The sequence below is a fragment of the Durotheca rogersii genome (genome assembly GCF_024521655.1).
Source record: "Durotheca rogersii strain YMJ 92031201 chromosome Unknown GGS23scaffold_9, whole genome shotgun sequence".
NCBI classification, from domain to species: domain Eukaryota; kingdom Fungi; phylum Ascomycota; class Sordariomycetes; order Xylariales; family Xylariaceae; genus Durotheca; species Durotheca rogersii.
This window is the reverse complement of record NW_026251240.1, coordinates 1,197,863-1,330,058: the sequence shown is the minus strand read 5'-3', so window position 1 is coordinate 1,330,058 and position 132,196 is coordinate 1,197,863. Positions and strand designations below refer to the sequence as shown.

Below are 132,196 nucleotides of genomic sequence, written 5' to 3'. Positions count from 1 at the left end.
GCCGAAGTCCGCCGTTCCTTTATAGCCTTAATATTTAACCCCCCTTACTCCTTAATATTAACGGACGTAAACTTCCGCTACGATAACCTCGTTAAGGTTACGACGCGTTCCTTTCTTTCCTCCGGCCTAGTAAGGATTAAAGCTTTTTAGTCCGGGGAGACCTCTATACCGTATAAGTAAAGGAAAAATACTTAATTAACCCTTAGGACGTATCCGTTCCCCTATTATTCCCTTAATTAAGAGGGCTAAGAGGAAACTAAGAAAAAGGTAGCCGAGATAAAGAAAGAGAACGCCGATCGGGCTAGATCGGTAAAGGTAAACCGGGCTAAGTTAGTTATAAAGTAATAAAAGGGCCTCTTTATAATATTAAATAAAAAGTTAAAGGCGCGGCCGTAGTAATTAAATAATAGCCGAAGGAATAGAATTTCGCGGTAGTTTTTAAAGGAAGATATTAATCGGGACTTACCGTATTATCCTTTTTAGTTTAATTATTTCTTATGATATAATTAAACTAAAGAAGCTATAATAATACGGTAAAACATATCCTTTTAATATATTACGTAATACGCTACGATAGGTCTTATACTTATATAAAGTAACTATAGCTCCCGTAAGTACGGGACATATTATATTTATTATCGAATTTATTACCTAACTAGATTATTATTTTTATTATTTTTACCTTAATTAAAGATTCGTTTTTATTATTAAATTCGTCGTTCTCTAATTAATATATTTATCTTAGTTATAAGCGCTTAAGTTACTTCGTCGTACCGCTATAGCCGAATAAGTAACTTTTACGTTTTACCCCTTTTCTTCCCTTATCTTTTATATCTTCGGGCTAACGACTACTATATCTCTACGACTAAGGGGCATAATTAAGATACGATAACTACATTAAATTCCTTGCCTCTCGATTAGTATAGCGATACTAGTTTTACTTATCTTAGACCATCGTACGTATTATAATCTTCGATAGAGTATACTTTCGAGTAAACCTATCCGGGTTTCTAGTATCACGTACGCTCTGCTCCTCCTTAGTATACGTAGCTTTAATATATTCTTTTCGTCGATAATTAAATAGCGAAAGTTAATAAGGCGTCGTTATACCTTAGCGAGAGCGTTATTAAAGAGCGGCTTAAAGCTACGCTTTACGGATAAACGAAAGAAAGAATATATCGTCTTTCCGCGAATGTTATTACTCGTAACGCTAGTTAGGATAGTAAGGGTTACCGAGTCTTAAGTTAAAAACCTAACGAACGTAAGAGGCTAAAATCTTAATTAGATACGATTTTCTAGTACCGCTATTACCGTCGATTTAAGATAGGAGCTAGTTTTAGTTACGACTTTATACGTAATTAAGAACGATATCGTAAATTAACCTTTATTCCGGATTTAGCGTATTACGGGTATTTAAGGGAACGATTTTTTATTCCGGCGTATCCGTAGTACTTATTATCTTGCGTTAATAAATAGAATCGTAAAAGTAAGGATACTTATATCGGGCTACGTATATAGCTTAATCGTAGTTTACGTCGATATTTCTATTCCTAAGTACGTTAAATATTTCCTACGTAAGCGCTTAATTCGGGAGTAGACGCGTTAGTTTAGCCTAGTCCTCTTCGTTTAAAGCCTACTTTTTTTTTTTAAAAGCTCGAACTCCTCTTCGTCGGGTCCGGGAAGATCGCCGTAGTAGTTATCCTCGTATTAATAGGTTACTTAATATCGCGTATACGTTAATATATGCGTTAGAAATTAGGTACCGTTAATTAAAAGTAGCTCGTTCTCGTTAATATACGAATAATTTAATATAAGCTTAACGCGGTAAAACGACTCTAGCTCGCTAAGGCCTTTATTTACGCGATAGATAGGGTAATAATTAAATATACATTCTTCTACGTTACGTTAAAAAGGACGCTAATCGCAAGCGTATGACTTATTAAAATTCTAGATCGATACGAAGTGAAAGAAGCTTAATTTAATAACCTCTAGTACCTTTAAATCGCGTTAGAGATACTTTTTATAAGTATTACGCCCGTTAGAAACGTCGTTAGAGCCGAACTCGAGGCTATAATCTTATTCCGTTAAAGGCCGGTAATCTACGTTACGTATAATACGCGAATTAGTTTATAAAGGTAACTTATATAATATATAATAAACCTCTTACGTAAAATAATCTCGCTCCCTGATTAATTTATTTATTAACTTCGATATAAAAAAAAGAAAAGGATTTACGCTAGAGACCTTTAAGAGGATCTATTTAATAAAGACGCTATAACTATCGGTCTTAATTTCTACTTTAAAGTAATACTTCGTTACGTAATTTATAACAGCTTTTACGCTAATATAAGGCGAAATATCGATATTAATTAACTAAGTAAAAGTAATGATTCGATTATATTAGTTTAATTATTCGTTATTACGTTACGCTTTAAATAATTATTAGGTTTTATACGGCCGTATAATAATCTCGGCGTAGGCGCGGTACGGCCGCGGGAAAAGAAATCGGTATTCTAGAGGTAGTAAAACGCTATTACCTTATCCCGCTTTTCGCGTTTTATGCTTATTAATACGGAGGTAATATACTATAGTAGTGCGGTAAGACATGCCCTCTTAATGTATTACGTAACACGCTACGATAGGCCTTATGCCTATATAGAGTAACCATAGCTTCCGTAAGTACGGAATATGTTATGCTTATTATCGAGTTTATTACCTAGTTAGATTGCTATCTTTATTATTTTTACCGTAATTAAAGATTCGTTTTTATTATTAGATTCGTCGTTCTCCGATTAATGTATTTATTTTAGTTATAGGCGCTTAAGTTACTTCGTCGTACCGCTATAGCCGAATAAGTAACTTTTACGTTTTACCCCTTTTCTTTCCTTACCTCTTATGCCTTCGGGCTAGCGATTATTATATCTCTACGACTAAAAGGCATAGCTAAGATACGATAACTATATTAGATTCCTTACCTCTCGATTAATATAGCGATATTAGTTTTATTTATTTTAGATTATCGTACGTATTATAATCTTCGATAGAGTATACTTTCGAATGAATATATCCGGGTTTCTAATATCGCGTACGCTTTATACCTCCTTAGTAGCGATTACCTTATAACTTTTTCGACCCTTTAACCTTTAGCTTACGGAGTTTCTATTACGCTATTAGGATTTAAAGGATACCGATCGCCGTCGGCGCCGTCATTTAACCCGCGAAGTAGCCCGCGTTTTACGTTAAATAAAGTATCTTACCTTATAGTTATTTATCTACTATAGGGAGGTACGTATAAGCCTAGGAACTTTTATAACGATACTACTACTATTAGGATAATACCTAGCCCTTAATACTTATAATATTAATAAGCTATCGATACTACGATATAATGCGACGATTAAACCGCGTTTATACCGATTAGGATATCCCTCGTATCGTTATTTACCTACTTATACGGAGGAACCCGTAAAACCCGGGAGAACTTTCGTCGTAATATTACCGCTACTAGGAATAATACTTAGCCTTCGATACTAACCGCTTCCTCGAACCGCTAATAACATAGTATATTTCGTACGAGTAAATAAAGCTTATAGCGATTAAGGTAGTTCCTTTATGGTTATTTATTTACTATATAGACTAAACGTATAAACGCCTTAGTATAAATTACGATAACCTATACGACCCGCTACTCCTTTATTAATACTAAAGGCGGATAAAAGCTAATAGTAATTATGCCTTAACCGATCTTACGATAGCTTCTTTTTCCCTCTAAACCTATTAATCGATATAAATTAAATATATAAATACTAATAACTTATTATACTAGAGGTATTTTAAGATACCTAGGCGTAACGATTCGACGATATAATATACGATATAATATAGATATTTATATTAATAATATAAATAGAAATTAATAAACTAATAGCTACTAGTAACCGATAGTTTTAAAGAGAACTAAGAATTAATATTAATAAAACTACGTAAATATAAAGGATTAGGGAAACGGAACTAAAGTCGAGCTAATAAGTATATATATATAAGCTAGTCCTATATTACTAACTAATAGTTAGTATAGCGAGAAGTACTAACATAGGCGTAAAACGGCGCCTAACGGTAATACCGTTAATATTATTAAATAACCCCCGTTAAATCGAAACCGGCCTATAGCTATAACCGGTATCGTATTTAACGCGATCCTTTACTCGGAATCTATCCCCTATACGTATTACCTTAACGAAGGTTATACGTTAAGAGTTCTAGACCTTAATAAGAGGAATTATCGTCGACTTATTTATAATAATTAAACTATTAATCTAAGGAATACGTATCGTACTTTAATTAGGTATTAACCGATTAAAAAAGCTCGTATAATATCCGGATCTTATCGATCGGAATAGTATAATAAATAATAATATACCTATACTAAAGGAAAAGTATTAAGATATAAATAATAGCTATTATACCTTTACCCCTATATTAAATAATAAGACTCCTACTATCCTCCTTTTTACTTTATACCTCGTACCGATAAACTAAACGGAATCCGTAGCTAGAAAACGGAATAAATCGCCGTTAGGACCCGAAGTAATAAACATTAAACCACTAATAAAGACCCTAAGAGTCGATACTAGCTTTCCGCCCCTATATCCGCCCGAAGAGGAGAAGGACGATAATAAAACTCCTACTTAACTACCCCTTACCCGCGGCTCTATACTTATTCCGCTAATCCCTATAATATTATCTTAGAATAATAATAATAAGGCCTCTAGTAATTAAAATATACCGATAACTACCCCGATTATCGTAATATTAATCATTAGGTTCCTTAACCTTACCGATTACCTTAGGCTTAAGTTTAATAAATATAATATAACCTAATAATTAAAAAGGATAAATCGATTATTTAACCGCTACCGTATAAGCGACGACGATAAGATTAAGGAGATCGGCGAATAAATTACGATTAAAACTATTAAGAAGCGTATTAACGACGTTACGAAGGATTAAACGATCTAGAAAGTTATCGTTATAGCCTTAAAATACCGCTTTAAAATTACCGATAAACCAGGCTAAGCTAACGTTAAACGTAAACTCGTATAGCTAAAACGAGGCAACGTAATTAACGATCCTAAGGCGATCTTTACGTATCTTATAAACTATAAACGTTTTTTTAAGCTCGTAAACGATAACGGAAAGCTTCCCTAGAAAGTAAGATACCTAACCGATAAATTCCGGATATCCTTAATTATAAAGTTCTATAAAACGGGAGACTATAATTATAATAAGATCGGAAATATCGATTACCGGATTCTTTATACCTAGCTTTATAAATAAACGAAACGTCGTATAGTAATATAAATTACCGATAAGGCCTAAGCCGAAGAACGACGATAATAAAAAACGGTAACTTTCGAGGAGCCCGAGAAGCCTATAATATAAATAGTTTAACGATTAGCGACTCCTAACCTTTAAATACCTTTACTACCGCCTCCCTCGTAGCCTAAATCCTCTTACGGCTACCTAAGTATTAATTAAGAAGTTAGTATATAGGCCTTTTACGACCGACTTAACGCTCTAAAGATAAAGATAACTTCGTAGAACTACCGTTAAGATAGTAGCTCTTATAGCCTTAGGGATACGTACGGCGTCGATTAATAATATTAATAGAAAAACCCGTTCTTAATAAACGCGGTTCGGAACCTAAGTCTTTATAACCTATAAACTAACGGAAAGACCCTAATAAGCTCTAAACGTAATACTATATTAAACTATCGAGGCATACGTAGTAAAATTCTACTAACCTAAACGAATAATTATAAGGAATTCGAATATTAGTTTTATAGTACTTTCGATCGGCTTTATAACTATAGCCGTTACCCGCTACTAATAAATATAACGTAGAATCGGTTTTATTATAGAAGTAATAAGCGATTATACTACCTCGAGAACGAAGACCCGGATAAGTTAAAATTAACGCTAGTCCTAGGATCGATTATTACCTAAACTAAGCGTAAAGGAGAACCGATCGCCTACTATATCTTATTTTACGTATACTAAAGTAAGGAATCTCTAGAATAGGTACGTAGGATAGTATATTATTACTTAACCGAAAAGCTAAAGCTTATATCCCTTAACCTACGATACTTTAAGAACGAGGAAGTAGTACTAAAGTAGAAAAAGATACCAAGAGCTATATCGGAGATTAACGTTATTTAAATAGTCGAACGTAAATATAGCTACGAATTATACGAAATAAGGATCTTAGGTTATAATTAAACCAAGGGTTTTATCGACGACGAAGATATTTATTATTATAAGGGTATCATTAAAACGGACCTAGTCGAAGTTAACGTAATTAAGCGAGCTAGAGGTCCTAACGGCGAGTATATCGAAAGAAAAGTACCCGATTAAAAGGATATAGAAGTCCTATCGTTATAACCTAAGCGTAAACCGACTAAAGCCGGTAAAAGCGCTACTTCGAATACGAACGACCTAACTAAAAAGGCGAAGATTATTAACGAATTATTAAAAGAGTTTTAGCTAAATAAGATTAATAAAAATAATAAGAAACGCTTCGAAGTTTCGTAGGACGATTTAATTAAGTTCATACCCGGGTTTTCGGAATAAGTAGTTAAGTACCTTACGATACGCGCTATAGAAATTAACGAAAGTTAGCCTAAGGTTATTAAGATTATAAAGGAATAAGTATAAAAGGATCGGGAAAAAAGCGTTAAAATACCTAGCGTACCGTAAACTACCGCCTCGTTTACTAATCCTTCGAGTAAAATAACGGTAAATTCCGTTATCGCGAAGGATATTAAAAGCTATATCCGGCCTCTCCCTAAGCTAGTAATTAACGTAGGACTTAACGGGGACGAAGCTTTCGTATTTACGGTAATCGATATAGGGGCGTAATTTAATATAATCGTAAAAAGCTACGTAAAGAAGTAGCGTTTTCTTATAACCGGTATTAAGGCGATATAGCGAGGTTTTAAATCCTCTATAGAGACCTTATATATAGGAATAATCGACGATTCTATCTAGCTTACCGATTATTACTTTCGTTTACCGATTTACGTCGTTAAAGATAGGTTCGTTAATTATTCCTTATTACTTAATATAAACTTTATCTTCTAGTCCCGTATAAAACTCGAATTCGACGGAAGTACCTTCATAAGAACCGTTAACTTTAACTCGGCCCGGATAATAATCTCTCTCGCTATTAACTTAAAAAGCGATACGTTATTAAGCCTTATATTCGGCGATTAAGAAAACTAGATACCATTAATATCCTAGGCCGCTTTAATAACGCATATAGGCCTAAAAACGCGTTCCTAGCCGAGTACCTAGAAACCGACGCTAGCCTTTAAGCTAAAATTAATTATACCTGCTTTTATAACGACGACATAGAAATAATACCTATCTCCGAAGCTAAGAACTCGTCGGCCCTCGAACTTAGTTTAGATAAAGGAAATAAAGCGATCGTTAAATTAAGCGACGAAGAATTCCTTTACGTCTTTAATAAAGCCGTTACGAAGGTAATTCGATATACGACGTAAGAATCGAAATAATATAAGCGAAACTTAATCCTTATTTCGGGATTAGCTTATTAAATTAAACGTACGTTTTTAATTAATACTATATATAAGCTTAAGTCGCGTAAAGTTTAGCCCGTAAATAACGTACCGTTAAACGGTTAGATACCGCTAGGAATACTCGATTAAAAAGATTAGGTAATAAAAGAGGTTAAATCGAAATACGAACCGCTAGAGGTATTATAGCGCGATAAACCGTATAAGAATATTATATTAAGATTCGCTAGTAATTCCCGAGGTATTAGATTAATAACGGAAAGACTTAACGCTATTAAAGTAAGTTTATTAGATACGGAATTAACAGATTAAAAGAAAAACGTATTAATTAAGATCTTATACCGAAGAGAGATAGCCTTAGCTTAGGATTTCTTTAAAATCGGGAAAATCCGACCTAAGGTTTACCCCGACTATAAGATTAAAACGGTACTATATAACGCCTAGCAAGCTAAGGATATCCCGATCCTAGTATCCCTTAAGGAACGAATAATCGAAGTCTTACGTATACGACTAAAGAACGGAATCCTAGAAAAGAATTACGGTTCTTATTAAAATACGTAATTTATAATCGAAAAGAAAGATAATAATTTACGACTTATTAACTCTACGATAAAACTTAACGCCTAAACTATTCGCGACGCCTTCCTATCCCGAAACGGAGACTCCTTTACCTAAGAATTCGCTATATATTTAATCCTTATAATCGTCGACTTTTTCTCTAGGTACGACTAGGTAACGTTAACGGAAACGAACCGTAACTTAACTACGTTTATTACTTTTATTAGCCTTTTACGTATAACGACTTTACTATAAAGCGCGACGAACTTAGTTACCGCTTTTTTCCGAACCGTTATACGAATTCTTTACGATTTAATTCCTATTAAGTACGAGTCCTTCTTCGACGACGTTAATATTAAAGGGCTAGTATCGAAATACGATAACCAAGAGGCTTTTCCGGGAATACGACGCTTTATCCTAAAGTACTTAGAGAATATCGACGCCGTCTTCCTAAACTTCGAATTAGCCGGTATTACTACTAGCGCCGTTAAGTCTACTTAATATAAAGGTAATACGGTAATCGTCGGATATCTATATAATATAAACGGTAGGAAGCCCTCGGAAGCGAAGATAGTTAAGATCTTAAAGTAGAAGTTATATAAGAATATAAATAAAGTAAGGTCTTTTATCGGTATTACGGTTTTCTTTAAGATATAGATCGATTACTACGCTATAGTCGCTAAATCCCTCCTAATATTAATACGTAAAGGAATATACTTTATCTAAGGTATCGATTAATAACATACTATAGATTCGCTTAAGATTACTCTTATTAATATATCGGTATTAATTATTTTAAATTATACTATCGAATAACTAATCCGAGTAAAAGTCGACGCATTAAAAGACGGTTAAGGCTACGTACTAGGTTAGGATAATAATAAAGGTAACTTTAGACCTTCGAAATACGAATTAAGGATCTAAAGAAGGGCGGAGTTAAATTACGACGCTACGAAACGAAAGTATCTAGGAATCGTTAAGTTCCTACGACGGCTTCGAAACTACTTTTACGGTATCTACTTCGTACTTAAAACCGACGCTAAAGTATTAATCGCTTAGCTTAACGACGGATTCTTTAGTTTTCCGGGCGCTATCCTTATTAAGTAAATAACTTATATTAAGATATTTAGCTTCGATATTTAATATATACCCGGTAAGAGATACTCCGCTACGGACGGTTTCTTACGTAAACTTAGCGGCTTAAGCGACGACGACGACGATTAATAGGAAAGCGATATAAAGGACTTTATTAATATATAGCTTAATATAATATACGCGAATATAGTCGTATTACTTAACGTCGTCGAGTAATTTAACGATTAAGCTTTATCGTTATAACCGCCGGAAGAATAATCGATAAAATCGTAAGAAATAGTAACGTTTCTTATACGATTTTAACTACCTAACCGATTAAGAGATAATCGATTAATAAGGTATTAAAAGCGATAAACCCGGTTTAAGAAGGAAACGCTTAAATACGTCGTTTCGGAAGGTATCCTATAAAGGAAGCCCGAAAAGTATAAAGACATGCGACGAATTATCGACCAAAAGAAACTATATAAAGCTATAGTTAAGGATTATTACGAGGATTTCGGCTATAGGAAACGTACTTCGACCTACGATCGGATAGTTAAACTATATTATTAGCGCGGTATATTCGAATACGTCGCCCGAGAAGTTAAATCGTATCCTAAATACTAAAAAGAAAATAATACCCGGAAAGTCGATCCCGCCTTATATAACGAGCTAGTTAACGTTCTTACCTACTAGGTAATAAACGTATAATATATACTAATAAATAACGGATTTATCGTAATAATCGAAATACGAAACGAATTATCCGGTTTTCTCGAAGCCCGAGCCATTAAAAAGATAGATTTTAAAACGATCGCTAAGTTCCTTTAGGAGTAGATATTCCTATAGTACGGCGTACCCCTAGTAATTAAGTATAATGGTAGTTCCGAAAATAAAAAGGAGGTCCGTAAAGTAATAAAGCTAATCGGTATTAAAATTAAAGTCGATACTACTTATTTCCCGTAATCCTAAGGTATAATCGAGGTTAGGTATAAAATAATTCGCGAAGGCCTTATGAAAGGTATAAACGGTAGCGATCGGAGGTAAACGAACTTATTAGGAGTAATTATATAAGTAGATAGGACCTCGACGCGCTTATACGGAATATCGCTATACGAATTAATATATAGGCGTAAGGCTATTATCCCGATAAAAACCGTTATCTTAACCTAGCGTATTATAAACTAAAAGAATATCCCGGACCGAGAATCGTTTTTAGCTATACGCGTACGACTAATCGAAAAACGCTAGGAAGATATATTAACCGTGATTAAGGTTTTAACGATTAAACATAAGAAAACTACCCGGTACTAGAACGAAAAGAACGCTTACCGAATACGAAAAGAGCTCCTAAAAACCGACGACCTCGTGCTATTATACGATACGCTACGATATATAAATAAATCGATAGCCGTAAAACTAAAGTATTATTAGAAGGAACCGTACTTAATCGCTGAAAATCTAAGCTATAGTCGTTATAAGCTTAAAGAACCGGATAGAGTTACGTTATTATACCTAGTTTTAGGCTATAGATTACGGAAATTTATCTAAGATATTAACGGGTTTTAAGAACTAAAGAATCCGGAAGAAGACGAATAAATTATACGCCTACTACCGATTAAATATAAGGACCAGGAATCGACGACTACTAACGATCCCTAAGCTAAAGGTAGCCTTAGTACCCAATCCCCCCTACTTCCTCGTATTAGCGGACGTAAACCTCCGCTATAATAACCTCGTTAAGGTTATAACGCGCCCCCTCCCTCCCCCCGGACCAGAAAGGATTAAGGCTTTTTAGTCGGGGAAGACCTCTATACCGTATAGGTAGAAGGGAGATACCTAATTAACCCTTGGAACGCGCCCGCTCCCTTGCTATCCCCCTAACTAGGAGGGCTAAAACGAAACTAAGAAAAAGGTAGCCGAAATAAAGAAAGAGAACGCCGATCGGGTTAGATCGGCAAAGGTAAACCGGATTAAGTTAGCTATAAAGTAATAAAGGAACCTCCTTATAATATTAAACGAAAAGTTAAAGGCGCGGCCGTAATAATTAAATAATAGCCGGAGGAATGGAGTTTCGTAGTAGTTTTTAAAGGGAGATATTAATCGGGATATACCGTACTATCCTTTTTAGTTTAATTATTCCTTACGGTATAATTAAACTAAGAAGACTATAATAATACGGTAAGACATATCCTCTTAATATATTACGTAATACGCTACGATAGGCCTTATACTTATATAAAGTAACTATAGCTTCCGTAAGTATAGGATATACTATGCTTATTATCGAATTTATTACCTAGCTAGATTACTATCTTTATTATTTTTACCTTAATTAAAGATTCGTTTTTATCATTAGATTCGTCGTTCTCCGATTAATATATTTATTTTAATTATAAGCGCTTAAGTTACTTCGTCGTACCGCTATAGCCGAATAAATAACTTTTACGTTTTACCTCTTTTCTCCCCTTACCTCTTATACCTTCGGGCTAGCGACTATTATATCTCTACGACTAAGGAGCATAACTAAGATACGATAACTATATTAAATTCCTTACCTCTCGATTAATATAGCGATATTAGTTTTATCTATCTTAGATCATCGTACGTACTATAGTCTTCGATAGAGTATACTTTCGAGTGAACATATCCGGGTCTCCAACATCGCGTACGCTCTACACCTCCTTAATACGGGAAAGTATTTATAGCGTTAGTAACGATTAATAATTTAAGAGAGCTAACGAAACGACGGCCGCGCGTTTAAAGGCCGTAGTACGAGCGAATTACCTTTATTTTAATTTAAACGCCGGCGCGGCTTTAGGTTAACCGTAAAGGCGTAATAGCTTTAAATACGAGCGTAATTTTAACGCTATTCGAAAGAGGTTATATTAAGTAACGAATTACCTTCGAATTAAAATAACCCGTAGTAATACGTATTTTTACGCCTTTAAAATTCGTATCGATATTAATAATCGCGTAAGCCGAACTTCTTAATTAAAACGTTATTACGGAAGAGTTAATTCCGAGCGTAAAAATGTTACGCGGTAATATAAGGATTAATTTTTAATAGCTCGCGGGATAAGCGTATGCGTTAGATTTTAAGGGAAAAGAGTTATTCTTAAAAGCGTAATATATATTAAAAAAGGCTCCGCTAATAAAGATTAATAAGGCTTAAGGTAAGAAAAGCGCTAAAAATCCCGAGGTACTTAGTAAAAGTAACGTATTCGCGTTTTCGTTTAAATTAAAAAGGCCGCGTACCTTTTAAATAAACTATAACGCGCGTAATACTCCTTAATAACGCATTAACCTCGGTATTCTTAAGGTTCTTTAATACTTACTCGAGATCTTACCGCGTAATTTATTATTATTAGGCGCCTTTTTTCCTTACGAAATATTTACTTATTACTATCGCTTACTAGCGTATAAGTATATTAAGCGTGATAAAACGGAAAGTAAGGTATTACGCGAATCGATTATTACGTTAACGTATAACGTACTATATCTAATCGTCGAAATCGATCTTACGCTACTTTAGATATATAAATTTAGCTTCTTTACGCGGAAATAAGGTAGAAAACGCTAGTAAAAATAACGTAGTTAAACGTATAAATTCGTTAATAAAGGTCTAGCGAATAAAAGGCATAAATAAATAATAGGTACCTATAAGCTTAACGAAATAACCTTTAGAAATAAGCGCCTCCTTTAATTCTAACTTTAAACGCTTTATTTTAATTTACTTTAACGTAACGTTTAATATAATAAATTTATCGTATTAAGCCTTTAATCCTTCTAGGTCGCCCTTTATAAGTAGGCTAACCTAGAGCGCTTAACCGTTATCGACGAAGTCTTAAATATTAAGCTACTTAAAAACATTACCGTCGTTAAGTAGCTCTTCTAACGCGGCGCGATTTTATTTAAAGTCTTTATAACCCGGGTAGTTATATTTTAAATACTTAAGCTATACCTCGATAACGCGCCGGCGTACTTTAAACTTAGTTCGAAATTAGGTTATTTACTCGGGATTTTACGCTAGTTCGCGTAGGCGTAATAAAACGATATTAAAATACTAAGAAAGAAGAAAAAAATAATCGTATATTTTATTAACGTTACGTATAAAATATATAACGTAACCGTAATATTTATATTATTAACCGCGGATTATAAGTATATTTATTATTACGTAAATTCGCGTAATAAATAGTTCTTCGATTATTATTAGCTTTAATAATAAATTAAAAGAAGGAAAGATATTAAAGTTAAAATAATTACTTACGTTAAAAAAGAAGGACTTATTTACGCGCCTTTTTTAGTCTTTATTACGATAACGCTTATAAATATTCGCGGTATTTAAATTTATATTAAATTAATATTTCCCGTAACGACTATAGTATTTACGTCGTTCTTACTTTAGCGCTAATTAAAACCGTATTAAAATCGCGTAATCGGTATCGCTAATTACGTTAACGTCGAGGTCTTTCTCCTACCGTAACGGCTTAATTATAAACGAGCTTTAACGATTAAAAACGCTATTAAGTTCTTAAGAGCGAGCGGTATTTAAGGGAAAGGTTTAATTAAAAGGTCGGCTTAAGCGCGGTTACTTTCGCGTTAGTTTTAACGTAAGGGGTTTTAACGTAAAAAGCCGTAAAAGTCGGCCTCGACGTACTTATACTTACTTTAATATTAATTCTAACGTAAACGCGCGTAAAGGTCGGCTTCGACGAACTAGCTCTAGCGTTAATTCTAACGTAAACGCGCGTAGAGGTCGGCTTCGACGAATTAACTCTAGCGTTAATTCTAACGTAAACGCGCGTAAAGGTCGGCTTCGACGAACTAACTTTAGCGCTAGTTCTAACGTAAACGTACGTAAAGATCGGCCTCGACGAACTAGCTCTAGCGCTAGTTCTAACGTAAGCGTACGTAAAAGTCGGCCTCGACGAACTAACTCTAGCGCTAATTCTAGCGTAAACGCGCGTAAAGGTCGGCCTCGACGAGCTAGCTTTCGCGTAAGTATTCGAGGAGGTCGCCTCCGGGGCGCTAGTTCTAACGCTACCGTTAAATCCGCTAATTATAATTATATTATTAACGAAGAAAGTAAAGGAATAGGAGAAGGGTTACCGTTATTACGTCGGATTATCCTATGCCGTTTTCGAATTTATTATCGTAATACGTTACTTACGCGTAAAACTACTTTTTTAGCGCTTAAATTATATACCCGAGGCTACGCGATAATAAAATATAATCGATAATAAGTAATATTTAATCGCGGAGCCGGTTAAAGCGTTTTAAGCGTAAGATCGGATCGGGAATCCTATATAGAATTAGCGATAAAGTATAAACTACTAACATAGAATATTAACCTAAGTAAAACGGTATATATTTTCGCGGCAAAAGAAATAATTTTTTATAGATATAGCGTAATTTCGTAAATTAATAAATTATTCGATAGCTTAAATTCTTCCGTAAGTACGACATTCTTTAACTTAAAGTAACTTTATCTTAATTAAACTAAAGATAAATTATAAGGATAGATTATAAAATACGGAAAAGAATAAAAATTATATAAATAAGAATAAAAACGTATAAATAAACGCGTTAGTAAATATACGTAAGGATCTTAAGAGATAATAAGGATACGTTAAATAAGAAAACCTTTATTTATCCCGCCGTTTTTATTAGGTATACGTATTTTTAGGAACCCATAGCGCGTTTTTTAGCTAGTAAAAACAGAGTTTCCCCTAAATAATACCTCTTTATAGGGTTATTTATAGGGTTATTTACAGGGTTATTTACAGGGTTATTTACAGGGTTATTTACAGGGTTATTTACAGGGCTATTTACAGGGGTATTTAACCCCGTAATTAATTAATATAACAGGAGGTTATGCGTATTATAACTATCCTCCGGATAGGATAAGGTATGGCGGGGTGAGTCGCGTGGGTGAATCTGCCCGCCATGCATCTAACAATTGATAGCGGCCCTCAGCAGCCAGTTGACAGGAACCCGGATCATCTAACCGGAACGGGTAGTGGTTCAGGTACCTACCTCCTCACCTACAAGTTATTTGGACAGACTTTTTTTTGGTCAGATATCTGAGGTCCCTACCTCGAGGTGCTTACCCTACCTACCTCCTAACAGGTACCTATAACCTCCCCTACCTCCAGACGTACCTCCATACTGGCTTTTGACTGGACGTCCGCCTCGAGGCTGGCTCGAGTCTCCATTTGCGAAAAGACCCCGCTGGACCTTCTTCTGCTTCCACGCGAAGCTGCCTCCGTCAATGAGAACCCCGTCCATTTTGGCGAGAGCAAAGGTCTACGGGCTTCTCTTTACATGTGTCCCCAGGCGTCCTCTCTACGGCCTATGTGTTGCGAGGCCCGTCGCTGATCCCCGTCATCTCGACAACCGCACAGTTAGGCGCTACGGTTCTCGTACCCTGCCGAAGCCGCCTCCGCAGTCCCCCCTCCTGGACTGGGCTGGTCCGAGTCCTTCAGGCGTCAAGAAGCACTCTCGGGGCAAAATGGACGAGATTGACGGTGTCCGGATCGCCGTCGAGGGTTGTGTAGGTCGCCCGGCCACCGGGTACCGGGATCTGCCGTACTAACTCGGCCGTCGTCCAGGGACATGGCACCCTCGACGCCATCTACTCCTCCACCCGCATCGCCTGCGAGAAGCGGGGCTGGCCCAACGTTGATCTTCTGATCATCGCGGGCGATTTCCAGGTAACGACACCCCCAACCCCTCTCTTTACGCGTACGATGAGCGACATAGAGGGCTGACGTGGGTATACGACAGGCTGCCCGCAATGCGGGAGATCTCCTGGCCATGTCTGTACCGTCCAAGTACCGCCGGCTGGGTGACTTCCAGGCGTACTACCGCGGCGATAAGACAGCCCCATATCTAACAATCTTCATTGGCGGGAACCATGAGGCGAGCTCCCACTTGTTGGAGCTCTTCTATGGCGGCTGGGTTGCCCCTAACATGTATTACCTAGGCGCCGCCAACATCTTGCGCTTTGGGCCCCTCCGCATTGCCGGCCTAAGTGGTACCTATAACGAACCCGACTATAACCTGACCCATCACGAGCGCCTGCCGTTTCTTGGCAGAGATGTCAAGAGCGTCTACCATGTCCGTGAGATAGACGTGCGCAAGCTGCTGCTAGTGAGGGAGCAGATCGACATCGGTCTAAGCCATGACTGGCCACAAGGCATAGAGTATCTTGGTGACACCGAGTGGTTGTGGCAGGTAAAGCCTCATCTTAAGAAGGAGAGTGAAAGAGGAGAGCTAGGAAACCCAGCTGCCACGAATATTATGGATCGATTGAGACCTGCCTATTGGTTCTCGGGACACATGCACTGCAAATTCTCCGCCATCAAATCGTACCCTTCAGCTTGGAGCGGCAACCCCAAGTCCGCCACGGCTAAAGCAGAACAGCAGACAGGGGTTTCCGCCGCGGCAGCAGCGACAACGGAGGCCTCGTCTGGGGTTGGTGCGAACCCCGACGAGATTGATCTGGATATGGGCGACGACGAAGGAATTAACGATGAGGCGCCGCCAGCTGAAGCAACTGGCGACGCGAGCTCGGGACCATCGACAAGCGCTGCCGTCGCCGATGGGGTGGTCCCCGATGAACTCCGTGCACAGCTCCCTGCCTCGTTCGCGCCTTCGGCACCAGCAAAGCCTGCGCTGAAGCCAGGCCAGCCTGTCCCTCCCAGTATAACTAATAAGAAAACCCGCTTCCTCGCACTAAACAAGTGTCTCCCGGGGAGGGAATTCCTCCAGCTGGTCGACGCGGTGCCAGTTAAGCGTAATCATTTGCGTACTTATCCGCCGCTAAAGCCGCAACCAGGGGTGAAAGGCAAAGCTCAGCAGCGCTACCGCCTCGAGTACGACCCGGAGTGGCTCGCCATCACGCGCGTCTTCGCCCCGCTGGTTAGCATCGGGATTCGCGATGCCGTCCCGCCCGAAGACCTAGGCGAAGCCGCATACCGGCCGATGATCGACCGCGAGCGCGACTGGGTCGAGGAGCATATCGTGCGCGCGGGCAAACTACACATCCCCAACAACTTCGCCCGGACAGCGCCGCCGCAGAAGAAGGGGGACAAACAGTCCTCGACTCAGAATAAGCTTAGAGAATTTAGGAACCCACAGACGACGTTGTTCTGCAAGCGGCTCGGTATACCGGACTTGTGGGATACTCCAGAATCAGAGGGAGCCGAACCTCAGAACACCCCGGCAGAAGATCTCCCAGCACCAAATTCGCCTGAGACATGACGAAACGATGGGACGACTTCAAAGCAGAGCCCGGGAGGGGATGTGCAGAAGTTAAGGGATGGAGAGAGAAATAAGTCGTGACGCCTCTAGACGCGAGCCGGCTGGAATACGCGTTAAACCCAATCCCACTACTACTCGGTTTTGCTAAATAGGGGTGCCTGTACGACGAAACTACATGCACGAATAGGCAATTTGATATGATGAATGGACATGGGTAGCATGTCTACATACGTCCACAGCTGTATATGAACCAATTGCTGAGTAGACCGGGTCCATACAGGGCGGTAACTAGTAGCAGCGGGTGGTTGAAGCTAGATAGATGTCTCCCCTCCTAAAAAGCATGATCTCCACGGAGGAAGAGAAAGCCACGCAGAGTGACGGGGGAATATACTAGATATCGCTCTTCCATCCGTTATAGACATTCAACCCACGGGGAAGTGAGGAGTTGAACGCATATGCTTAGATGGGATGTACATGACCAGACATACAGGGAAGCGGTTGGGTGTCGATTGTTCAGCTCTGCGCACTGGGACCGCTTTACTTGTTTCGACGCAGGGTCCTCACCCAGGTCGTTCCCTCCGACTAGCGTTCGGTTACGATCTCAACGGGGGTGCAAAATTCTCTCAACCGCGATTCTGGCAGAGAAAACGAGGCCAAGCTCTGAATCCAATCTCTCTTTGGTTCCTAAAGAGGTTGTCGGGGCCGTAGTCTGGTCTCACAAAGGAAAGACATCATTCCTGGTGCTCGAAACGCCGTCAAAACGCGGGTCCATGCCCGTGTGTACACAGTATCTAGTCCCCGAGTGCAGTGCCCATAGGCACATTCATAGGGGTCTGCTCTGCAGTTAGGGGGGCAGAGGTGAGCGACAATCTAGTGAGCCTCCATGTGCTACAACGGCCGTGGGGGGAGGGGGGTAGGGCGAGCCTTACTGTCGAGGCCAAGGTAATTCCCCGCCATGAGGAGCTCCAGACACAGCTCGACGGGGATTTCCATGTCTGGGACGTCTTCGCTCTCGCGATACTTGTACCAGTAGTGGAAGTACTCAACTACCTTCTCCAGGACCATACCGCTGCGGGTCAGAAGTCGGTTAGCCCCTGATGCACATCTCTCGCTATCGCACGGAAGAACCACGGCGAAAGACGGGCCGCTCGCTCCGGGAATTGTCTCAGATCAAGTGTAGTTGGCTGTCATTCAGACCACCGTCCTGGACGGCGGTCTGTCGGTAAGAACACAGCGAAATAGTTGCAAATTCATCAACGACGGCGGCCGGCCAGCCTCGCTCCCTCCCGCGCATAATCAAGCGAATACGGGGGAGAAAGGGGGAGGGGCGGGAAAGGGGGGGAAAAGGAGCAAGGGAGACTCGACCTACTTGATCTCCTCGAAGACGCATCGACCCGTCCGCGCCTCGACGAATTGACCTGGCCCGCGTTAGCCGGGCCGACCCACGGATGGCGAGATAAGCGCAATTCCTTTTTCTGATTGATTAAGGAGAGATCTCACTCTGCGGATCCAGCATGCCCCTGATGACGGGGCTGACGAGGGTGGCCTGGAGAAGCACGACGAACTCGAAGCCGTCGCTCGAGACCAGCGTCACGTACTTGCTCTGCTCGGAGCCGCTAGCACTGCTGGCCGACGCCATCGTCCGGGAGCGGGGGGAGGGGGCGTGCGGGTATGAGCTAGCGGTTGCTGGTGACGGTGACGAGAATTCGACAGGTCTGCCCACGTCGACGATGGGAGGACTGTGGGCGTGGAAAGGAGAAGAGGGTGGGAATGGGTGGACGAGACGAGACGAGACGAGACGCGACCTCTTTGAAGGAGAATTTTGGGCGAGTGGAGACGGTTAGCAGGCTATTAAAAGTCCGCCGCAGGAGAGAGAAGTGGGCGGGTGAGGCATGTAACAGTGGCTTCGACCACTCCGTGGCTGACTCGGGTTAGGTAATACGAGCCGGGAGCCTTGGTACTTTGGGTACTGGAGGTAGGTACCTAGGTAGGTACCTACCTAGGTACAAAGAGGAGGGAAAGGAGGCGGGAGCTACCTGCAAGAGGTACCTACCTTGCCCACTAATTGTGGGTGCCTGAGGTACCTAATATATAGATAGGCACGCTGTAAGATACCTAATCTATAGGTACCTCCTAACCTACTTAACCTTAGTTGGCTTAGATACCTCCTACTCGCCATCCTAAGCGGCTTACATAGGTGGGTACCTAAGGTACCGAACCTATGGAGGTAGGAAGTACCTAGTTCTGCGTTTCAATATATAGGTAGGTAGGTAGGTAGGTAGGTAGGTAGGTAGGTAGGTAGGTAGGTAGGTAGGTAGGTAGGTAGGTAGGTAGGCCTATAGTCTGGCTCAAGTAACACTAGTGATGGACCCTCGAGGTTTCGGTGAGAGAGAAAGAGAGAGCTAAGACGGCTCACCGATCGGGCATCCATCTGATTAGCTGCCAATTTTAGATCCATCAGATCACACACCCTCCAAGCCCCCGGCCGGGTGCGTGGGAGGGACGGGCCTCTCGCTCTGCCAGCTGCGACGGCCATTGGACCCCGAAGGAGAACAGCGGGCTTGGTGGGGTGGTGTGGGGTCTGATTGGTGCGAGCGCAGCTGAAACGCTTAGGCCAGCACCGTTGCCGTGCCGACGGGCAGCTGGCGGCGTCTTCTTGTTGACCTCTGACGAAATCCACGCACCCAGGTCCGAACCAGCGAACCAGACGGATCGACCAAGCAACCATCCAATCCAACTCGGCCAACCCAACGACGCAGCCCAGTCGGAGAGCCAACCAGACCAGCTATCGACCTACCTCTTTTGCTACCCGACGCGAGCCTGCTTCGCTGCATACGGTTACCTGCCGTGACCTGCCGTTACGCACAGCAACATACGTCTGCATAGCTGCATAACAATTGCCTGCGGTGGTAACAGCAGTTGCTTGGTTGACTAAACAATCTGGTTCCTCCCTCAAAACTTCGAGATCCAGGCCTCGACGGAAAGTCTCACCTTCATTCCACTTCCTCTATTCCTCCCTCACTTTCCATCCCATCTCAGCCAGCCCAAAAACCCCCCAACTCCTCTCATCCTAACCCATCTCCAAGTAAACCCCCCCCGCCGTCCCATCCACATTCCCGCCCGTAACCAAACCAAGCCCCCCCTCGCTTCCGCATCGCCGTGCTTAATTCGAGGCTAAAGGCGACGAGACAAATTAGTACCGCCCACCACACATTTCCAAGAGACGGCGAGAGAAAGAGAGAAAGAGAGAGAGACACGAGAGAGAGTACCCTCCGCCGACCTCTCTGCCCTGCCCACCGTCTCGCACACCCCCCTCCCCCTCCCCCCAAGCATGGCGGGCTCACAGTTTCGCAATTCCTACTACGGCGCCGCCCAACCGATGAATGAGAAGTACGACAACGGCATCCAACGCCGACCCACCGGCAGCAGCAGTAGAGCCGACCGCAACACACGATCTAGCGAAGGCACCGTCAGCACAACGATGAGCGCCTCCACCTCGGGCAGGGAGTCCTCCGCAACACACGTCACCGAGGCGCCCGCATACTCCAAGAAGATCGTGGTCGTGGGCGACGGTGGCTGCGGCAAGACCTGCCTCCTGATCAGCTACAGCCAAGGCTATTTCCCAGAGGTACGTGCGATGAGCAGTCCCGTGTGCGACACCCATATATCCCAATGTTTATTTCCACGTATATGATTATATGTGTATATATATATCTATATATGTGTGAATATAACTGTTACTCCCTTGTCCCCGCTCATTATCTCTTCTCCCTCCCGTCGATCGATGGGAGCGAGTCGCGCGCGAGAGACGCTAATCACCACTCCCGCATCTAGAAATACGTCCCGACCGTCTTCGAGAACTACATCACCTACCCGACTCACCAACCGAGCGGTAAGACCGTCGAGCTTGCCCTGTGGGATACTGCCGGACAAGAAGAGTACGATCGACTGCGGCCGCTATCATACCCCGAAACCGACCTGATATTCGTCTGCTTTGCCATCGACTGCCCCAACTCCCTCGACAATGTCTTGGACAAGGTATGTTTATCGCCTCTATACCCCCTGCTTTTCCCCCTCAACCCCCCCCCCCCCCTGTTCTTCGTCCTCACCCCCCCTTCCCCTCTTTCGCGCTTTATAGATAAGACAATAAGGAACTGACTGAGGCTAATTCGTCACATGTAGTGGTATCCCGAGGTGCTGCACTTCTGTCCGTACACGCCGCTGATCCTCGTCGGACTCAAGTCGGACCTGCGAACCAAGAAGACGTGCATCGAGATGCTCAAGACGCAGGGGCTCACGCCGGTAAGCGCGGACCAGGGTGCGGCCGTCGCGCGCAAGATGGGGGCGCAGTACATGGAGTGCAGCAGCAAAGAGATGACGGGCGTCGACGAGATCTTCGACCAGGCGATCCAGACCGTCGTCGTCAACGACCGGCGCACCCTCGAGGTGGCGATGGCCTCGGCCCCGACGTCGTCGGCCGCCGGCGGAGCCGGAGCCTCGTCGAGCGGCGGGCGCGACGGCGGCGGCGGCATCCCCGGCGTCCGCGCTTTTAAGAAGAAGAAGCGGAACTGCAACTTCTTGTGAGAGGAGAGGGAAGGGACCGGGAAATGGAATGGCGAGGCGGCGGCGGCATTCCTCCTACCAGAAGCGGCAGCCATGCTTGGCGCAGGGACGGCGGCGACTGAAAAGCCGAGTAATGACCCCCTTGGCATGACATTTTATGTTTCTGTCTCTATTCCTCCACGACGTTATTTTTTTTTTCTCGCCTTCTCTCACGACTGCGGGAGGGAGGGTGGTTACCTTTTCTGGGAACAGCCAACGCTCGACGCCTTCGAACTTGGTGCCCCTACCATCTTCGTCTCCTTCTCTCCCCTTGCCTACTTCTCACCTCCCCTCCCTCCCTTGCCGGGTTCCCTCGACGGGTCTCTCGCAGACGCGATACGCCACCGCACAACGTTTTTTTACGGGTCTAATGAAACGAGGTTTTCTTTTTCGCTTGTACAGGGGGAAAATGGGGGTTTCTAGCTTCCCCTCTAAGAGTCTCTCTATCTCTTGGGCTTGCTGGCTAGGCTGGACTAGACTAGGCTGGGCCGGGCTGGTCGAGTCGGTAATATACAACTGCCCACACACACTGCAAACTTGTTTCTTCCTCAGCTTTTTTTTTCTTTCCCTTTTTCCTTTTTACACAAAGTCGGTGGGCCAGACGAGGAAAGAATAGAGAAGGGGTGATCAGTCACGGTATCCCCTTTTCGTTTTCTGATTTCTCTCCCAGCAGCAGCAGTAGCAGCAGCAGCCACCACGGACCAGAGCAAGAGAGAGAGAGGGGAGGGGGGGGAGTATGAGACACAGAGAGAAGGAGAGTAAGGAGAGGGTGAGAGATGATGAAGGGGATTGGACCCGGAAACTCGCGCGCGTGTATCAAATCGTGTCATACCCTTTTGAGGGGCCGATCTTCTCCTTTTGTCATCATTGCGTGCTGTACAGACTTGTTTTGACACTATCCATGCATCCATCCGTCCGTCAAACCCATCCCTACCGGCCGTGGTTTTCGGGGCGGGAAATAAAATGAAAATTCCTAATACTGCTCTATGTCCGTCCCGTGTGCCAGCGCATGAAATGAAATGCGCGCGTAGATGAAACGCGCACAGTAATACCCCTAGACCCCAAGCCTGGATGCGCGTCCCAGGGCGGGGTATCCTCCTCATCGCCGTGGTCCTACACCCCGCCGCCCGGTCCCATCCTGCCACTCCCACCGTGTCCCGGAGTCCCTCGTAGAATTTTCCTTCTTTCCCCCACCTCTCTCCCCTCCCCTTCTCGACCCCCCGGTAGTTCTCCCTCCGCTACCTCCTCCCCAGCCTCCCCGCAGCCGTGGCCAGGGTCGGCGAGGGGGGATGATCCTCATCGTCACTACTCTCGTCGTCTGCCCCCTGCTCCTCCTGCTCCTGCTCCTCCTTCTGCTTCTGCCGCCGCGCCGTCTCGGCATCGGCTCGCGGCACCGGCGGCGGCGGCGGCGGCGCGGACTCGCCCGCACCGCGGGCTTCGTCGGCGGGGGCGGCGGCCATGACGCCCTCGAACTGGGACCACAGCGCCTCGACCGACGCGAACTCGTTGCCCACCGCCACCACCGCCTCCACCGCCCGGTTCAGCTTGTTGATGCTCGCCAGCACCTGCTCGAAGCTCTGCGCTCCCCCACCCAAACAACCCCCGCGCGTCGGTTAGCCCGCCGCCCGCTAAGCAAGCAAAGGAGGGGGGAAGGGGGGGGAGGGGGAAGGGGGGGGCAGGCACCATCGCGATCTCCCCAATCACAGCCTCCCGCTGCTGCTCAAAGTACGTCTTCTCCCGCGTCGCGCTGCTCCTGCTGCCGCCGCTGCCGCCTGGCGCCGGCGTCGCGGTCGCCGCCGCGTGCGACGACGACATTGGGTGCGTGCGTGCGTGCGTGCGTGGCGAGGCGGAGCTCCTCGCGGTCGGTCGGGAGGCGTGGGCGTGGGGTAGGTAGGTAGGTAGGTACGTCGGTTATGCACGGCTTTTCTCTCTTGCCTGCCTGCCTGTCTCTCCTTCTCCTCGCGCTTCTCCGAGTTGTCTGTCGGTGTGTGTGCGGTGTGGGTTCCTAGAGGTGGCTTGGTGAGAGGGCGTCGAGTTAGCTGGGGAAGACTGAGTAGAGATAGAGAGGTTGTGGTGGAGGTAGGTAGGTAGGTAGGTAGGTAGGTGGGTAGATGGAGCTGGTTTGTGGTGGCTGACGGCATGGTTCGGAAAGATAGCTGTGTAATACTCGCCTATGGATACCTGAGGTACCTAGGTAGATACCTAGGTAGACTGGGGCGGGCCGCCCGTTGGTGGGGTTCGGCTGGGGAGAGACAGAAAGCCTCTCTGGCTAGTGGCCGCTCCCCCAGAAGGCCGGCCTTCTTTGTCCAACTCGGGCGTTATATCCTGGCATATTATTTACCTGTCACCTCGCTACGCCGACCTGGCTTACGAGACCGTGTCGAGAGGGATCAGAATACATCCTAGCTTCTATCACAAACTCGGACGTGCGACTATTCGGGCGTGATAAGCATGTGTCCACATTAGTAGCATGTTGCCGTATGCTGGACATAGCAAGACGGAGATAGCCTCCCTTACGAATCGCTCTTACATCGTCTCATAGCCTACATCCCAAGTAGGCCCGCTCGCCCTCTACTATACATACTACCTATACATAGATGGGGAGACGGAGCTCCAATTCCCAATATCTTGCCCCCGTTTCCCCGTTACCAAACACGTCCCGTTCGTCCTTCGTCACTCGATGCACTCTCTCTTTCCGCATTTACGTTACCTCTCATGTCCGTGTCTATGCCTGTTCGTTCCTCCACCATTCCCTTGTGCTTGGAAAATCCGACACGAAAATCCCTCAGAAACCCTGCCCGAACGCCAATGTGGTATCAAGAACCTCGACTTCATGACCTATGTGTGGTGTATAATACATTCATTACAAAAAGTAATCCGATGGGCCGCGCCGTCCTGCTGGCACGTGCCTCATGTCGTCGGGCACCGCCGAGAAGATGCTGAACTTCGGGTCCAGGTTCTTATCTACTGACATGATCGAAGCCACATTCCCGCACCGGTAGCAGTAATTCGGCGCGGACCACACCGTAACAACCGAGCTCTGCGCGAAGTGGTACTATCGGCCCATTAGCAGACCGAGCATTAAATATATGTAACAGTCCGAGAGACGGGGGAGGGGAAGAGGGGGGGCAGTCTTACTTTGTAGCCTTCGTTGACGAGTTGATGCGCACGAGCGATCAGCTTAAGACCGTTGACATGGTTGAACTCTGTCGCTACCTTGTCGCCGAAGAGCCATCCGGCACCCCGCGGGCTGACCGCCCACGTCTCGACTTCCTCGGGGTCGCTCCAGACGAGATCACAGAACGCGCCCTCGTGAGGTATTTCTTGCGCGCGTGCCACTACGCGAATCTGGTCGATGGTGCGGATCTCCGGACTCAGCCCTCCGTGGACGCATAGTATTTCGCCGTCGACGATGGCCGCCAGGACCAGGAAATCAAATACCTGGCAGCACGACTTCCACACCGACGCGTTCCCGTACTTCTGCTGGCATTCCTCGTAAAACCCATACACCTGGGTGATTTGCCGGGACTCGTGGTTTCCACGGACGAGCACGATCCGATCGGGATACCTAGATACCGAGCATGTTAGAATCAAACGAACGCCGAAATACACGGGCGGTCCGATCTCCGCTTACTTGGCCTTGAGACACATAAGCAGTGTAAATGTTTCGAGGCTGAAGTAGCCGCGGTCGACAAAGTCTCCTAAGAATACGAAGCGGGTGTCGGCATTGTCGACCGGTGGGGCGCCAGGCGAATTGGGCTGGGAAATTGTTGTAACTTCGGCAACATCGTCGTCATCGTCTTCAATATTAACAGAATCGTCCCCGGGAAGGCCGGCACTGTCTCCCGCTTGACTCTTCCCCTTTCCCAACTTCTTTTTCAACTTGGGGTTCGTGATCTCGGTCGGTGGCTCGATATCGGCTGATGTAATTACTGAGGTTGCGCTCGCCGGAGGTTCCGTGGCAGGTTGGCCAGGCATGCCGCCGCTGACGCGGAAGAGCTCAAGCAGGTCGTAGAATTGGCCGTGTATATCACCGCAGATAGTGACCGGGGTGACGACAGGTTGGATGTTGGACTCTGAAACCCCGTGTTAGATTACGTTTTGCGATGGCCCAAGTATCAGGAGCAGGAGCATACCTTCCATCAAGACCTCTTTGACCATCTCGCATAGCTCCTTCATCACCGACTCTGGCAGGTAGCGGCATTGCTTGGCTTGCTCGAGCCATTCGTCTAAGCCAGCTCCGGGAGTCAAGTTAGCCGGTCCCGGTTTGGGGACGGCGATGCGGGGGGAGGCCATTGCCTCAGTTTATACGGTTATGTGAGTCGGATGTGTCGACCTGTGGTCGGTGTGGATGCTGCGGCGTAGATCCGCTGAAACGGACTGCTGTGGCGTCGGCGAGTTGGATAGCAGTGGGTGCGGGACCAGCGCCAAGCACGAGGAGGGCGAATTATCTCGTGGTCTAGAACTTCCAGTGCCGACGTCAATTTCGCGAGTCGGGATATGAACTTCAAAAGGAGCACGGGTAAGTTGAAAGGTCTATTTGGGAAAAATCGGTGTCCTGGCGCTGCCTAGGATACGACGAGTCACTCGAGTACTCAGCGGGTCGATACCAATTCGGGTGAGTACGCGCATACGTAAAAAGGACCAAAAAGATAGAGGCTCGAAAGAATGCCTACGACAAGAAAGGGCTGGGCAGATCGCGGCCACCGGGTCGTCGCGAGATCTCTGTGAATCTCGGACTAGCTGCGGATCCTCGGAATGTCGCGCTCTTGCGGGTCGAGTCGCCGGAATCTTTCCAGTAGGGATCAATTGACGGGTGGAACCCAACGGCAGCAAGTGCTCCTAGCGAATCTTCTGAAGGCCGTTCGGAACGAGAGAGCCGGGCCCTCAACGACGCTTGGGTGGTGCTTGAGAAGGTTGGAGGAAATGATGTCTCGTCACCAGGTCAGGCGCCGGTCCCAGCAACTGTGCAAGGAGGGAGGTCGAAGGGCTCATCATCCACCTCTCTACCCAGGCCATTTCTCGGCTCGGCTCGGAAACTTATTTATTCCGAAACTCTTAGGCCTGAAAGGGGGCCCCGCCCATCCATTCGGCTCATTGTACCTACTTGTACTTGCTCGTAGTGGCGTCGGTGGAGGACCTCGTGTACATAATGTATGCATATATTCATATGTACTTAACCGATAACCCCCCCCAGAAGTATGGTGAACAGCAGTGCACAGCCAATGCTCTTAGCACGAAGCAATAGAGACAACAGAATCAGGGAGTAGCAAAGTCTGAATGACTGCCCCATATCATTATAAGCAACCCTACCACTAAAGAGCCTTACCCGTGTATATCTAGGATACGTTATTGGTGATGCTTCTTGGCCCAGATTCGTCCAGACTAGTAAGGTATGCTCGATACCAGCAGTAGCCGCTTCTCGCTGGAAAAGGCCGACTCTAACTCTGTCCACCTATTAACCAGCGCACATTTCAACGGCCGGATTACGCCACCACAGCAGATGATCGTGTCGGCCCTGAACAGGGCACCAGTTAATGATACCCCAAATGATATCGCACGACACAAGCGGCGGCTAGCCACCTCATGATGAAGTGGAGCTTTCCCCATGACTTCTCCGCGCCCTCAACTGATAAAGGAGACGTAGCACCCTCAAAGGAGTCATCGTGTGCTGATTCGGCTCTCATATGCCAGCTTTAGAGACGATTCGCTGCATGTAACGGTCAACTACGTAGTCAAAAGTAGCATCTAGTGGTAATTATTGGTCATGAACCGGCTGCGGCCTTAGAATCCGTAGGTGTTGCGGAACTGGCCGTCTCTTCAATCGGCCCATTCCCGTTGTTTGCGTTGGCTGCTCCTTTCCGGCCTCGACCGCGACCACCACGCTTGGGACGATCGCCGGCTGTATCGTTGGTAGATTTTCCAGCACTGGCAGTCTTTTCACTCGCCGCCTGGACTTGAACCTGGGCCGGGGCGGGGGCAGGGGCGGGGACGGGGGCGGAGGCTTGCTTCTTGGGCTCCTTTCGCTCAAGCACCTGCACAGCGCCTTGCGCGACAGTGACCGGGCTTGCAGCAATAGCTCGCACTAGGCTCTCGTGATCTGCGAAGTCGAGGTACGCGAAGCCTTTGCGTTTGTCGATCTCGACGAACGTGACAGAACCATAAGCCTCCATAGTTTGCTTGAGTACGGCCTCAGTGATACCCTGCGAGGCGTTGGCGTGTTTTATGAAAGCTCGTACCATTCCCGCCGTCACCGGCGTGGCGGTAGAAGCCTTCTTTTGTGACGAAGATCCTTGCTTGCTGGAGGTTGCCTTACTGGAGGTAGCCTTAGGACCTGTCGGGGGAGCCGGGGTCGAACTGGAAGCAGCCGTGGAGACAGGGGCTGTCGATGCTGAGACCGCTTGAGGGACATCATCCTTTCTCTTCAAGATGACAGGAGTGGTAATTTGGGTCTGCTTAGGGGGGTTGCTTGCGCCCTCACTTCCCTTACCTTTCGCAGAATCGTTGGAAGCATTCGGCTTTGCCGACTTTGCACCCCGAGGTCGGCGGGAGCCTTCTGCTGCTGAGGCTTTCGGCGCGGTCGACGCAGGAGGAGGGGGTACGGGAGAAGGCTGGCTTGACGCCGCCGGGGCTGAAGGGGTTGAATCTTTGCTGTCCTTCTCTTTGCTCGTATCGGTCTTGACGGCCTGGTCCGCTTTGGCGGCATCTTGGCGGGCTCTTCTATGGGCGCTTCCGGGACTGAGACCGAGGTCGCGTTGTAAGATCTTGGCGGCGGCGGCAATCCCAGCGCGCCGAATCTTGGAGGGGGCTTCATCGGTTGGTTTGTTGGCAGCGGGTTGGGTAGCGGCGCTAGCACCGGCACCGGCACTTGTACCGGCACCGCTAGCAGGTTTGGCTGCCTCGACTGCTACTTGGGGTGCCGGCTTCTTTATTAGAATTTTCACTGGTTCCTTCACTTTCTCCTTCTCCTTGCCTGCGGCCTTCTCATGTTTATCGGCCTTGGATTCCTTGGACTTCTTCTTAGAATCCTCCTGGTTTCCCTTCGGCTTCACATTTTGAGATTCGTGTCGAGAGTGTTTGCCGCTCTTCGCGCTGGCGACCTCCTTCCCTTTGCTCGCCTTCTTTTCTTTGAGGAACTCGACCAAAGGGGTAGTGTTGACCTTCGCATCGACTTTACCGGCGTCTTCAGAGACCTGGTTGCCTTCGGTTTCCTTGGGAGCTGGGTCTTGCGTAAGACTGTCAAGAAAAGCCATGAAATCGGAATCTTGGTCAATTGTACCCTGTTTAGGGTCCGCCCGTTTCTTTTTCGTTGGTACCTTCTGATAGATAGAAACTTCTACGTACGGTGGCCCGACGAGGGCGCTGTCGTTGAAGGACCGCTTCTCGTCCTCCCATGTCGACCTCTGGACGATGTCGGCCACCAAAGGGGTGTCTTCGGCTCGCTGGACTTGGAGATAACATCGTGCCGGAGTAGATGGGTAGGCGGGGCTGCCGACGCAAGATGAATTAGATCCTCTTTTCCAATGCTCATCCTCTGTGCTGCATCTTCCATAGCCGGGAACGGGACTCACTCTTGCGATATTTGACCATCATGGAATCGTGTCCAATCCACCTTTCCGTTGCGACTTTTCCACTCGTCGCCGAGGATGGCCCAGAACTCGGCTTCGCTCAATCCGGGGGGGAGTCGGCGGATGACAACTTTCCTGCCTTTCAGGGGCTCTCTGGTCTTGGGTGCCTTCGGCGCATCATTAGATGCGTGCGCAGTGCTTGCGGACAGGACGCCCGAGGCGCCGTTTGGCTTTCGTGAGGTCGCTGGGGTCGCCATCCTACACGGGTCGGAAGGCGCGGATGAATTCTAGCATGACACAGAGTCCCTCGTCGCTTGGGTTTGTGATGTTCTTTCGATGTGACATAAAATGGGCGACGAGAAAAAGCGGCCGTGTGGGATGGAGGAGGAGAGAGAGAGGGACTTGGAGAATTGGAATTATCCATTAGAGGGAGAGCTCCCGGCCGGACCTGGCAAATTACCCCACTTACACATGACTTTATGCGTGTCACTTGGGTAATCTATGTACATAGTACCTAGGGGTGGATCCTGGCGATCCTATTGGCCAGAGTGATTAGGTAATCAGAAAAGGAGGCTCCCATAGGAAAATGACCCTAATAGAAGGCTGACTGACCAACCAGGATTGGCCAAGCCTCAGAACTACCTAACTCATAGCAATTTTGTTGACTTTGTTCCGGGTTCGGCGCACGGGTTTCTGAGATCACGTGACTCTAGCGGCACCTGCCCGTTCTTGAATTCATGCGTAGGTGAATAGGATTTATATCGACATTACCACATACCTAGGTAGAGAGGTATTACGACTAATGGACGAGACTCGTAATGGGAAAAGCTTGATGATGATGATGAAGCTATCTCTCTACCTAAAGCTTAAGTTATTCTCCTATTGAAGCTTATAAGGCTTATATAAGCTCCGTAATCGGTATCGGAGGATGCCGTGGATGCCGTGACAAGAGATAAGATCAGGCTACCTTCCCCCATCAATAGATGAAGTACAGGAGACAATCTTGGGGCAAAAGCGACTCCGGCAAAACATCCTCAGATGTCCGATGACGGGGATCCTCGCTACTTCGGCGCTCTGGCGCCCGAGCTCATCGACAATGTTTTGTTCGAGATCGACTCAGTGCGCGCCCTCAGCAACTCAATCATCGCCTCCCGTTACGCCCGTCGGCGCTTTGAGGGGCGAAAACATCCTGTCCTCTGGCGCGTCCTGCAGAACGAGCTCGGCCCCGTTTTAACGGATGCCAAGTTCCTACGCCTGTTTCCTTACGCGGACCCTGGCGGTAGCCCGCAGAAGTGGATGGCGTATCGGGATGGGATCCACAACATGGCTGCAGTTCACAAGGGCATGTTAGGTAGCGACGGCTGCGGTAGGGCAGGAGGCGATGTGGCTGTCCCAAGCTTTGCGGAGCTGACCCAACTCTGTCGCACGCTCCACAAGATGAATTTCCTCGCCAGCACCTACGTCACGGCGCAGCTGCGCTCGTTCAGCGGCGAGGAACTGGCCACTGCGCCGCCGTCGCGCGCGGAGCGGCTGCGAGTGTTGCGGGCGTTCTACCGGCGCCAGATCGTCTGCAACACCTGGGCGCCGACGAGGCGAGAACTCTACTGGACGAACCAGGACACGGCCGCCATCAGTAACACTAGCGAACACCAGGGCGAGCGCCTGGGCCTCTTCGCCGCCTTTGAGCCCTGGGAGCTGCAGCAGGTTGACCACGCCGACTGGTTCGTCACCCGGCTCTGCGCGGCGCTCTGCCTCGCCGGAGAGGAGGTAGCGCAGCCGATCGGCGAGGCCAAGTTCGGCGATATTTTCTCCCATGCAGACCACCTAGTACAGTACATGCGAGAGCATCCGAGCATCACAGACACCGTGCTCCGCACCTCATTGTCACCGCGGCGGCTGAGAAGCCAAGAGGTTCCCGATGCCACGCCTGCGTGCAGCCAATATATAGAGCGGTATTCCCTGCTTTGCCCTCAGTTCGCCTGGCAGATCCAACGGTTGGAGAGTTTCCCGGACCCAGCGAGAGACCAACACGGCGAGCAGCAACAGCAGCAGGAAGATGACAGCGGACTATCGGTCAACTTTGTCGGGGACGCGGTGGACCTACCCCCATTCGGCTGGGTGGACGCGCTGGATGGGCGCTATGTGAATTGCTTTGGAGACGCGCTTGTCGATTTCATTTCCCGGACGGTGGTGCCGGACGACAAGGAGATGTATTTCGCGTGCCATGTTTCTCTAGAGGCGTGGAGAAGCGCCGGGTTTGCGTTGTGGGATCAGAGGAGAGTCAAGGCTATTAAGGAGCTGGACCGGCTGAGGACTCTGCGGACAGGGTGGCTTGTGTACTAGTGGTGTCGCGGGACACGGTGATGTTTTGGCTAGAGAGTAGGTTGATACTGAACAGCAACGAGCCTTATTTTGTCCGACGTGCACAGTAATGTATCCTGGGAAGGCACCTACTTCCTCCATGTTGTCAATGCCTCATACCACATACACCGGGAAAATACATTCGATATCAAAACAAAGGCCGAAGAGAAATATAAAAGCGTAGAAAATCAACCGTTAAAGAGTCTAGCTTCTTAAGGCTTCTAGCCTATTTCGCATCTGGCCCATCATCGCCTCGGTGTCTTCCTCCTCCTTCTCCTGGGTGGTTGCAGCGACGGGTTCTGGAGCGGTCAGGGCGGTATTAGACAGCTTCCCGGTAGTAGCTATACGCTCTTCGAGGATTTCCCTTAGCACCTTGTCAACCTCCTCCTCGGCAGTCTCCTCCTCGAACTCGGCGAGGCTATCGTCAGGCAAATTCTCTCCGACCATCTCCTCGATGATGCCCGCCTTCGTAAGTTCCTTAGAGAGCTCCTGCATCGTGCCTGCTAGCTGGGGTACGCGGATGAGCAAGTTAACGTCGCGCATAACGCCGACGGCGACGCGTATGCTGCCTTCGATTCCTTGGAGCGCGAAAGCCTCGTTAACCTGCATCTGAACGCTGCTGAGCTGCGCCTTGGACGTCACCAGGCGGGTTGACATCTTGCGGCACCGGATCAGCTCCTGCGCGAAGACTCGCACGTCCCGGCGCGCCTGCGCCTGTCGCTGAGGGTCCCGCGCCGCTCGCTTGTCCGCCTCCAGGATCAGGTTCCTCGCCCTGGCTTCCTGTTGCTTCATGTGCACGATATCGCGGTCTAGTTTGCGGGCGTCGGACCGGATGAGTGCGTTACATTTTCGGAGCTGTAGCGTTTGGCATGAGCTGTCAGCGGGTTCGACGGCAGTAGACAAATTGTCGTCAGAGGAACTTGGCTTGACGTTCACAGTCGGCAGCAAAGTAGGATGATGGCATGCGATGCTGCGGAGAGTGACGCTAGAGGGCAGGCCTACCTGTGCCTTAGGGTCAGGCTTTACGAACATCGCTCTGAGATTCTCCATCGCGACGACGGAAGACAGGTAGGTAATGCTGGGATGTTACAGAGTCCTTGAGGCTATCGTTGGCCGATCTCATTTGTCGTAGACACGAGGCGACGTCGACTGTCCGGCAGATCAGACCTCTCGTGAGGATGAGAAAACGGTGTTGGCACTAGGTGGCCAGGCAACTTCGCCGTGGGTTTTACTGGCGCATGTGCCCCCGGCGTGTTTAGCGGTGCCGTTGTTCTTGGGGGCCGCTTGATGGGAGCGGAGGGACTGCCTCCAATAACGGCAGCCTGGATGGATCCCGATCGCGTAGCCTTGACAAAAATCAGGCGTCAGGCCAGAACTGAGATGAATCGGAGCGTCGATGGCCGGCGAAAGTAAAGGGTCAGAAAGAATAAGTATTGCGGGGAAGGAAAGGTGTTGGTTACATTGGTGGTCTCAGGAGTGGAGATGTAGGTAGGTATATTAAAAGCCACTGACCACCAACCAACATGTCAAGAAGCCACGGCCATTGGGTGCAAGACGGCTAAGTCTCATCATATATGGTGAGTTTCTTGGTGTATGGGTTCTTTCCGCAATCTCCAGTGTATTGATGGAAGATGTTTAAAAATTTAGAGGTATTAAAAAAAGCAGAATGGTATGATACCTATGATGGGATAAACTGAGTCTGCTAATCTGCGACCGACCACGCGGAAGGTTCAGAGGTCTTCAAGTATAAGGTTTGATGCTATGCTGGCAAGTATCTCAATTGGAATTCGATTCGTGGCGATGAAGAGTTGAGGACAACAGATTTAGCTTACACCGAGAGTGGAAGAAGCGAGATCAGGTGAAAGAGGAAGACTGGCATTCAATAACCCGGAGACTACATAATACGAATATCGGGAATCAGAAAATCAATCACTATTTTCCTCCTTTAGTTAACGCAAACATGCCATAGAAGGGACAAAGAGAACTTCCTTTACACCCCCGTCTAAGAGCGCTGACTAGCGGCAACGGACCAATGCCACATACTCCTACTGTGACCTAGAGTAGAGCCACCACCTCAGATAAATCCAGTGTTAGGGTCCTAATAGGAGCCGTGTAAGTTAACCGTTCGGCGAAAGCTCAAACCGGAGCCTTACCTGATGGAATACAAAGCCGCCTTGGTAGAGGTAGTCTACTTGGCTCCTGACTTGAGCTACGGAAACGGATAGCTCCGGTTTGCGACGTTCGAGACGTGCCGTGGACTGTTGGAGATCTGGCACGGAAGCCCATAATAGACTCAAACAGAAATCTTGGAGCACAGCCACCGACAATGACAGCTCTGAGGAGCCTTTGATATGTCTAGGCTGAGAGTCCAGCAGTACAGCAAAAGGATCACGTGTGCTCTTCTGTTGCGTTGCGGATCCGACGTTAGTAGAGGCTGATCGACTGAGGTGCTAGCTAGTTTGGGGGGGGGGGGGGGGGCGCTGTCGGTAACTCTTCGACAGATGGGCTTTCCACGAGCAGTACGAGAATTAGTCGAGGTCTGCGTTCGGATGTCCCCTGAGGGGTTGTCCCAGAGAGATCGGTAGCATAGTCGCTTATTTCGGGCTGGCTCGGTGTAGTGGGCTCTGTTTGGAGCAGTGGTAGTTTGGTCGGGTAAAGACAAAGTAAAGTTGAGTTGAGAGATTCTACCTCGAAGATGTTTAAACGTGAATAGGGAGACATATGCTTCTATCCTCGAAATGAAAGCAGGATTGAAAGGGAATGCCTGTATATATCTACTTGGAGTAGCGGTGCAATCCATCGCCTTCTCATGGAGAAAACAGAGCTTGGGAAGGAAAAACTGGTGGTTGCAGAAAGAAAATTCAGGGTTGCAGGAGGAAATTCAAGTGTATGCGCCTCCAGGCCCTGGCTCATATAAATTCGGGAAACAGTGAGCGGTAATCACGTTCCCGAATTCTCGTATTTGCGTCCTTCTCTCATATTATAAATCGACATCACGCTCTACCTGTAGCCGTGGTTTGTGAGCCAAACTCGTCTTTAAATTGACGTCTCGCTTTGCTCGTTGGACACCATCTCGTTCGTGTTACGTGACGTTGATGTGCCTAACCACAATTGTCCGCGGTCACCGCTGGGCAATTGGTGCTAATAGGGAGGGAGGAAATCGATAGAGAGGCGGCTAAACTAATTGAATCGGACAATTATTCGCCGAAATATTATATGACAGTATCTACCAATAGTAGGTGACTGCGAGCAGGATTACAGAGCTGACCGCAGCACCAATTCCGTACTTACATCGCTTGTGCTTCCTTGCTCAACGGTAAATCCTAGGTTGCTGTGTACAGCCGAGGATTGTGGTGTTAAGAACAAGGTAATACGTCGAGACGAGGTCATAAAGAGACTGACATCACTGCAAAAAGCCTCGATGACGTATGGGCAAGTTCTGAATGGTTATCGCGTCACATAGGTACTTGTGGAAGGGCATGAAACTGAGATCGTCAAGGAGGTATCGAGATGAATCCTACCTGAGACGGCTAATTGTGACGCTCCCCCGAGCGTCACAGCTCCGCACAGTTATAGACCAAAATCCGGCTTCTACTCCGCAATCTCCGACCACCTATCTTTTACAAAGCGACCGCTTGGCTTCCGCCTATTCTCTCCAATATTTTCTATACCTGTACCTTCACTTGCTCCTGGACTGGGTTCCTGCCACGACCTTGACTTCTTTCCTTTCCACGTGCATACCCTGTTAAACGCCTTATACCTAGCCGTTCGCGCCGGCCGACGCACGCAATCATGGCCCGTATTTTCATCACCGGTTCGTCTGACGGCCTCGGCCTGCGCTCGGCGCAAGCCCTCGCGAAGCGCGGCCACGACGTCTACCTGCACGCGCGGAACGGGCAGCGCGCCGCCGACGCCCGCGCCGCCTGCCCGGCCGCCAAGGACGTTTTCGTCGCCGACCTGACGTCGATCGAGGAGACCAAGGCGCTCGCCGCCCAGCTGAACCGCGCCGGGCCCTGGGACGCGGTCGTGCACAACGCGGGGATCATCAGCAGCGCCGCCCGGCTGCGCGGAAAGGAGGGCCTGCCCGCTCTCTTCGCCGTCAACACCGTCGCGCCGTACATCGTCGCGTCGCTCGTCACCGAGCCGACGCCCCCGAAGCGCCACATATTCCTCAGCAGCAGCATGCACCGCGGCGGCGACGCCTCTCTGCGCGACCTTCGCGGGAGCTCCTACAGCGACAGCAAGCTGCACAACATCCTGCTGGCCTTCTGGTTCGCCCGCCGCCTCGCGCCCCAGGGCGTCCTGAGCAACGCCCTCGACCCGGGTTGGGTCCCGACCAAGATGGGCGGCCGGAACGCGCCTGACGACATAAATGCCTCCATCGACACGTACGTCCTGCTTGCCGAGGGCTCTGGCGCTGCCGAGAGTCAGACCGGGAAATACTGGTACCATTCTCGTCCGAGAGGCTCCGCCGCCTCCGGGGCGGACAGCGCGTACGCGGACGCGGCCGACGACGAGGCGAAACAAGACCAGCTGATCACAGCTCTGGAGGAGATTTCGGGCGTCAAGCCGCCCCAGTAGTTCCGTTGTCCGCCGACAGTTCGCTTTCTTTGCATCCTACGTTCACTCGTCCATAAAATATGTTAGAAAAGACGAATCTAGTCATTGTGTCCCTTCAGGGACACACGTGATTTCTGATTTCTCATTACTTTTTATAGAGACTGTACCGGCGCTATTATACCCTTATACATGCGCTAAGCACCTGGCATCGGCATCGGCACTAATACCCTGTGCTTTAGCGAGGAGTGAATAACGTTAAGTGTAACTGAGAGAGCCTTTTTATGCCTCCTTTCGCCTTCTAGGGGGTATAAATAACTCTCTGCAATATCGCCCCTGACTCTAGCTGGTTAATTCGACTGAGTCTCTAGTTGTACTTTTATTAGTGTATTAAAAATGTATAGTGCCTTCATTTCTACGGTAGCATGTCCATCGCTTTAAGTTAGGCTACCCCTCCACGAGCTACCCTTCTACGAGCTACCTAAATTAAGCATTACCTAATAATTACTACGTTAATAATTAAAGCTATTTATATTATTAAAATTAATTAAAACCCTTTAATTCCGGCGTTATAATCTCGATATAGTCCTCCGCTTACGATGCCTCGTTTTTAGGCGTTCTTAGCGCCGTTTTAGCCTCTCTAGGTATCTCCTCGTCGCTTACCTCGTCCTTATATACTACCCTACCTTTTAACGACCTTTTTACCCGCCGTATATCCGCTATACGAACGAAGCGCTCCTCTAGCGTTACGCATACCTTCTTACGCGTCTTAATAATAGCTCTATCGTTTTTAACGGTCTTATATTAAAGCTAGGTTATAAAAGTCGCGATCGTATTAGCCTACCGGTCGAAGGTATCGCTAGTTTTCCGAATAAATAACCGTTACGATACGGCCTTAGCCTTAAAATTAATAGAAATAAATCGTTAAGTAACGTTTCGTAATACTTAACCGTTTAAGGGTATATTAACGTATTCTAAAGCTAATAACGTTAGGAAATTAGGTATTTTCGGCCTTTCGATAGCCTCCGATACCTCCGATCGTTTCGGCCGAGATCTAAGAATATCCTTATCCTTTATAACTACGAATCTCGACGATAACGGCTTCTCGCGGTTTCTAGGATAAATCCTAAAGGTCCTTTAAACTCCTTTAATAGTTCGAAAAGTTATTATATCGACCCTAGCTTATCGGTATATCTTTAATATATCGATCTTAATAAGGCATAGGTTTAGATTCGTACTTTAGCTTTTCCTAAAGAAGCTTTTAAGCCGTTTTTTTAATAATCCGAATATCCCGATATCTAAAACCTATACGACGTAACTATAGTAAAGCTAATAAAAGACGAGCTATATTTTATTTTAAAAATAACGCGTAAAAAAGGCGTCGTAGGTATACGATTTATAGCCGTCGTAAATTAAAACGACTTATTTATTACCGAAACGGATCCGAATATAAGGAATAAAGATACCTTCGAGCTAACCTAACGTAATATTATTATTAATTTATCCTTTAAGTAACGCCTAAAACCGTTAATCCTTTTAAAGATCGTAAGAATCGTTAAGAAATTATTAAATTTAAACGTCGATACCTTTAAAAAGTACTAAAAGAAAAAGAGGCTTTCCGCCGAAGCCTATATACTTAAAAGTAATAATTTATTAACCTTTTTCGACGCTTTTTTTAAGTACTATATAAGTATCGGCTTTAGAAATTACCTAATAATTACCGATAACGCTTTATACGATATCCATTTCGTTAGTGTAGTAGTGCGGTGGATCTAGGCTACGTAGCCTTTTCGATGTGTATTTATATGGGTCGCGTACTTATATTTTCATTAGCTAGACTTAGACCTATAGACATTACGACCTATAGCTATTTACTCCTTTTGCTATGCCTTTCTAGTTATCCTCGTCTTTGCCCTTTTCTAGTCCTCCTTTCCTAGCTACCGTTTTTAGCTAGCCGATTAACCGATTATAGCTATTTATAGCTATAATCTTAGTTAATCGGCACTAGGCTAGTTATTAGTAGTTGGGCAGTCCTTATTTCGTGCCTCCGTTAGCGTGCCTACGCTGCTCCTGTTCAGTGGCGACTACCTAGTAGCTCGTCCTCACCTCAGCCTTAGGAGTGACCTTTTGCGACCGTTTTTGCAGTCATTAGGTTCAGGATTCGTCGATCAGGAGATTCCCTGTTTTTCAGTTGATTAGGAGCTGTTTTCGTGGCTCCAGAGCCGTTTTCGTGGCTTTCGGATTGAGCCTTTTTAGGTGGCTGGATTAACAGGAAGGGCAGACAACCATGGCGACCATTAATAACCACGCCCTCCCATTAGCTTTTGATTAGCTTACCTAAAAGCTCGTTCGCCGATTAGTGGATCTATCCTATCCTCGTTTCTTAGTTGTCTCTTTTGAAGGAGCTATGCCCGTTTTTATCTGGTTTTGCCTCTATCGTTTTTCACCAGTGCCTAGATGGCAGTTTTTTCGCCCTTAGTTGATCTGACTAAGTCACCGCTACCACCCCTTTTTATAACACGCGCTTGAAGGCATCCGTTCTTTACCGATCGATCTATTTCAACCGCAAGAGGCTTGCCATCTTGATTGCCCTTGTTTATCCCAGCCAGTTACGGCACCTGGGGAGGTTTCTCTCTAACCGATAGGTGCTACGATGCCCTTATTTACCACACGAAGATACCGACAGACCTTATACCTACGAACCTGATCGGGGAACCTACCGATTAGCGCGATAGACCTATAAACGATACCGCGATATACGAATTGAACAGGATATTAAATAAGAAAGCCTAGAAATAGCCACAGGAAAGAAACGAGTTATAGGTTAATGCCCGGAGACCCCTCTTGTCGCCCTTACCGATATGTGGTTGGTAGGAAGAGCCTAGAGAGCCCCTAGAACTACGTACAGGGGAGGGATCGAGGGTTAAGGGAAGCCCGGTAGATGCTACCGGACGAATAATAGTTAGAACGGTTATACGAGAAATAGTCGGGCATGAATAGGATATATCAGTTAGTTTATAGGATTAGGAATCAGTTGAAAAGGATCGGCAAAAGATAGCCATGGACGAGAAGGACGGAGATTACGTTGCATCGTATGGGATTGTTTCTTTGTTTCTCACGGGAGCTACGCTTGTTTTACCTACCCGTTGCAGTTCCTGTTTTCCTGACGGATCCCTGTTGTTTCTTGATGGCCCTGATGGACCTGGCTCGCTCCCAGTTGATTAGGGTTGATTAGGAATAGGTTGATTAGGTTAGTTTATAGTTATAGCTCCGCCAGCCTAGTTGTTCTTGTTATTAGATCTTTCCTGTTGTTTCCTGTTGATCGTTGATTGAACTGGCTTAGCTCCTAGTTGGCAGCGATTGAATAGGTTCGGGATTGATTAGGTTTAGGTTTAGGATCAGGTACGGTTGCAGTTAGTTACCCACCCTACCACCCACTTGTTGCTGTTGCAATCGTTCCTAGTTGTTAGGATTACCCTGTTTCTTCCTGACTTATCCTGTTGGCCTTTGATTGAACTGGCTAGCTTTCAGTTGATTAGGGTTGATCGGGATCAGGTTGATTAGTGGTTGATTAGGTTCAGTAGGAAACGAGAGCTACCGCACCTGTTGTTGGGAGTTTAATTGCTTCTTGCGGATTAATTGAACTGGGGAGGCTGTAGTGGTGCGGTGGATCTAGGCCACGTAGCCTTTTCGATGTATATTTATATGGGTCGCGTACTTATATTTTCATTAGTTAGACTTAGACCTATAGACATTACGACCTATAGCTATTTACTCCTTTTGCCATGTCTTTCTAGCTATCCTCGTCTTTGCCCTTTTTTAGTCTTTCTTTCCTAGCTGCCGTTTTTAGCTAGCCGATTAACCGATTATAGCTATTTACAGCTGTAATCTTAGTTGATCGGTACTAGGCCAGTTATTGGTAGTTGGGCAGTCCTTATTTCGTGCCTCCGTCAGCGTGCCTACGCTGCTCCTGTTCATTAGCGTTAAAAAAGCGTTCGGAAAGGATAGCTAATAATTCGAAAGCTTTTAATCGGTCGAAAAAGAGGTTAATATTTACCGCCGTAGCGCCCTTAATCCGCTTATAATCGACGATCTTAGCCTTAAAGGCCTTAACTTCTAAGTTTCGATTTAAAAAACGATAATACTAATACTTCCCTAGCTTTTTAAAGCCGTCGTTAGCGTTTAATAAGCGGTCGGCTATAAGCCTAAATTAAATAAAGGCTAACGCGAAGCCTAACCTAACCTACGAAATAACCTAACGAATTAATTTAACTTCTAAGATCGGTAATAAAGCCTACCGATTCTTATTTAGCTCTTATTTCGTTAGTTTACTAGCGAAACGACGCGCTAGGTAAGAACGAGAAACGCTATATCGAAGGGTAGCTTTTCGGATACTAATACCGTATATAACCTCCCGAATAGCGGCTTCCGTACGGATTTACGTTTCCTTTAAAGATATTATCTTAATTAATAAGAAATTAGGAAGAGATTAATAGTAAAAGGAATTACTAAAGATTAAAACTAACCGAGAAATTATAGGTTATTTAAGCAAGGGCGTCGCGTTAAAAGGCGCGTTCGTAGGTCCTAACGCAGTAGTCCGTGAAGGGGTGGCTCGTAGAGGGGTGCCCTAGCTTATACAGCTCTTTCCGATCTTCTGACTACATGTTGAAAACTATTTGAGCGGACAGAAAACTGAGTCAAAGAAATTACTCAGACGAATGATACTGGCTGCGAGGGGCTGAATCTTCTCAAGCATATGGCTGTTGGCCAGCCTCCCTGAGCTAGCATTAAAGGTGTTGAACATAGGTATTGCGTGAAACTACAGATTTGAAAGCCTTCTGGGACGCCTCGGAGAAACTCCCAAGACACCGGCATTTGCAAAACCAGCTGCCAAGTCTGCCTGCGTCTTCCTAGGGAAGGCGATATTTAAAAAAGGTTGAAAAGTAGGAAAATCGCCGAAATTGACAGACTGCAGACGTTGAGGAACGCAGCAAAAAGCCGCCGAGGAACGTAATAACTTGATTGAGAGGTTACCAGTAGGACATAAAAGGCGTGTTTCCAGACTTGTCTAACAGATGACAGGCTTTAAATAGGCCAAACTATTTGCAAGGATGGATATGCCATGATAGGTATGATCGTAGCCCGCATTTGTCCCTAGAGGCCTTCTTCCAAACTACCGAAAAACAAGGTAAAATGATCAAACAAACCCTAGCGATCTCATTGATAGCTCCGCAGCGAAACGGAAAATGGGTGTTGGTTACTTCGATGCTTCGACCGAGCCACATGACGTTCCTTCCCACCAGTCTCGGGTCCTCACGGTAGGAGAACGATGCTTGGACTCCATTGTATGAATGAAGAACAACTCGGGTTCGGCCCTACGACCATGACTGGAGCAAACACCTAACGGTTTATCGAGATTACGCCGAGTGGGTCGCCCGAGCCAGAACACAATATCTTCAATGGTGAGTTAATGCGGCCTCTACGTTCTATCGGTGGCCGAGGAACCACTTGTTGGAAGGCCTACCCCGAGGGACGTCCTGAAGTGCTCCTCGTTGTGGAAGACTCATGGGAATGCGTAAAACGTGACGAGGAAGGGAGTAAGTATGCTGGCTGAAGCGACCGCCCAGGGTGTTCGTTATGTGGCTCGGTGTCATCGCTCTGAAACTGTCCAAGTTTCCGGATCCGACGATGACATCCAGCATAGTGTTCGATGGGGACTGGACGTAATAACAGCTACTAATCACCGTCTAAACCGTCGAATACGGAAGAGGAGCAACATATCTAATGCCCGGAGGGAACGCAGCAGCGCCGCCCGCGCCACCAGCCTCAAGCGATTATCCAGTCCGGCTAGCAGTTCTGATCTCCTTCCTCCCGCCAAACGGCCTTATTCAGCGCCTCCGACGAGAGCTGCTCACGCCCTTACAAACCATGGCACATCGACGTGTTGTCATACGGGACTACAGAATGCCTGTCTATACGGTGAGCTCTTACCTAGCTTTGCTTGGCGCCTTTAAGTACTGTATCGAGGGATACGAATCCTTATACGAGGCAGGCTTCCTCGATAGAGACATCTCGATTCAGAGTCTCATAATTAACGAGGATGAGAACAATCCGTCCTAGCTTGCTTTCTGGATCGACTTTAATCTCGCTGCCAGAGAGTCACGAAATAATATTGCCTCGGGGGCCAAGGGGAAAATATTAGGCACAAGGGCCTTCATGGCGATCGACGCGCTTTTAGGCGAGCGACACTCGTTCACGCATGATCTGGGTCCTATTCTGGGATTACATATATACTGTCGCCAACCCAGATACAGCAGGGGCCGTTCCCGAGTTCGACAAGTAGAATTACGTAAATACGCGCGAGCTTTCCACCCTTAAAACGGGAACCATCAGCGACGAACGTGATTTTCTCAGGGACGCCGAGGCATATTCCACTCCCTACCATCAACCGCTGATTCCGTGCGTCAGCAAGCTGCGGGGAGTTGTGTTCCGGAATGGGAGGTGGGCGAGAGAGGATCAGGGGTTGTACACCCGGATGAGAAAAGACGCCGGAGGAGGCCGAAGAAGATTTGAGGGCATGGTAAGTAGGTAGATAGGCATCGATGCGCGCGGTCCGGGTTCTGTCGAATCGACACGAGCGACGTCAGCCAGGAAGTAGTAATAAAGGCTGGCGGCGTCTTTAAGGTGCTTAACTCCGCGTCTCGGGTTCATGACTTGCTGGCGGGCCTCCGGCGGCGGGTCCGCCACAGCCCACGCGGCTCTGCGCTGCTAACCCCAATGCATACCTTATCATCGCCGGCTTTGGAGAATACCTATCATAGCCGCTATCCGTCTCGCGACATCGCTGGTGGCGCCCGATTTGCTTTCGTCGGCTGGTACACGGGTTTTCTCGCGTCGATATTGTCTCGCCTCGCTCTGCCGAACCTGTGCGGATACTGAAGCAGAAATGGGATCACGAGGTGGCGGCGAGGCGCGCGTGCCGTGAGGCCCGGCAGCGGTGGGAAGAATTGAGGCCGGTGGAGACGACAACGGCAATGCGGTCGGTCCCTGACGCCCGGCATATATAGCATGAGAATGCTAATGCATAACTATACCTTCTTAACCGTTGTTACGGTGTCCTCTCAAGACGTTAAGTAACCAGATTTATTGTACATAAAGGCATCGACTTGACTCCATTGCAACGACGACAGTTCCTGATTATCTTGCCCTACCTTTCCCCCTCGTTGCTGTGGCCTGCTGATAATCCTGTCTTGCCGGCTGCGCCCAGCGGCGCAAGTCATCCGCGCCACGGCGGTCCGGGGAAGGTGGTTGCAGGCTTGCTGTACGATCTCTCGCCCCGGGTCTCTTGTAACCCTCTATATTCCCTTACCCCCTTTTTTTCTTTGCGAAGTTGACCGGTGTTCCAAGTGTCCAGCAGCGACGCCGCTCTCCCACAGAAGCCTAGCCCGCCAGGTCTCGAGGGCGAGGTCCATCGTATGGGGCGGAGTCGCGGGGTCTAGTTTGCATCGTGTGTGTTACGGCATACCTAAACCTATATATATCTACTTACGTCGGTAGCTATCGTGTATAGGTAGGTACGTATTCCCGGAGCGCCTGCGTAGACCAGACCGCCCACGGATGCTTCTCGCTGCGGACTTGACACCACGTGGCCGTAGCAGCCGCTTACGTGTCCGCGGCTGTCGTCGTTGCTTAGGCACTGCGTTCGGGCGCCGGGCGGGTAGCTAATTACACAGCTCGCGACGATCGCCCGGGTTTGGCCCCTGAACGTCTTCTGCGCCTCAACCGCACAGCACATTCGCGGAAGGGGAGGAGGGGGGGGGGGATGCTCAAGTAGCCGCTAGAAGTCTGCCTGTTCCGTCTCTACTACGTCTCTAGTCTCTATCCCGGAATGCCTGCGATCGCGCCCCCCTTTCCCCCCGTAATTTCAGCAAAATAACACTCTTGCTGATCCCATCTATGCAAAATTATCCAGAAGATACTGCATGGTCCCCTAGATATCACCGTTGCCCACGACTCGGGGGCGGTTGTTACACGTCACATCTTAGAGAGTTGACCGCTAGTGGCATGCTCTCCTATCCGCAGCCGCGGTGCATCCCCCCCCCCTTCCCTCCGATAAAAAGAGCTGAGCGTCGTGTGTCGCCGACTGGAGGTGCTCAGCACTAAAATGAGTTCGTGCCTCGGGCACCGGGGCCGCCCTAGTGGACGCCTACTAAGGAGGCCGCTACGAAGGCACGAGGGAATGGCGGGCGCTATATCGACGCCGGCTATCGACGCCGGTGTGTGCGTGGTCGTTGTTGTAGGCATCTAAGCGTGGTTTTAATCCCCCTCCCCTGCCCCCCGGGAAAACGCGGCGCCCCACTAAAAGAGGCTCTTGGCGTGTCGTCAAAATTCGTTTAGGCGCCTGAAGCTGACTCGGTACATGCGGTTTGGGGAGATGCAGAGGCGGGTGTTTTCGCCAGTCTAGTGAGCCACGCGCACACGCGTGGCCATCCCTGACGGCGGCGGCGTTCGATGGTTTTATTAGTACGGCGTCAGGCGATCGCCGGGGAAATCTGCTATGACCGTCCGCTCTCGAGGAGTATCCTGCGTTGATAGTAACCAAAATTGGAAGGCTGATAGTCGAGGTCGACGACCCTTTCGAGCTTGATCTTCTTCGGGAGGCCGGCCAGGGCATCCTTGAACGACATGGCGGTGCGGGCGTACATGACGTGGTCCTTGGCGAGGCCGGTCTCCTTGAGATAGGCGACGTACGGGACGAAGCCGAAGGCGCCCCTGCTCAGGGCGGAGGCGGGGTGGGCGCTGGCGGCAGCGGCGGCGATGTCGGCCTGGGGGATCAGCACGACGAGCAGCTCCTCGAGCTCGGTGGTGCTCTCGAGGATGTCGCGGATGGGATCGGTGGGGCCGAAGGGGATGGCGCGGTCGAATTCGCTCTGGGGGATGAGCACGGCCAGCTTCCGGACGCGGTCGCGCCAGGGGACGAGGCGGAGCGACCAGAAGGCCTGCTCGGCCTGGGCGACGCAGAGGTAGATCATGTCGCGGCTCCAGTCGACGTAGACGGGCTGGGCCCGCGGGACGCTGCGGCGGTCGAAGGCGGAGACCGAGGCGACGAGCATCCTGGGGTCGAGCGGGCGCGGGCGAGAGCGGCCGGAAGCGACGGCTACGCTGAGATCCTTGCCGAAGCCGACGCGGGTCCACTCGCGGTGGCACGAGAGGGCCACGGTGTGGGCCTCGTGATTGACCAAGGGAGACGGCGGACGGCCATCCTGGATGATGAGGTTGGTGGCGGAGTCGAGGACGGTGCACTCGAAGCGCAAAAATTCCTTCTTCGGGTCGCGGTTCTGGCTGTCGAGCGCGGGATGCACGACTATCAGGTGGGCGCACTCGAAGTGGTATTCCCAGATCAGGAGACGGAGCTCCTTCGGCAGCTCGTTGAAGCGCCTGAAGGTGTTGAAGGAGGTCATTTCGCTGCGCACGACTTTTTATGTGCGCCACGCACGAAAGTGGTTGACTTTTCGTAGGCCCTTGCGACGATGATGGTGGCGGTTGAGTGGTGGGGATCCCCAATCTCTTTGCGACGCACGGCAACCTGGCGGGTCTTGGCCTTAGGTATAGCCCGGTAACGGCACTCTCTGCCTCAGCTGTTACCGGGAGGTAACAATCGTAACGCCTCAACAAGGCATGTATACTCATACCTAGGTACGAGAGCCAACCACAACAACCGACAATTGATGGCCTCTTCAAACAACTGCACAAATCAATTGCTATTCCGAAAAACAGACGAAGAATGCAACTGGTAAAGTTGCCATGACAATACGTGGCAACTTGCTATCGGGTATCGATGGTGCTGCTTCATTCTGCGGCCGTGACCACCGGCATACCGTAGGTACCTACCTACATATAGGTACCTACAACAAGAACAACAACAACAACAACAACAATGCCGCATTCAAATATCCAGATGCAGTCCCACGCAGGTAAGATGGCCGTGGCTTGCATAGAAAGGCACCTGCATATCTCCACACAGATTATTTCCCAACAAGCATAGAAACGACAACTACCAACTAAAAGAAAAGAAAAGAGGAGGTGGGATGCTGCGTTATGGCTGCTCGACGTGTGCACAAGACTCCAGCGAGTCGACCTTGGCTTCCTACAACGACGGGGCAATTACCCAATTGCTGCCATAGGGGTCTCTGGGCAACTTGTTCTCCGTCTCGATCGGAGAACCGTCTGCCCGGAACCATCGAGTCTTAGCTGCCGGAAGGGGGCTGTAATACGGTCTGCTATGAGTAGTAGGACAGCATAGGAGAGTTCGAGATCCCTCTTGCCGCTCGATCGAGAAGCACCGTCAGGAGATAGTTGGCAGTTTCCGGGCCTGTGATCTCCCGTCGGCTGGTCCAATGCCAACAACGAAACCGCGCCTGTCTTTTCACCTCCGGCGACAAAGGGCGGCCGCGGGTATTGTTATCGACGCCGATTGCGATATACCTATTACGACGGGGGGCGCGCCTATCCGACGCGCCCTGCCGCGTCCCATCGCGCACGTTGGCACCGGCAGCGGGCCGATCTGCCTCGTCACGCGCCCACGCATGCGCGCATTCTCCGTTATCCGTTTGGAGGGGGAAAACTATTAATATTGTCGATTGCCTCCTGTTTGCCTGCTTTGCCCCAGCAAACCCAACCCCAGACCGCCGGAGCGGCCCGAGGGGGCTATTATCAGGGCGAAGGGGGGGGGGGGGGGGGGGCACGTGTCGGCGCACCGGGACGGAAAAGCTTCCCCAATTCCTTTGGCTATTACCTACCTAGGTACCTACCTACGTCGCCGCATGGCATGCATATCCTCGCGCCTCGCCTCATCTCCCAGGACAAACCCGGCAGCGCGCACGCGAAGAGGGAAAATCGCCCAGCCCGCGGTCCCTGTTTCTCCGGGGGGAGGGGCGTAGATACCTACCTACCTAATACCTACCTAGGTACCTAGTGTGTGTAGCTTAGGCGGCGCGCTCGTCGATCGATGGGCCGCATACCTAGGTATGTCTGGTCGCGGCGCCCCAGCGCGCCGGGCTCGCTCGACCCCGTCGCGAGCGAGCCCGCGCGCACGCCTCGTCCGAGCACGAGAGGCCAGGAGAGCGCAGGTTGCGCGCATATTCCGTGCGTGCGTACAGATGACGCTGACAACTTGGCTGCCCGGCCTATCGCACCCGACCCCCCCAAATCCCCACGATGTCTTGCTCCAACGCGTGCATGCCTGCGTGTACGTGCATATTAGGTATGCCTCGCGCATTATTCTGATGCAGAATCGCAGTCGTTAAGCCAAGGCCCGCCCCTCGCTCTACCGACGAACAGATAACGTCGCTATACTTAGGTACTGCTATTTATACTACGTACCGAAGCTCGAGATCGGGGTTTAATTCCTTGGAGTTGCACTGTTTTTTGCTTTTTCCCCCTACGTGGTCGAATCTTCTCTACTCTAACTGCCTACCGGAATTCCGCGTTACTTTTTTCTTTTCCCTTTCCCCCTAAGCTCGGTCGGTACTCCAGCGGAACTACGGAGCTGCGGATATATTCACCCATATGATATAGCCCCCTGACGTACCCGCATACTACTCCATTGCTCCGTTTATTTCTGCCCGTCCGTTGTCCTGAACGGGTAACTTCCAGTCCCGACTCTCTCCTTTTCTACTCCCTGTTATACATGCGCATGTACTACCGTCCCGATGGAAAAAAGATGCCTTTTGCCTCCTGGACATCACCCGCCGTTTACTTGTACGGATTCGATCGACCAACTACCTGCATAAGCTTTCTAAACTATGAACTATTTGGGTACTTTTTTACCTTGGTATGGCCAACTTATACGTAATTTCCGCTATCCTCGTCCAAACACATAAACAGATATAGACATATAAATTAGAAATGTTATCGAATTCGAGAAGCGTCCAGCTTGCTTAGTTTCCCTCAGGTTTAAGGCCATTAACATGGCGATCCAGATAAGCGTACTTATTCAGTAAGCGAAATATATAAACTAGAACCGTATGTACTCCATATAATAGGTATAGCTCTCGTAATCATTCCATGTTGGTTCCCGGACCCGTAGTCCGCAAACGTCCTAAAATACCAGGTACCCTTTCCCACCGCTTTCCTACCGCGGCCCCAGAGGCAAGAAAAAGAAACCAAAATGGTATCAAAAGCAGCCATAGTAGAAAGTTGCCCAGTCATCCTGTAACCCTCGCGCCTACCGCCCTCCTAGTATAAAGAGGAGAAAGAAAAAGAAGAAAAGAAGAAAAAAATACACGTTCAGATCCCCATATAGAATATAAATAGATGATATACGCCGAATGCCAACCCGAAGTCGAGTAGCATGTCGTCCATGAACAGAGGAATATCTCCCAGTGTTTTTCCGTCAAGAGGCCGAGCTGTCGGGAGCGGGTGATACGCTGCACGAGCGGGAGTGTCGGAGCCCCTGCGTCCGTCGATTATATCTCGGGGTTGAGGCAGGTAGTGTAGTGTACTCTGTCGGTGGTTAGGACGACACCGACAGGGGGCTAGTCGCGCTCCCCAGATCCCGCCCTGTCGTCGGATAGGCCGAACTCCGGGTCGTCAGCCAAGACCACGCTTCCGTGGCAGCGTAGACGCAACAGTCTCGTGCCGACGGCACAACAAATATTATGGATCCCATTGCTAGAGCCTTTCTAGCAGGGAGGGGTACACTTCCGATATTGCTAGACCGTGCATAGGTACAAACGAGTAGAAATGATAGCGCAGGTCGAGGTTGGAGTGATGCTGAAATGGACAAGCCTCGACATGCTTTTAACCTTCCAGACTTATATAGCCTTCCATGTTTCCGTCGCGGTCAAGTAAGGTACTGATATTAGGTATGTGGATGCTGTGAGAGTTCGTCCGAGTATACACGCGATAGATTCCGTAGTTGCGGTTTACAAACTTTGGGTTGAGGGGAAAACAATGTTCATGTCGCCGCTTTAACTCCGTCGACGGCCACCTTGTCTCTCGCGATTGTCGTGGAGGGGGTACCGCACGTAGTCCCCCGTAGGAATCTCGACGACGGGCTGGTATATCGAAGGGCTGTCTGGTTGCGTGGTCCGAGGAATACGAGAGCATGGCGGTGGCTCTAGATGAGACGCCATCCGCGAGTCGGTAGATGAGGCGACGTAGTTGCCGGGAGAGTCTGGCATCTTCTCGATATACGGCTTTTTGCTGGTTGAGCGAACGCCCGAGCCTACGCTAACGCTCGAGCTCCGGCGATGGCGGCCCGACGAATCGGGGTTGTCCTCTCGACTACCCGAGTGTCTTTTTGATCGATCCTTGCGCTCTTTAACGTCCTTGGATGGTTCGCCGGAGCCGCCCCTAATCTCAGCGTTGGCCCGAGATTCTAGTAGTTCGATATACTTTGATCGATAATGCTGGCAATCTCTCTCGAGTCTGTCGCAGGTGGTTTTGAGCTCTTTGATTTGCTCTGCTTGCGTAGCGTTGTCTTCGCTAAGCTCCTTGTTGTGTTGTTCCAGATTTTTACAACGCTCGTATGCCTCGTGATACCGCCGCTCTGCGTCCCGAGTCAGCTTATGGGACTTGCTCAACTCCTTGTCTAGCTCAGTGCGCTCCCTCTGGAGGTGCTCGACCTCAATATTCGCTTGGCCGAGTGCTTCCTGGAGAGACCCGACGCTGTAAAGCTGATCATTGCAGTCCTCCTTCGTAAATCTACGGTCAGTTCTCCCACCCATACTGGTCTGGTCACTGGACGAGGAACCGATCCCCGAATCGTATTCTTGTTCGTGGCTGCGGCGACCTTTTGGGGAGCCCGAAGCTGATATTTGGAATTTGACGCGCTTGCCCGACATTCCACCACAAACGTTGCCCAAGAAAGCAACCGATTACACAACAAGTCTAGGCGTTGCTGTACAGCAAGGTGACCTCGGGGGGGTGTTAGTTACAAATAAGAGGGGAGCGATGATAGTCTCGACCGGATAGGACTAGATAAGGACGTGATCTCGCGCCACCGACCGCAGGTCAAAGCCGAGCCGACAGGTATAGAAATCGACGATGAGTTACTTTAGTGTGTAATAATATAGGACAGATAAGGTAACCCTGGCTGGCAGTATCGTTTATGGGTAAAAGTGTAGAAACTGAATAGGAGGACAAAGAAACTTTATATGGGAAGGAGGCCTTAGGATTCGTGATTCGTAAATGGTATAAAGGGAGCGAAAGGGGGGTGCTGCCTTCGGTATCAACGGGAAATACTTCGTACCAACTTACAACATGCGCGGTGAGATGGGCATTGACCCGGGATATAGCAGATGTAGACTACAGGTATCCTGAGGTGCTGGATGGATGCAACGAAGCCGGCTGCCTCTCACATGGAGTCATAGCTCCAGGCAACGCCCCCTTTCCCCCCTGCCACCCCTCCCCGGCCTGTGGCATCCTCCCCGATGGATGAGCCTCACTTTTTTTCCTTTTTAAAAAAAAGCCCCGACACTTACCTGCTTACCATGAAATGCGGAGGGATGCGACAAAACGAGTGATGTAACCGGCAGGCGGGATTACGCGGTGGCGAGAGATACTTGTTCGTGCATGTGGGCAGCGAGCGAGAAATGCCCCGCTGGGAGCCCGGTGCGAAGCGTAACACGCACAGCTCGGTTGCCATCGACCGCGAATTAACTGATCGAGGAGGTGCATACGGGCAGAAGGGCAGAAGGGGATATAGAGGGAAATAGAAGCGGCTAGAGACGTGAGACGGCATATTGTGCTCCCCTCCCGGCTGTGAGTTGGAAATGCCACCCGCCAGTTCCACACCGAAAAGTCACGGAACGCCTCACAGATCGGTCTCCCCCCACGAGGGATGACGGTATTTCACGACTCGCAGGCGTGGCGTACGCATGCACGGAGGCGCCCAGGTCGAAGAGAGGAGGGGTAGAGAGAGGGAGAGAGAACGCGCAGGTCGACGAGGAGCGACGCGAGGGGATCGGGAAGTGCTGCGCGGGCGAACGCAATCCCCAGCAGCGATCTTGATCCCGGCGGGCAGGTGTGCGCATTTGCGTCGAGCGGGACGCTGTTCGCATCGGCGTGCAGGAGAGCCCATGGGAACGCCTGGCCAGTCAGAGCCGACGACAGCGCCCGCAGGGACTCTGGGGTGGCCGTCCGGGGCCAATCGGGGGACGGCAGGCCAGACGGCGCACAGCAACTGACCGCAAGGTGACTCACAGCAGACAGCATATGTAGCGAGGTTGCAAGGCGCGCCGTCGTCTCGTGCGTTCGATTGTATGACGTTTGCTGGCGTTCTGGTAGCTGGCGTGGTTCGTTCTGCCTGCTCGAGCTGGCATCGATTGTTGGTGGTGAAGGGGTGGGAGAGCGGCGCTGGGATTGAAGGGGAGACGAGCAGGGGGAGGGGGGGGTGGGTGGAATGCCGCCCAACAGGGCTGAAGGAAGTCCCCTGGTGGCCCCACTGATCGATGGCTCTCGCCTTGGCGACCTACCTTTTACCTGCCTAGGTAGATACCTGTACCTGTCTCCTACCTGCCTAGGTACCTAACTAGGTACCTAACTGGGTACCTGGCCAACGTCAGGACTTCAGGCAGTTACCACTGCCCGGCCGGCGTGAGGGTCGCCACCAGGGGCCGGGGAGCACCTGAATATTGGGTACATGAACTGGCCAGGTCACGTACCTAACGAGGTACCTTCTGATCTTCGGCGTTGAAGAGGTAGTACCTTCCACGGACTCGGGAAGCACAAGAAAGAAACAATGGGGGAACCCTGGAGGGTTACCGGAGCCATGATTGGCTGGCATATGATGGTGGCCCCACATTCAATGTGGAAAAACTGGGGTGGTTTATCATAGGTAGGCAAAGACGAGGTAGGCAGGGTCAGTACCTATGTACTTGGGCATCTCCCTCAGACACAGGATACAGGGAGGTTATTACATTTCTCTTATGTGTACCTATGTATACCTAGGTATACCTTAGGCCGGTAGGTACCTCCTCTTCTATGCTACCCTAGGCTCGAACAGGTAGGTAGGTAGTGGGGCCGCTGACGGGAATGGCAGGGACGGGCCTGCGAGGGTACATAGCCTGGTTAGTCATCAGGTCCTAACTTTAGACGCGGACCCTTACCCCCCCCCCCCCCTTATCGAAGAAAGTCAGCTGCGGTTCTGTCACTTTTCAGCGCGTCACGTCACGTCGGATTACGGCCCAGGGAGCATATTCCTTCGGCTGGCATTCCAGGTGTGATGGATGGGTGTCGACTGCCCCGACGGCCTCCAGCAGCGCCCGTCGGGGATCAGGTCGCGCCCCGGCGTTCTGCTCGCGCGCCGCCTGAGACTGGCGGCGAGACAACGGCGACCCATGGCCTCGTCCCTGTTCTCCTGCCCCCCCTCCTCTCCTTCTCCCTTTCTCCCTCTATCTCTCTACGAGCGCGCGCGGGCGAGCCTTGCCTGCCCGCCAAGACCCAAGCCATCATCAGATGCGCTCGATCTCCGACAGCGCGACGTCGGGGAGACCGTGACGTGCCATCAGCCTGTTACGCGTCCAGGACAGCCTTCTCGGTTCTCGAAGCGTCGACCGGCGCCGAACAAGGCCTCGGCACAGCAACGAGGGTGGGAGAAAGTGCATCTTTTCCCAATGGGCTGGGCTGGCCGACGGATGACCAGTCATACGTGATGTGCTGTCAATCATGGTAATCGTCCTACGGCACCATTAATCCGGTTTAACGACCTGCGGCATTGACCTTGGCCGAAAAGTACTTTCTCCAGCAGGTCGTCGTCTACGGACGTGGCCCGAGCCGGAGGAGACTTTGCGCACATACCTACCTCCTATGACATGTCGACATTGTAGATGGTAGATTGGTAGAAACACCTAGCTTACTCTGTTCTATTACAAATGCGTGGCTTGCAGCCGAGGAACTCCTCTAGAGATCATCGCTGTCGACATCTAGGTAACTACCTTCTAGTTTCCCTTACCTTCTTCTCTACTGTTCCTCTATTATCCGTTCCTGAAAGGGAAACCGTTTCTCTACTTCTCCTTTCCTCCGGATCCTTCATGTATATTTGATAAAACCTCGTCAGCCAGGTCTGGTATGAAGATCGCTGCCCAGCACGGTGAGTTGTGGAAGGGAGTTCGTAGTAGCTAGGTACTTAATAAAAAGCGAATGTTATGAATCCTTCGCATCAGAACCGACGTCCTCTTTCTCCCGAGTGCATGCTGCTACGACTGTGACCGTCCCAAGATTCGCTGCTAAGCTTCTGAGGTGAGAGTATGCGTGCATATAGCAGCTTTTGCGCCATCTCTTCTCCCCATGAGACCGTCCCGTTGGGCCGCAGGAATGCCTCTGCACCACATACCTGCGCAGTGAAGACGACCGTAGGCCGTGGGCGAGGCCAGGCATCCGTCCCAGACATGTGCCAGCATGCAGAGTCGTGCTGGGTCTATGGCTGGTGATTGCAAACTACACAGAACGGCCCGAGTACGACATGCGGACGCTCATGCACCGCGCCTGGCGAAACCGGCGTGGACGTGCGTGGCCCCTATGGGATAAGGGGTGCCTACGTGGGGTGATGCCCGCTTCTCCCTCGGATCACAGTTATGCAGTTGGTTCGACATCGCAGTCGATCATCCGGGCCTTAAACCCCATGCGGCGTCATAAGCAGGTAAAACTCTCCACATGACGGGTGGACTCGCACAAAAAAGTCCTACGGGGGGTCAAGGATCACACATCTCTTCGACCTCTCATCATTCACCGACGGGCTTTGAGGACGGCGAGGCCATCAACGTTCCATCTACTCGTAAATTGCAGCTGTCCGTCTGTGTTACTCTTCATAGAAGAGTTCGCCTCTGAAATTACGCGTGAAGAGATTGTGGGAAATTAGGCTAGTAGTCCGCTAAGAAGAAATAACAAAGAGAATAGACACGAGATAGTATAATTTGACTAGAAAACCCAGGAAGATAGCGTTCTCAGCAACTGCCGTACGTCGTGAAGGCATACGTACGCAAACGCGAGGTCGGGGGAACGCTCTCCACTCTGTCCCCCCCCTACCCCTATTCCTCTCCTCCTCCGTCTCCTTTCCCTCCCACCCCCTTCGTACACGGCCCATGACCCCCGCGATGCAATGAAACGTAACGGCATAGAGTGACAGCTGTCTAAGAGAGACAACACGAGTTAGTAAATTTGGAGATGGCTGGAATCTCGGAGTTGGTTCGGCTTACGAGGTGAAAAAGAACCGGCTCGTCGACGACGCCGTGCCGATTAAGCCCCTGAACTGTGTGGTCTCAACGTGTGACACGCCTCGGCTAATGAACTAGAACCGCGGAGGCGGGCGGATGCCCTATCCTCCCCCCTTTGCCCCCCCCTTTCCCCCCTTTCTCTCTCTCCTTTCCTCTTCCCTTTACCTACGCGAAGCTGTACCGGCGGCGGGACGGGATGGCGGTCTCGAGGCGGTGGATGGTGCGGCGCTGCTCCTCGACGAGGATGTCGCGGTCGGCGAGGTCGGAGCTGCGGGCGGCGAGGGAGCGGCGCGCGCGCTCGTAGCGGCCGCGCAGATCGTCGAGGAGGGTCTGCAGGTCGTCGGCGCGCTTGCGCCAGCGGTCGCGGCTCGCCGCCAGGTCCGCCGCCCGTCGCGCCCCGTCCGACACCGTCTCCGTCAGCACCCGCACCCGCGCCGACAGCGTCCCGTTCTCGCGCCCCCGCCGCTCCAGCTCCCGCGCCTGCCCCTCCACGTCCGCTTTCAGAGCCGCCACCCGCCGCCGGTACCGCTCTGAGCTTTCGCTGTCCCGCGACCGCGCCAGCCGCAGCCCCTCGAGCTCGCTCACCAGCGTCTCCGCGCCCGCCTGCAGCCGCTTGTTCTCCTCGGCCGACGTCTCGAGCGCGTCCTTGAGGGCCAGGTTGTCGTCCCTGAGAGTCTTGTTGTCCTCCTTGAGGGCCCTGTTGTTATCCCTGAGCGTCTCGTTCTCATACTTGAGCGTCTCGTTCTCGCGCGTCAGGGCCTCGTGGCTCCCGCTCGTGGTCTTATTCCGCTGGCACACTTCGTTCCACTCCTCCACCGAGACGCCGGCGCAGTTGTCGAAGCATCGGGGCTGATAGTGGTTGTGGCGGTGATGGTCGTGGCGGTGATACTGGGAGCGTGAACGGGCAAAGTTTTGGCGACCTGAAGGCGCCGGCCGAATTCGGTACGCAAACATGTACGATGAGAAGTGGGTAGAGTGCCCCTCTACCCGAGGGCTAATACAATAGTAAAGTGGAGTTGATGGTCGACGAGTGAAGTCGTTGGCTAGATAGTCTCCGCGCAGCTACGAGATGCGTGTGTATAGCTGCAGAAGCGGACAGGGATCGAGGCAAATAGGAAGAGAGACACGAGCCAAGATGGGCGGCAGCAATATGCGGGAAAGTTCATTATAAAGGCGGCAGGCATCGCCCCGGCAGGCCTCCACCATGAGGCTGTAGTGGGTAGCGGGAGGGAGGCGACGCCGGGAAGGATGGCCAAGCCTAGATCATCACGGGGCATGGCGATGAGCCTCATGCGACAGTTGATGATATTATAACGGGGAAGGGGGGGGGGCGTTAGGACAGCGCAGGACGCGTCCATCCAGTCACATAGTCAATATGCGTGTCTCTATCTAAGGTGAACGTAGCCTAGGACTTGAGGATACACCCGTCTAGGCGGGAAAGACGCGTAAGGGCCGCCCGTCTAGGTGCGGTTGAGCTCAGCATCTGCCAGCCTAGTATCATTCGGTGGGCGGTGCGATAACGATGACGGGGGATGAAAACATCACCCGACACGAGCAAGCAAGCGGCCGAGGGATGCAATACCTCATTTGACTTTGGCACTTCTCGCCGTGTCTCAGAAGGGCTCGCTGGTCACTCGGCCAGCGTCGCGGAGGAAGAGCCAAAAATACGTCGAGGTTTTCCCGCTCCCACGCGACTGTGGATTTTCCATATAAGAACGACGTCGGTTGCGGGGTGGACATGGAGCCAGACACGCATCGGATCTTCAGAAGGGAGCGCGAGCGCGAGTTGTCCCTATCCGGAAGTAGATGCGACGGTCGCCGCGAAGGTGGGAAAGCGGTTGAAGGCGACGCTTGATCGCGCAGACGGCGGATCGAGAAGACCCTTGCATGGCGTTCCCGGGGGAGGCTGTGGGCGATGATTGCACCGCTAAGCGTTAAGCGCGCCGATGCACCGCTGCACTGCGGGAGCTTAGGTGCATCGAACCCGCTAGACCGGCCTGTGCTGTGCCTGCATCAGGTCCCTGCCAGGCCGAGCCAAGATGTCGACAGGCGCCAGGAGGCGGCAACAGGTGGCAGAGGCTGGCAGGGGGTTAGCTGGGGTCAGCACGGAATGGTACCCTAGTTCCTGATCCCGTCATGCGCACCGCGCTTCAGCTGACAGCCCTCAACTGGACAAGAGATCGTTCCGCTCAGCCCCGTCACAGGCCCCGTTTCTGGTCAGGGCCGACTGCGTAGTCTGGCTATATCAAGGTCACCAGCCCCCACGATCCTCGAGCATGATACCTATGGCCCGACTCCATGTCAAAAATCCATCCCGGCCCTTCTGAGGGACGACTGCGTCTAGAATGGTGCTAGGATAAAGAATCCCAACATCCACTTCTCCCATTCCAGAGGCCTCACCCGTCGACGCCGACACCCTCGAAACCTGCCTAGTTCTATGGCCGCCTCCCTGCCGCTTACGTCTCTCCCGTCGTCGGACAAACGGATCGCAACAAATTTCACCGTATCGTGGGGTACCCGCGTTGTGAAACCTCGCCACGGACAACACCCCCCCCTCTCCTCCTCCGGCAGAAGAGGGTGGTCAGGGATGCCTCTCTGGTCCTCCTTATCCTAACGCCTCCCAAAGTCTCCCTCCCACCGTTGCGAGGAATTCAGTAGAGGGACCTTTGCAAACCCGTGGCTTCTACGCCTCCAACTGGGCGTTGGTGGCCTAGAATATTAGTAATGACACTATTGCCATCAGCAGCTAAATATAGGCCCATATCCATGGCTAATACAGCCCCCAATATTATTCCCGACACGCGTGTCCCCTCTATCAGGTGTTTGTCCACCAAGTAGTCGTTTGATACCTCGTGTGTCGTCCTTCACTCTCGGGGAGTCATCCAGGAAGGGGAGGAGAGAAGAGGAGTTAGTACACATCTTGCCTAAACTCTCCCAACTAGCAACGCCACATGTTGAACCCTTGATACCCAGTTGATATCACCCGGAGTTCGTATTAATCGCATGGTTGTGGTTCGGCATAGCTAAGCAAATTCCTGGGTAGCTGCATATTCGGTACGGAACAACGGACGTCATCACGGGATCGGGGTATCATCCAGCCTTGAGGCTCTTGGGAAAAAGGGGGGTGTCACTGCCTTCGAGTAGGCCTCCGACCTCCCAAAAGCCCACCAAGATTTGTCCTATTACGCAAGCATCCACAAAAGCCGAGGGGAGTAAGGGAGAATACTTACTAAAACAAGAAGTTGAATCTTAGGTAATTATATTGGATAGCTGTTTATTATAGAAACAGGCGTGAGTCACTAGGCTTGCTAAACTTGCACATCGTGGTCACACAGACTGTAGGCTTATGCGTAACGATATGATGTGCTATTATAACCGCAACGAATGGATTACAAGGCATACAAGCTCCCCGCTCATAGCGTAATACACGATGCACAAGTGAAAACGAGCTCCAGACAGTGACGCTGCTTTTCTCGCTTTCCTACTCGTTTGCTAACAGCCCACTAAGGTGCCCACCGTCGACGGCATCCATCGCTGCCTGGGCCTGTTCCGGTCGAGGCGCAATCAACGGATCAAAAAGTCGTGACGGCAGCTTTCGGTCTGTGCCGACGAATGAGAGGCAACTCTCTCGCTTGTTGCATTACTGCACCTAGTTGGTGAGCGAGCAATGGAAGACGGAAGGGGAGAAGCGGTAAAACTAAAACGAATAGTAGAGACAGATGCCTACATCATAGAATCGGCCAATATTTCCTTCGTTCGCGCAAATTTGGTGGTTCTACATCCTAGGTAGGCCACCCACCGACGTACAGACGTCGACTGGTAACATTTGGTCATCCAACAAGTTATTCAATCCGTTCGATCTTCACTCGGTCGACACGGGAGGCATTCGATGGATCGGCCGAGGACTCGTCGACCATTTAAAGTGGATATGGCCCTTGTCGCCGACTCTCGGTCCGAGTATTCGACGTAGCAGTAGCCCGGGTTCCTGCGCGTAAAGGGATGGAACGATACGTGGATTTGCTCGGGCGCCCCCGGGCCACCCATGCCAACCAACTCCTCGATATCGTCGAATGTGGCTATGTAGTGTAGGTTGCCAATGTAGGCGAGCCGTCCCTCGGCGATGAGCTTGGCGCTAGCCTCATCGTACGGCTGTAACGATACACTCGTCTTCTCGCCGTCATAGGAAAGACTGTGAGATATGTCGGGTTTTTTGGATGGTCGAGGCTCGGGCACCTCGTCATCGAACGTGGACCGCTTCGTCGAGGCGGCGGGGTCTGGAGTCCGCCAGTCGGAGGAGTATCGCCAACTCCCCGGGCGCTGTGTCCTACTCATTGCTCTGTGTCGATCGAGTTGGGTTCGAAAGGTAGTTGTTCCTATTTGCTTCCAAAGAATGCAGTATGTACTGGGGCCACAGCGAGTGCGTAAGGCTAAACACGGACGTCATTAGAATTACAGCTTGGGGGGGGGAGAAAGAAGGAAAGAATTCCATCTAAAGATCCCGTGTCGGTGCCCATTCAAAAATAAGCAGGCTTGCGTGCAGTATTGCCTGGTAGGTGGTGGAGAATTGGAGTGTCCGATGATAATTCACGGCCACCACCCTCAGAGCTGTCTCCCAATGGTCCTTCCTTTCGCCTGTTCGCGTCGCTCCTTCCCAGCACTCTTGTCGGCGCTCGGGACAGGTCGTCGTCTTCACCGTCGTCATCTCTTCGAATCATTACGGGGCCCTTACACGTCGACCTCGATAGCAACGAGAAGTCTCGGACAGCGGGGTGCACCTCGTTTGACTGAAGCTCTGATCCCTCTGACCTATCCGTTGCTTGTGATGCAGGCGCCGATTGCGAAGAATCCATGTTCTCTGTCTCAAGATGTTCCTCTGCTTCCTTATAGGGTTCCGGCCAATTTACCGGTTCTGCTTTCGCTTTTCCTAGCTCTCTTTCGAGTGAGGATCCCTGCAAAGCCTCAGATCAAAGGGCCAAAAGGGAGAAGCTAGCCAGTTGAGCAACTGCGGCCCGGAATACATTGACGTCTCCGTTTTCATCGTCCGCTTCTCCTCCCGGTACGCACGGGTGATAGTGCAATGTCCGTAGACCGTCTTTGCTTGATGCGAAGGAAAATCAAGGACTCGCCAGCAGTAACATAGCCATATACAACTCCACATTGGATCATATAGTCAAATACCTGTGTCAAAGCCATAGCAACTTGTTCATCTACCTTGTCTCATTCCTTCGGCTCAGGATCGGCCTTAATCTTATTGCCGTTGACCGGTTCAATAACCTCTATAAACAGCGCCGCTTTGACAAGGGCAGACCTGAGATCTTCGACCGCAAGCTTATGGGCTGCCTTGTAGTCATAAACAAAGGCCAAGTTGTCGTGTCCTTCTAGGTGCGTACGGATGCCTAGCCCATCAGGGTAAGTCGGCGACGGTTTGACTTTCTGCTCGGACGCGATTCGTTTGCTCGGCCCAGATTGCCGTCGGCGCTTTTGCATTTCTTCGCTTGGGTCCTCTTGTGCGTTTTGGCTAGGCTCGCTTCCTGTGGTCCCACGATACTAGTAAATAATCAACTAGTATGCGAATGTGCCTGATCTATTAAGATGACTAGGAGCTAACTGCTAACTGACGAGCTTATATACAGCTCCCTTCACAGTGAATATTGGCTTATCTCCTAAGGTGCCGTTGGCTGTCGATAGGGCGGTCAATGGGGCGTCGGCTTCGTCGACTGCTGCTTTGCGGTCGACGCCGACGACGAGCAGCTACACCCCGCCGCCCTCCGCGACGCGCCGCTTATCCGCCGCCTTCGAGCAGATGGAGAAAACCTATCGGGCCGCTTTCTATAGGAGTGGTGCTAAGCGGACTCGTACCGTAAGTAATTGTCCCGCCCGCGACGCGCTACCACTGCATACGTGCCCCGCGTACTAATGCCTGAGCAGCGCATTTACGAGTATGAGTCGTAGGTCAACACTGGGCGAGCGGTTGCTCGTATCCCCCAACTCCGTCTTCCCAAACCTAAAGCCCATTGTCATCCTGAGCTCCTAGTGACTTTAGATGATCGACATCGTCACAGGAGTCTCTAGGAAATATGGTGCGGGATAGGACGTCCGCCGCTTTGATGCGGGGACCTGAGATGTAGTCGATCTTAAAATGTGATAGTCGAAGCTTTGAGGCCCATCTGGCGTAGATATCCTCTACTGCTGAAGAGTGTAGGAACCAGGTCAAGGGTTTGTGGTCGGTGAAGGGGGTGGAGGGCTCTTTGGCGTATGTGTTCGTATCGTCAGCAAAACTCAATCATGGCGTACAGCTCCCGTTTGTATGTGCCATAGTTGCGTTGTGGCTGGGCCTTCCTGTCGGCCCGCTATCCCATCCCGGATGTCGACGACGTGAGTACCCCCCGCTGCGATTGCCGTGCGCCATCTAATTGCTATAGGTAGGAGACAATGACGATCAAGCAGAAGGCTGCAGAGGCACTTGTACGGTACATTCTTACGAAATTACTGGAGGTCGAACCTCGTAGGTATATTTCAGGAGTTCAACTTTACCAGACTGCGATTCAGTAACAACCACCGCGAGATTAAGCAAAGAAGGGGTGTTGATCAGGTTGAAGAGGACCCGAGCGAAGAATGGCTGAAGAGTGTGAATCTCCGCCACCCTATTCGCCGCCTTACTCACCAACGACCATCGTTGCCCGCGCGTCGATGATGCCTTGGGATGACTACGCTAACGCGTCAACGGCGCGATAACGCCACGACCGGGGTCAGGGGACTTACCGGAACACGCTCCTTGCGCCGCTTGGTGCACAGCGCGTACTTGGACAACGCCGCATTCTCAAACGCACCGTCGGGTCGGGACGGCAACGAAAAATGCTTTACTCAAAGGTGTCGATGTCTTTTTTCGTTGACTACTTGGTTAGAACAGGCAACTGCAGTCATTTCTTCGGTGACCATCGACTGGTGAAAGAGTTGTCTGCTGCCAAAGACCTTCTCTATGGCATCGAAATGGTCTCGCTGAATGTTGGTAAAGTTGTCCCAAGGACGAAGCCACATTGGGGGGGGGGGGTGCTTGTCGTTGACTCTCGTGGCGCGTTCCGTGGAACACAGGGACTTGTCTGCAGTTTGGAGGGCTTTGAAAGTGTGGAGGTGGCGGTTGCGTAAATACTCTTTCAGCGTACTTCTATATTTGGCGCTCCGCTGCCTCGATACGCTTCTCGGCCTACTCCTCTCGCGGCTTTGCTTGCTCCAGCTCGCGCCGGAGCTGCTCGGTCTCTCCAAGATGCTCAGGCATTGAGCGCGGAGGTACTGGATATGCGAAGTGTCGATCAGCCTCGGGTTGTGTCGATCTCAAGACGAAGAAGAGTTCGAAGTTGCCGGACGATGGTGATATTGCGAAAGGGTTTCAATCAGGCAACCTGTAACGGGGTGCTTTATAAGAATATGGGTGCGACACCCGTATAAACACTCATCAAAAGGCCTAGCGTAGCCTAGTCTTACCACTAGAGGTGCCTAATATACCCTACAGGTACCTATCCACAAATGCGGGGTCGCGAGAAGCGAGAAGTCAGGAGAAGCCAGTTCGGCCACCTACTTTAGTTACCTAAGTAGGTACTTTAGAATCGCCCAATAAATATCCCTCGTTGATGAATTCGTTGGAATTGCCAGTGTAGTCACGATGGCACTAGATTCGGGGGAAAAAACACGGCTAAAAAATACCTACTTGTCCTCTATCTCTCTTCTAATTAGTCAACGCAAGATGAAGGCGGCCGGGGTGTGTGCGCCCCGTGGGAACAGAGCAGGTGGGTGTGGATTCCGAGTCGCATTGCCATCCGGAGATGTGGTTGCGGCATTACGTCGGAGACGAGGCGGTGAACGTATCGTGATACGGAATCCAGCTCGCCTAGGCGAGCCCCGCGGCCGAGCACGGCGTAAGGTGCGGCGTCGGCATCGCTTAGATCTCGGGCGTAAGACGCGCAGATAGGCTCGCTCTGGAACGACACATCCCGCCCGTGGTTAACCGTGCAAAAGGTATCAGGATTGCCGGACTGAGCCGAGCGCACCCATCTCAGTCTAATTACTCGACTTTCGAATACGACGGGCGAGGGGCCGTTTTGGGAACACGGTGATGTCCCGAAGCTCACAACAACTCCTTCGCAACAGAGAGGTAATATACCTACCTACTATATCCGGTTAAATCATAGCAACGCAGTTAATTCCTCGTCCCTCCTGCTCCCTGTCTCGTCTTGGCCTGCAGCGCAATATGCTGTTATTACACGCGGAGAATCTCGGTCGCTGCTACGTTATGGACTGGTTTGGCCACGATAGCGACACAGGTAGGACTTGTCATGCTGCTAAGGCATATACGAACGAGGTTACCTGCCTAACTGGGTTTGTTGACCGTCAACATCGGGCCAGGTAAAAACAGCTCACCGTGGAATCCATGCCAGACTGGCCATACAATGCCTGTCTTTTAATCACCGCTTTCCCTCCGGCCGATGTCACCATAGGCCCAGGGTGCACATATATATTCGCCTCCACCACCCGGACGCTCTCGGGGCTTGTGTTGAGAATGTCTCCAGATCAACGCTCTCAAGACCCGGGCATCCGCACTTGAGTCTTTCGGGGTAGCCGACTTTTATCGTCCGCGAAATTCATCAGTTCCTAGTTGCGGAGAAACTGCCGAAATAACTTGCGAAGCATGAGGTGCTACATCGTACTAAGAGCTCTCCTACTCGAGCTACTGGTCCAGTATGTCTCGGCTGCAGCCGTGGCGGCGACGGAGAACATAAGGGCCATATACCTATTCAAGGATGTCTTGAGGTCGGACACGGTATCCCTGAAGACGTCCGGATTTAATACCGTGCTCATCTTCGGCGTCGGGATCCTGGACAACGGCGACATCATGTACTACTCGAACACGCCGGGGAGCAGCGACGTGCTAGTAGCATCCAACGGGACGTATGTCGGCGGCGACGCGCTCGCCGAGAAGGTCCGCTCGTTCAAGACGGGCGACACGAGCATCAACCGGGTGGAGATCACGACGAACGCGCACCACGTGCGCGAGCTGGTCGCGAACCCGGGCACGGGGCCGGAGACGCGGCTGTTCCGCAACTTCGCGGCGCTCAAGACGGCGTGGGATCTCGACGCGGTCAACAACGACGACGAGGCCATCTACGACGTGGCGAGCACGGTGGCCTTGGCGAAGCTGCTGGGCCAAGTGGGGTACAAGTACACGACGGTGCCGTACATCAACTCGGGCTTCTGGGCCACGATCACGGCGCAGATCAACAGCGGCCTCCAGGAGCCGGACCTCCTGCTCGACCGGGTATACCTGCAGTGCTACGACGGCGGCGCGAGCAACAACCCGATCAGCTGGCAGAACACGCTCGGCATCAAGGTGGTGCCGCTGATCTGGGTCATCAACGACTCGAAGCCGTCGCAGGGGAACACGGCCCAGCAGGCGCGCAACCGGTTCGCCAATTGGAACTCGCAGGGTCCCGTGGCTGGCGGAGGGTACTGGAACGACTACGATATCGAGAAGATGGGCCTGTCGTACACCGAGTACGCCGACGTTCTCACGAGCATCTTCCCTTGAGAGCAACCGCACGGGTAGCGTAGATGGAGCGGCGAGGGGGGGGGAACTCGCAGGGTAGAAGCGCCGCGGCGTTGAGAAGCTCAGAAATCAGTCAAGATATGGTGTGCCTAGCTAGAATCTTCATCGCCGAGGGCCAGAAACGAAAGGGGAATACATCTATCTACTTACCTAACCCACGGGGCCGGACCGAATAAAGGGGTCGAACATTCTCTCCTATCTGAATTGTGTGTCGGTGCCACATTGTACCCCTGTCTTGCCTGTTAAGGCTCTTAGTTGCCTGAGCCTACCACCTGTAGGTACCTCGGCATGTAACACCTGGGCACCGTCGCATACCTAAAGTGCCTTAGGTGAGTACCGCACATGTCAACCTCAACGCCTAGTAGTAGGTAGGTACCTCTACCTACCTGCCTACCTGTAACGAGCTTCAGGCGGGTAAGTGCCTGGCTTGACTTATAAATGACATGGGCGTGCGTCCTTTATAGTGTTCCGTAGTCCGGTAGCTTAGGTACCTGAATGCCCGAACCGCAATAAGCACAGGTACCCATAGGTAGAGTTACCGGCTCTGGAGGAGGGGTAGCAGCTCTGACCGTCTGCTGACATGTGAAGTACCTGCCCACTTCGGCACGGAATCCGATCCTGCTACGTACCTGACATAATCTCTGCCTGTAGGTAAGCCTTGCCCCTCCCTAGGGCTCGACCTTCAACGACACCTGCCATCTTTCCTCATTCAACTCGATCCTTTCCCCCCTGCCGACGACCTCACTACCTGCACACTCATCAACTAGGTAGCCTTTGGTGGTATCCGGCTACCCTCACCATATTCGAGTCGAGCCATCCACACCAACCGCAGCCTTCAGAGGGCCCTTGAAACCCCACTCTCCCCTTCTTAATCCCTGTTCGACTGCTGCCCCGCCTCGGACGCCGCTAGGAAGCACGATGGCGCCTCTCAAGCTCATCAGTGCCTCGGACGAATCCAATGTCATCTGTGTCTACGACAAGGACGGCAAGCCTACCAAGACTAAGAAGGGCGTCCGTACCTACGCCAAGTTCCTGCTGGATGTCTTCTTGCCTGCCGGCTACCCTCACACCGTGACCGAGGATTATACCAAGTACCAGATCTATGTAACATGCCCATTCCACATTTCAAGTAAGGCCTACCTAGGTAGGTATGTACGTTATCAACTAACGCATCTCTTTGTAGGATTCCCTCCAGGCTTTCTCTAGTACCATTGCCAGTCTTCTGTCCTCCCGCGCCGTCCTCCAGGGCCTCGGCCTCGGCGAATCTTCCTCTGCAGCAACTGCTGCTGTGCTATTCACTGTGGCCCAGGACTCGGCTGGCCGTATTGCCACTATAATGTTTGCCCATGTCTGCGGCCGCGCCATCGAACCTGAGTGCAAGTTCTTCCGCTACTTCGCTGATATTGTCAATGATGCTGCCTTGGTCCTTGACCTCATCTCTCCCGCTCTGCCGTTCCAGCCCAAGATCTTCACCATCTGCCTGGCCGGGATTCTTCGTGCCCTCTGCGGCATCTCTGGCGGAGCGGCCAAGGCCTCCCTAAGTGCTCACTTTGCCAAGACCGGAAACCTGGCCGAGCTCAACGCCAAGGATGGCAGCCAGGAGACCGTTATCTCGCTGATGGGTATGCTGGTCGGAAGCATGCTCGTCCATTATGTCCATAGCAAGACGGCGGTCTGGGCCTGGATGATCGTCCTGATCGGAACCCACCTCTGGACGAACTACCAGGCTGTCCGCGCCGTCCAGCTGCGCACCCTTAACGAGCAGCGCCTGTACATCGTCATGAAGGAGCTGCTATCTAAGGACATTATCCTTCGCCCGGACCAGGTCGCTGCCCGAGAGCGTATCCTCGACTGGTGGAGTATGCCCATCCACTTCGCCACCGAACCCCCGGCTCTCGGTGAGATCACGCCCGCCGAGCTCGAGAAGAGTAGGCTCCTCTGGTACGTCATCGCGGGACGCGGCACGCGCAAGACGAAGATCTTCTTAAAGCAGGGGGCCAACGAAAGGGATGCCCTACTAGCCTGGATCGACGCGTTTACCGATCCCCCGCGGGTCGAGGAGATCCAGTTGCTCTGGCCGACGCTCGCGGCCGCCGGCTGGGATCTGCAAACCAACGCTCTCGAGAAGGGCCGTGCTATCCGCATCAAGGTGGACGACGTCGAATCCCAACACCGCGACTAATCACATAGCATTATGCGTTATGGTTTCGGTACGAGAGATGCGGCGATAGCTCCTACTTTTGGGGTGCTCTTGTAGTGGCTTAGTGGCTTCTGTTACCTTTTCGGGCGTGGTAGGAGGTTAGGGGGTACACGGAAACGGACAAATTCGGAAACGGACGGCATGGACTTTTAAAAAAAGATACCCCAGGGACGCGATGCTTTGACTTTTGCATTCTCGCCCCCGAGATATGACGATTTTTCGGGGCAACCAGAGGGTCCTCTTCTCCTCGTTACAGACTATCACACATAGATAGAGAGGGGAATAGAGAAGGGCAATTCATGAACTTTTTTTTTTTTCAAAAAGTAGGATAAAGAGTATGACATGTGACACGTGATTTGAAGATGAGTGTAAGAACGACGTCAACAATGACGGCGAAGACGATCTACCCCGCCCACTCTATATGCGGAGAACTCCAGACTCCAGATACCAATCATGCTACGTAGCGACACCTTGAAGACACTCGCTCACTGCGCTCGCCCCACTCGCCGCCCTCCCACGACGCGCTCGCTCGCGTCAGCGCAGGCGCAGACTAGGTCAGGCCGAGGGCGCGCAGGGCGCGCATCTTGACGCCCTCCCAGCTGTTGAGCTTGGGGCGGACGTCGAGGTAGAAGGAGAGCTTTCCGGGGTCGGCGTCGGGGGTGGCAGCGGCACCGGCGGCGGCGGCGGCGGCGGTCGGGCGGCCGGCGTAGAAGTCGATGACGTACTCGACCTCGGTGCCGCAGCGGTCGACGACCCAGTCGTGGCGGTCGAAGGGGGCGTGGTAGCCGAGGAGGGTGTTGAGGCGGGCGCGGGGGGACATGTGCGCGCTTCGGCCGGCGAAGGAGCGCAGGCGCGGGCCGCGGCAGCTGCGCGGAGGGGGGGAGGAGGAGGAGCGGGTTAATACGCGCGTGTGTGGAGGGGGGGGAGGAGGGGAGGAGGAGGAAGGAAGGAAGAGGAATGAAGCCCACCTCGACCCGCGCAGCCAGGGCTCCTCCCAGGCCTTGATCTCGGCCCAGGCGCGCTCGTTGACGGCGTTGTGGATGGGCACAACGGCGCGCATGTCGGCGGCCCGCGGGTCGTGGCCCTTGCGCTTCATCGCGTCGAAGAACATGCGCTCCGACGGGTAGACCCAGTTGCCGGACGCGGGGTCGGCGCCGGTGTCGCGCTCGCGGTTGGGCGGCGGGGCGGCGGGGGGAGCGGCGGCGGCTGCTTCGGCCCCCAGCCGCGGTATCGTCGAGACCTCGCGCTCGGTGGCGAGCGAGCGCGGGGCCCGCGGCGGAGGCGGCGAGGCGCGAGGCCGGTCGAAGAAGGACAGGCGCGGCAGGTAGGACGTCCACGACGACGAAGGCGGCGGCGGCGCGGAGGAGGAGGAGGAGGAGGGCGAGGGGGAGGCGCGCGCGGCGTGCTGCAGCCACACCTCGCGCGCGCCGTGGTCGACGGGGCAGGCGGCGGCGGACGCGGCTCGCGCCTGGGACAGCCACGCCTCCCTGCCCTTGTGGTCGACGGGGCAGGCGGACTGCGGTGGGTCGGCGTCGGACATGGTGGGGAGGGGGGGAGGGGGGCGCCTGGCGCGCTACGTTCTAAGGGTTTCGGTCTGCGCGGCGGAAGACGAGGGCTGGGGAGAGTGGGAAGCCCAGCGCCGGGACCATTGCGAGGCGACGAGGTTGCTCGGGGGAGGGACTAAATTCCTCGGGCGTCGCGAAGTTGGCTGCGCTAAAGGAAAAAAAAAAAGTAGGTAGGAAATGGCCTGGCCAATGAGCGACGGCGCCACTCCGCAAGCCCCCGTAGATTTAGGCTGGGGCGCTAAGTCCCCTGTCCGTGCAAACCACCGATAAGCGTGTATTTGTCTACGGATAACTTCTCCTGAAGCTACTGTATGCACCTATCGCGACCCCCCGCTGCGAGGTACCCAGCGAGAGCTACAAGAGGGAAGAGGGCAATATAGGTGACGAAAAAAAAGAGAGCCCGTAAACTGTCGGGATGAAGACCCAACGTAATACCGTATCGAGAAAGGGGGTTATAGGTACTCTGTGACGTAGAAGCAGTAGGTAGGTGCCTACCAGACCTGAGGTCCTTACTGCAGCGTTCTGGCCGCCGACGCCTCTAGTGTACCCGCTCGACGGGGCCGGAGTACGGTGCTTACTGGTTCATACAAATGGCCTGCGAAAGTAGCAAGTCCTGCTTCCATCGCCGCAGTTTACCGTGGGTTTAGCAGCTACTGCGCCGAGAGATCGGTAGAGACGTGCCTGGCGCCCAGCAACGCGGTGGTCATGCATGCTGCCAATTGGCTGCCTACCGAGCTGGCGTCAAACGCCCAGCGATGCCCAACTATCTACCTAGGCCCCCAAGTAGGGGGCGCAATACGCGAGCTGCGGAATTCAAGAGGGCAGCATGTTTCGTGTTGGTCTAACACATATATATGTCCGATAGCGTAGGGAGATGTCTAGCCAGCGTCGTGTCATCACAGTCCAGCATGCCTTCGCCCTCGTCGTCGACTTCTATAGGCCGGTACATATCTAAGCGTAATCTATGAGATGCGTGTGAGATCTCAGAAAAGCCACCGCCAGTTCTCCAAGTCCGATCTGCCCCCCTGCCCCCCACTGCTAGTCGTCCGTATTCGTAACTCGTGAAAAGCACACCCCGGGTGCGCTCACACCAGGTGCTGGTCCGTCGGGATGGGCCCCTCGCCGACGGCGGTCTGGATGACGCGGCCGATGCCGGCGCGCAGCAGGCCGGCGGTGGCGTCGTCGAGCGGGACCGCGGCGGCGTCGTGCGCGGCGGCGCTATCCTTCCAGCCCTCGGTGGCGGCGAGCAGGGCGTGGAAGGTGCCGACGACGGGCGCGCTGTTCTCCTCGAGGTAGTAGACGACGGCATTGGGGCCGGCGTCGAAGGTGTAGGCGGCGACGGTGGCGCCGGCGGCGGCGTTGACCGCCTCGACCGCGCGCACCGCGGCGCGCGACACGTCGTTCATGTAGTAGATGGGCGGGTAGGTGTCGGCGCAGACGGCGTGGAAGGAGTTGGAGTCGCGCATGGCGACCTCGGCGAAGCGCGGGAAGTCGCGCGCGCGCACGGCCGCCTCCATGGCGGCCATGTGGGCGGGCACGACGGCGGCGACGCGCTCGCGGAACAGCGCCGACGTCGCCACGGTCTGCTGCATGCCGGCGGTCGAGCTGACGCCCTTCTTCGCCGCCGACGCCACCAGCACCAGCGCCCGCATCTCGGGCCAGTGCGCCGCCGGCGCCACCTCGACCGCCTCGGAGTCGAGCCCGTCCGCGCGCGAGCCCGCCCGCCACGCCACGTAGCCCCCGAACAGGCTGCGGCACGCCGACCCGCTGCCCTGCCGCGCCACCCGCGACAGCTCCGCCGCCGAGCTCGGCAGCGCGTACAGGTCCGCCACGGCGCGCACCAGCGCCGCGAACCCCGCCGCCGACGACGCGAGCCCCGCCGCCGTCGGGAAGTTGTTCTCCGACACGATGCGCAGCGGCAGGGCCGACAGCTTGGGCGCCGCCGGGTCCGCCGCCTCGAGCGCCGCCCGCCGCGCGCGCAGCTCCCGCAGGCACGCCTGGGTCCGCGCGCCCGTGATGTCCGACGGCTCGCCGTTGAGGATCAGGCTGTCGGGCTGCCCCTCGTACGCGGCCGAGCAGGTGGCCGTGGTCAGCGTGCGCAGGTCGGCCTGGGACAGGGTGACGGACAGGGACGAGTTCGTCGGCAGGTTCAGCTTGGCGTCCCGCTTGCCCCAGTACTTGACGACGGCGATGTTCACCGGGGCGGTGGTGCTCGCCTTGTAGATCTTGGTGTCGGCCATCGCTTGTCGGTGGGAATCGCTGTGTAACGTGAATATTGTTGGGAGGAGGAGGAAGAAATGGGGACGGTGGTCAGACTGTTTTTATTCTTATTTTTTGGGCTGCTTTTGAGTCGGTGGAGGGGTAGCCCGATCGTCAGGGGAACCAACGACTACCTGCGCATTATCGGAACGTATATCTAATACCCATGCTACTACATATCTATGTGTATACCTGGTAGAGGCAGTAATCCGGTGGGCCACAGAGCTAGCGGCCTTGGGCGGTCGATTTGGTCTAGGTAGGTATAATAAATGCGCCGGTGAGACGGCGACGTCTATTCCCATCCCCGCTCCGACTTGCTATTAACAACGACCTACCCAGGTAGTAATCCCCGTATAAGACATTAAGCGCGCTCTCAACACCAGCGATATCTCGATACGCCTATTTTGCTATGCACCTAAGCGAGCACATATACATCCCTCACCTCTTGTGGCGTCTCCCCCGTCCTTCGATCGAACCGTACCCTATCACATGGAGCCCGAAGACATAGGTAGGTATGCACTCAACAGCTCGCTCCCGTAAATTTTCCATTCCTTTACCCGTTGAGAGCGGCCGTGGCGGCGTCTTCGCTGATTATTTCCCCCGCAACCGCTTTCCCCGTCTTATGATTTCGTCCGAAGCTCTTTCTTCCCATTTGTCTCAGCTGTTTTTTTATTCCTTTTTATTTCGTCTTACGGTATTGACTGCTCGCCTACTCGCTCTCGATACGTAAAACACCTGTCTCCCTATCTCATAATATTACCCATACAAAATCATTCCCATGACACCAAATTCCCCTCACCTGTCTCTCCAAGTCGCTCTCAGGTATTCCCCTATCCACATCGTCGAGTTTCGCAGTGTCCTAAAAGTCCATTGTATCATGTCCAAGACTGAATTCGCTTTAGGCGTAGTGTTAGCCGATTTCGAAAAGCCATGCGGGTAGCATTGATTTGCGCCTGTTTCCCCGTTTTCCTTTTCCGTTTCTAACGCCTTCCACATGCCCAGTACCGCGACCGGGTATGCAGGATTAGGAGGAATTTCCCGTGTAGCAGCACATGAGGCCTTCTGTATGGCGAGTGCTGCGATGGAATGGATTAAAACAAAAATCGATGTCTCTCCCGAGTTACGTTGATCCTCCGTCTGGCTTTGGTCGCCATTACCGGTGGGCTCGAGAGGTTCCGTCGTCATCCTCGAAAGAAACTTGCAAACCATCGTACTAACTCGTTCACGTTGCCACCCTAAGCGGTAACAACGCACCAGATCATCAACCCCCGGAGAACTCTGGCGAGAGACGTCGTAAAGTGTCTAGGCGTCTGCTGAAGCCCTAAACGTCTCTCAGATGGAGTAGCTGAGGCGACATTGTGGGGCATATCCTATAACCACCTATCGAGCCCCAAAATTGGTTACGGATGTCGGGTGGTTCGATGTCGAGTACGGTGCAGCAGGTGGTTCTGTGAAACCATCTATTTAGCCAACAAGAGCCTGTGGCTTAGTCCTCATTGCCCACAGAATTATCAAATTCGCGTCGTGGCCGTTCTACTTATTCTCGTGATACTAACGATATTATTCCCCAAGTTGCGAAAGTAAGCATTGGCAATTGGATTCCCGTTGAGCGCTGTAGGCGAGATCTAGGTAGTGTGTTTGATGTTTGGGGCTTTCTAAAGGGCGATAGGTTGCCTACGGGGATGTGAATGAATTCAGAGATGGTGGTAGAGGAAGAGGGCGGTCTCCGGGGCCTCCAGTGGGAAGACTTTAAACTGAGATACGCCCTAGGAGTGGAGCGGGGAAGGGAAGAGCAATATTAAACCCTCGCAGATGTAGTTGCAATTGCTATCCCGTATGACTGCCCCAGCCAGAGGCAGCAGAAGAGCCAGGTTAATAGAAGGGGTAGGAGAAGGGGTAGGAGAGACGTGAGAATGATTTCCTTCTGTGGAAAGAGTGGAAGGATGTTGGCCGAAAGTGTTGCTCTCGTAAGGGTCACGTCAAATCACACCAAATCCAAAGCGACCAGGGGATATTACACAAATTTCACATTATTTTATCAGCGTATGCCGTTATTTGTCTACTTGTCTATACTCATGCGTGATGGGAGGGCCGATATCCTTCGGCTCATATCTTTCTTAGCAGATACCGCCCTTCCCCCCTTTCCTACTCCCCCCCTCTCTCCCCATCCGATTCCGACCCAGTGTACGTAAACCATCTTCCGGTTTCCGTGTCGTGAGTCAAGTTGGAATGGGTGGGCTTACCGCCTTTGACGCTCCCGCTCTCTACGCTCCCAACGCTTGGTAAGCCGTTCGTCCGATGCAATCTGTTCTCGCCGGCGAGCACCGTAAAGTTCGCCAGCGGGATCTCGTAGCCGTTGTGGAGGGTGGTCGTCGGCACGCCGAAGAACGCGGCGTCTACCCTCTCGTGGCTGATGTAGAGTTCGTAGTAGCCGCGGTAGTATAAGTCTTGCCACTGGAGCTCCGCGTTCGCCGCCGTCAGCCAATCGGAAGCGGCATTGGCGGCTGCGATCGTTATATTCTGCCCGGCCGGTGAGGGCGAGCTCACCGCCGAACCGGCGAACTCGACACCCACGGATCCGGACCCTGTCTCCGGGTCGTACGGGTGTTCCCCGAGCCAGACGAGGTCGGACACCCAGGACGCGTGCGAGTCGCCGGCGAGGAATACGTTGTTGTTCACCTTGTTCTCGTAGAGGGTGTGGAAGGTGCGGTTACGGTTCGCCAGGTACCCGTCCCATTGGTCGAAATTAAAGGGGAGGTCCTCGCCAGTGGCCGCGCTCGTGTTGATCCGGCTGAAGACGATCTGGTTACCGATCACACGCCACGTCGCGCCTCGGGCTGAGCTGTCACGCAGAGTATTGTAAAACCAGGCTTCCTGGCGCGGGCCCATGAGCGTCCGGCTGGCCTCATTCTGGATCTCGCTAATGTACCGGGTGTTCCAGTACACGTCGGTGATGGCCCGATCGTACACACGAGTGTCAAGCATGACGAGGTCGAATAGGTTACCAAACTTGAAGTTGCGCCAAATTCGCAGATTGTCGTCCATGTCAACTTGTCGGATAGGCACTGGTGAGAACTTAGCAATTTAGCTCACGTAGGAGGGTTCGTTGCTGGTCCTCAACTTACTCCACTCGAAGTACGCGCGGACAGCATTCATCTTCCGTTGGTCAACGGATACACCCCCATCTGCAATAAAGGATTCCTCCGTGTTGTTCATCTCGGAAGAACCGCTTTTCCATATGTTATCAGCAACCTCTAATTATGATGAGATTAGCACCAAGCACCGTTTTCGTTAGGCAGCAGATGACTCTATATACCATGGTCATCCCAGACAGGTATCCATGGGAAATACTGGTGGCTCGCAAGCAGGTCTATGTCAGTCCTGTATGTCGCAAGACGCTTGCGGTAATCGTAGAGGCTATATAATCTCGTTAGATGTGTATCCGCATCTCTATCCTTCGAGGTGAGATTTACGTGATTATCTGTCGGTCTGGGAGAGGTATTCGATCGTAGGCGTTGCCCCAGCCGTATTCTCCGTTTGCATACTCGTATATGTAGTCGCCCAAGTGAATTACATAGTCTACAGAATCCTTGCGGACAGGATTTCCGTAGGCGTTGAAGAAGCCAAATGCTGCGCATCCGGTGTTAAGTCGCTACAAGAAGCACCAGATCAGGATCGGAGGGGCTCACGATAATTGCTACAAGAGTACACGGCAAATCTTATGGGATCCGTCACCTCGTCATCGGGTGAAGGAATTGTCTTGGTACGGCCAATGGGAGACCTATTGTTCGAGTTGCATATGGCGAATTGATAGTCTGCCCAGGATCTTAGTAGTGAGTCTTTGGTTAGACGCCCATCCGCACTGAGGTCGGACTAAAGAAACCTGGCGCGGCTCACAGTACGTCGTGGAGGGCTTTAATCTCTTGGCTTCGACCTTTAGCCGCCGTTAGCACTGACAGCCCGCGATGGAGGGATGCGCGGAGCACGCGCCCGCGGATGGTACCTTGATCGTGAAATCGATATCGGAGCTAGTGTACACGGTGCCAAAGTCGGCGAGCTTCTCGAACGTCTTGGACGTGCTGATCTTCCAATCAACACAGACGGGCGAGTCGCTCTTCGCAACGTACGGCTCGGTCGAATGGTCGTAGAGGGGCACGTAGCCCGACACGGTTACGTTGCTCTGGTTGTTCTCGCTGCTTGGCGCCGCCCGGGTCCAGAGGATGACGCTATCGTCATACGGGTCGCCGGAGGCAATGCCGTGAGTGAAGTTCAATTTGCTCGGGTCCCAGGGGGGATTGGCGTAGGTCCGCTTGGCGACCTTGCTAATTGATACGCCTAGGGACGCATGGTGCCTCGAAGGAGAGAAGTAGTTGATGTTGCCAGAGAAAGTAGCCGAGGCAGCACCAGCGAGAGCTAGGAACGAGAAACATAAGCCGCGGGCCATGGTGAAAATGACAAGACCGCCGGTCCGCAGCTTCGTTCACATTAAGGCCGAGAGGGTATGAAACAACGTGTTGGAGAAGAGACAATCCACCGTCCGATTTGAGAGGAAGCTTCCTGTGGCCTTTAAATACTAGCATATTGGGGGGTCTGTCTTCTCGAATGCCGATGTCACCGAGCAAGGCGAGCTCGTGGACCCCGGATTCGGGAGGGGAAAGCTGAGGGTAATCACCAGGGCGCTGATTGGACACAGCTCCCGCGTTACTTCGTGAAATGTGATGGATTTCCTGGGATTTCCTGCATGGCCGGGGCACTGTCGCCGTACCATGACAAGGCGGCCTGGAGAGAGGAGACGGGATATTCCATCTAATATCCTGTAGAATACATCCTGCGCCATGCAAGTGTCTCGCTACTCGGCGAATCCCACGCCTAGCCTCGGAAACGCCACCCGACCAGGCGCAGGAATTGAGCAGTTCACCGTCCGCCGTCTCCGGATTGGCGTCCAGGCGCGTACAACAAATACCCAGCTACATACATATACCTAGGGATCGTCCCCGGATGGGCGTGAGGCTTATAAGCGCGGTGTTTCGCGACCGTGGCTATTAGGCCCGCCATCGTCGGGTTTGCAGGATCTCGTCGGCTAAAACGGCGTTTGCTAGAGCGATAACCGCCTTACGGTATTACATGGCCATTGCCGGCTCCTAGATTGCCAAGGGAGAGTGTTGAGAATATTTCCTATTCCTTTGGAATTCGTGTTCAATTATTGTTTGGTACTGATTTTTGTTATTTATTTGGGAACCGATTGCATGCTCGAGGTTACATCGAGCGCAACCGTCCCGGGAGACCCTATTCGGATACACTGGACTCGCCCGGCTTCCTGAGGGCAGTGTCTGGGTGAAACAGAAATAGACGCGTTTTCGCTAGATAGCAAATTGGTGTTTTGGTTACCGCTCTATCACGGACTTAGATATCTCTGGCCGAGCACTGTGCGTTTAGGCGCTTGGAGGGAGAACACCACGTTCGGGCGGTGAGGAACTAAATGGGTGAAGGGGTAGAGCCTCAAAACATGGGGAAGTTCGTTGCGCCGATTGGGTTGTCGAGAGCTGGCTGTTTAGGCCTAGGTCGGCCTAGGGGGGATGGCGAGAGGGTCGGGTTTCCACTCGACGACTGGAGCAGCGTAGATAAGGTCGGTACGCCACCTGGCTCCCTCTATCTAAGTACCTAGTATCTGCCAGATGTGCCGGACCCGACCAGACGTCAAGTGCGACACGTGCTGGCAAATTGCCACGCAACCACCAACTAACTGCCCGGGTCGAACTTTGGGTACTTAGGTACGAAATTCCTCTTCTTCTGTGCTTATCTCCGTTTTTATTTGGCCCGTTTCCCTACCCATTCCGGGCAGAACCGTCTACATGTACGTCATTGCAACCTTACCTAAAGTACCTCCTAGGTTAGTCGCACTCACGGCGTCATACGCTATCGTAAGTTGCCAAGATTACTACACGTATACCCGGGTACCCAGCATGCACTACGTTACGCGTGCTACAGTACATAATAGCGTGTTGGCTGGCCCTAATGAGTAAGGGTTCGCTGTGACAGTTACTTAATCTAGTCCTGCTAGGTACTAGCCGCACATTGTGCGAAGGTAAGGGTAGGTGCCTGTATGAGTACCTACCTAAGTAGACTACCATGTGCTACATACGGGTGTGTACTACAGGTTATGCGGTACCTTAGGTAGTTACGTACCTCCACTAGGTACCTCTCTTTCAGTTAAGAGGTAGATGCCTGTCACGTAGGTAGTACATTAGGAAGGTGAGTAGGCACCTAGGCACCTAGGTAGGTTGGGTAGTTGCCAGCTGCATCAGCTCGGTGCATACGGACGGGACCTAGATGTTGTATCGGGAGGTATCACCTAATGTACCTATGACGCACATGGAAGAGGTTGGCAAAGCAGTTTCCGCCTCCATGTAGCCTACCAACACACAGACCGCCGAAGAATTCTAACCAGACCTCACCCATCCTCTTCCGTCTACCCTAAATTGCGATGGCGAGGCTGCCACCCACGTCTAGCTTCCAAATCTAATCGTGCCGCCAATTCTACACGCATAGGTCCATCGAGGAAAAATCCGGATTTGGCTGCCTCTTTTTCGGACAGTCCTTCAATGGAGACAATGCGCAGAGGTTACCTGCCTCCATACACACACAATCGAGTGCGCTTGCGATCCGCAAAGTTCCATGGGTATCCTGCCCTCCGAGCACGGAACGAGCACACAGCATACCATCCGCGCCGAAAGCACCGCTTACAGAAGTACATGGTGCGGATTGGGCTTGTTGTGCTCATGTACGGTTCCATCTCGGCAGATAGGGAGCAAAACCTCCAGGATTGAATATGATTACGCAGAGTATGTGCCATATACGATACGAGACGATACATGGCAACTACGCGTGCACTCCCATGTTATGCGTAGCATCCATGGGCCGTTCGTTGTGTGAGGTTCGCCAGCAGGACGCCAACCTGAACGAGCTGCGAGAGGCTACCAGCCCCGTCCGGGGCACCGAATGACCCCTGACATCAATCGATTAGCAGCCCTCATATCACCCGCCGCGCTTCTTGCATCCGTTTTCTGAAGACTCGGCGCTTTTAGCGTGGGGTTCGGGTGAGACCTAGCCTATCAGCGTGAGCTAGGGGCACCACGAGGATACTCTAACCCATTATCCGACAACAAAGCACAGCGAGCGGGAAGAACGAACTAGATGCGTGGCTATATGGTAGACGAAGTTGAGAGCTCTCTCTCTCTCTCTCTCGCTGGTCTGAGCCTGCGCTTGTTGTGCGGACCCTGAGGTTTCTAACCGTAAATGTCTCTCCCCTACGAGCAAATCTCGACAGAGCTGCCTGCCTACCTACCTACCTAGTCCGGAATCCCTGACCCTATCACAGACAGGCCCTCGTGAACTGGAAGCGGGATGGCTTCTGATGTGGGTCAGAATCAACCCTCTTTTACCAAGGAAGGCGAGGCGAAAAGATAATGGTGCCTATCTGCTATCTACCTATCCTTGAGCTGAAATCTCTTGATCTCTGCCCCCCTTCCTTTTTCTTCCTCTCCTCTCTCGCTGCATGCTACGCGGTGTTATTCTGTTATCTACTCGCCCTCTCCTTCGCGGGGTCTACTTTTATTCTTCGTGCGCGATATTTAATAGATCGCCGTATTCGCTTTTCGACGTCTGTCGCCCCTCATCCATTGTTCGGTCCCTCGTCAGCGCTGTCGACCTGTCACGCGCGCCTTCTCCGTGGGCACGAGACCACCCGCACCCGTTTCTCTGATCGTATCTATAGGCACCGGCCAGCCGACCGAGCTACCTCGACATAGGTTTACGTGGGGCACCGCAACCCCCAGGCTTCATCATGGCGACAGAGGAAAAGGTGAAGGGCGACCAGCAGCCGGACTTGGGCGCCTTCGAGAATGATGTCGGTGTCCTCGACGATGCTCGGTCAAACCGATCCACTGTGCTATCAGGCGAAGATATTCTAGCACGTCAAGACCTAGACCCTGCTCTCAATGCGAAGATGCACCTTGTCAACAATGTAAGATGAATAATCCCCCCAATGGACGCCTACTTGTACATTGACAACCGAGCACCAGGCAATTGACGAGATCGGTTGGACCAATTACCACTGGAAACTCTTCGTACTGAACGGGTTTGGGTAAGAGCTCCGTGTAATCGCAACCCCGCGTCACTCACACAAACTTACACCACCCCATCGATGTAGCTATGCCGTCGACTCTCTAGTGCTGCTGTTGCAAAGCAACATAGCTGGGCCCGCTTTCAGGGAGTTTGGTCAGGTCGGGTACGACAATGGCTTGACTATATCCGTCTATGTCGGCATGCTCTTGGGTGCTATCTTCTGGGGCCTAGGGGCTGACATAGTGGGACGACGCTGGGCGTTCAATATCTCTCTCTTCATCTGCTCGGTAGCAACCATCGTCGCGGGCGCCGCTCCGAATTGGCCGTCTCTGGGGTTCTTCATCGCCATGATTGGGTTTGGCGCTGGCGGCAACCTGATTCTAGATACCACCGTGTTCCTGGAGTATCTTCCGAGCAATAAGCAGTGGGCTCTGACATTTTTAGCCTGCTGGTGGGGCGTAGGGCAAGCAGTCACCGGCTTCATCTGCTGGGGTTTCCTAGGTGAGTTCAACTTTGCGTGCCGAACTGATCGGCCTGAATGTATTCTCACAATGCCACAGTTCGACCGGATTGGAATTGCGAGTCTGCCGATAACTGTCCGAGGGAATCTAATGGCGGATGGCGATATGTCATGTTCACTGCTGGCGCCCTCGTGTTTGTCATGTCCATTGCGCGTATTACGGTGGTCCGCCTGCAAGAAACGCCAAAGTACCGCCTCTGCACCGGTGAAGACGCCGAGTTGGTCGAAACATTGCATTCGATCGCTAAGAAGTACAACCGGCCCTGCACGCTCACCTTGGAAAAGCTTGAGGCGTGCGGAGTAGTGAGAAACTTGCATAGCGAGAGCCGTTTCTCTTTGCAGGAAACCTTTATCCATTTCTCGGGGCTGTTTGCGACTAGAACGATCTCCATTTCAACCATACTTATCTGGGTGTCGTGGACATTGATCGGACTCGCGTAAGTTGAGGAGGAGGCAACAATTACCTGAAGTAGACAAGCTAACTATTGGGTGCTAGTTATCCGCTCTTTTACGTCTTCCTAAAGTAATTCAACCCAACTTCACCCTCTCCACACCTCTATCTAACCCGTTCCTAGCACTTATCTTGCGAGCCGTGGAGCGCTCAGTGGTGTGGGTGTCTTCGAGACGTGGCGGAACTATACGCTCACGAACATTTCTGGCATTTTTGGGCCGATTCTAGCCGCGTGGATGTGCAACTTGAAGTTACTTGGCCGACGATATACCATGGCAATCGGTGCACTCATAACCATGGCTTTCTTCTTCGCCTACACGTCCGTTTCGACACCGGCGCAGAATGTCGGTTTTAGCTGCGCCATTGCGTTCTGCATTAACATCTACTACGGGACTCTCTACGCGGTGAGTGCCCTCTTTTTCCCGTTCCAATTCGAGCCGACGACGGCACCAAAAGCAAGCATCGGCCCGTGAGGCCTAACAGAGACGATTGCTAACATTCCGGGCCTATAGTACACGCCTGAGGTGTTGCCTAGCGCCCACCGCGCAACCGGAAACGGTATCGCTGTCGGCTGCAACCGAATCATGGGTATCATATCCGCCGTTGTGGCCAGCTTTGCCGACACGGGTAGCGTTGTTCCCATTTACATATGTGCCGCGCTGTTCCTTGCCATGGCAGGTATCAGCTCCATCTTCCCCTTCGAGCCGTATGGGCGGCGAAGCTCATGATCTTACATCGGACGTTGCGGCTCTAATGTACAGCATAACTGTGTTGGTATCCCTCCGCCGTTCCCCATCTCTCAGAATTCTGTAGGATTTGGGAAGAGCCGGATCTTTCGTCAAGCTCCCATCTTGGATTTGAGGCATACAGCGTTCATAGCTACCCAGCTCGCGGGATCTTATATTGCCTAGGTTAGCTCGATCTGTTTCGGGACCGGGCAGCTATCGAGAATCGTGTGGAATATCGGTTCTAGCTGTGGAGCCACTTTGTTGCAGGCTTGGCTAGGTGGTTTGGACCCTCCCGGAGATGTATCATGGGCCAGTTTGATGGCCCTGTGTCGTGAGGCGGGGGTGGTGAAGGGCGGAAACGGGGGACGCTTCTTTTATCTCGAGGACTTTATGCCTTGATACCCACACCCACCTACGGCGATAGGGCCCGAGGTTCTCTTATCAACCAAAGAATCAGTGAGTTGATGCGACCCGGGATCTAAACGCCCGTTACCTTCCATGGGTAACATCGATCGATGAATGAATAAGGCTCTCTCATCCGACACCGCTATGACAATCACCAACCAGTCATTTCTTAGCCTTACCACCCCCCAGATCGCATACACCCACATACCCTACGCGTTGGGTATTCTCCATGGTGTCAACCTGGGAGGCTAATCACCGGACTCACAGTTCCCCCAACCTTGTGTAAGCAGGTGCCTTCCCGGTCACACGCGGCAGGCGATTACACAAGTATCTACGCTCTCGAGGGGTCCTCGCATCATACCGCGCTTCTGAACCTCGGGTACCGATCCAGGGTCCCCATCCGTACACAGTCCGTAACATGTGATACCTTCCCTCTCATCTTCGCATCGAAAGCGGAGCTAGGCCAGCTGCGTGAGTGAGTAAGGGTAGTCCTTCCTACTCGCTAACTAAACAGGTGAGTACCAAACTTACCAAGTTAGCGACGTGCTTGCGAAGGGGGAGGAGGAGGGGCGCAGGGTAAAAGAGAGGTGAGAAGAGCGGGTGAATGAGAATGTGACGAAATGCAATACACGATAAGGACCAACGGGACAGAGGACAGGATGGGGCCACCTGTCCCCCTCGTCGTCTACGCCACGCGGTAGGCATACCTCTACCGCCGTTGTTCGTTCGTTTCTTGAGTGCATACGCCGCGTGTGCAGCGCAATGCTGTCTATCTCGCCGAAGCCCGAAACCCGAGGTTCCCAGGGTCGACCAACGCTGGCTCCCGAGGATTATTCGCACGGGTTGCCCACCTTATCATATCGCGTGCTTTTCCTGGCCTGAGTACACTATGCTACAACTAGGCCGCGCCTATATACATAGATAGGTCCGTACGCGTATATGGACGTTTGCCCCCCGTCCGGGGTCCTCGAATGTGGGCAAGCAGATGGGTCATTCTGGCCGCTAGCTACTTGGCTCGTTTCGTGTTGCAGGTTGATGTTTTCTTCCAAGAATGGGGGATGGGGGCAAAGGGACCGGGACCCTAGTATCTGGGAGACGATGACTACGCAATGGGCATCAGGGAGATAAGTGAACGGGTAAAGAAGCAGGGGGGCTAGGCAGGGACCTAGGACGGGTACGGTAAGTCCGATTGTTAGCTGGAGATGTGAATAGATAGAAAATAGGCGGATAGATAGAAACCCAGACAGGGAGGCAAGGGGGGAGGTAGATTTTACGTCCGTGGGACGATAGAAGGATGGATAGGCAAACAAACTAGAATAGCTATTCATTATCGGCCGGGACCTGGGTGCTGGAACGAGCCCGCCGCCTGGGCGGTGCTGCGGGGGGCAGCACGGGGAGGAGTACGGAGTCGCATAGCTACAACTGGGAAAAAACTCCACTTTTCGGTCGAACGCCCCAGTTTTATCGTCTACACATACGCCCCCAATGGGAGGAGGTATGTATGTTTGATGCAAGTCCCCGATAGCTTAATATTATATTCGTAGTAGCTTATATATATACGAATAGAGTTATAGGCTACCGCTTTACGAGCTACCCCTTTGCGAGATAAACGATTTATCCCCGTAAAAAACCGGGAAAAAATCGGAAAAATCGGAAATTTACTTACGTAATTAATTAAATTCATTAAATTAACATATAAACTTTTCAGATTTTTCGCTAGGTAATATAGAAAGTTATATATAATTTAAAGTTTTTTAAAATTATACTAATAGTTTCTTATATAATATATTAATAACCTTATTAACTATACTTATATCGATATATATACCTATTTTTTTACGGTAATAAAGTAGGTTTATTACTTAATACTTTATTTCATAAATAGAAAAATAATTAATATTAAGTAATCTTATTTTTATTCTTTATTTTCGTTTTTATTTAATTTATTATTTTAAGAAAATTACGTTTTTAAATAAGTTAAAACTTTTTAAAATTATACCTATTTTTATAGTAAGAATTCCATCTTTTCGACTGTCCTATTTTTTTATATAAAGAGGTTCTAAAAAAGAATACTAAAAATTTACGTTTTTAATACTTAATTAATTCAATAAAAATCAGAAAAATAAAAATAAATAAGTTTACATAATCTTAACTATTATTTTATTTATAGTATAAAGGATTAGGTAATAAACTTACTTTATTACCGTAAAAGAAATAAGTTAAGAAGCTAATATAAAGCATAATTAATAGATTTATTAATAAATTATATAGTAAATTATTAATATAATTTTAAAAAACCTTTAATCGTAAATAATTTCTTATATTAATAAGCGAAAAATCCGAAAAATTTTATATGTTAAATTAATGAAGCTAATTAATTACGTAAGTAAATTTCCGATTTTTCCGATTTTTTCCGGGTTTTTTACGGGGATAAATCGTTTACCTCGCAAAGGGGTAGCTCGTAAAGCAGTAGCCTAGCTTACCTATTAGCCGACCTAACCAGAGGGTAGCTCCTTCCCTACGTGTAATTAAATATTCAACCTGCACCTTCCTACCTACCACACCCCTAGGGTATACGTACCGAAAAGTGGAGTTTTTTCCCAGTTGTAGCTATGCGACTCCGTAGAGGAGGAAATCAGAAAGAAGATGGCTAGGGCTCGAGTGCTCGACCAGGGTCTCCCAAGCCTCGCAATCAGTTCCTGGACACAGCACCCAACGCACGCCCATCTGGCACCGACGCCGACGCCCGAAGGAGTGACCGCGCGTAGCCAAGGAAAAGCAAGCTCGTGCAGCCCTCTGGCCCCGGTTCATGTTTAGAAAGGGCAAGCGGGGGAGACGGCGCCGGTCCTGTCGCGTACGCCAGAGTCAGACTCGTCGGACTCTGCGGCCGTGGGCGGCTGGCGCTCCGCGGACTGCCCTCGACCTGTCCCGCCCCGCGCCCTCCGACCCCACGTCACCTCCCGCTCGTGTGCTCGGCCCACGCGATGCCCTTTCTGCGATGTCGCGGGTACGAGGGCGTTCTCACGCCTCCCGGGGAGGACATGCGCCGTCTACGGCTGATTCGCACCAGCCGAGTTCGCGGGTGCTCGCGCTCCCGGCCTTTTCTGCCCCTGGCCCTGGACTGTCTCCGCACGTAGCCCTCGACGCTGCCGCTTCGGGCTCTGCCCTGGGTCAGCTTCCGCTGGGGAGCTTGGAAGAAGACGCTGATGTTTATTCCATCCCCCTTTCTGGGCTGGTGTCTTAACGCTACGGAGTGCGGCGACTCGTTTTATCTTCCTCTTGTGGGGTGGGAGAGGTGTGAGGCGGGCTGTGGTCTAGGAATTCTAAGCCGATGGAGATCTGGCGTGGGGAACTTCCGCGAAAGACAACTGAGCTCTTTGCGGCTTGGCTGGAGGCAGCCTTGCTGGGGACTTGCTCCTTGCGGGATGGCGCAGTCGGCAAGGGATAACTGCGGCGAGGATGTGCTACCGACCTGCCCTCAGAGGCTAATACCTACCTCTAGCATTTCAGGTACCCGTAGGCGTGGGAAAACGTGCTGCACGAGATAGCTGTCTACCTGTTGCCCGAGGTGGTTGTCAGGGAGGTATTCGAAGAGAACACCCGTCTTGAGTTACTAAGGTAGGTGGTATCTTGAGAACTCGAATAATCATGCCGCCTCTTATATCCAGGCGTGTAGTCGATCGTCTCTAGCTTCTGGGTCTCCTTCCATCTTCTTTCTCAGCGCCGGCTATTTGGTAACCCGTACTCACCATCCCGCACCCTACGAACCCGGAGCCTCTCCAGGCACCATCTTCTCTACATTTTGTAAACATTCCCGCTACCAGCCTCCGTCATGTTCTAGATCATAGGGGCTGAGTGAGGTGCTGTCTCGAAAATCAAGCTTTTTGTCTGTCGCAAGTCGATGCATTCCCTTTCTTTCTTTCTTTCTTTCCTTCCTCCTATCAGCAATAGAAATATCTTCCACCGCTCCCCCTTTTCCGGTCCTATCTCTATTGCATCCTTACTCGTAATTACCTCCAGAAGAGCGGCGTACTTACTGCCAATATATCTCTCCATCTTGAATTTTGTCTATTTTTTCCCGCTAAGCCGCTGCTTTTATCCCGTCGGATGCAGAATGCAGTAATGTTAGTCCGCTCTGGTCTTTCACTACGCTCACATGGCTGGCCCGTCCCAGGTTTCCCTCCTCAACCGGCAGACCCAGGCGCGTTTGTGCGCGAACGACACTTCCCTCTCCTTAGAGAAACCCGCGGCCTGGAGGTGTCTAATGAATCTGTCATACACGTCAGCATTGGATCGCCCACCTATTTGGCGGCGGGTTGTTAGCGAACTGACCTTGCGTTGTCGACCCTCGGTTCGAGGTATATGTTGGTAGTGCGGTAGTCGGCTTGCCAGCACCAGTGGACGACGCTGGAGAGCCACTGCTGGACCTTGCCTCGGGCCCACTCCTCGCCGACGAGCACGTGGAGGCCGCGGTCGAAATCCTGCGTGTCGCTGCCGCCCATGTGGCAGCCGAGTATGTCTTCTTTCACCCAGTAGATCTCGAGGTAGCCGAACGGCACACCGTCCCACATCGCAATCACCGGGAACGAGTGGCGCTGCCGCAGCGCGTCCGGCAGGAATCCCGGGTGGTATGAGCCCCAGAAAGCCGAAACCCGCGGGTTCGACAGCCACGCCTGTAGTAGCGACGTGTCCGACAGCAGGCACAGGTGCGAGTGTTCCTTTTCACTGCCGCCGTTGGGGCCGATAGGGCCCAGGTAGGGGACCGGCTTTGGTGACATTGACGCTACGCGGAACGAGAGGTACCTTCCGACGCTCGGCACAAAACGCGCGTAAAATACCTCACCCATGTGTGGGGGCTTCTGGCGCAGCGGGTGCCGCACGTTGTTCGTCATCACGTACTGTAGCGGTGCCGGAGGGTAGTACGTCGGCAGGTGGGAGGACGAGAAGTACGGTCCGGTAGGATAGCTGATACCGGACGACTCCGGGGAGGCAGAGTTGGTGACGAGGGCTAAGTGGTTGGACAGGGCGGTGGGTAGACCCGTATCACTCCTAGACGGCGACGTCGGGCGGCTACTGGTAGGTGACCCAGGGTAGGAGGAACCCTGGTTGACCGGCTGCAGCGTGAACAGAAAGAGGCCGCTGTGGATCTGCCAGAACATGCGTCGCGTCGCGAACATGCTATCCCAACCGTGGTTACTGTCGTCGAGGCTCGTGCCGACGGCCGAGTCTAGGGTTGATATGAGACCCATTCGCTCGAGTTTCGGCATCATGTTGCGAGTGCGCAGAACTCCCTCCTGCTTGACCTTGATGCGCCACTCGCCCTTGGGTTTCGCGTCCGGCGGCGCGTGCCTCGACTGCTCCGTCTCAAGGTACGGATACGGCTCGGGCTGCTGGAAGTACCAGTAGAGCGTCACCCAGAGCATCAGGGCAATCTGGCGAGAGGGGCTCGAGTGCGGCTTGAACTCGCTGCTCGACGGGTTCGAGATAGATGAGATGAAAATGGTGTCATTCTGCAGGGTCGGCTGCCTGTATCGGTGAGTATGGACCCTGTTAGACCGGGGCTCATCGGCGCCGCCATTCTGTGAAGCGGGGCCGGACGGGTTGTCCTCGGGATCGTCCTCGCTATGGAGGACTACGGTCCAACCGACCGGGAAGGGCCCGTGATGCGAATTAAGCTCGTTGGACTTGAAGAATAGGCCGGAGAAGACGGGTTGGACGATGAAGCTCTGGCCGTCCGGCAGGTAGACGTGGGATAGCTCCATCTGGTTGGTTGGTAGATATCGGTACGTGAGTAGACAGGGAGGTAGAGAGCTGTGGGGGGTGGGCAGCGGACGGCAGAGCGGACGGTATACAGAAGGTAGTGTCGACCATCGCAAGGCGATATATCCCAGTGGCTAGTAGCTACTCACCCACCTTAGCTGTCTATATGCCAGGTAGACGGGGATGTGCGGAATACCAAGATAATACCAAGCAAGCACTTGGGCAGTTTTAGTCTACCGACAGGGCGTCATGCGATGGGGATAGGCGGAGGAAGAAGAAAAAAGACGGCTCGGTGATAGCTAGCGAGAATTAAAGAGCCGACGACGACGAGAAGAATAATGGGGGGACGTCTGCTTGTCTGGTCAATAGACTTATATCTCGGTCTAGGGACGGAAAATCGGTAGGCATGTTCATCCGAAGTCTCAAATGATCATGATAATAGGAATAAGAATACTGGGCAGGCGGCGAAAGCAGACGGCGACTCCGCTTCGCTGGCGAAACTGTTCTAAGCGGCGATCAAGTAATGGCCGGTCTATTTTAGTAGCCGACATGCCATCCTACCGCCTACGTGGGGCGGGGAGCACGCGGGAGGGCAGGGTAGAGACGGAGAGGCGAGGGAGAAGGCGGATAGAAGAGAAGAGAAGCAGGCCAAGAAGGGAATGGTGGTGGTTGGCGGTGGTGGTGGTGGTGTAAGTAGTTGGTGGTGGGGTTCGACGCTACGGAGCTCTCCACGAATTACCCTATCGTGCTCGCCAAGCGAGGGCCGGAGAGGAATCAGGGGATTGTGGTGTTAACAGGTGGTAGCGCATGCGGCCGCCTTGTGTGTCTGCGCACATGTCTGGCCGGCGTTGTCGGCCAGGGGTGCGTCCCACGAGGAATGTGGGATGGTCCAGAGGCTGACTGGCTGACTGCTACCTACGTAAAAGGCGAAGAAGAAGAAGAGATGGAAGAGGTAGTAGACGTGGGAACAGATTGATTCTATACAACGACTGAGGCGCCCAAGGCACCCGAGAACGTCGCTAGCTCCCACTCTCTCCGCCCAACAGCCGCACTGGCGACCCCGGCAGGCACTTGCACGCCTCCATTCCCGCCCAGGCTCCCCCAGTCCGTAACCGGCTACCCTAGCAGGTCCCAAGAGATAGCCATACCCAGCACATTAGGTACTTTACCTGCAGATAAGGTATCCATTAGGTACGTGTGGGCAGGACAAGACGCCTTACGGTCTAGGTGCCTAAGGTTACCCAGGTGCTGAATACTGTACGCGTTCAAGGTAGATGCTAGTTGGTAGACGTCTTCCAGTCCCGAGAATGTGCCCTGCCCTTACACACCTGCACCAATATCGCGAGACCTGCGGTTGAAAGCAACAGACCCCGGTGGCGTCGCCCTGACATCGGAACCGGCCGTGGGTTATCCAATGAGCACGCCTGCATCTGTAAGCCGTGGATTCCGCCGTCGCACCGAGCGAAGCTACCTACACAACTGTGGCATTGGTAAGTCGACATACATGCAGGTCGACGTCTCTTTTCCGTTTTTCGGCAGAAGCACGGTCCGGAGTGGGCGAGGACGGCTTGACTTCACGAGTATCTCTCGCAGCGCGATCGAGTTTTACCTACGACTGGTAACGCGACTTGCTATTGCCTTCTGGCATCTGCCTAGGTAGGTCAATAAACCTGTAAGTAGGTACTCAGATGCCTCTTCGGATATCTCCCATACCTACTTTATTTTCTTTCTCCAGGCATCGTTAATACCAGACAGGTACCTAAGTCGAGATAGCGGCAAGAAAAGAAGAGAGCAACGTAGGTGCTATTACGCATAGCACGTACCTATTTAACGGATATCAATGTCGGGTTAAATACTTATCAGTACTGGATAATCCTATCTAGCCCTATTAAATGCATATATTGACTCTAGATAAGCACCAATTGGGGGTACCTGGTATTTCTTCATATTTCCCACTTCCGTCCCTGTCAATAAGCTGCTCGTCCTCTCCTGTGTACTCGGCTTTGGCTCGGTGCCCAATGAGTCAATGAGTCAGTCACCCGGCAACGACGGCAGCCTCTCGAGACAACGCTGACGACTTGAACAAGCCACTATTATCAAAAAAGAAAGCCCCCACCTTCTGTCTCTGGTTTTATTCTGACGAATATTCATGAGCCATGGCGTCGGGTAGCAAGCCTGGAGAGAACATGGTATAGGGAGGCCGCTTCACTGGTAAGCGTTTCGATTCTTGCGTTCTATTTCTGGCTTGAGAAAGACTCGTGTGTATCCGTCAACGTACGAGTATGGGCGGTGTTCTTGCTGACATGCCGGCGGGCCCCGCCGTTTCCATCGAGAACTAACCTCGTATTAGGCGGCCTTGACCCCCTTATGGTCGCCTACAACGAGAGCATCTGCTTCGACAAGGCACTGTACAAGCAGGACATCCTAGGCAGCATCGCCTTCGCCCGCGTCAACAAGAAGGGGGGCATCTTGACCGAAGAAGAGTTCGAAAAGATAGAAAATGGCCTACACGCCGTCCTGGAGGAATGGGACGCCGGCACCTTTACCATTGTGCCCAGCGTGGATGAGGTAAATGAATGCTCCCGCTGCGAGGATACTTCATGAGAGGCAGAGCAAGAAACTAATCGGTCGTGCGCGTGCGCCCACGCGCGCGCAAACATGAAAATAAAAAGGACATCCACACAGCCAACGAGCGCCGGCTCGGCGAGATCATCGGCAAGGACGTCGCCGGCAAGCTCCACACTGGCCGCAGCCGCAACGAGCAGGTCGCCTGCGACATGCGTATGTGGCTGCGCAGCCAGCGCGCCCAACCGATCCAGTGGAGCCACTGGATCCTGTCCTACGGCGTCTCCTTCGCCGACGACCTAGAGCGGCTGCGCGAGGTGACCCGCCGCGTCAACCGTTGCCCGCTCGACCGCGGCGCCCTCGCCGGCAATCCCTTCGGTATCGACCGCGCGATGATGGCCAAGGAGCTCGGCTTCGAAGGGCTGCTGTGGAACTCGATGGGCGGCGTCGCGGACCGCGACTTCGTCGCCGAGGCGCTGCAGTGGGCCGCGACGCTCATGCAACACGTCCCGCGCTGGGCCGAGGACCTCATCCTCTACTCGACGGCCGAGTTCGGGTTCGTCCGCCTCGTCGACACCTACTCGACGGCGGTAGGTAGGGAGTAAGTGACCAAATCTATGGCTTAACCCTCCCATGCTACGTTCTCTATCGAGGTGCTTCCCACACGCTATGTACTCCTCGTGCCCTAGCCCCCTTTGGGTTTTCTTCTCCCTACTTGCCAGTCGCGCTCGCCAGCGGTCTCTCCGGCCTTGCGATGCGGAGGAGTTTCGCGTGCCGGTGCGAGGCCGCACGGCGACGGTGGATTGGGCGGGTACAGCTCAGACTCTAGTCGGCGTCGGTCTACGATGTCGGGAGGCGCGCGGTGTCGCGGCGGGCCGCTGATTTGCGTCTTCTCACGGACGAGGGCTCCCAATCAGCTGTTTAGTAGCATGGACGATACCGCACGGTATCTGCTCCTCGTGCCCGTCCCCACCCTGGTATACCTACCCCGTTGTCGTGTGATGGGGGGCGTGCTTCTTCACGCGTGGTGCGGCTGCGAGTTGCGATCCGTCACGGTAACAACGTGTGCTCTGCCCTCCTGTGGCTCCTATATTGTCTGGGAAACGAGGCCCGGACGAGAAGATAGGCGTAGACTTGACGCGACTAGCTGCGGCCACGCCCTCGACACATCGTTCATCGCTGCACTTGACACTGCTCTGCCTCCTACGAGAAGCACCGGCTAGGTACCTACCTCCTGATGTATTCGGTGCTTTTCCGACCAGGGACCTAATCTCTAATTTGTCTACCATTACCGCCCACGACCTGTGCCACGGTCCGTCCCGAAGCATCGCTCCCTGCCACCCCCTTCCACCTCCTTCAGAATATTTTCGTCCTTCAGGGCCTCGTCTATCCGGAGATGGATGGTATCCGTCGACGGCGTCGGAAACGCCGGCAGAACAGGTAGGATACGAATCTGCAGGAATGGAACGATGCTTAGAACGCAGGCTCTCTTAACAGGTAGGTACCTCCTGCGTCATAAAAGTTCTGCGATGCAGTGACGTCACGCCATACCGAGGGGGAAGTGGTGGGCGCCTTGTCGCGTAAAAGTACGGGTGACATTTGTTCAAGTACCTTCTAGCGCAGCGGGGAGTGTGATGGTACTGTAAGTAAGTCACTCACTTACTTCCACCACTCCGTAATACAGGTACCTAAGGTACCCAGTAGGTGTGTAGGTACTTTTATCACTAGGCGTAAGCGCCTACAGGTAGTAAGACGATCGTCCTTCTCCAGGAAGACCGGCCACAGCCGAGTTGAGCACGAAACAAAACATCTCACCATAAGCATCGTCAGCGAGGCACGCACAGCCGCTCTATCTATACCCATGGGTTGACTACAGAATACGTCGGCGTTAGGCACCAGGACCTACCACCAATCCACCCCATCTCGTACCGCCGTTATGCCTAAATTCGATACTTGACCTGGGTCAACCTAAGGAGACCCGTGCAGTACAGCCGCCGCCAATCGCCCACACCTGGCACGCTCGCGCAACAACCTACCTAGATACCTCCTACCAACACCTTGGCCACGCCTAGGACGGAGATATTTACATCACATATTCCACAATCGCGGCACCCACCAAGATAGGGCTTTTCTAGAACCGCTACCTGCTATTTATCGTCTCCGTCTTCTAACTCCCTCGTCGCAGCGGTAACTCGATTCACCAACGTCTTATTATATATATCTCGAAACCTTCCATTTGCGTTCCCCTCCCCAGCGCCGCATTCGTTATATCTTCCCTGTTCCCTATTTTCTGTAACTAATCCGGCCACTCGAGGCCCCGGTTCGACGGCTTCCGAGTTCTAACCTGGGGTGCTGCATCGGTTGTGACCAATCGCTGCCTCTGAGATGGCAGGTATGCGGGCCTGCTGCCGATGCGCGAGCGAGTCCTATCCCTAGTCCGTCTCGTTGTTGGTATCACGTTTTCATGCCAAAGCTCTCCGTCCAATCCGCGCGGTTTCATCTTCTTCTACCGTCAGAAATGCATACAAATTGGCCCGGGATGAGTTCATCTACCGTTTCATAAGTCCATTCAGAACAGTGCGAAGAGATGTTGACTGCTGTGGGTGGAAGGATTCCAGCACGAGTTCGTCTCCACCACAACCACAGACTCGACAGCAGTTCACCACGGTGTGCGCAGGATATACTATAGGTAGGTAGGTAGGTGTGACTACATACGTATGCCTTCACATTTCTCATCTTATCGCTGTTCTCCGTCCTTTTCTCAAAAAGGTGTGCTGAATCGGGATAGCCTAGCACGCAGCTATCCGCCCGACGTCTCGCCCGCGGTGCCGTCGGATGCGCTCCTATCGATTGGCGAGGGATGCGCGGGCCTGACGCTGGCCTGACGCTGGACGATTCGCAGTACTGACGAGAGGCCATCCGTCGATGGCCTGCTGAACATGTTGTGGATTTCCATTCAAGCTGCCCCGTTGCGGGGTGAGTTGTATGCTGCATCTGGTAAACCAAGCGTAGCCGCCTTCGCTAAGTGGCTGTTTATTTATAGGCCAAGCTAATCCCTCGCCTCACAGTCTGTCCCAGGGGCCGCGAATCTCAGGCTGTGTCGAGAGCGCAGGCGCAGGCAGCGCCATTCCCTGCCAATCGGAGCATGTCGTCTACACTACACCCATCTGATCGACGTCTCTGTTTAACGCCGTCTAGCCGACGTAACTGCTACGTAGCGCAGCCCTGCCCAACCCATGTCGCGGCATGGCCTCGGGAGCTGCCTTGCGGCGGGTTGCGTTCCGGCCCCCAGCATCCTTGGCTGCGTATAGGACTCGGTCGATTCGATGACGAGGCGCGAGTTGACGTGGCTGAAGAGCGAGTCCGCGGCTTTTCGCCGATATATTATGAAATGTCGCCCACGGCCATATCATTGCGAGATCTAGCTGTTCAGTCTGTTAAAAACCGTCCTCGTGTTCATCCATTTCGACCTTTCTCCACAGCTACCCTGTAGCACTCCGCAGGCACCTCTCACCTTGTCGTCGTATATATCATCACAAAAAACCAGAAAGGATCGCCGTCTCTCATTTCAGATACATACCTAGTTACGAGGAGATTCAAGGCACATTTCAAAACCCACAGCGCATCCCTACGTGGCTCTTCTCCCGTTTATAGCAAGACCGAATTCACAAACGGAATCCCGCGATACGGCAGCGCCCTTTTCATCACCACCCCTTAGACGTCACTGTGATCCCACCTTCCCGACCAGAATCCAATTCTCAACCAATAGGGCAAGATGGCCACCGTAGTGAGCGGAAATTTTCAACAGGACTTCATCATCGCTATCACAGTCGGGATCATAGTGACCGTGGTCGTCCTGACACTGTTGTGCGTCCTCGCACAGTGCGGCCCACGCATGTGTGGCCGTATCGACAGCAAGGAGCGCTGGTTTTCGCCGTCCGTTGAGGAGGGTCATCAGCACGAGTTGCCGTTAATACAGACGGACGTCTACGTAACCGAGAAATTACGATGAGAGAGGGAATGCGGACACTAAGGAGTGGCTGCTAAGATGATCATCACGAAAAGAAGCTGCGCCGAATCGTCTCCGAGAAGGACGATTTACAGAGCGACGATACGTGAAATACATAACCGGGATGCGATGACGAAACTCACATCCGCGCCCGAATACCTATGGCCGGGTCCATAAGACTCGCGGGGATCGACTACAGCCCCCCCCCCCCCCCCCCCCCAACGCTATAATGCATATCCAGCATATATATATACTACCACTACACGACATATAAGCCGGTTTTCAGACGGAATATACCCGCCTTTATTGGCAGGGCGGCAGGGCTCGGGCTCGTAATAGATCGGGTATACTATATCATTCGGGGGTCCCCAGGGTTGAGCACCGCGGTAGCCCGCCTTTGCTCCTCGGAAGGAAATCAACCCCACGAATGTGGCTCAGAAGGCGTTTATGGCATTGCGCAAGATGCATATGGAGTTCAAGGTTAGCCAGCTTAGGCTAGGTACTTATAATGAATAACTAATGCTACATCACGAATTCCCGGTTTCGCCAGGCTTTAACTTCGAAATCGTCTCCTCGTGTTAGCAAGCCCTGAAGACCCCGGTAAACGTAGTGTATATACGCGAAGACGAACGTATACCTATAGCTCAGCTCAGCTACCAAACCTCTAGTACAGCGATCTCCTCCTTGTTTCATTCCCAAGACGTCTCCCTCGCCTAGCGCATCGTAGTCTGTCAGTCCGAGGTAGATGAACAGGAGCCTCGTAGGAAGCTCGTTGGTAGTTCGCCAGGAGGAGTCTGCTCACGGAAGGATGACACAAGACCGAAACGAAGCAGAGGAAGAGGTCAGTCGCTAGTGTCATCGTCGCCCTTGGCTATTATGCTGTCCATGTCTATCCCGCTGCCGCAGTAGCTATCCGCTCCCACCGCTCACAACCCCATTTTCCCGGTCCGGCGCTCCGGCGCAGAGGAAGAAGAAGATCCGCACCAGACACGGGACCGGCAGCTCTCTGCCCGAGGGTGCGATGCGACGGGTGCCGCCGCGTCGGGACTCCTCCCCCCCCTCGCCTCCCGCCGCCCCCCTGGACCTGCGACGGCAAGTGGCCCATCAGCGCGCGCGGGCGGCGCAGCAGAGGCTCCATCTCCCGACAGATCGAGCACCGGGGGGGGGGGGGGGATGTCTATTTCGCAGTTCTCCAAGGGCACTTGCGTCTCGCGGGCTCCCCCCCACGGTAAATAGGGGAGGGCGCGGCGTCCGTGAAAAGGGGGGTTTCCGGAGGGAGATAAAACATCTACCTCGAAACCCAACAACTAGGTCTCAATTTACAGCAGTAGCCAACTATCTTATCTAGTCCAAACAGTAATATACCTATTCTAAATGTTAGCCCCTACCGTATCTCGGCCAGACACAGAGGCGGAACGTGGGGATCTCAAAGGTCTGAGTTATCTATCCGCCTTCTGCTTGGTGTGATGAGCTTGCATTAGGCCTATGGTTGGTGCCGTGTGGAAGACACATACGAAAGAAGAAGAGAACGGAGATAAATTGATTTACTCAGAGGACTGGAACGCACTGTCTCTCAGGCTGGGATCCGGGGAAATGGTAAAAGTAACGGGCGTAGACTGACTACATCATACCGCGCGGAAACTGACCCTCCCCCCTCAGGGGAGACCTCGGGGAGACATCGCACTCTGGCGTGTCCGACGGCTAGTGCTATGAGCTGCACCGTGTAGCAAAGGCTTTTAATAGGTATCGGCCACCACTTGTTGGCCTCGTTGCTAGGGCTCCATCGTGTCATAGACGCCTCGCGCCTCTCAATGGGGAGTTGTTGCTCGGCTATTGGGTATCGCAACGCGTGGCCTCGGGCAGTCCTTCCTTGGCTGGTACTGCTTGTTGTGGCATGGGGCAGTAAAGGGGTTGTATGTCTTAATAGGAGGCGGTGCATACTCGACGATCGAAGACAGACTGGGCATTCACCGGGGCCGCGGATTGAGACCCGCGACAGGCAGAGAGTTTCGGTGGTGTGTGCGTGCGTGTATTGCCCTATACTTACGAAGCTGGTAAAAGAGCGTTGGTTCTAGGTCTAGGTCCTTGCCGGTCGAATAGACAAATGAGGTTCTCCCATAGTCCGCATATCCTCCCGCCGTATGTCCACTTCCCCTCCCCCCCCTTCCATCTTCCTTCAGCACTCTATCGTCGCCCCTTTTCCCCCCTTACATCTCAGCACACCCGGGGTTCTGCTCTCCTCCCGATTCCAGGTTCTGCCTTGGCATTTAGAGGTGAAGGCAGCTGAGGAGGTCGATGTTGACGAGGGTGCCCTGTACGCGCGAGGGGGGTAAGTATGTCGACGTCATCACAGAGAGTCACGGTAAGGGAGAGGGGGGGGGAGAAAAGGGGGAGAGGGAAAAGAGGGGTTCGGCTTACGGCACCCCCGCTCGTGTCGCAGCAGTAGGCCTCCCCGGCGCAGGAAGAGCCGAGGATCTGGATGAGGCAGCCGAGGCCGAGCAGGCCGCCGGAGCAGCACACCTGAGACTGCTGATTGTTGCTGCAGGTGGTGGATCCGGATCCGGAGCCGGAGCCGGAGCCGGAGCCAGAGCCAGAGTTGGAGCCAGAGCCAGAGTTAGAGCCGGAGCCAGAGTTGGAGCCAGAGCCGGGATCGGAGCCGGAGCCGGAGCCAGAGCCGGACCCAAGGCCGGACCCAAGGCCGGACCCAAGGTCGGACCCAGAGCCGGACCCAAGGCCGGACCCAAGGCCGGACCCAGAGCCGATGGTGCGGATTTGGATCTCGGTGGGGGCGGCGGCAGCAGCAGTGGCGATGGCCAGGAGGGTGGCGAGCTTGCTGAACTGCATGTTGGGCGAGGTTGTGGAAGAGGTATGGAACCTGAGAAGCGAGGAGGGTAAGTTGGTGAGTCGGGAGAGAAGTATGTGGGTGTGTGTGTGGACGAGAGGACAACGACTGGGTTAGCCTGGAGAACTGAGTCTGAGGTGGGAGCGTCCTGGGGGATCTTATATAGACGTCCACGACGCGTGCCCCCCTCCCCCTCTCTCTTCTACCTCTTACGCTCGCTGGCCTTCGTGCCCAAAGCCGATCGCGCGCCTCTCCCCGAATCAAGGCGCCCAGGCCCTTCCCTCCCGAAGGGGGTGCACGTTAGACAAAGTTTCTCCTTTTCCTTGACATGCCGTGCGAGGTGTGACCCGCCCCTCTTGCCCGTCCGATCTAGATGAATGTTGATTATGAGAAACCTGCCCTCCCCGCAGGAGAGGGGCGTCGACACGGCAAGCCACGACGAGTTCTCAGACGTGGCCATCTCATATTGTGCTGTGACTCGACCTGCATCGTTAAATTAGTCATGTAAATCGTCCTGCTCTCGATCGGTACAGGTCACCACCGTCCTGTCTCAGTATTGTTTTTGTAAGGCTTGGACGAGGCGCCGATCCAGGCTCGGCACGCCCAATCACGAGCGCCTCCTCTTCAGCTCTCCCCCAGAGTCTAGCTCTCTCGGCCGGAGCTTACCTCCCGCCGCTTACGCCGCCGGTACTGAAGAATTGGGTCATCACCTTAACCGTGCCCCTGGTTTTCGGCTGATCTCAACCGGGATTGTCCGCGGCGAGCCTCGTACGTGTCGGGTTCTAGTCACGGGAGGCTCGGCACGCAGTAGCTCCTACCATAATATCTTATAGAGCCAGTTCTTATTTTCTGATACGGCCAGGAAATATGACCCTGGCGGCCTGCGAACCCCCTCGAAGCATGGAGAGTACATGTGCAGAAAGCCACCGGCTACCTGCTCGGCCCCTAATGCAGGAGGGATGCTCGATAACGAATGGCAACTGTTGTACGAGAAGAGGTGTGCCTGCAAGGAATAGGAGGGAATGGGGAACTTCGTTGCCCAGAGTCGTCTGGCTGGCACCATACGGTTGTACCATGTATATTATCGGCGTCATGACGTCTCCTAGCCCAGCCTATGCGTAGTGCGAGCTGCCGAGTCCAGCTCCAAGCCCTGCTGATTACGAGCTGCTATTGGTGGCGAACGTGTGACGAGAAGGAGAGCGATCCTGACAAGTATTGTGGGGTGAAGCCACCTTCACCGAAACCCACGATGATCTCGGGACTACGGCGGAGTCTGGATTCCTCACACCGTCGATGTGCAGACGCCTGGCGCCCCGCCGGAGACGCTCAGCTTTACGGAGAGGTGCTCGACGGCTCCCTCGGAATGAGACACTTGGCCCACGGCTCTTCACGATAAGAAGAGAGCACTAAGAACCTGGGGAAGACCGATTCAACCTTACGGCATCAAGAGAGTATATAGCACATTAGCAACTATAGACCACTCAACGCGTGCGGTCCCCTATTGGATCACGACTCTCGATCATCTGTGGAGCGCATTGTCTAGATCGCAACCGAAATCGCTTAGAGCATTAGATCTAAGACACTGGACAGGAAGGGAAAAAGGAAAGCCTCGGGTAAGACTGCTAGCTCAGGAAGTTTCACCCGAATGTAATCCGTATCCGGAAAACCCATCTCTACCCTAGCCGCCACCTCACAAGGTGTATAACCCTCTCTCCCCGGCTACAGTTGTCTAGGAAGGTGAGGCTGGCTGACCGTAAGCAGCAGTGCTGGAGAATACAAGGAGCACTTGACTCAGTCACGCGGCCTCAGAGCCAGTCGATGTTGCCATCTCAGCTATTTCACTCCTCACCACCGTCAGCTTCCCCATCCTTTCGACTTCCAGTAGCTTCGATCGAAGAGTCGGGTGGCTTCACACTGTCTACCATATCCCGTTATTCTCCTCCTCCCACTACCCCGAACCCTGATGTCTCGCCACGTATAAACGAGATAAACTCATCTCTATCTCGAGCATAGCGCGGTGGCGATCCGCGGGACACCTCTTGGATGCACCGAACTTTTGCGCGCGCGCCGCCGCCGCCGACTCCTCGGGAGGCCATCATGGCGCAACCTGCCTACGTACATACGCAGCGTACCCGGCGCAGAACGCAAGCCGGTGCTACATAAAAGCGGCGAGCGAAGAGGTCTCACCGGCTCTGCCGTGTAACTAGGTCTGAGCCAGATAAAGAAACAGAGAAGAGAAGTCTTTCGACCGTGACGTCCAAGGATACACCTCCCATTATCCCGGCAGGTCGGTCGTGGAGGAGTCGAGCGAGGGCCAGGAAGTTGCCGCGCGCGGACGGAGTCCCGGCCCAAGGGAATCCGGTCTATCAGGTTCTAGGCCCTGCGCGACGAAACACCATAGTTCCCTCGTGGTGACGAGAGGGCTCGGGGGAGGCGGGGCGACAGCAACGAGTATGGATGTAGGCGGATCTGCGGGAAACCCAGGCGAAAACAACCCCCCCCCCCCCGACACCGGTTACTCTGTGGGTTCGGCCAGGTCCTGGCTGCCATCGCATGCGTCGTGGCATGCCGGAACCGAACCACGCTGGCAGCGCTCTCTCTCTCTAGCTACGCGTATGTAGGCGTCCGTTGCCACCGACAACGAGGATGGAAATCCCCGGCGCTGGGCGATGATTCGCGGAGGGGGGAGGAGACGCGGTGGTGAGCGCTGCCGGCAGCGTGGCATGGGAGCTCGCGCTCGTAGCGTGGCAGCCGCTTGATTGGAAGAGCAGCGCGCGCGACATGCACCTAGCCGCCGCCGCCCGAGCAGGAGGCATGTCTGGACGAGCCGCTGTGCGAGTGCAGAGAGGCGTCCCGCCGTTCGCCGCGTTGGTCGAGGCGGCCGCCCATGCCATGCCGGTTCGCGTCTAATTGCCCTGGCCCAAACTTGGTGTTTATAAGGGAGCCCAGGAAGCCTGGCCAAGGCCCGTCCCGAACTGACAGTTCTTCCTGCGATATTAAGTATCGTCCATGGTAAACAGTCTGGTGTGTGTTATTTCTAAGAGCCGCGGCAGGCAGATATTACCTACCTGTAATAATACTGGCAGCATATTCGTTCCTCACGACACCGCGATTAATAGCCATCCGCTCTCTGGAGGTTGCTGCGGACCATTACTTTGAGAGCCCACGTATTCACATACCCAGTAATATGGTAACGTTTTCCCCCAACTGACAGATGCTTGCGGATAAATTACTGGTGAAGGTGGCTGATAAAAGCACAAGGGCGATCACCTTATTCGGAATTCGAAATGCAACCCCAACATGCAGTACATATAGGTAGGTATACTAGGAAGTATTCACAGGAGAGTATTAATAATACCACATACATATTGTCATGATATTGTGGCGAAGAAATACCTATCTCTAGGCAAGGAGTTGATGTAGATGACCAGGAGCTGTAACGGAAAGGATACGGCATTTTGCTCTTCTCTCGCTTCCAGGCCACTAAGTTTCTTTGTCTAGCTAAAGGGGAAAAAAGCTGGGAAGTAGGAAGAGCGACGACGTGGCTAACGGCGCAAATGCTCGATGCACGTTGAAGAATAATACTCTATTCGTAAGTAAGGTAGAGACAGGCCATAGTAATACAGACAATGGGCGTTATTATGTTATAGAGTGTAGTATATTATTACGTGACTATGGCAACACGCAAGACGATGAACACATCACCACAAATGGCATCCACTCCTATACTGTCGTCATTTCGGCCTCCAATTGCAACGTGCTCATCCGTGCCCGCGCAACAAACGAAAATATACACGAAGCTACGATAACTATCTATGAAGCCATTGCATCGTGTTCCCTACCGCCGAGATCCCACGACGAACAGCCAGGCTTTCTCTCTCCTCTGTCAACCATATGTATCTGACGTCCCGCGAGGTAAAAGGAAGGAGATGGCCCCAATGGGAGAGGACGAGAGCGTGGACGCCCAAGAAAAGCAAGAGGAGGAGAGAAGGGCGCGACAAGATGCAACTGAAGCCCCCTGGCCGGTGAATATGCAGGCTGGAGCTTAGCATTCTGGTTTTGGACATCAAAGCCAGCCGCTCTATGTATGTGAGCTACGAAACGCATGTAATCTAACGAGGTGGCTTGAGAGTGTTGGCGAGGGCCACTGCCCGGCGCTGCTCACATCGTCTGGGTGAACATGTTCCTACAGGCCAACCGGCGGCGTCCAGGGGCACCAAGGTCAGTAGTCCCAAGCAGGAATCATCTTGGCAGCCCAATAACATGTACTCCAATCTCCTGCGTGAATGCATTCCTACAATACCTATTAATCCGTCAATCCATGACCCATGTTGAGGCGTTGTACGACTTGTACATATTCACACATATCAATGTGAGGGTTGACTGGTGCAGGAGGCACTAGCCATCACCTCTATATTCCGATTTATCATTTTCTTGCAGAAAACTATTGCTTCGTACCAAGCCGACGGGGCCCATGGGAGCGCCAGCAAGGTGCGAAAGGGGTAGGGACCTGTCATTATTTCACTACGGCCTACGCGTCCTCTCTAATATCGCCGGCATGCCCACACGCCGTCTCCCCCCTCCGCCAGTACGTAGGCATATACGTAGGCTATCACCAACGTATATTCGCCGATCTTCTACGCGGCCGCCTCTCTGCCCGGGATACTCGCCAACCCTAATCACACTGTCAGCATGCCACATCGGTCGCTAGAGCGCTTGGGGGGCCAGGGCGCCACTTACATCCGTCGACGTCCTCGACCGCGGTCTGCGGCTTCGTGCACCGCATCGCCTCCTCGGAGGACTGGGTCCGGAGCTGGCTGCACACGGCGTTGTTGCAGCGCGCGTCCAGGGCGCGCTGCAGCGCGTCGCCCTTCCAGCCGAAGATGTAGTCGCCGTGCTGCGAGTACCCGCTCCTGCAAACCCGGGTTGTCAGCTCCTAATATCCCGCGAACGGTCTATAAGGAAAGCGCAGAGGGAGAAGTGGGAAAGCTCACTCGTCGCCGGTGCTCCAGACGAACGGCTGCGAGCCGTCCTCGGGCCACAGCTCCGGGTCGTTGAAGGGCGTCGTCTGCGATTCGTGTTATCAGCACATAGAGTCCCACCAAGTGATCTGCAACAGAAAACGGAAAAGCAGAGAGCGAGAAGAGAAACAAACGATAACTTACATCCCACATAACCTCGTACATCAACTGGGGCAACCTCACGGGATGGGTATCCGGACAGGCGCCTACAGACTCGAAAGTCCCCTCTCGAGGGTAGGCTACGTGGCTCTTGTGGTCGGGGCTGTCGAGGTTCTTGCCGTCCCAGCAGGTCGGGAAGGTGATGGTAGTACGGATGCCGCCGGGGCAGGGCTGAGGGGGCAGGCTCTGGGTGTCGTCGCCGGTGCAGGGGGCGCCGCCGGAGACGCCGGCCACGCCCTTGTTGTCGGCGGTGGTGTAGCAGCGGTGGCACAGCTGGCGCTGCATGCCCTCGGAGCGGCGCAGCTCGGCGTCGCCTACGAGCATGCGGAACCCGGGCCGGAACGCGGTCACCGTCGTCCGGCCGTCGTACGGCGGGATGTAGTACACCGTGATGCCGCCCACCGCGCGCAGCCCGACGTTGGGGAACTGCGGCACCCGCCGGTACGTCCCGTTGCGCGCCCGGAAGTACATCACCGCCGTCCAGTAGTTCGAGAAGTCCTCCGAGAACGTGCAGCTCGTGCACGTCGAGTCCGCTACCGGGTCGACGTCCGCCGGGTCCATGCTCGCGTTGAACGAGTTGCCCCCCACGATCTGGTGGACGTGCGGCGACGGGCTCAGGCCGGGGTTCACCAGAGGATCGAGACGCTCGATGACGAGCTGAGAGCAGCCGAAACGGATCATCTGCTGAGCAGCGGCGCCTTGCGCCAGCAGCGTCAGGGCCAGGGTCGTCCAGTACATCTTAAATAAAGCCCTATCCGGTCGATTCACGAAATAGCTGGCGCTGGTGGGAGAGATGTCTGCTTTCGGTGAGAAAAAATCTGGACTTTGGGCCTCTTTGCTGGCATGGTTTCCCAGACCCCAACTCCTATATAGGTAAACTAGTCGTCCCTCCTGAAGAGAATGCCGTCCAACTATCCCCATCGTTCACAATTCGCTTGTAAGTTCAAGCCAAGGATAGTCAATATACCGGGTAAATGTCCTTCCCAATCAACCGGTCTCTTGGTTATCACACCATGGTTATTATTCTCGAGAGATTTGGAATGATAATAAGCCGGGCAATTCGCTGCCCCCCTGATTAATCCATCCTTCCCCTCGTGTCTTGCTCCTGAACAACAGAGCGCGCGAGTCATCAAGTGCAACTGAAGAGGGCCTTATCAACCCAGAAGTTGTATTAACTTCTCGGCCATGATGGAACACGCTCGGCTAGCAGCGTACATGTAAACACATTTCGTCTAATACGATCCCCCCTCCACCTAGAGGATATAGACGACTAGCCTTGGCTGGCACAAAAAGAAGCGAAAAGAAAATGAAAGCACCCTCATCGTCGTACTCTAATCAAGCGGCAAAATAGAATTAATTTTCAGCTCACTCATGTAGATTGCGATGCAACGATGAGGAACTTCCGGCATTTCACCATGCTCGGTATAACTACCTAGATACTGGACGAATCGCTCGTGGACAGCCGATCGACACACTTTTATCGTCGCTCAACGGCGTAAGTAGCGGGATTTCGCCATAACCTATATCTCACAATAAGCTTCGAAGCAGCTGCGGCACTCGTTACGATGAAAAACGGCCTCATCGCTTTCGCGGCGGCGCTGTCGCTAACCTCTGGGGCGAATGCTTCGAGAGTTTGCAGCACGCCGACCTACCAGTGGCGCGTAGGCGCCGCGAGGTTTGACGGCGCCGATCCGAGCAAGAACAACGGGCTTGCCACGGTGGCAGTCAGCATAGTGCCAGGAACTCGCGCTCAGGGCACATTTTTCGAGTGCGTCGCAGAATGGCCAGAATCGTGGGAAGGGCGGTACGAGGACGGGAATATCATCTGGAGCGATTGCATCTGGGCCGGCAACGGAGCGACCTACGACACAGCAGTTGCTTTTGCCCTAGATTGGAAGAATCGCACCATGCATGTATCTCACACGTTTGACTGCTCGGATGCAAGCGGGTGAGGATTTTTCATGGTCTTAGTCAAATTCTCTCTGGCAGAAAAGAGAATGACGTCGGAAAGCTGACATCACTGGCATAGGTCGAGTGCCTTGGCGACGGGGTCGCTCGTTCTGGGTATGGGCTGCACGACAACCGAGGAGAGCGGCACGAGTTGTGCGTTGAACGAAACCAGCCCTGCGATTACCACGAAAGGCAGCCGGGCTCACCTAGGAGCGGGATCCTCCTGCGCGGATAACTCGAAGACATACCAATCGTGGCAACTCGAGGAATGGCACCGCCAATATATACTCGCTCCCGGATCGACCGCCTCGCCGTCGTCGGATACGGGGCCATCGTTCACATTGAGGAATATGGCGAACGCCGACGTATTTGATTGCTCGCCTTCAACGAACCAAAACGACACATTCGAAGGAACGTGCAAGTCCAGGGCGGAGGGCAGCTCGACGACCGCAGCAGCATTCCGATTTGAGCGCAGCCTAGGCATCCTCACCATCACACAGAGCTGGGACTGCGGCGATTCGTGAGTAGCACCGGCGCTTTCTTGTTGCCGAGTCGCGTGAAGAGACGCCGACTAACTGCGAGATATACATAGGTCTTCATTCGATGCCGTCGGCGTCGCATATGTCCAAGGATCATGTAGCCGTGAAGGAGACCTGCTCACTTGCACGTCGCTGCCACTTTGGATTGGTACCCAGACGCCATGATGGATGATGGGCTACGTGAGCTGAGGTATAGCGCGTCGCTTCCCAAGATTGTTGCAGTTAGAAAATATTTTTATTTTATTGTGACGTACTAGGATGTGTCGGACGGAAATATGTGAGAGAGATGAAGATATACCGGCATATTCAACCTGTGTGTTGTTTTTACATGTGAGGTCGTGAGTTGATAGAGTTGTAGACGTCGGCATGTATTCTTCGAATTTGGGTACAGGTAGTGATTGGCACCTGTCCAGTTTCGAACATGGCGTATTGCCAGCTGGTCTACACTATCCCGGTAATTGAACACCCCCGCCATATACCCCACTATTATTCCTGTCACCTGGCCGGTTGTGTCCATCCCACTCCGTGCCGCCACTTAGGCAGCCTGCCTCCTCATAACCCACCCTACCCACCACTTGGCCGACCTCAGTGGGAGGCCTACTATTTGCCTGCCTACGCCCACCGCATACAGTCTACACCCTGAGGTCTTCTACCTACTCCAACAACGACAGCAACCGCTCCGATTAAAGACTGACACCTATCCTTCTACCTACCGTGCCAAAAGCACACACGTAAACTCAACCCGCCTGCGGCTCCTCCTCCTCCCTCCCCTCCACACCCGACAAACCGACCGACCGACCGTCTGACTGACCACACCTCACCACCATGAACCGGCTCTTCGGCAGCGCGCCCAAGGCGCCCAAGCCGACGCTCAACTCGGCCATCTCGACGCTCGACGGGCGCATCTCGTCGGTCGACGTGAAGATCGCGTCGCTCAACGCGGAGCTGGGCGGGTACCAGGCGAAGCTGGGCAAGATGCGCGAGGGCCCGGGCAAGGCGGCGCTGAAGGCCAAGGCGCTGCGCGTGCTGCAGCGGCGCAAGCAGTACGAGGCCCAGCGCGACCAGCTGCAGGGCCAGGTCTGGAACATGGAGCAGGCCCAGGCCCTCCAAGACAACCTCGCCGGCGTCATGACCACCGTCGACGCCATGCAGACCACCCAGAAGGAGCTCCGCCGCCAGTACGGCAAGGTCGACCTCGACCGCATCGACCGCCTCCAGGACGACATGGCCGACCTCCTCGACGTCGGCAACGAGATCCAGGAGTCCCTCAGCCGCGGCTACGAGCTCCCCGACGACGTCGACGAGGCCGAGCTCGACGCCGAGCTCGAGCTCCTCGGCGCCGACCTCGAGCACGAGGCCGGCCTCGACGCCGGCGCCGTCCCCGACTTCATGCGCGAGGAGGTCCCCGAATTCATCGACGAGCCCCCTCAGTCCGCCGCCGCCAAGGTCCAGGAGGCCGCCCGGTGATGGGCTACCGCCCGCGGCGGCAACGAATACTATGGGCAGAACGTGGAGTGGACTGAGACTACGCGGCGAACCCTCTGGGTACGGGAGTTACGGGAGTTTGGTACAATACTCAAGGGGTCCAGGGAACGGGTGGAGGTTATGCATTACGCTGTACTGTATTTTAGGCAAAACATGTTGTATTACGCTACGTCGTTGCTATCGATTGCAATACCCAAGCACGGTGACTTTTCCTTATTGGCGTATTCCCGAAGACCGCGCGTGAGAAAGACGCGAGCGTGGCCTGAGACGTGCTCACCGACCTCTACTCTATGGTCGCGAAAAACGCCGAGACCTCTTCGACATCCGGATCCCCGTTACAAAAGTCCCAGCCTATGATAGTACTTGTCTGGCTACAGCAGATAATCCGCCGCGCATCGAACTGCAATTTAAAGATCCTGGCAGGGCTAGTGTCGGCCTGTGCGATATGAGGGTGCTGGTATTGATGCCCATGAACCTGGAGTTGGGAATGCAACTGGCCAGGTTGCTGTTGGCCATGTAGGCTCGGCGGTGGGCCGCCGCCGTTGCCAGTCGAGCCGTGTTCCATGGCCGAAGAAGGATTGGGTGTGCCCGCTATTGCGGTGCTTACTTGCGCCGGCATTCCGAGAGATAGGTCACCGGGATTTGGCGTCACAGCAAGAGCTTGCTGTACGGACTCCCTGATGCGATTTTGAGCAATATGTGCCCTCACCACGGCCATGTTGACGACCTGTCGAAGATCAGAGCGGACCATTGCGTTTGGCTCGCGATCAATGGCGTCTGCGATGTGGGTCTGGTAAGTCAGCATCGTTGGGTAGGCGGCTAAGGCTTGCTGAAGAGCGGTCGGCCCTAGGGGCACGTAGGTGTCAATCATTTGAGTGTAAGAAGCTGTAGTTTGAGGGGTGATAGTAGCGATAATAGGGTGCTCGACATGGGTGAAGGTTGACGTTGTTTGCGGGAGGGCCGGCGGTGGGCTCATAGAGGAGGCGTTTCTAGGTTCGGGGGTTAGAGACGACGTCGGTTGCGCAGCCGAAGTAGAGGCGGATGTTTTCTGCCTGAGAGCGGCTGCCGCACCCTCTTCTTGTCTGAGGGTATGTGCACTTCTCCAGACACCCTCGCGATCCCGTCGCCATATTATAATGGACTGATCGTACGAACCGGAGACGATGCGACCATACGGCCCGCCGCCGCCGCCAGGAGGTAACTTGGCCCCATAAGCCGTAATATCCTCTGGTCGCCGGCTTCCGGCATTATAGGGTCGATGCCTTAGCGACGGCGCCTCCGTCAGATCACCCGCGCGCAAAGCCTTGAAGTACGCCTGATCGACAGCTCTCGCCTCTAGCTGGTCTTGTTCGACGCTGTAAGGGAGGTCACCAAACCCGGCCTGTACCGTCCGAACGAGGTTACTGTGCGCCCGCAAGCTCGCCACCTCGACGCCTGTTTCGCGGTCGAATACCTTGACCTCATTGTCACTGCTCCCACTAACAATGCGTCTGCCATCGTACTGGACACAGGCAATCCCTTTGTTATGCCCTAGAAAAGTCCGTTGGCATTTCTGGTTCGGCCAGTCCCACACCTTGATGTGTCTGTCACCGCTCGCCGAGACAATCTCGTGACCACAGATCTGCACCGCATTTACGGCGGCACCGTGGCCTTCGAGGCATGCGATCATCGTATACGGCGGCTTAATGGCGAGCTGATTTAGTGGCGAATCATCGTAACCGTAATTCCTCAGATTCACCGGGACGGGATTGACGCCATCGCCATATCCCATATCACCAGAGCGCAGCGGCACCCGATTGAAGATTTTGATGGTCTTGTCCTTCGAGCAGGTTACGAGGATGCGTTTGTCGAACTTGACATTCAGCACAGATTCCTTGTGGGCGTTTCGAAGTCGCTGCTGAATTTCGCCTGTGGAGAACCTCCACAGAATCACGTCGGAATCGCTGCTCCCGGAAACAATGAGATCCTCGTCAGGGTCCGAGTCGAACTGTAAGCAGAGAACTGATCCTAGATGGCCTCGTAAGGGCGGTCGTATGAGGCGTCGGGTGCGCAAATTCCAGATCCGTAGGGTGCGATCGCGGCTACCACTGACGAGATAGTCGGCGTTGTACTGAAGACTGTAGATGCACTCGTTATGGCCCTCTTCTAAATGTTCCGGATGGGGCAATTGGAAATTTGTATATCGGCCACGATCCCAATTCTGCTCCAGCCTTCGTCTCATCGTATATAAGTATTTCCAGCTAATCTTGAATCTGCCGTCTCTCGCGTCGTAAATCCAGAGCATGGACTTAGACCGGCCAGGAAAACCGGGGGTGGTTGGGAGCATAGAACGCAAAGGCTCCGAGAAATCAGGTGTCGCTTTACCTTTACCCTTGCCGTTGTATCCCCGAGAGGCGGGCAGCCCCCTGAAATCTGGCACCGGACTAGGTGATTTCATCATTAGGTTACCCATATGTTGAACGATACTGGTATTACTCTGCGCGGACAAGCTGCTTCCGCCGGGCTGAGGACCGCCGAAGAGGCTCATCCCGGTAAACTGAGCATGCGGGTATTCCTGTGCTGCGGGTGCATCGGCATCGACCATTTCGGAATCCTCATCGTCTGGTGCCGTTGATTCCGACACGGCTCGCTTCTTGCTGACGTGGCCGTCTCCGAGAAGACGGGCTCTCTGAGGCGAGATGAGAGAAGAAGCGATGCTTTCGTTCATCCGCTGCTCCGCGGCCATGATCTCGGACGGTATAGCCTTCCACCCTTCCAGGTAGAACAGCCTTTCCCACAGCTTGCGATCAACAGCTAGTTCGTACCAGCCCCTGCAACACATCGCAACGTGTATCAGGGACACCGGGTCCAGGTAGCCAAGGATCTTGAGGCATATTTCCGGGGGTAGCCGCTGAACGAAGTCGATATAGAGACGGGGATTCAGCTCGTTCGAGACGATGTCTGCGATGACAGTGGTAGGCAATTCGTTGAGGATGAGCATGGCGAGACCTGTCAAATCCAAATGGCTGCGTCAGAGAGGAAGAACGGCGGAAGCGAGAATTAGGAGTAAAGCGATATCAGACCGGCTTCTCCCCGCGATAACAACACGAAGCTATGGGGAAAGCAGAAAGAGATGAGGGTGATCATACGAGTCTTTTGGTGCACCGATAGGGTGGGTAATTGGGCGGACAGCCATGCCGGTATGTCGGCGGGCGACTGCTTGACCGGCAGAGGTGCATTACTCGCGAGGCTGCCCGGGTCTGAGGGATTCAGGGGATGCTCGGAATAACCTTCGTCGGGTTCCTGGGTGGGAGCGAAGGGATCCATCGGGATATTGCAGCGTCGTCTGGCGCGGCTACGAGACGAAAGCTTCGGCCGCGGCTTGCGGACAGAAACAGTGGCTTCGGCGGAGTTATGAGATATGAGGCTAGGGCAGACGGGTAACACGAAGGAGGCAGAGGGTTTAGTAAGGCAGTACCGAACTCGGTCCAATAGTGGTTGCTGCTGGCGTGTCGTGAAGTATCGCAGAGCGGCGGAAGAGGCGACCAAACAGCTGCGTACCGCACCCCAATACGGCCGTGTGCGTCCACCATGTGGCAGAAAGGAAACCTAGGAAATGAAGGTCGGTAGTGGACCAGTATGCATGTGTTAATATGGGCTGTATTAAGGTACGTCGCAGGAATATGTCGACGGTGAGGGTACCGCAGACGCAGGCAAAAGGGAGGGTGGGTTGGGAAGACGAGTCGGGGTTGCACCGCGATGTTGATGTGATCGAGATGGAAACAGAAGATATCGGGGGATAAGCTAGGAGGTAGGTACCTACCACCTAGGTACTTCCATACCTTGACCTAGGTACCTGAAGTTAGGAAGGGGTAAAGCTTGACCCCGGCCCTGTCGTGGTTCTCGCTCGCCAGTGCACGGTGTGGAAAATGCCTAAAATACCTGCGAGGGGTACCCACATAGGCAGGTAGGTTAGGTACCGAAGGGCAGTGCCTTGGAGAGGGCAGGTTAGGCAAGTTAGGTATCTAACTACCAAGTGCTTAGGTACCTAATGCAGATAATCTCCTAGACCTGGTCGCGGGGACTGGCGGCCATTTCGTCTGCCGACTGGCCAGGCCAACCTTATTTACGTTCACCTCTCGACGCCTTGCAAATATCCGTATCCAGCCGGTCACCTCCTCAGTACCTCCGGCCGGGGCGCCCAAGGCATTAGTAGTCCAAAGTTACCTAGAGTCCTCCTATGCTATTATACCCTTAGGTGCCTACCTAACCTCTATACATCCCTCCCGCCTGCTGAAGCCTCGCAGCGCAACTATGAGGTGCCTTATATAGATGTATGTGCCTACATCTCAAGGCACCCCGAAGAACCTTGGAACCTCTGCCCTGCCTGCCTGCCTGCCTACATCGCCGCCTTAGGTGCCTAGCGTACCGACATAGCAGGGCCACATGGTTGTCCCGGAGAAATCTCCTGCTTAGAAGCCTCTCTGTACCCAATGCCTTCGTGCCGTATGCAGACGACGTGGGGATTCCCCGGTTTCATCGAGTCTCACACAACCAGTTGGGTCGAGGCAGTATACCTGTTATACGGCGAAACAAGTCTGGATGCCGGGCGGTGCTTTTATTTTTGTTGTTTTGTTCCTAGACCGAGACACTGGACGACAGCGCGGCACCAGCCAGCCAGCCACATCAGCCACGCCCACCAGTCTGTCTATTCCCACAACCCGCTACGTAACATAGAGACACAACAAGGGGAGGACGGAGGTAGGCTACCTACATCCCTGGCGAACATCCATCCCATATGGGCACATGTTCGGTTGATTCTAAGCAAGTGTTGGTCGGGAAACTTAAACAGGGGGCAGTATAAGTCGTGCCCGGGTTTCACTATGCATGGCCTACGTACAGGCGCCTGGTGGAGGCAATGTAGGCGCCTTGTCTCTTATCTCGTCATCCCGCCAGGAAGTGCCTAACCAATAGGTACGTTGAGGTGTAGCTACGCCTGCCTACACCGTCCCTTTCGCAAATCTAGTATTCGACCTACTTCTCGGGGGCTGCGGAGGAGGCGGTACGCGCACATGAACTGATGCCTGTATTATCAGAATCGATGGATGCACATGTGACGTGCTGTCGGTGGCAGATCCGTCATCCCTCAAGGGACTATCAAAACGCCCGACAAGATCCAGCCCCCTCCTGTCTACGCCGTTCCCCGACTAAGTACCTACCCACTCTCATCCCAGCCGCCAGTAACGAAAATCATGAGGAGAAATCGCGATTCGATCTTGTGCTTTTGCTAGGTAAATCGAACGGTAGCGACCAAGGATGGAGGCCACTATAACTAATTACCCTAGCGTCGCGCAACTTCGGCTAATAGCGAGCGGAAAGCGAGAGTCGGTCGGCCTGGGTTGTAGACGAGAGCATATTGCAGGTGAGATGCATGCTGCTTTGGGAATGGATGCGTGTGATCTCTCGGCGCTTCAAGATCGCCCCGGAGCGTTTGATCGCTACAGATCCATTCAGCAGGTTGCCGACTACGAGCTCGACTACGCTGGGCCGCTAATATTGTCTCATTCGAGTTTACGCGCTTGTATAGACAGCAACCCCTCCATGTGGTCTCCAGTCAAAGCGGGAAGATCGCTATCCTGGATCGAATGTGCCTGCCTACCACTACTTATCCGCCATGTCATGCCTGATCGCAAGTAAAGTCGCAAGTTGCAGACGCTTCGTAACAGAGCCTTCACCCCTCCCCTCCCGATGGCAGGGCTCATGCAATAGGGTCAGCCCAATGGTATTGGCGACGTTGGCATCAGACCGAATCCCGCCGGCTGTAGAGGAACAAATCGCATGAATTGGGAGCGTTTCCACGAGGATGTTTGCCGGCTATGCTAACGAGTGTCAGGGCTATTCCCGGTACCCTACATCGTAGAAGGGAGAATCCAGCCTACATGTCTGTACACGAGAGCGATACGCAGGCTGGGAGGTGCCACACATCCCGGTGGACATGTGACACGCCTCCAAGGCAATCGGAAAGGCCAGGGGGGTATCGAGAAGAAGCATGCATGGAAGTCCTCAAGAAGGCCGATATCAATCTGTATCACTCGTGGTCAAATTACGGTGCCCTCCACTCGTGACTTGCGACGCAGAGTAAATGGCATCATAGGGTTAGCTGTAGGCCTCGAGCGGATGTAGGCATGTACGTACACACACAGGCTCCCCTGTGCTGCAGGATCCGAGATCCCCGCCTGATGAAATGCCACCCCTCCGCCCCCTTTGTCATGCCGACAAGACAAGTTGTGCCTTTTGGCGTCGGCACCTTGGTTCCAGCGATAGGACTCTTGTCGAGATATCCCGCCCGCCCGCCAGCCTCCGCAACAAGTGCACGGGTTAGGAATGCCGACAAGGTCCCCCGCAGGGACTTAAGAGGACGAAGCTGCTAGGTACCTATGTAGGTATGTATTGTACATAACCTACGCGGCGCCTCGCTGGGAGGCCGTGTAGCTGGAGGAGCATGTGCCTACGGAACCCCACCACTAGTATGGAAAAGGTAGGTATCCTTCCTGGTTCCGAGACCACCCAAGGTAAACTGATGTTCCTCGTGAGATTGCGGTCCGCGCACCTCTGGCGGCAACGTTAAACCTTCTCCGTGGAGACGGGCATCCTCCCAATTAAGTTGAGGACCGACGTGCTGTGTTAGGTAGACAGCGACAAGTGATTGTGCGAAAGGAACAAGCCCAAGAAGAAGCGCTGGATGCTCCCGGCATCAAGAGACCTTACTCATATACGCGCAGGCGGGGGTATCGTGTAGTTGTATCTGCCGTACGCAAGTTGATGTAATAGAGGATATTTTTAAGGATGACCTGCAGCGAGACCTCACAAACGTCAGGGTGCTGCCTCACACACACACACACACACACGTACACACTCATACCTATAACCTACATGTACACTACTGCATGGAAAGAGTGAGTTTCCAGCCCGTTGGTCCTTCGTTTCGAAGGTTCACGACTTCTCCCCAGCTAGCTTTCTGCCTGCCACCCCCCGGGAGACAGGAAGAGAGAGAGAGGGGAGAAGAGGAAGGGGAGAGTTCATGCATAATCGTATCCGTGTTTAGTGGAACAAGACGCAAATTGGACGTCAACAAGCGTGCTCGGGGAAACCCATCTGCCCAGAAGATTAGGAGAGCGAGCATAGAGGGGTCTTGGCTTGCCGGTGATATCGTGATGCTCCTCACAGCATCGTGCTAAGGACGGGGAAATGCCTGTCGATCATGGTCAGTTCGGGACGTCAATTTTCTCGTCCAGTGCAACGGGATTTAGCTTCTTTAGGTATAGCCTTCAGGATTCGCTAATTTGAAACAGCCAGAGACCCCATCGCGATTCATGCCCAATTGCGGGAGTCTGCCAGTTTAAACGGTGAGAGGGAGAGGGGTGTGAGGCGTGTAAGTGAGCGTGTAAGTGAGTGAGGGAGAGTGAGCGAGGGAGTGTGAGTGTATACAGGTAGGCGATCAAGCTTTCCCTGTACGCGTAGGTAGTTCTGTAGGTACCTACACATGTGTAGGAAGCCATAGCAATGCCCGTTCCCTCGACAGGCACAGATCTGCATATGTACGACGGCAACTATACGGCATATAGATCAGCAAGTTGAGGTCATCCATCGTGTTTCTCTCCTCTAGGACATCGCCGATGTGTAAGATCTATTCATATATACATATCCACACATGGTAAGCTTACAACCTCGAGACTCCCAGCCACGGCCCACAACGAAGGGCGACGACGGATCGAGTTCTACGAGGGGCATTGTCCGGAACAATGTAACTACTAGGACAGTGCATTGACAATAGGGCACCAAGCCAAGCAGGAGGGGAAACGTGGGCGATGACATCTATATACGTACCTGCGTACACAGTTGTTGATATCTCCTGTAATTACCTAGGTAGGTACTTTAGTGTGGAAGCAGGTCCTAGGTGTCCAGTAAATACCAGTAGGTATAGGGAGGTATAGATTCCCAAAAATACAACCAGCCCAGTACGGTTCTTCTCTCTCGAGATTATGTGGGATTGATTACAGGTACCTGTATTGCTCCGCAAATACCTGCTCATGTCACGGCAGGTAGACGGACTTACCCGTGTTGGTCTACCCTGTGTAATAGGTACCAACTGCCCATCTACCTACCTAGGTACCTACCTTAGGTACCTACGTAGTACCTACCTGCCCACCTGCCGAGAGGTAGGTAGGTACCTAATACCTATATGAACCGATGTCCTTGGTTTTCTACGGCCGACCTTAGGAGGGTAGGCCGCTGATCGACCTCGTCCCTCCGTATAGAACTTATAATAGGCTGGCAACCTCATACATACATGCATTTATATACTTAGGTAGGTAAGTATACACCCATTTCATGCATAGCGCAGTGGTGGCGGCAGTGGCGTATAAGTCTCTACTTTCTAAGACACCCGCCTCTCCTCTTCAGTATGAAGGTGTGAGCCCTGTGTCGAAATATGCGATAGAGTGACCTTCTGATGTGTACCTATATATGTATTGATGACACAGCGTGCCCTCCTATTGAATGGGGGATAACCTGACATGATGGGTAGACCAACTGATACACACATGGATGGATATAGGGAATAGGGAACACGGATATACGGGCGAGGTGGTAAAGGTACCTAATGGGATTGCCTGGTGCCGGCGGGACATGCGGTTGAGATAGGTATGAGTAGGTATCGAGAAGAACGCGGGAGACCAAAGAGTGCCCCATAGGGGGGTTACAGTGGTGGAAGTGAGGTGGGAAATGCCCCAATCAACCATGTAACGATGACTAGCCCGTCCGGGCATGTTAGGACGCATTAGTCACTTCACGTCGACCGAGATAGACGACCCCGAGACCTGACATCCTCTCCATTTCCTATTCTCAATATCTGCTTGGGCCGCCGCCGTTCACATAGTCCACACACACACACACACACACACACCTACCTGTCCCGGCTACCTCCCCCCCCAAAATCCCATCTGCAATCCAGACACAGGTTAATGGTCCAACCCAGCCATAAATACACCAGGACACAAATCCACTCGCACAGCAGAGGGGGCCGCCCACAGCCAACTACAACCACCTACCGCCTACATAAATTTATGTAGGTACGCCGCTGCATCAGCCGACTTTACCCACTCCATTCGCTCTTCCGCTGCTGCTTCTCATGTAGCCGCCGAGTACGGCCGCCTTGACTCCCCAGGTTTCAAACCCCCTATCGCCCCAACGCCGCATCTGCCACTCGAGGCAGCCTGTCGAGCCCCGCGGATACCCAACGAACTCGTTCATTTGCCGCCGGCCCGCAAAGAGGCAAAGAGGGGAGCCGGAAGAAGAAAGAACAGCAGCACTTAGGATAGCTTGTGTGTGCTTGCGCGTGTGAGACTGGGCTTGATTCAAGAGAGCGCGTATCACAAAAGAAGCCGAGAATCAGAAAAAGAAAGGCGGCGACGGAGGGGAGACAGACTCAGACCCCATCTGCTTCGCTGTCGCCCTAGATCCGGGCCTAGGATTCGACACGGCCATTGGCGTCGATTGATCCTCAGCATTGATCGGGCATACCACCGTAGCCTAACCAGCGTGGGACGAGCGCTGCGATTGCGACTGGGTCTTGTCTCGAAAAGAAGGAGAGAAAAAAAGAGTCAACCTTACGCAGGGCCTCGACGACTTCGACGCGCCGCCGAGCCCATCACGGCAATCTCGCCGAACCAACTGCTCTCCCCTTTCCCTTCCCCCCAAGGGCTTGCCCTGCTTTCCGTTTCGATTGATCGGTCAGCTTAAATACCGACAATCTGCCCAATACATTTCCGGATCCGAGACGTCCCAGTTGACGGCACCCGCTTTATTTCGGATCTCCACTCCCAAATAAAGCACGATCCATCGCGGCGAGACTCGTATGGGTTGAAGAGCATGGCCCATGCTCCGGCCTTCCTACGGACGAACACGGCCCCCGTATTCCCAGCCGACAACAAGTACGGATCCATGTCAGTAGCATCCACCATGAGCAGCCTCCGGACAAGTCAATTGTCCGGGTCTACTGCCCTCAACTCCTCGAACACTTCCCTCACCTCTATGTCGGCATCTACAATCGTCCAGCCGGCGCCCGCCGGCAACGTGGTGGCCACCTCGAATATCATCAACCAGAAGGCCGACGCCTCGAGGTCGCTATACCAGATCTGCATCACCTTGAAGCAGCGACTATGTCGCGTTCCTAACTTCGAGGCTCAGTTCGAGAGCCAAGCCGCCTCTGCCACCGAGGATGGCCCTGTCGAGTCGCTATGGAACCTGCTGCGTACGGGTCTTCCGCTCTTGGCTATATATAATTGTCTGCAGCCCGATAGCCCGCTAGAGATCGATCCGGCCGCCACCGAGACGAGGCGATCCAAGATAGCCATCTTCAAGTTCGTCGAAGCCTGCATGAAACAGCTCAACATCCCCGCGTCCGAGTGCTTCGTGATTAGCGATCTGATGGGAAACGATACTACCGGGTTTGTTAAGGTATATCCGGCCCCGAGCAATCCCGAGCGTTGCCCTCGACGCGTGCGATCCTGCTTGCTCGCCGCCCGTTCTCGGTCCTCGTGCTAACTTTCCCCGACTAGGTGACCCAAGTTGTAAACCACGTCCTCGACCTCGCCGAACAACGAAACTTCCTACTCCAGATTCAGCCTTACCCCGAGGATAACGGCCCAATATTAGCACCAGCGTCTCAGATGACATACCGCGATCACATCATCCAGGAACTCGTCGACACCGAGCGCAAATATGTCCAAGATCTCGAGAATCTCCACGATTTCAAGAAGACATTAGAGCAGAAGGGCGTGATTCCCGGTGATATCATCCACCAGATATTCTTGAACATCAATGCCATCTTGGATTTCCAGAGACGATTCCTGATTCGTGTCGAGACTACCAACTCGATGCCACGAGACGGTCAACGATGGGGTGCCCCCTTCGTCACCTACGAGAGCGGGTTTGAAATCTACCAGCCCTTCATTGCGAACCAGCGGAAGGCGGGTCAGATAGCTAGCCAGGTCTTCGACAAGATCCAGGGCACCGACCACCCTGTGTCCTTCGATTTTAATACGCTCGATAGCTTCCTCCTAAAGCCCATGCAGAGACTAGTCAAGTATCCTCTATTACTCAAGGTTCGATACTCTCGCCCTTCAAATTCGTATAGGGCGAAGCTAACGCGCATCAGGGCCTAGTAAAAAAGTGCGAAGACGAAGAGACCAAGTCCGATCTGATAGCGGGTATCGACGCAGCGGAGCGAGTCCTTACAAAGGCTAACGAAGCAGTCAACCACGACCTTCTAGAGGAGGCACTGGAAGACCTTAAAAAAAGGGTGGATGACTGGAAGAATCATCGCGTAGAGCAGTTTGGAAGGCTAATATTGCATGGCATATACACCGTCATTACCGGCCGCAGTGACCAGGAGAAGGACGTAAGTCCCAGGATCGCGACTCTCCCCTTATGGTCTTGGGTGGAGAGAAGAGGGCTGACAGCATTCTAGTACGAGATATACCTATTCGAGAACATTCTCCTCTGTTGCAAGGAGGTGCAGCCGAATAAGACGAAGGATAAGAAGGACAAGAACAAGATTGCCCCCAAGATTCCGAACAAGAACAATAAACTTCAGCTTAAGGGGCGGATATTTATGACTAATGTGACGGAAATCTTGTCGTTCGCGAAACCAGGTAAGCAGATGACCAGCCTGCCGGCGACATCCAACCTAACCAATGCGTTCAGGCTCGTATACCGTACAGATTTGGTGGAAGGGCGATCCCGGGGTGGAAAACTTTATTATTAAGTTCTCGAACGAGGAGACGATGAAGAAATGGGAAACGGGGCTGGTCACCCAGAAGAGGGAAAATGCGCCGGCTTCGACCACCAGTCCTGACCAACCCACTCCAGACTTCGCCTGGATGCGAGGCCAGAACAATATCGAGAATCCCTACGCCCAGAACGATGAAGATGACGACGACGACGACGAGCAACCGCAGGGGCAACCTCCGTCGAGCCTCGGCTTCGGGGGCTCTGCGACTGGCGGGGTGATGAATCGAAATCCGTCCAGCACGAGTCTCAGGACACGATCTGCGACTACAGAGAGCCTCGCCAGCATCGCTCGAGCGCCACCGCCGCGGTTCCCCCTTCCGGCGCCGTCCGGGCCGTTGAGCCTCCAGACCCAAGGGGGTGCCCAGTCGCCTAATCTTCGTCCTGGCGAGTCTTATTTCTCTCCGACGACAGAATCCCCCGCGTCCTCGCGCACAAGCACAGCAAGCACCTTGTTTGCGCCACCCGGTCAGTATCCCTTCCCAAGGACTGGAACACCCCAAGCAGGTCGGGAAGACAACAACCGTTATACTGCACCTGCTATGCCGCGCGCTCCCTCGAGAGATGGCCCATCCCCCTTGAACGGAAGGAATCCTAGAGGACCTTCGTTACCCGTTATGGCTTCACAATCGCAAACCCTGGCTCAACAGCAACGTAGTCGCTCCTATAGCACCCCAGACATCAATGGGCAGGCGAACGGGCGTAGAACCAATAATAGCACGCCAGTCCCCGCCGTCCCCGGAATCCCACCTCACCTTCACCCTGCACACGATGCAAACATTCCACGGTCTCAAACCGGCTCCCCCAGACAGGACCTCCCGATCCGTACTAATACCCAGAGTCCAGGTGTTCAACGTGAAAGGTCAGACCGGCAAACCGGTCAATACGGTGGAACTATGGCCCAGTTCCCCACGCAGCCTGTCTACCCCCGGCAGTCACATCCCGTCCCGCCCGGGGCAGCCCCGGGAGGAACGGCACCCCAGCCACCGAGCCTTGAGAACCGCGGCCCTGGGTCGCCTCCCCTGGGCACTGCCACGCAAGGCAATCCTCTCACAAATCCAGACTTAGCGATTCCCGCGCAGCTAAAGGTCAAGGTGAATTGCGATAACGGGACCTACTTCACACTAGTCGTTCCGTTCAACATCGCGTACCAGTCGCTGATCGACCGCATCGATGCCAAGCTTGCACGATTCACGAACAGCTCGATTGGTAAGGGCAATTTGAAGCTGCGGTACCGTGACGAGGACGGAGATTCCGTAACGATCGAGAGCGACGACGATATTCAGATCGCGTTCCTAGAGTGGCGCGAGAGCGCACGCAACATGTACTCCAGCGGCGTCGGTGAGATCGAACTCTTCTGCGTCGGAGAAACAGCGTGAGCGCGTCAAGCACCCGGGGAACTCGAGACAGGAAGGCTTTACGGATACGCCAATGTGGGACATCTTTAATGGGACGGCCGAGGCACGGTACTAATCTAGCCTGCATTCTATATCGATGTAGTTGCTCACACCAATAGTGCTTCGGCCGCGTGGGTATGCCAGATTTCATCCTCCGGATCTCGGACGACGTTCGTTTCACGACTTATACTATTCTTGGACATACTTAAGATACCAGACCTCTCTTGGTCACATGTGTTCTTCCGGCGAAGGGCTCCTCCCAAACTTTAAGGGACTCTCAGAGACCCTCTCCCGGCAACGCGGCAACCCGGTGCTGCAGCAGGAGACCACCCTCGACCGCCGAAGATATCGCCACCGCTACAGCAGGACTGATTCTCTCGAAGCCCCGACGAGCTCTAAAATTCTAGATCGGGTTCGATTCCTGGTTTTCCCATACCCCAAATCACACCATTCGTACTAACAAGCACGACCGATAACCAAGAGTCGACGAACTTTGATTAAGATTGGCTAGTCGCGGCCACTACTCTAAAGGGGGCCATCAGTAGAAGGGAGGACAGTGAGGTGTTTCGAACTTTAACAATGTTCGATAACCTTGGACGGGCCGGCGCTAGTTATAACGGATGGCGGTTCTACTATCTGACGCATCTGACTTAATAAGCATCGAAGATGAAGTTAGGAACGGATTACTGTCGCGATATTGGAAAGGGGAGGGGGAGGAAGCAAAGCCGAGCGGGATTCTCGCACGGCGAGTAGAGTGGAGGGGCCTCGTAGCTCTGGAATGTTGGGACATAGCAAGTATAATGGCAGGTTCTATCCAAGAGTCTGGAGAGATATCAAAGTTTGAGAGCTCGCTGCTTTTCTATAGAAGGGAGGTCTATGAAGTAAAGATTTCAAGATGTTGTTGCGTTTAGACCTCGTAGATTTATCGAACTAGGGTTCACCCCTGATATATCTCTAGCATCTTCGTGTGTGGTGATTGATTACCTACCCGCCACCGTTGCTAATAACAGACGTGTGAAGGGTACTGTCTGGCCCAAGTTATCCGTCACCGGTCGAGGGGGGAAGGAGGGTGGTGTCGACGGACGTGTTCCTCCGTGTTTTTCCTATTACGCCCAACTCGTTCCGGAACGTTGCTCTGGTTAATCTCATCCAAATTAGCAGAAATAAGCGACCTGCCGCCGACATGGATCCAAGACAGGACTGTTTCTCACCCACCTATACCTAGTATTCTCGGCCCGCTGAAGCACGGATGCGCAGAACAGCTTGGAGGGGGCCGGGCGTACTTGTAGCAGACCGACCTGCTGTCTGCGCTACCTACCGCCCTGCCCCCAACCTAATACCTCCTTGTATACTCGCAACACCTCGACGACCACTCACGACCTCCGCCGCGACGTCGACGTCAAAGAAAGCACCCGCCCGTCTGTCTGCCCTCTCCGTTCGCCCCCGGCTGGCATCCAGCGCCTCGTGCGAACCCCGACAACATGCGCGCGTCCGTGCCTACGGGCCTCGTCCTCGCCCTCGCCGGCGCCGCGCTGGCGAAGCCGGAGCAGATCCGCGCCGTGCAGGCGCCCGTCTTCCACTACTACCTGCAGGCGTACCCGGAGGACCGTGAGTCTACCTCTCTCTCTCTCTCTCTCTCTCTCTCTCTCTCTCTCTCTTCTTCTTCTTCTTTCGGCCGCCTCCTAGGCGCGCGCTCCATTGCGTCTCTCGCTAAGCGGCGGCGGCGGCGGCGGCACGCGCGCAGCGACGATCCCGGTGCTGGGGCCGGAGGCGAGCAGCGAGTTCTTCGCGATCGGGGGCACGATCCAGAGCGCGAACACGTCGGCGTACCTGAACGTCGAGGGTGCGGGCGCGGGCGGGCCATCGTACAAGACGCTGACGTTCGCGGCGGGCGCGAGCGCCGGCGCCGGCGCAACGGACGCCTGGGCGCTCGAGGGCGACACCATCATCACCCGCCACGCCAGCCCCTGGGGCCGCCAGCTCAACTTCCTCGCCTGCCAACTCGCCCCCGACTACTGGCAGGTCTACCTCCAGACCGGCAGCGACGTGCCCGCCGGCCGCACTTGTAGCAATTACCAGAGCCTGCACTTGCCGTGCCTGTGCTAGGGGGGTACCGGTAGGGCGGGAGGATAGGGCGGGAGGATAGGGGAAGGGGAAGAGGGGGAGAAAGGAGGGATTAGGGATGTCGAGAGAGGAGAGGGGGGGAGGCAAGGTAAAGGGGTGTATGATTATACGTGGGTATATAATCGAAAACGCGATATAGCGGTCCTGTCCCCTAGCTCGGCTTGCGGCGGGAACCGATGCGAGTTTGAAGCACCTACGTAATCGACGCCCGAGAGCATGTGTACTCGTAGGACACATAGACACGTAGACACCTAGATATCCTTACGTGTGTAAATGCATACTGGTACATACACCCGACTAAGAGATACACAACAAAGAAGGCCTCGAGTTTTCCGGAGCTCAAGCTGCTTGCTCATGTCTAGCCGGTATTTATTACCGTATATGTGCCCGTCCTCCTAAGCGGGAGTAAGGTAGGTAGGTATCTCTTTTTTCTTCTTCATGCTAAGCCGATATATCCATCTGGTAAACAACAACCAGGATACGGCCACTGGGGGCCCGATTCGGTCTGGGCAACCTCAGGCTCAAGCCGTAACGCCAGGTCGTTCGTTCGCGAAAGGAGTTTTTTCCTGCTGTCCCCGATGCAGTCTCCCTCCCTCTCTATATCACATCGTACAAGGCGGGCGTAGCGCAGGCGTAGCGCAGGCGCATCGACGCTCTCGAGCATCGGCCGAGGGGAACGAACCGACGCACGACAGCTCCGTACTTCTTGCCGTATCGCATGCCACCTCTCTCTCTCTCCCAGCCCTGGCTGTCTCACTTTTTCTTCCTCGCCGGGTACGTAAGCCGGTCTTTGAAGCGGGCGAGGTGGAAGTTGATCTCGTTGCCCTTCGGACGCGACGGCTGGGGGCCGTCCATGCACTCCCGCAGCGCGTTCTCGATCTGGGCGCATCCCGCCGTGCTGTGACCGGCGGACGCCCAGCAGGCTAGGAAGCAGGCGAGGCGGGATGGTTAGCGGGCGGGCGAGAGGAGGGGGGTAGGTAAGGGCCGGGATATATGTAGGTAGGTATATAGGTGTACGCACCGAGCACAGAGGACATGATGGCCATGCACGGGCGCTCGCGCTGGCCGTTCGGGTTGCGGACTCGGAGAGTCTTCAAGGGGGGAAGGCGGATCGGCTTCTGCGACGCCGACATCTTGGATGAGGGACGATCGTAGCCGTACGGTTTGTCGGCCGAGTCTGGGGCGCTTTTTTTTTTCTTTCTTCTTTTCTCTTTTCCCGCTCTCTTCTCTCCCCTCCTCCCTTTCTGATCCCGACCGGTGCGTAGTCAGTCGCCCTTACGAGGGGGGTGGAGTTCGTATAGCACCGAATGAAAAGAATTTCGCCGACGGATAATCTTCGCGGGTCTTCTTCTGCGCGCTCAGTGCCGGCGGCGAGCGAGTGGGAAGATTGTCGGCGGCACCGTGGAGCTACTCAAAGGCTGGGCAACGGATGGTGGGGGGAACAGCAGGAGAGGAGAGCAAATGGAGAGCCAAAGGGTAGCCAGGTCACGTGGGTGGCTTAATCGGACGTAAGCCGCCACGAAGAGGCGTCCAATGACAGCTGATGACAGCGGCCGGGGAAGCACATCTCGGTTCACACATGTAATACCTCTAAACGTACATTCTGCAAACGTCCGTATGACACGGTACGTAGTATGGCTATTGGCTGTCTACCGACCTTCTCCATATGGCCCGATGCTGTCTGAGTATCGTGCGCCGCCGCCGCCGGTCGGTCGAGAACCTGCTTGCGCTACCCTCCAGGTAGGTACCTGACCTCATAGGATACCCAACCTTACGGGTATGTTAGGTACATGAGGCGGGCTAAGAGGCGCTGCAGGTACCTGATCGCATAGGGAGCTCAGGCACTCCACCTGTCCCCCGCGCAACCTCTGACAAGCTCCCCGCGCGTCAAGGTACCGTACCTATATGGCTCATAGCAATGCGACGGCACAGTCCAACAACCCTCCTGCAAGCCATTCTAAGAAGGCCCGCCGCGTAGGAGCGCCTGTGCAAACGCTGCTTGGCCTTTTTCATACCGGCCGAAGAAAACACTCGCCGCTACATCACCAGCATCACATGTCTGTCCATCGGAGCCTCGCGGTGTCGTCGTATTCGCCTCGTTCCCCTCCCATGCCCCCGTATCGCTGCTGCATCGCTCCCAACGCAACGTGGATGCATGGAATTTTCATCCAATTGCTTAGTCTCACTTCCCCCCCGGTCCTCGTCCGAGTGCTCGCCCCTCTCCAGCTGCCTGGGAGCAAACTGCCTACCAAGCCTACCAACCACCCTGCCCTCTTCCTCTGCGCAATTTATTCCATGCGCTAGCCGGCCCAGGTTCATATAAATATTCTGTCTCGTTTCCTTCCTGAGACGCCTTAGTTCGGCCGTCCTCGCCTTGGGGAATTCTGCATGGACATGCATACCCGTCGCTTGGCTTACCACATCACCACACTCTGGATGTTGACATGCGATACCGCACCACCTATCTCTCATGCCCTCCCTCGCGCCCGTACTACGTAGTACCGTGGGTGCTGCTGGTAGCACACCTAGTGGTGCCATCCGAAGCCGGGCGAGCGGTCGGATCGACCCTGGCTAACCCTCTCGACCTACGTCGCCCAGCTTGTCTTAGTCGACAGTGGGACGCGTGTACTACCTACACGACGATGTCGAGGTGCGGCAGCGTCTTCCGCTCTCTGGGCTCCTCCCTCTGGCAACTAACTTGCCCTTCTCTCCTCCCCGGGAATAAGAGCGAGCTGTCGAGCTATCGAGATGCAACGTAGTCACTATCGAAGCGAAGCCAGCTTAGGGCATCCTACTTATGCGCCACTTACAGATCAATTTACGATGACGTACCTATAGATCTTAGCCAACCTTCTTTTTTCCCCTCGCGTCTCCACGAAGCCTCGTATAGGACACCTAATCGGCTGTGTTCACGCCGGGCCCAGCTGCAAATACCTATAGCGCAACTGTGACGGGTCGCCGCAGACTGGGTTAACGTCGTGATAGTCGATGGTCAAGTAGGTATCACTACACATCTCAGCCTCCACTGGTGTCACAAGTGAATCCCTTCCCGAATCTCGCATTGGCCATCGGGCTTAAACTGCTTGTACGCTGTGTCTCTTTCGAGCACAGGATTGACCCCATCTAGTATGTAGGTATTCGCCAGGCTATCTTGGCTTGTTCCTAACGCACGTAAAGTTAACCTGACGGTGCGAGGTAGGCCGCACACGTACGACGGGTGGTTGCCAGCATGGCCGAGATCGCGAAGGCCCAGCTCGTTGGTCCTCCTCGGGCCAGTCGCCTAGCTCTCCTCGGCTGCGATGGATCACTACGCTACCTGTTAGGTGGTAGCGTCCCCACCCCGAGTTCCTTTCCATCCTCAAGTCGATGGGATCAGATAAAATAAGACAGACGAATTTATCTTATCAATCTGATCACAATTTTCGTTCGTAGCGCCCGGGACTGAGTCGACTTAACCAGCCCAATCCGGCCTGGTCGAGACCGGGATTTCTTGAGCTATGGGTCCCTAGGAATTCCTTACAACCTCTAGTCTACTGGCATCACCGAAGACCTTCCTCCTTGGGAACGCCATGTTGCAACCCAGCTACGAACGCTGCGCAACCACACCTTTATTTAGGGATTGCCCTTTCAGCTCGGAGACATGTCCTGGCGCGGTTTTACGTAACCACCCTTCCTCGCGGTAGAAGCTATGAAAGGATCTCGAGACTTGCGTAGTAAAGGTAGGTACCTGTCTAAGGGTTAGAGACCGCGGGCAGGTAGTGTGAAGCGGCGAGTATCGCGATGCCGATGCTTGATGCTAGTAGCTCTCTTGGTTTCCGATCCGTCCGCCGGCCGACTGCTTTCCGTCCATCCTCTCTGCCGTATCCGGGCTTCATCTCATTGATTTTTCGCAGGTACCTAATCGCCTATGTTTTCTAAGCTCTGGATATCGAATCACGAATCATGGTGGGCGATTACTTCGCCTCTCTTTGAGCCTGGGTCGCTCGATGTGTGACTTGGAAAAAAGGAGGAAAAGAAAAAAAACCCACTCGATCCCTCCATCCAGGTCGCGATCTCGCCCCACCCCCAGCCAGTGTCCTTCTCGTTGGTTGGATTCCGATGCCCGGGGTTCGAGCAAGGTCGTTCTCGCTATGCATTCGCGTACGGCTCCCTCCATCCTTCTACCTTACTTCGATGCATACTAGGTACGTGCAATTTACTGTGTTATCCATAGGGCTATTTAAATAGCTGTCAGTCCCCTCCCCCTCTCTTCGATGCTGCTCTCTCGCTTCCCTCTCCCCCGCGACCGGGTCAAGTTTGGCTATAGGTACTTACCACCGGCGAAAGGCTTCGCACTTCATTCCATTCCCCACCATTGGAGCTTGCCTAACCCTCCCTCACGATGATGAGAGGACCGCTCGCCCGGTTCGGCCGGCCCCTTGTGGTGCCGGTGGTCGAATCGGAACAGAAGGAGCACGACAAGGAGCACGACAAGGAAGCCGGCGCCATCGACGTACCGCCGCACGCCAGCGAGTCCGACTCGGATGCGATCGACACCACTGCCCAGGCCGGTGTCCAGAAGATCGAGGCCACTACTAAGGTCTGGTCGCAACGGGATCTCATCCTAGCTTATATCTTGTAAGCGACAACGGGCTCCTACACGTTTCTTTGCGTTATTCCTTGTCGCCTAATACCTACATGCTTCTAGTATCTGGATCATCTACTTCGTCGACTCCATGCAACAGGGCATGGGCAATCTGTTTGGTCCGTACGTCACGAGCACATTCTACCAGCATTCCTTGACTGCCACCACCGGTGTCATGTCTGGCATCATCGGCGGTGTTTCGAAGCTCCCTCTGGCCAAAATCCTCGATATCTGGGGTCGTCCCCAGGGCTTCCTCGTCGTCGTCCTCATCATGACACTCGGTCTTGTTATGATGGCGGCGTGCGAAAATGTCGAAACATACGCCGCTGCGCAAGTGTTCTACTGGGTTGGGTATGAGTTCACCTCTCTCTGTCTCCGTCCCCCCCGAGCAACGAGCACTTCATCTCGAGCCACAAGGGTGCTAATTTCTTCTACGAGTATAGGTATAACGGAATTAGCTACTCTCTCTCCGTCTTCATCGCCGATACGTCCTCGCTGAAGAACCGAGGTCTGATGTTGGCCTTTATCAGCTCCCCTTACATCATCACCGTATGGATTACAGGTCCCATGGCCGATCATGCCCTAACCGGTATTGGCTGGCGATGGGGATTCGGTATCTTCTCCATCATCACTCCGGTCATGTGCCTGCCCCTGTTCTTCCTTTTTACTTGGAATTACGCGAAAGCCCGGAAGGCTGGCCTGCTTGCCTTGACTTCTAGCGGCCGAACAACTTGGCAGTCCATCAAGCACTACTTCTGGGAATTCGATATCGTCTGCCTGATCCTGCTCTGCGGTGGCTTCGCGCTGTTCTTGCTTCCGTTCAACATCTATTCTTACCAGTACTACGGCTGGAGAGACCCCCTGACCATCTGCATGATCGTCTTTGGCGCTCTGCTCCTCGTCGCCGCCGTTCTCTGGGAGAGGTTCCTGGCGCCCGTCAGGTTCATGCCCTGGGAACTCCTCAAGGACAGGACTGTGCTCGGAGCCTGCATCCTGTCCGCGGTCCTGTTTGTCGAATTCTATGTCTGGACCGCCTATTTCACGTCTTTCCTGCAGGTCGTTATGAACTTGTCCGTAACGCAGACCGGCTATATCGGCAACATCTATAGTGTAGGGTCGTGCTTCTTCTCGTTTATCGTCGGATGGATAATCCACCGCACCGGCCACTTCAAGCAGATTACCCTGTACTTTGGCGTGCCGATGACGATTCTCAGCATCGGTCTCCTCATCCACTTCCGGCAGCCCGACACCCACATCGGATTCATCATCATGTGCGAGATCTTCTACGCCTTTGCCGGCGGCGCCTGCGTCATCGGCGAGCAGATCGCCGTCATGGCCGCGGCAGCCCACCAACACGTGGCCGTCGTGCTCGCCATGGAAGGCATGTTCAGCAGCGTGGGGGGTGCTATCGGTGGCTCGATCTCGGCGGCCATCTGGACGGGCCTGTTCCCCGTCAGGCTGGCCGAGAACCTGCCGCCCGAGTCGCAGGCAAACCTCACCGACATCTACGCCAAGCTCCCGACGCAGCTCTCGTATCCGATAGGCTCGCCGACTCGAGACGCCATCATACTCTCGTACGGGGAGGCCCAGAAGTGGATGTTTGTCGCCGCCACGGCGATCACCGGGTTGGGCCTCGTGTGCGTGATGATGTGGCGCGACATCAAGGTCAAGGATCTCAAGCAGGTCAAGGGTCGGGTGGTTTAAATGTCGTTTCCCGGCACTCTGCCGACAGACAGCGTGGCGCCTTTCGAATTGTTTAGTTATAGGATTCGTTGTCACCCTCGCGCCAGTTAGGTCCTATGTAGTCTTCTATCTAGCCCGTAATTACTCGCGGTTAACCAGCACTAATGGGCCCATAGCTTCGCCTTTTTCGGTCTTGTTAGTCGTGTTGATGTTGTTGTGATCAAGGGGGGTTTCGCTTTCAAGAGGCGATATTACAGTGAACGAACGGACGGCAGTCACGCGATGATGAGTTGATACCTAGGTAGTTTATGAGGAGAGGTACGATAGCTAATGGATTCCCCGAGTCGGGCTCGCGTGACGGCGACTATTCTGCGTTGGGTTATGCAAGAGGCATCCGAGTTGGATACAAATCCTTCCCATAACCACGAGTGGCTGCAGGCCAGACCCCAAGGTTGAGCTGAGATGACGATGGGAGACGATAAAAGCAGTTGATCTGTTGCATTCTAAATGTTGTTGTTTTATAGGTATAGAAAGCCCCATGCCATTCATATACCCTCTTCAAAGTAGGTGTCGTGGATTACGTCCCCGGCCTCAACCCAGTTGTATTAATATACACGACCACCATATACCTGTGTCTGCCTCTTCTTTGGCCTCCCTATATGAATATTCTTCCTAGTTAAATATTCCAGGTACTACCTCGGTACTAGGAAATTAAGTGGGGTCCGAGAGCGTGGAACATTTAATTAACAGATACTTGTCTCAAGCTTTCACGTCGATGCTAACCTTTCCAACGCCTATACACTAGGTAATCTATACAGACCGATCCACTCATCCCGTCCCTCTGCCAAGCCTCCTCGACTTGTATACGCGATATTGTGTCGTTGTATGCGTCCTCATCGCTTGCGGCATTGCTCGGCTGCCTAGAGGAGATACCTACGTGCCCAAGCATATCCATTCCCTTTTCGTGTCTCCTTCTCGCACGCTCTCTGCCTTCTTCTCCGGCACGCAAAGCCGGACAGCCATACCTCTCGCACTCGTCGCAGCGCAGCGGGTCCGCCCCCGGGAACGAAGAGCGTGCGCGCGACGAGGCGCGCGAGCGGAGGCAGGATGCGGGAGCTGTTCCTGACGGCGTCGGTTCGGGACTCGGACTTCGGGATGGCGCGGGCGGTGCTGGAGGGGCTGTCGTGGATGCGGGCGCGGCGGACGACGCACCGGATCCTGTTCCTGCACGGCCAGCCGCAGCCGCGGCAGCTCAAGAACCTGCCGCTGTTCCAGCAGTCGCGGTACCTGCCCTTCTGGAAGGAGCTCAGCAGCCACCTGGCGCGCTCGTCGTACGTCGTCCAGACCGCGTACGAGGCCGTGCCCGAGCGCGACTTCGGCACCGGCGCCGCCATGGAGTTCAACCTCCTGCCCGCCACCCTCCGCTGGACCGACCTGCCCGACCCCCTCCGCGACCTCCCCGTCACCTCCCGCAAGAAGATCGAGATCCCCGACCAGACCAGCCTCCTGCCGGCCATGGCCGAGAACGGCTTCCGGTGAGTTCGCGTCGACCTTGCCCGATGATGATGATAATGGTTGATGCATTGCTGACGGGTCCCGCCTGCAGGTACCAGAGCGAGGTGATACAGGAGAGCTACTCGCTGGTGCGGGACAACGTCGAGTTCGTGTTCAGCCGGTACTACCACGTGCCGACGGACGCGGGGGCGGCGGCGGGGGCGGGCCCGCGGCCGGCGGCGTCGCTCCCCGCCTGGGCGGACCTGCGGCCCGTCGACCCGGCGCAGAAGTGGGTGCTCAACGTCAAGCTCAACGTCTTCGACGACACCCAGCCCGACAAGGTCAAGAAGGCGCTCGAGGAGCTGCTGGCCATCCGCGCCGAGCTCGCCGGCGTCTTCGACTTCCGCCCCATCGACCGCCGCGTCTTCGACACCAGGATAGCCCCGCCGCCCGCCATCCCAGGCCGCGGGTAGGCAGTCGGCTGAGTAGACGGACAGATGGATGGTAGAGGTATCCGGGGGCGTTTAGGGCTTTTTCTTTGCTCACATGTGTCGGTATTGGGTGGGTGGGTGTGAGGAGTTGGCCCAGCATCATCGGTCTCGGTGCGGCCTTCGTATGGTTATTCCGCCACGTCGATACGCTGTCTTACTGTTACAGCGACGAAGTGTGACGTAATTCCAGCGTAGTTCCCAAATTGTCGGGGCCAGTTTAAAGCGCGTATTTTATTACGCTTCCGGACTTAACTACGAAGGTATCCAGGATATACACGAATCCCTTGCTTGCACGAGGGGCCCCCTCTGTTTGCTTTCCATAGTCGGTGAATAAGTAGGGACTCGGTCGACAACCGGTAGCATTAATAGCGGCCCGCAACGTCTAAGGAGATACTTCGGCCGGGTCGTCCCGATGCCGGGAGGTTCCTCTTACTAGCTGGCTGACCTCCCTACGCGGCTAGGCTAGACGGCCAAATCCTCACATCGCTATCGCCACTCTATACCTAACTCAAATACTCCAGAGACCGCCCACTGCCCACGGTCATCGGAATATCTATCATGTATACATCCCGTCTCTTTCGGCCGCCAGCACAACCTCGCAGGGGCGGGTACCGTGTCCGGGATCGGACGCAGGAACATACGGGACTGTCCCAGTGGCATGGACCTCTCAGGTCCGCCGCTCCTATAGGGGAATCCGACCGAGGGAGGGCGGCCTCGATCCGCTTAGTGTGCCTCCACCGAGAAGCCGCTTGAGGCTGAATCCCTTGCGTGACATTCATTATGTTAAAGGGGGAAAGGGGAGCGGGGGTGGATGAAGAACTACGTGATTCACTTTGTACCTCTTGGGTGAATGGAGTAAAAGACAGTCCTTCATACATTGTCTGTAGTAACAACTAGAGATTGCAATGGGGACGTTTATCCTTTCTCAAACCAACCAGTAGGATCAACGCTGCCAGTGTGTCTTGTGATAGTATATTTCAACCCCATGTATGTATAACGACGTATTTCTATGCGCTAATAATATGTGCATAGCCGTGGTCGAGGCTAACCGCTAAGAAGCCGGCGGCATGAAACACTTCCCCCCCACAAACGCCCCCCGCGAGCCGAAGCCACGGCACCGGCGCGGGAACCAAGAACTCGAGCTCGCCGCCGACGGCCGGCTCCACGGCGGAACCCGCCGCGCGCCTCACGCTCTACACGAAGTAATAGCCGAAGCAGCAGGCCCCGTGTGGGGCCCGGTTCTTACCAAAGTCGAACTCCTCGACGCCGTCGGACTGGGAATAGTACGCGCGCCGCAGCACTTACAGGCAGTGCCGCGGCGGGTATGGACGGCACAGGGTTTAGGTCGTCGTCTTCGATATTACACTTGAGCTCGTTTGTCTGCGGGCGGGGATCAGTCAGCCGGATGTCGGGCCGGGCGGCGACGGCCACTTACTCGGTACCAGCGCGTCCGAGATCGGCTCGGACACGGCCCCGGGCCCCTCGCCCCGAGCAGGCCCTCGGGAGGACGGAGAGGAGTAGACGAATTCCAGCGCGACGGCGGGAAGGGGTATACGAGGGGCGGTCCCCGTAGTCACATCTGATTCTTGCCGCGGGAGCTGGGTCGTGCTCCTCGCGCATCTAAGGCCCGCGGGGAGGTGAAGGCGAAGAGCTGAGAGAGGGCTCCTCCGAATCACCCTCCTCGGTGCTGCTTACCGGGAGATTGTATCTATACATTGTGTCTGCCATCAAGAGGCGCTCGCCCGAGAAGGGGTTCACCGCCTACTCCTTGTCGGCTGTACCCGAGGCTACCGAGAGTAAAGATAGAGAGATTGTTTAAAGTGTGCACTCGTTCTCGCAGGGGAGCAATAAGATAGTATGGCGGGCCGTCTCTGCTCCAGAGTCATAGGTCAGGGTTGGCGGATATGACAACGACAACTACACAGGCACAGGGGCCCATCCGAGCCCGTCAGTGGCCGGCTTGACGTTATACAGAGGTTAGGTATATGTCGTAGTGCCCCCTCGATTCCATCTTGTTGTCACCATTCCGCACTAGCAAGCCGCCCCCCCTATTATAGATCCCCGCTTGCTATAAGTATTCGGCCGTAGGTAGCGGAAGTAGGACAAGCATGTTGATGAGTCTCTCCACGCTCCGCACATTCCTAGCTCGGACGGCGCGAGGCTGGCGTGGTGTTGGCCTCTTTCTCGAGACGCCCTCGCGCCTACCTTCCCGCCAGCCCTTTGCTAGCTACCTACCAGGTACGACTCACAAGCCAGGTGTGGTAGGTCTGGGACAAGTTTGGAGATGATGCCTGACAAGACAACCTACGCGTATGTAGTTGTGCTACAAAGGTACCTAGCTTTAGGCAGACCAAGGATAGGTAGGTTTCTCATATTCCGTATCGATTCCCCTAAACTTGGCTCCCTCCGCATGCCCCCGACTTGAGATCGCGATGGCACTACGCCTACGTAGTTGAGGTCTACCCTCCGACCTCTCTCGGGAGCATCCATATTCCAACACATCTCTCAGCTCCCTATTCCTAGCTGCCCGGTTGGCGCTTCTCAACTCGGTTATTCCTCCTTGGGTTTCACCTCCAGTAGGCTACGGTGAGCCAAGCTTTCTCGTGGTCCTTTGGGCTCGGTGCCTTGTTTATAGGCGTAGTCGCTGCTTATCTCGAGCTTTCACAACACACCCTGCACGCCTCGAGACACGAATACGGCATCGGACTTCCGTTATGGTCTGAAGCTCCATCGGTGACGGTCGACGTCGCCAAGAATATCAAGTATATTAGAGCCGCTCGCACGATGTGGAGCATTCTCAAAACATATTCTACGGGGATGACACTTCGGGCGAACGTCGCTTTGCGCTACCTGTTTCCGCACAGCCGCCCAAGGGGGCTATCATCGATGCCACCCAGTCTAGCGCTTAGTGCCCTCAGGGATTAGGTGATATACTTCCCTTCACGAGCCGCATTACCAATATCAGCGAAAACTGCCTGAGTTTGCGAATGACTCGACCGCGTAGTACGCCGCCAGATGCCAGGTCGCCAGTCCCGGTGTGGATTCACGGAGGTAAGATATGACTGCTTAGCAAACTCCAAGCCTAGTTAGCTTCTCATTCTTCTTCGCCGCATCCTCGAACTATGCCAATTTCCTCTCCGAACGTGAGGCGGCCACGCCCTAGGCTCAGCCTCGGAGATGCTCTATGAACCGGAGGGCCTCGTACAGCAAGCGGCGGCAGATGGGGAGCCGCTAGTATTTGCGACTATCAAGTACTGCTTAGGCTGTGAGTCCTGTACCATTTCAGCGAGCCGTGTAAGAGCTGCTTTGCCCCCTGACGTTACCCCGATGCTGACCGAGAACCGATGGGTAGAGTGGTGCCTGGCAGTCCGGGGCTCGGTTTCAATACCAAGGCCGATTTGGTAGCCAAAAATACGGCAGCCGTTGCCAATGAACTGGGATGCGTCAAGAACGACGACAGCCCATCTACAGGGACTGGGGTGTTTACGCGGTATCCCCATCGACACCTGGACAAATCTCTCGGCTTCAGCATCTCGTGCTGCTCGTCCTCCCTTTGAGTAAGCTTTCTTC

At 52.9% G+C, this 132,196-nt stretch overlaps 35 protein-coding genes across 35 annotated transcripts; 16 read left to right on the top strand and 19 right to left on the bottom strand.

Annotated features, from left to right (window-relative positions):
* Positions 1 to 15,744: 15,744 nt before the first annotated feature.
* GGS23DRAFT_596751 (lariat debranching enzyme, C-terminal domain-containing protein) lies at positions 15,745 to 17,498 on the top strand (the record flags this gene model as incomplete). The annotated part of the gene is made up of 3 exons (XM_051518524.1): positions 15,745 to 15,786; positions 15,845 to 15,946; positions 16,020 to 17,498. The coding sequence occupies 3 exons, from the start codon at positions 15,745 to 15,747 to the stop codon at positions 17,496 to 17,498; spliced, it is 1,623 nt and encodes a 540-aa protein (XP_051372290.1).
* A 791-nt stretch (positions 17,499 to 18,289) lies between these two features.
* GGS23DRAFT_596750 (Skp1 family protein) lies at positions 18,290 to 19,137 on the bottom strand (the record flags this gene model as incomplete). The annotated part of the gene is made up of 4 exons (XM_051518523.1): positions 18,290 to 18,336; positions 18,428 to 18,567; positions 18,868 to 18,916; positions 18,999 to 19,137. 4 exons carry the CDS (start codon positions 19,135 to 19,137, stop codon positions 18,290 to 18,292), a joined length of 375 nt encoding a protein of 124 aa, XP_051372289.1.
* Positions 19,138 to 20,611: 1,474 nt separating this feature from the next.
* GGS23DRAFT_540259 (ras-domain-containing protein) lies at positions 20,612 to 22,365 on the top strand. The gene is made up of 3 exons (XM_051514810.1): positions 20,612 to 21,126; positions 21,333 to 21,536; positions 21,681 to 22,365. Exons 1-3 carry the CDS (start codon positions 20,830 to 20,832, stop codon positions 22,080 to 22,082), a joined length of 903 nt encoding a protein of 300 aa, XP_051372288.1. The 5' UTR covers positions 20,612 to 20,829; the 3' UTR covers positions 22,083 to 22,365.
* GGS23DRAFT_540260 (uncharacterized protein) lies at positions 22,366 to 23,296 on the bottom strand. The gene has a single exon (XM_051514811.1). It carries the CDS (start codon positions 23,201 to 23,203, stop codon positions 22,649 to 22,651), a length of 555 nt encoding a protein of 184 aa, XP_051372287.1. The 5' UTR covers positions 23,204 to 23,296; the 3' UTR covers positions 22,366 to 22,648.
* A 42-nt stretch (positions 23,297 to 23,338) lies between these two features.
* Positions 23,339 to 23,915, bottom strand: GGS23DRAFT_596748 (DASH complex subunit Dad1-domain-containing protein; the record flags this gene model as incomplete). The annotated part of the gene is made up of 2 exons (XM_051518522.1): positions 23,339 to 23,677; positions 23,784 to 23,915. 2 exons carry the CDS (start codon positions 23,913 to 23,915, stop codon positions 23,339 to 23,341), a joined length of 471 nt encoding a protein of 156 aa, XP_051372286.1.
* A 554-nt stretch (positions 23,916 to 24,469) lies between these two features.
* On the bottom strand, positions 24,470 to 27,074 carry GGS23DRAFT_567635 (Metallo-dependent phosphatase). Its single transcript, XM_051516352.1, has 4 exons — positions 26,237 to 27,074; positions 25,735 to 26,176; positions 25,239 to 25,668; positions 24,470 to 25,155 (listed from the first exon to the last, which is right to left on the bottom strand). Exons 1-4 carry the CDS (start codon positions 26,394 to 26,396, stop codon positions 24,964 to 24,966), a joined length of 1,224 nt encoding a protein of 407 aa, XP_051372285.1. The 5' UTR covers positions 26,397 to 27,074; the 3' UTR covers positions 24,470 to 24,963.
* A 170-nt stretch (positions 27,075 to 27,244) lies between these two features.
* GGS23DRAFT_567633 (Smg-4/UPF3 family-domain-containing protein) lies at positions 27,245 to 30,075 on the bottom strand. The gene is made up of 2 exons (XM_051516351.1): positions 29,672 to 30,075; positions 27,245 to 29,588 (listed from the first exon to the last, which is right to left on the bottom strand). The coding sequence occupies exons 1-2, from the start codon at positions 29,923 to 29,925 to the stop codon at positions 27,866 to 27,868; spliced, it is 1,977 nt and encodes a 658-aa protein (XP_051372284.1). The 5' UTR covers positions 29,926 to 30,075; the 3' UTR covers positions 27,245 to 27,865.
* A 471-nt stretch (positions 30,076 to 30,546) lies between these two features.
* On the top strand, positions 30,547 to 32,080 carry GGS23DRAFT_567631 (uncharacterized protein). The gene has a single exon (XM_051516350.1). The coding sequence runs from the start codon at positions 30,707 to 30,709 to the stop codon at positions 32,009 to 32,011; it is 1,305 nt and encodes a 434-aa protein (XP_051372283.1). The 5' UTR covers positions 30,547 to 30,706; the 3' UTR covers positions 32,012 to 32,080.
* Positions 32,081 to 33,478, bottom strand: GGS23DRAFT_567629 (charged multivesicular body protein 3). Its single transcript, XM_051516349.1, has 2 exons — positions 33,032 to 33,478; positions 32,081 to 32,884 (listed from the first exon to the last, which is right to left on the bottom strand). Exons 1-2 carry the CDS (start codon positions 33,077 to 33,079, stop codon positions 32,234 to 32,236), a joined length of 699 nt encoding a protein of 232 aa, XP_051372282.1. The 5' UTR covers positions 33,080 to 33,478; the 3' UTR covers positions 32,081 to 32,233.
* Positions 33,479 to 35,511: 2,033 nt separating this feature from the next.
* Positions 35,512 to 36,994, top strand: GGS23DRAFT_567627 (NAD(P)-binding protein). Its single transcript, XM_051516348.1, has one exon. It carries the CDS (start codon positions 35,822 to 35,824, stop codon positions 36,608 to 36,610), a length of 789 nt encoding a protein of 262 aa, XP_051372281.1. The 5' UTR covers positions 35,512 to 35,821; the 3' UTR covers positions 36,611 to 36,994.
* Positions 36,995 to 42,189: 5,195 nt separating this feature from the next.
* GGS23DRAFT_605096 (uncharacterized protein) lies at positions 42,190 to 43,178 on the top strand (the record flags this gene model as incomplete). Its single annotated transcript, XM_051519705.1, has 5 exons — positions 42,190 to 42,532; positions 42,582 to 42,699; positions 42,742 to 42,854; positions 42,895 to 42,925; positions 42,980 to 43,178. The coding sequence occupies 5 exons, from the start codon at positions 42,190 to 42,192 to the stop codon at positions 43,176 to 43,178; spliced, it is 804 nt and encodes a 267-aa protein (XP_051372280.1).
* A 1,963-nt stretch (positions 43,179 to 45,141) lies between these two features.
* GGS23DRAFT_596742 (uncharacterized protein) lies at positions 45,142 to 46,047 on the bottom strand (the record flags this gene model as incomplete). Its single annotated transcript, XM_051518521.1, has 1 exon — positions 45,142 to 46,047. The coding sequence occupies one exon, from the start codon at positions 46,045 to 46,047 to the stop codon at positions 45,142 to 45,144; it is 906 nt and encodes a 301-aa protein (XP_051372279.1).
* Positions 46,048 to 49,406: 3,359 nt separating this feature from the next.
* GGS23DRAFT_540129 (uncharacterized protein) lies at positions 49,407 to 50,991 on the bottom strand. Its single transcript, XM_051514809.1, has 2 exons — positions 50,849 to 50,991; positions 49,407 to 50,506 (listed from the first exon to the last, which is right to left on the bottom strand). Exon 2 carries the CDS (start codon positions 50,431 to 50,433, stop codon positions 49,558 to 49,560), a length of 876 nt encoding a protein of 291 aa, XP_051372278.1. The 5' UTR covers positions 50,434 to 50,506; positions 50,849 to 50,991; the 3' UTR covers positions 49,407 to 49,557.
* A 3,795-nt stretch (positions 50,992 to 54,786) lies between these two features.
* On the bottom strand, positions 54,787 to 56,047 carry GGS23DRAFT_540082 (uncharacterized protein). Its single transcript, XM_051514808.1, has one exon. It carries the CDS (start codon positions 55,756 to 55,758, stop codon positions 54,970 to 54,972), a length of 789 nt encoding a protein of 262 aa, XP_051372277.1. The 5' UTR covers positions 55,759 to 56,047; the 3' UTR covers positions 54,787 to 54,969.
* Positions 56,048 to 58,650: 2,603 nt separating this feature from the next.
* GGS23DRAFT_621238 (uncharacterized protein) lies at positions 58,651 to 59,394 on the bottom strand (the record flags this gene model as incomplete). The annotated part of the gene is made up of 1 exon (XM_051521157.1): positions 58,651 to 59,394. The coding sequence occupies exon 1, from the start codon at positions 59,134 to 59,136 to the stop codon at positions 58,651 to 58,653; it is 486 nt and encodes a 161-aa protein (XP_051372276.1). The 5' UTR covers positions 59,137 to 59,394.
* Positions 59,395 to 60,808: 1,414 nt separating this feature from the next.
* On the bottom strand, positions 60,809 to 61,842 carry GGS23DRAFT_596738 (uncharacterized protein; the record flags this gene model as incomplete). Its single annotated transcript, XM_051518520.1, has 4 exons — positions 60,809 to 61,050; positions 61,469 to 61,511; positions 61,567 to 61,662; positions 61,720 to 61,842. The coding sequence occupies 4 exons, from the start codon at positions 61,840 to 61,842 to the stop codon at positions 60,809 to 60,811; spliced, it is 504 nt and encodes a 167-aa protein (XP_051372275.1).
* Positions 61,843 to 63,103: 1,261 nt separating this feature from the next.
* On the top strand, positions 63,104 to 64,600 carry GGS23DRAFT_567602 (uncharacterized protein). Its single transcript, XM_051516347.1, has one exon. It carries the CDS (start codon positions 63,488 to 63,490, stop codon positions 64,382 to 64,384), a length of 897 nt encoding a protein of 298 aa, XP_051372274.1. The 5' UTR covers positions 63,104 to 63,487; the 3' UTR covers positions 64,385 to 64,600.
* Positions 64,601 to 64,823: 223 nt separating this feature from the next.
* On the top strand, positions 64,824 to 66,868 carry GGS23DRAFT_540048 (DUF647-domain-containing protein). Its single transcript, XM_051514807.1, has 3 exons — positions 64,824 to 64,931; positions 64,991 to 65,506; positions 65,586 to 66,868. Exons 2-3 carry the CDS (start codon positions 65,321 to 65,323, stop codon positions 66,582 to 66,584), a joined length of 1,185 nt encoding a protein of 394 aa, XP_051372273.1. The 5' UTR covers positions 64,824 to 64,931; positions 64,991 to 65,320; the 3' UTR covers positions 66,585 to 66,868.
* GGS23DRAFT_540029 (cytochrome c and c1 heme-lyase) lies at positions 66,869 to 68,417 on the bottom strand. The gene is made up of 2 exons (XM_051514806.1): positions 67,571 to 68,417; positions 66,869 to 67,468 (listed from the first exon to the last, which is right to left on the bottom strand). The coding sequence occupies exons 1-2, from the start codon at positions 68,140 to 68,142 to the stop codon at positions 67,153 to 67,155; spliced, it is 888 nt and encodes a 295-aa protein (XP_051372272.1). The 5' UTR covers positions 68,143 to 68,417; the 3' UTR covers positions 66,869 to 67,152.
* Positions 68,418 to 69,144: 727 nt separating this feature from the next.
* On the bottom strand, positions 69,145 to 70,730 carry GGS23DRAFT_539963 (Diphosphomevalonate decarboxylase). Its single transcript, XM_051514805.1, has one exon. The coding sequence runs from the start codon at positions 70,405 to 70,407 to the stop codon at positions 69,253 to 69,255; it is 1,155 nt and encodes a 384-aa protein (XP_051372271.1). The 5' UTR covers positions 70,408 to 70,730; the 3' UTR covers positions 69,145 to 69,252.
* Positions 70,731 to 72,571: 1,841 nt separating this feature from the next.
* GGS23DRAFT_621232 (PhoD-like phosphatase-domain-containing protein) lies at positions 72,572 to 75,291 on the bottom strand (the record flags this gene model as incomplete). Its single annotated transcript, XM_051521156.1, has 7 exons — positions 74,430 to 75,291; positions 74,324 to 74,360; positions 74,116 to 74,241; positions 73,900 to 74,056; positions 73,743 to 73,843; positions 73,552 to 73,680; positions 72,572 to 73,491 (listed from the first exon to the last, which is right to left on the bottom strand). Exons 1-7 carry the CDS (start codon positions 74,868 to 74,870, stop codon positions 72,572 to 72,574), a joined length of 1,911 nt encoding a protein of 636 aa, XP_051372270.1. The 5' UTR covers positions 74,871 to 75,291.
* Positions 75,292 to 77,814: 2,523 nt separating this feature from the next.
* Positions 77,815 to 80,591, top strand: GGS23DRAFT_539832 (MFS general substrate transporter). The gene is made up of 7 exons (XM_051514804.1): positions 77,815 to 78,449; positions 78,508 to 78,569; positions 78,636 to 79,051; positions 79,111 to 79,507; positions 79,567 to 79,593; positions 79,646 to 79,925; positions 80,034 to 80,591. Exons 1-7 carry the CDS (start codon positions 78,270 to 78,272, stop codon positions 80,247 to 80,249), a joined length of 1,578 nt encoding a protein of 525 aa, XP_051372269.1. The 5' UTR covers positions 77,815 to 78,269; the 3' UTR covers positions 80,250 to 80,591.
* Positions 80,592 to 84,791: 4,200 nt separating this feature from the next.
* Positions 84,792 to 86,628, bottom strand: GGS23DRAFT_539564 (acyl-CoA N-acyltransferase). Its single transcript, XM_051514803.1, has 2 exons — positions 84,987 to 86,628; positions 84,792 to 84,924 (listed from the first exon to the last, which is right to left on the bottom strand). Exons 1-2 carry the CDS (start codon positions 86,414 to 86,416, stop codon positions 84,807 to 84,809), a joined length of 1,548 nt encoding a protein of 515 aa, XP_051372268.1. The 5' UTR covers positions 86,417 to 86,628; the 3' UTR covers positions 84,792 to 84,806.
* A 2,153-nt stretch (positions 86,629 to 88,781) lies between these two features.
* On the top strand, positions 88,782 to 89,584 carry GGS23DRAFT_596730 (L-Aspartase-like protein; the record flags this gene model as incomplete). Its single annotated transcript, XM_051518519.1, has 2 exons — positions 88,782 to 88,982; positions 89,087 to 89,584. 2 exons carry the CDS (start codon positions 88,782 to 88,784, stop codon positions 89,582 to 89,584), a joined length of 699 nt encoding a protein of 232 aa, XP_051372267.1.
* Positions 89,585 to 92,754: 3,170 nt separating this feature from the next.
* GGS23DRAFT_596729 (uncharacterized protein) lies at positions 92,755 to 93,098 on the top strand (the record flags this gene model as incomplete). Its single annotated transcript, XM_051518518.1, has 2 exons — positions 92,755 to 92,970; positions 93,045 to 93,098. The coding sequence occupies 2 exons, from the start codon at positions 92,755 to 92,757 to the stop codon at positions 93,096 to 93,098; spliced, it is 270 nt and encodes an 89-aa protein (XP_051372266.1).
* A 1,467-nt stretch (positions 93,099 to 94,565) lies between these two features.
* On the bottom strand, positions 94,566 to 95,854 carry GGS23DRAFT_567562 (uncharacterized protein). The gene is made up of 2 exons (XM_051516346.1): positions 95,407 to 95,854; positions 94,566 to 95,300 (listed from the first exon to the last, which is right to left on the bottom strand). The coding sequence occupies exons 1-2, from the start codon at positions 95,830 to 95,832 to the stop codon at positions 95,256 to 95,258; spliced, it is 471 nt and encodes a 156-aa protein (XP_051372265.1). The 5' UTR covers positions 95,833 to 95,854; the 3' UTR covers positions 94,566 to 95,255.
* A 4,613-nt stretch (positions 95,855 to 100,467) lies between these two features.
* Positions 100,468 to 101,748, bottom strand: GGS23DRAFT_605088 (uncharacterized protein; the record flags this gene model as incomplete). The annotated part of the gene is made up of 4 exons (XM_051519704.1): positions 100,468 to 100,505; positions 100,571 to 100,743; positions 100,825 to 100,898; positions 100,996 to 101,748. 4 exons carry the CDS (start codon positions 101,746 to 101,748, stop codon positions 100,468 to 100,470), a joined length of 1,038 nt encoding a protein of 345 aa, XP_051372264.1.
* Positions 101,749 to 102,253: 505 nt separating this feature from the next.
* GGS23DRAFT_539438 (uncharacterized protein) lies at positions 102,254 to 103,670 on the top strand. The gene is made up of 3 exons (XM_051514802.1): positions 102,254 to 102,958; positions 103,040 to 103,480; positions 103,553 to 103,670. Exons 1-3 carry the CDS (start codon positions 102,576 to 102,578, stop codon positions 103,662 to 103,664), a joined length of 936 nt encoding a protein of 311 aa, XP_051372263.1. The 5' UTR covers positions 102,254 to 102,575; the 3' UTR covers positions 103,665 to 103,670.
* A 371-nt stretch (positions 103,671 to 104,041) lies between these two features.
* Positions 104,042 to 105,138, top strand: GGS23DRAFT_567551 (uncharacterized protein). The gene has a single exon (XM_051516345.1). The coding sequence runs from the start codon at positions 104,325 to 104,327 to the stop codon at positions 104,964 to 104,966; it is 642 nt and encodes a 213-aa protein (XP_051372262.1). The 5' UTR covers positions 104,042 to 104,324; the 3' UTR covers positions 104,967 to 105,138.
* On the bottom strand, positions 105,139 to 108,696 carry GGS23DRAFT_567549 (WD40 repeat-like protein). The gene is made up of 2 exons (XM_051516344.1): positions 108,113 to 108,696; positions 105,139 to 107,972 (listed from the first exon to the last, which is right to left on the bottom strand). The coding sequence occupies exons 1-2, from the start codon at positions 108,288 to 108,290 to the stop codon at positions 105,268 to 105,270; spliced, it is 2,883 nt and encodes a 960-aa protein (XP_051372261.1). The 5' UTR covers positions 108,291 to 108,696; the 3' UTR covers positions 105,139 to 105,267.
* A 6,197-nt stretch (positions 108,697 to 114,893) lies between these two features.
* On the top strand, positions 114,894 to 118,192 carry GGS23DRAFT_605084 (uncharacterized protein; the record flags this gene model as incomplete). The annotated part of the gene is made up of 5 exons (XM_051519703.1): positions 114,894 to 115,481; positions 115,583 to 116,128; positions 116,182 to 116,424; positions 116,494 to 116,677; positions 116,730 to 118,192. 5 exons carry the CDS (start codon positions 114,894 to 114,896, stop codon positions 118,190 to 118,192), a joined length of 3,024 nt encoding a protein of 1,007 aa, XP_051372260.1.
* Positions 118,193 to 119,365: 1,173 nt separating this feature from the next.
* GGS23DRAFT_539284 (uncharacterized protein) lies at positions 119,366 to 120,672 on the top strand. Its single transcript, XM_051514800.1, has 2 exons — positions 119,366 to 119,818; positions 119,955 to 120,672. The coding sequence occupies exons 1-2, from the start codon at positions 119,460 to 119,462 to the stop codon at positions 120,277 to 120,279; spliced, it is 684 nt and encodes a 227-aa protein (XP_051372259.1). The 5' UTR covers positions 119,366 to 119,459; the 3' UTR covers positions 120,280 to 120,672.
* Positions 120,673 to 121,087: 415 nt separating this feature from the next.
* GGS23DRAFT_596722 (mitochondrial ribosomal protein 10) lies at positions 121,088 to 121,467 on the bottom strand (the record flags this gene model as incomplete). The annotated part of the gene is made up of 2 exons (XM_051518517.1): positions 121,088 to 121,257; positions 121,356 to 121,467. 2 exons carry the CDS (start codon positions 121,465 to 121,467, stop codon positions 121,088 to 121,090), a joined length of 282 nt encoding a protein of 93 aa, XP_051372258.1.
* A 3,248-nt stretch (positions 121,468 to 124,715) lies between these two features.
* Positions 124,716 to 126,662, top strand: GGS23DRAFT_605083 (MFS general substrate transporter; the record flags this gene model as incomplete). The annotated part of the gene is made up of 3 exons (XM_051519702.1): positions 124,716 to 124,951; positions 125,022 to 125,309; positions 125,402 to 126,662. 3 exons carry the CDS (start codon positions 124,716 to 124,718, stop codon positions 126,660 to 126,662), a joined length of 1,785 nt encoding a protein of 594 aa, XP_051372257.1.
* Positions 126,663 to 127,367: 705 nt separating this feature from the next.
* GGS23DRAFT_539182 (mediator complex, subunit Med18) lies at positions 127,368 to 128,869 on the top strand. Its single transcript, XM_051514799.1, has 2 exons — positions 127,368 to 128,176; positions 128,248 to 128,869. The coding sequence occupies exons 1-2, from the start codon at positions 127,749 to 127,751 to the stop codon at positions 128,606 to 128,608; spliced, it is 789 nt and encodes a 262-aa protein (XP_051372256.1). The 5' UTR covers positions 127,368 to 127,748; the 3' UTR covers positions 128,609 to 128,869.
* The last annotated feature ends 3,327 nt before the right edge of the window (positions 128,870 to 132,196 follow it).

Coding starts and splice junctions, on each gene's coding strand:
- GGS23DRAFT_540259 (XM_051514810.1), top strand. CDS start 20,830: ATGGCGGGCTCACAGTTTCGCAATTCCTACTACGGCGCCGCCCAACCG. Junction 21,127..21,332: donor GCCAAGGCTATTTCCCAGAG/GTACGTGCGATG, acceptor TCCCGCATCTAG/AAATACGTCCCGACCGTCTT. Junction 21,537..21,680: donor TCGACAATGTCTTGGACAAG/GTATGTTTATCG, acceptor CGTCACATGTAG/TGGTATCCCGAGGTGCTGCA.
- GGS23DRAFT_540260 (XM_051514811.1), bottom strand. CDS start 23,203: ATGAGGAGGATACCCCGCCCTGGGACGCGCATCCAGGCTTGGGGTCTA.
- GGS23DRAFT_567635 (XM_051516352.1), bottom strand. CDS start 26,396: ATGGCCTCCCCCCGCATCGCCGTCCCCAAACCGGGACCGGCTAACTTG. Junction 25,669..25,734: donor CTTATGTGTCTCAAGGCCAA/GTAAGCGGAGAT, acceptor CTCGGTATCTAG/GTATCCCGATCGGATCGTGC. Junction 25,156..25,238: donor TCGTCAACGAAGGCTACAAA/GTAAGACTGCCC, acceptor ATGGGCCGATAG/TACCACTTCGCGCAGAGCTC.
- GGS23DRAFT_567633 (XM_051516351.1), bottom strand. CDS start 29,925: ATGGCGACCCCAGCGACCTCACGAAAGCCAAACGGCGCCTCGGGCGTC. Junction 29,589..29,671: donor GATGGTCAAATATCGCAAGA/GTGAGTCCCGTT, acceptor TTGCGTCGGCAG/CCCCGCCTACCCATCTACTC.
- GGS23DRAFT_567631 (XM_051516350.1), top strand. CDS start 30,707: ATGTCCGATGACGGGGATCCTCGCTACTTCGGCGCTCTGGCGCCCGAG.
- GGS23DRAFT_567629 (XM_051516349.1), bottom strand. CDS start 33,079: ATGGAGAATCTCAGAGCGATGTTCGTAAAGCCTGACCCTAAGGCACAG. Junction 32,885..33,031: donor AGCCTGACCCTAAGGCACAG/GTAGGCCTGCCC, acceptor CAAACGCTACAG/CTCCGAAAATGTAACGCACT.
- GGS23DRAFT_567627 (XM_051516348.1), top strand. CDS start 35,822: ATGGCCCGTATTTTCATCACCGGTTCGTCTGACGGCCTCGGCCTGCGC.
- GGS23DRAFT_540129 (XM_051514809.1), bottom strand. CDS start 50,433: ATGTCGGGCAAGCGCGTCAAATTCCAAATATCAGCTTCGGGCTCCCCA.
- GGS23DRAFT_540082 (XM_051514808.1), bottom strand. CDS start 55,758: ATGTTTGCGTACCGAATTCGGCCGGCGCCTTCAGGTCGCCAAAACTTT.
- GGS23DRAFT_567602 (XM_051516347.1), top strand. CDS start 63,488: ATGAGGTGCTACATCGTACTAAGAGCTCTCCTACTCGAGCTACTGGTC.
- GGS23DRAFT_540048 (XM_051514807.1), top strand. CDS start 65,321: ATGGCGCCTCTCAAGCTCATCAGTGCCTCGGACGAATCCAATGTCATC. Junction 65,507..65,585: donor ATACCAAGTACCAGATCTAT/GTAACATGCCCA, acceptor ATCTCTTTGTAG/GATTCCCTCCAGGCTTTCTC.
- GGS23DRAFT_540029 (XM_051514806.1), bottom strand. CDS start 68,142: ATGTCCGACGCCGACCCACCGCAGTCCGCCTGCCCCGTCGACCACAAG. Junction 67,469..67,570: donor CCCTGGCTGCGCGGGTCGAG/GTGGGCTTCATT, acceptor CCCTCCGCGCAG/CTGCCGCGGCCCGCGCCTGC.
- GGS23DRAFT_539963 (XM_051514805.1), bottom strand. CDS start 70,407: ATGGCCGACACCAAGATCTACAAGGCGAGCACCACCGCCCCGGTGAAC.
- GGS23DRAFT_539832 (XM_051514804.1), top strand. CDS start 78,270: ATGGCGACAGAGGAAAAGGTGAAGGGCGACCAGCAGCCGGACTTGGGC. Junction 78,570..78,635: donor TTCGTACTGAACGGGTTTGG/GTAAGAGCTCCG, acceptor CCATCGATGTAG/CTATGCCGTCGACTCTCTAG. Junction 79,052..79,110: donor CATCTGCTGGGGTTTCCTAG/GTGAGTTCAACT, acceptor ACAATGCCACAG/TTCGACCGGATTGGAATTGC.
- GGS23DRAFT_539564 (XM_051514803.1), bottom strand. CDS start 86,416: ATGGAGCTATCCCACGTCTACCTGCCGGACGGCCAGAGCTTCATCGTC. Junction 84,925..84,986: donor CCGAGGGTCGACAACGCAAG/GTCAGTTCGCTA, acceptor CGTGTATGACAG/ATTCATTAGACACCTCCAGG.
- GGS23DRAFT_567562 (XM_051516346.1), bottom strand. CDS start 95,832: ATGCAGTTCAGCAAGCTCGCCACCCTCCTGGCCATCGCCACTGCTGCT. Junction 95,301..95,406: donor GCGACACGAGCGGGGGTGCC/GTAAGCCGAACC, acceptor TCGCGCGTACAG/GGCACCCTCGTCAACATCGA.
- GGS23DRAFT_539438 (XM_051514802.1), top strand. CDS start 102,576: ATGAAAAACGGCCTCATCGCTTTCGCGGCGGCGCTGTCGCTAACCTCT. Junction 102,959..103,039: donor GACTGCTCGGATGCAAGCGG/GTGAGGATTTTT, acceptor TCACTGGCATAG/GTCGAGTGCCTTGGCGACGG. Junction 103,481..103,552: donor AGCTGGGACTGCGGCGATTC/GTGAGTAGCACC, acceptor AGATATACATAG/GTCTTCATTCGATGCCGTCG.
- GGS23DRAFT_567551 (XM_051516345.1), top strand. CDS start 104,325: ATGAACCGGCTCTTCGGCAGCGCGCCCAAGGCGCCCAAGCCGACGCTC.
- GGS23DRAFT_567549 (XM_051516344.1), bottom strand. CDS start 108,290: ATGGATCCCTTCGCTCCCACCCAGGAACCCGACGAAGGTTATTCCGAG. Junction 107,973..108,112: donor ATCGGTGCACCAAAAGACTC/GTATGATCACCC, acceptor TGGATTTGACAG/GTCTCGCCATGCTCATCCTC.
- GGS23DRAFT_539284 (XM_051514800.1), top strand. CDS start 119,460: ATGCGCAGAACAGCTTGGAGGGGGCCGGGCGTACTTGTAGCAGACCGA. Junction 119,819..119,954: donor GCAGGCGTACCCGGAGGACC/GTGAGTCTACCT, acceptor GCACGCGCGCAG/CGACGATCCCGGTGCTGGGG.
- GGS23DRAFT_539182 (XM_051514799.1), top strand. CDS start 127,749: ATGCGGGAGCTGTTCCTGACGGCGTCGGTTCGGGACTCGGACTTCGGG. Junction 128,177..128,247: donor ATGGCCGAGAACGGCTTCCG/GTGAGTTCGCGT, acceptor TCCCGCCTGCAG/GTACCAGAGCGAGGTGATAC.